This window comes from Bufo gargarizans, chromosome 2 (genome assembly GCF_014858855.1).
Source record: "Bufo gargarizans isolate SCDJY-AF-19 chromosome 2, ASM1485885v1, whole genome shotgun sequence".
Classification (NCBI taxonomy): Eukaryota; Metazoa; Chordata; class Amphibia; order Anura; family Bufonidae; genus Bufo; species Bufo gargarizans.
In genome coordinates this window covers 704,100,960-704,245,138 of record NC_058081.1, presented here as the reverse complement: position 1 = coordinate 704,245,138, position 144,179 = coordinate 704,100,960, and the positions used below count along the sequence as shown (strand labels likewise).

Genomic DNA, 144,179 nt, shown 5'->3' with positions numbered 1-144,179 from the left:
ATTTAACACTCCTCGAAACGTCGCTCCGGCCTACTGATGCTTCCTCTTGGCTGGAGAAAAGGCTTTCCTCAACTCGCCTCCCGTCTAAGCCCCTCTCTACACTATATAAGGAGCTGCTCTCCTCCGCACCCCCAGATTTACAGTTTCTGAGGGCCTGGGAGAAAGAGCTCTCAGTAACTCTGTCTGAGCCTGACAAAGCTTTTATTCTCACACACTCCCATGGCTTCAACCGCTGCATCAAGATCCAGGCTAATTCCTACAAATTACTGACGAGATGGTATAAGACACTGGAGTTTCTTCATAGGCTCAATCCTGACATCTCGGAGCTGTGCTGGAGGTGCTGGAACAGAGGTTGGCTCACTCTCTCATTTATGGTGGCATTGCAGTAAAATCCGCCCCTTTTGGTCCCAGGTAGAAAATTTGTTGAACCGGATCTGTGTTTCACAAGAACAGCTAGACGCTAAATTGATTTTGCTCTGGTGCCCTAATGGATCTCTGACTCCCTCTAAATCCAATCTCCTGACCATGCTTCTTACCACGGCCCGCTTATTGATTCCCCTCCTTTGGAAGAACAACTCCTCCCCCTTCATTTCGGCATGGATTGAGAGAACGGACCAAATATTTAGATTTGAGGAACTGGCTCATTGGGAAACTCATTCCAGACCTAAATTTCTGAAATTATGGCTCCCTTGGAAACAATTCCGAAATTTTTAGACTCTTGAGAGGGACAACATCCCACACACCTCCCTCCCAATCCCCCACCCCCCTCGCTACTTTCCCCTTTGTCTACCCCACTACTGTTTCTCATGTTTACACATGTTTTTTCTTATATTGCAATGAGATTGATGTCATTGTTCGGGACTGAATTAGATACTAGATTATGCTGCCAGCTGCGACTGGCTTTTCGGGATGATATGTCTTGTCCTTGTTGACAACTTGCCTCTTAATAAAAAGAGATTTGGTTAAGAATATAACTACTATAATACTGCCTCCTATGTACAATAATATAACTTCTATAATACTGCCTCCTATGTACAAGAATATAACTACTACTATAATACTGCTCCTGTGTACAAGAATATAACTACTATAATACTGCTCCTATGTACAAGAATATAACTACTATAATACTGCCTCCTATGTACAAGAATATAACTACTATAATACTGCATCCTATGTACAAGAATATAACTACTATAATACTGCTCCTATGTACAAGAATAGAAGTACTATAATACTGCTCCTATGTACAAGAATATAACTACTACTATAATACTGCTCCTGTGTACAAGAATATAACTACTGTAATACTGCTCCTATGTACAATAATATAACTTCTATAATACTGCCTCCTATGTACAAGAATATAACTACTATAATACTGCCCCTGTGTACAAGAATATAACTACTATAATACTGCTCCTATGTACAAGAATATAACTACTATAATACTGCCTCCTATGTACAAGAATATAACTACTACTATAATACTTCTCCTGTGTACAAGAATATAACTACTATAATACTGCCTCCTATGTACAATAATATAACTTCTATAATACTGCCTCCTATGTACAAGAATATAACTACTATAATACTGCCCCTGTGTACAAGAATATAACTACTATAATACTGCTCCTATGTACAAGAATATAACTACTATAATACTGCCTCCTATGTAAAAGAATATAACTACTATAATACTGCTCCTATGTACAAGAATATATCTACTATAATACTGCTCCTATGTATAATAATATAACTACTATAATACTGCTCCTATGTACAAGAATATAACTACTATAATACTGCTCCTGTGTACAAGAATATAACTACTATAATACTGCCTCCTATGTACAAGAATATAACTACTATAATACTGCCTCCTATGTACAAGAATATAACTACTATAATACTGTCTCCTATGTACAAGAATATATGTAACTTCTATAATACTGCTCCTATGTACAAGAATATAACTACTATAATACTGCTCCTATGTACAAGAATATAACTACTATAATACTGCCTCCTATGTACAAGAATATAACTAATATAATACTGTTCCTATGTACAAGAATATAACTACTATAATACTGCTCTGATGTACAAGAATATAACTACTATAATACTACCTCCTATGTACAAGAATATAACTACTATAATACTGCCTAATATGTTTAAAAATATAACAACTAGTTGAAGTACAACTCCCATCATGCCACATAGTGTAGTAAAATTGGAGAGATCAGTATAAGTATAAATGAGATGTAGTAGGAAGCATCTTCACAATGGGGAAGGTCGATTTACGTCGGATATGTAAGCTGATCCGGGGCCCAGCGCTGGTATCATATGGCGGTTGTGTCTGGGGTCCTGCTATCCTCTATTGTTTCATCCTCTGGTATCTGACATCATGTAATCAGCGCTGGAGACACAAGATACTGGAGGGAGATTTCATCCCCTTCACACAGGGTTATTTTCTGGTGTTTTATAATGCACAGAAAAATATTACCAAACGCCAATGATTTTTTCCATATACGGTATTTAGTAGCATTTTATTTAGAGTAATTTTGCACATACATTTATCCTGGAATTTTTTAAGTCCTGTAGAGAAGCCTATAGGAAAATAAGGCTACATTTACATGACCGTATGTGTTTTGCGGTCCACAAATTGCAGATCCGCCCAAAATAAAAAACGGATGACGTCCGTATTGCATCCGTTTTTTTTTTTTTTGCGGATACATTGTAACAATGCCTATCCGGACAAGAATAGGACGTGTTCTATTTTTTTTCCGTGGCTACAGAATGGACATATGGATGCGGATAGCACATGGTGTGCTGTCCGCATTTTTTTCGGACCCATTGAAATAAATGGGTTCTTATCCAATCTGCCAAAAAAACGGAACGGACACGGAAACAAAATACATTCGTGTGAATGTAGCCTAACATGTAATATTCCACAAATTAAAACCCATTGTCCCACATTTACTAAGGTGAGTGCACCTAGACATGCCACTAAACCGTCTCTAAAGTTGTGCAATTTGGAACAAACTGGCATATTATCCTTTTTTTTTAATGCAATTTGTCGCATCTACAGTCAGGTCTATAAATATTGGGACATAGACACAATTCTAACATTTTTGGCTCTATACGCCACCACAATGGATTTGAAATGAAACGAACAAGACGTGCTTTACCTGCAGACTGTCAGCTTTAATTTGAGGCTATTTACATCCAAATCAGGTGAACGGTGCAGGAATTACAGCAGTTTGCATATGTGCCTCCCACTTGTTAAGGGACCAAAAGTAATGCGACAGAATAATAATCATAAATCAAACTTTAACTTTTTAATACTTGGTTGCAAATCTTTTGCAGCAATTACATCATAAAGCCTGGAACGCATAGACATCACCAAACTCTGGGCTTCATCCCTGGTGATGCTCTGCCAGGCCTCTACTGCAACTGTCTTCAGTTCCTGCTTGTTCTTGGGGCTTTTTCCCTTCAGTTTTGTCTTCAGCAAGTGAAATGCAGCTCAATCTGATTCAGGTCCGGTGATTGACTTGGCCATTGCAGAACATTCCACTTCTTTCCCCTAAAAAACTCTTAAGTAGAAAAGAGAAATCCGGCTCGCTTCAGATGAAATATAATAGCTTTTATTCCAGCGAAGTAAAATCCGTAAGCAGGTGTACATGAAACAATCTACGCGTTTCAGACCTCTGAGGTATGTGGGTCCTTCCTCATGACAAACATGCATATGAAATGGGAGCACCCTCTTAAGTATCCAAAACTAACCCCTGGTTAATGAATATCACCTGGGAGGAGGAGACCTGAGAGGGTCTCTTTGGTTGCTTTTGCAGTATGCTTTGGGTCATTGTCCATCTGCACGGTGAAGCGCCGTCCAATGAGTTCTGAAGTATTTGGCTGAATATGAGCAGATAATATTGCCCGAAACACTTCAGAATTCATCCTGCTGCTTTTGTCAGCAGTCACATCATCAATAAATACAAGAGAACCAGTTCTATTGGCAGCCATACATGTCCATGCTATGACACTACCACCACCATGCTTCACTGATGAGGTGGTATGCTTAGGATCATGAGCAGTTCCTTTCCTTCTCCATACTCTTCTCTTCCCATCACTCTAGTACAAGTTGATCTTGGTCTCATCTGTCCATAGGATGTTGTTTCAGAACTGTGAAGGCTTTTTTTAGATGTTTGGCAAACTCTAATCTGGCCTTCCTGTTTTTGAGGCTCACCAATGGTTTACATCTTGTGGTGAACCCTCTGTATTTACTCTGGTGAAGTCTTCTCTTGATTGTTGACTTTGACACACATACACCTACCTCCTGGAGAGTGCTCTTGATCTGGCCAACTGTTGTGAAGGTTGTTTTCTTCACCAGGGAAAGAATTCTTCGGTCATCCACCCACCACAGTTGTTTTCCGTGGTCTTCCGGGTCTTTTGGTGTTGCTGAGCTCACCGGTGCGTTCTTTGTTTTTAAGAATGTTTTTGCTATCTCTCTGATGGGTTTGTTGTGTTTTTTCAGCCTAATGATGGCTTGCTTCACTGATGGTGACAGCTCTTTGGCTCTCATCTTGAGCATTGACAGCAACAGATTCAAAATGCCAATAGCAGACTGGAAATGAACTCTGGACCTTTTATCTGCTCATTGTAATTGGGATAATGAGGGAATAACACGGTCTGGCTGCCTAGGCGGATGGGTGTGTAGAGTCTGAGCTCCCGTGCCGGCACTGAGTAAAGCGACAGAAAGCGAACTCAGCGATTAACACTGAGACCCCACTGCACTTCTAGAAGGGAGAAATCCTCTCCAGCCATGACAGGACGAAGAAAGAAGGCGGCCAAACAGCCCAAGCTTACGAAATTTTACTTCTCTAGAGACGCCGGAGAAATCCAAGATGGCGCCGGAAGCGACATGGTCCCTCCTGGTAAGCGCGCGGTGAATGCAGATGCGCCGCTGACTTCCCCCACAACAAACCTGCGGAGATCACTGTCCGACTCGGCGCTTCATTCCCAGCTAGATCTGGTAGACGGAGACTTAGACGCAGGCGGGGGACCTGATAAAGCCGCAGGTCGGCACGATGCACATGGTCAGGTGAGCAGAGTCCATTCACCCAGCGGAGCTTTGCGGGAACTCGCCTCGGGCCACCAAGACATTCCGTGGTCAAAGACCAGTTGGGGGGCTGTTTTTACACCTCCGAAGGGGGCCACTAAGCCTGCCCAGACAACCCCGGATGATGATGGGGAAGCGGCGCTACAAGCGTTACCAGTATCTAATACTGCCCTCACAGACACTGCCATGAGGGACATGCTTATTTTACAGAGGCGCTCAATGCTGCTGGACATAAAGTCAATAATAGCTCCGCTACGCTCGGACATTGCAGATCTGGGGGCCCGGACGGACCACCTAGAAAATAAGTTTGGGGACTTTGCTGCTTCACATAATGCGTTAATTGACGCGCATGCAGACCTGGAAGCAGAGGTGGAGAGCATTAAAGCCAAAATGGCCGACCTGGAAGACAGAAGCAGGCGAAATAATATCAAGCTGAGAGGGATCCCAGAGTCGGTGTCCCCCAAAGACATTCCTGATTACGTGCGGTCTCTTCTGAAAGCGGTGTTACCGGATTGTCACGAGAGAGATCTGGAAATAGACAGAGCACACCGTGTACCGCGTCCGCGCCACCTGGAAGAATCGGTACCCCGAGATGTGCTAGCCAGGGTGCATTTCTTTAAAATCAAAGAACAGCTGCTGGCGTCTGCGAGAAAAAACGGAGGCCTTCCTGCGCCATTCCCCAAGGTGCTCTTATATGCGGATTTGTCTGCAGCTACCCTGCGATTGAGAAGAGCCTTTTTACCAGTCACATCGGCCCTTAGAAGCGAGGACATACCTTATAGGTGGGGTTTCCCGGTACGCCTGCTGATCCATCATGGTGGAGAAATCCATGCTGTCAAAGCTTTGGAAGAGGGGCTGACGCTACTGCAAAGTTGGAATATACCTGTCAACACAGCTGAGGAAGCTACTCGCCAGGCCCCTGCTAAAGTCCGGAAAGACTGGTCGAGAGTTCGCTGAATACAGCTTCACTCAGGGCGAGTGTACCTCGCCAATCAGGTGCTGTACGTTAGTACAGGTTTTGTCACCCTAACATGCCTTGTTGTCCTGGTTGCAGACAGGACATTTGCCCTACACTTAGTACGGAGTCTTATCAGGCTCTACATGTTTTATGTTGAGATGTTATTGCTGTCTTACCTCCTATGTTCTGGGGGGCTTCAGATGTTCAGTATTAATGATCTGCCTGTATCTACGAGTGCTACCTTTGTCAGGAAGACGCGGACGTCCTCGCTGGGAGACAATCCGTGTTTGATATCTCTTTTATTACCTACTACTATGCAATTGTTGTTTATTCTGATATATAATGGTAATAACCTTTGCTAGTCTGAATGCCAATGGCTTAAACAGTCCTATGCGTAGGTCCCATATGTGGAGAGAAGCCAAATTGTTGAAATGTGACATTTTGGGAATTCAGGAAACACACTTGCTTCAACGGGATGCGTTTAGATTGAAGCACCCGCTGTTTTCCCACATATTTCAATCACACTTTCATGCTAAATCTAGGGGGGTCATGTTAGCAGTTAAGAATACAGTTGCGTTTAAGCATATAGCGGACCATGCGGATCCTATGGGGAGATTTGTTATATTGATCTGTACACTGAACAACGTGTTGTTCACGATAGTAGCATTATATGCACCCAATAAGGGTCAATTGCATTTTCTCCACAAAGTGTTGAAGGTGGTTAAAAAACGGCAACAGGGAAAATTGGTGGTTTGTGGGGATTTTAATTTGATCTCAGACCCTACGGTTGACACCTCCTCGCCCACGACAAGGGCCACCCCCTCCCTGGCATGATACTTTCTGGAGAGAAGAACTTTATGATGTTTGGCGTATACACCACACGTCTGCCAGAGACTACACATTCATTCGGGAGTTCACAATATGTACTCCAGATTGGACATGTTTCTAGTAGACAGAGCACTTCTCCCACACTGCCCAAGCCTCCTCCCTAGAAACTATCAAATGGTCAGACCACGCTGCTATCACTCTGTCAATCTCAGAAAAGGTTAGCTCCCCCCAAACATATATGTGGAGAAGTAGCCCATTCCTATTATCTTATCCCCAATATAGGTCAAAAATAGAAGCAGATGTGAAGGAGTTCTTCCAGCTAAATGATCCCTCACAAACGGACCCAGTAATTCTGTGGAACGGCCACAAAGCATTTTTTAGGGGTTCCTTTATACAGCAGGGGGCAATTAGGAAAAAACGTATGGAAGCCAAAATGACAGACATTTTAGCCAGATTATGGCTTGCAGAAACAAATAACAAGGCAGGCCCTTCTCCGCTTTTAGCTGAAGAAATAAGAAGCCTCAGACAGGAGTTGAGAGGGTATATGCTTTCCGCTTTGAAAAAATGCATAGAAAATCGAAGGCGTCTTACGACTCGCTGGATAATAGGGCGGGAAAGTTACTGGCTTCGCGATTTAAGGCCCGGTGTACAAAAAGTAGAATACCTCACATCTTTAACCCACACACGCAGGAGAAGGTCTATTCCCCAATAGATATCGCCAATGGATTTAATGCATACTATGCTGATCTGTACAATTTACGCAATGCCCAACCTACGCCAGGTGAGATCAATGCCCAAGTTAACCAGTATCTCCGGTTCCTGGAATTGCCCACACTGGATAGCTCCCAGCTTCTAGGTCTTAACTCTCCGATTGAGACCGGGGAGGTGGAAGCAGTAATTACGTCTCTGCCACGAGACAAAGCGCCTGGCCCTGATGGCTTTGCGAGCCACTATTATAAGGAGCTTAAACAGATCATCAGCCCCTTTCTAAAAGACTTCTGCTAGTCGGCTATGAACCAAGGATCCCTGCCAGCGGAAAATCTGCAAGCTCTAATAATAACTCTCCCTAAACCGGGCAAAGAACCGGACAGGCCCCAAAATTTTAGGCCAATTTCCCTGCTAAACCAGGATGTAAAGATCTATGCAAAACTATTGGCCACTCGTTTAGCTAAAATTCTCCCCTCAATCATACATGTAGACCAAGCGGGATTCGTCCCGACCAGGCAGACTTACTACAACACAAGATGCCTCCTAGGTATTTTACACCATGTCCATAAGAATAAGACCCCTACATTGGCTCTTGCTCTTGATGCGGAGAAGGCCTTTGATAGGTTACGTTGGGCCTTTGCCTTTTCGGTACTGGAAATTATGGGGATAACAGGACATATGCTCACGGCCATTAAGGCACTTTATAGCAGCCCTACGGCCAGGACATATGTGAATGGAGCCTTATCAGAAGTTTTTGAGCTCACAAATGGGACCCGTACAGGGGTGTCCCCTCTCGCCCCTTATATTTATAATAGCCATGGAGCCATTAGCCCAGGCGATAAGAAGGGACCACAACATAACAGGGGTTACTATAGGTGGGTGCTCTCATGTCATATCCCTATATGCAGATGACGTCTGCTTGACCCTAACCAACCCCTAGTGTCTCTGAAGGTAGTAATGGCCCAAATTTCCAAATACGGGGACCTTTCATATTATCACCTGAATGCTTCCAAAACGCAGGCCCTGCCTTTTAACATGCCGGACCACCAGGTGGTGACTCTTCAGCGACACATGGAAGTTTGACTGGAGATTGGATAGCATTAAGTACCTAGGAGTAAATGTGTCCTCATCCCAAAGCCTGCTTTACACCCATAATTATGAAGCTTTATTGCAGTCCACAGAGAAGGAACTCTCAGAATTTGCCAAGCATGACACCTCGTGGTTGGGGAAGATTGCCACATTCAAAATGTTCGTCCTGCCCAAGTTCTTATATTTGTACCGCACCCTGCCAATTCCCGTCCCTGACAGGTTTTTCTCTAGAGCACACTCAATGTTATCTAAATATGTATGGAACAAAAAGCACCCTAGGATAGCTCCGAGAAATTATGATAAGGGAACGCAATATGGGAGGCCTAGCGCTACCAGATTTGAAATTGTACTATATCACTTCATTAGTCTCCATGTTAAAGGGGTGGACAAAACCTTCCCAGGATCTACCATGGGTCCAGCTTGAAGCTTCCCAAGCTGCTCCATATTCCTTGGAGGGTCTGTTAAGCTTGCCATTTTGGACAATACCCACTCCCACACAGTTAGGCCCGACGGTGTCAGCATCTTTGAAGGCGTGGTCCAGATATCACGTTCTAGCAGACGCAGACAATCCCCTTACAATTGCTTCTCTCCCCTTTATAACAATTCGCACACTGCTTCCCCAAACAGATCTGTCACATTGGGCGTCAGCAGGTATACAGAATGTGGGAGACTTGTTGGTGCAAGGGGTGATGCAACCATTCCAGTAGATCAGAGACAAGTTCTCTATTCCTAACCAGGAGTTTTCCAAGTATCTCCAGCTTCGTCACGTACTGCAAGGCCTGCAGCCATCCGGAGTAAAAATTGACAGATTGGCAATGTTATATCTTACCAGTGGTCTGAAAGGCCTAAAATCCCTTTAGAACACCATTCTTCAATCAGGGTCCTTTAAACGTTCGCATTTGATGGCGGCGTGGGAGAAGGACATGAATCTGTCTATTTCTGAAAAGGAATGGCTGCAGGCCCTCAGAACGATACACAAATATTTGAAGTGCGTATCTCATGTGGAATCTGCTATTAAGACAGTTTTACGGTGGTATTATACCCCGGATAAGCTAGCAATAATGTATGACTCGGTTTCAGACAGATGTTGGAGAGGTTGCGGAGGTAGAGGTACCCTGTACCACATTTTGTGGCAATGCCCTGAGATACAAGCATATTGGTCGCCGAAATTGTACCTCGCGGAGTAGTTTGGTCATCACAAATGGTCCTACTATTGATAGGTCTTGACGCTTTACCGGTCCACTTAAGGGCCATTCATTGTATCTTTTGTGTAACAGCGAAGCTATTATTGTTGCGTAAGTGGAAAACCCAAGATATACCAGATATCTCTGAATTGATAGCTGCAATTAATACCTCGTATACATATAAGAGAATTATAGCTATGGGAGGAGCTGGGTATGATAAATTCCTCCAAAATTGGAGACCGTGGTCCGATTCTAGTTATAGTATCCAATTTTAGCATTCCGGGGCGGGATATGGGGAGGCCTTACTGAAAGCAGACGAGCCTGACACTATCCTGGGTTGGGAAGGGATTCTATGGAATTTCGGAAGGTTGGCCATTGGCTTCAGAAATCTCAGACTTAGGTAGCCACTTATTCCAAATCAATGATACCTTTGCTGATAACAGGCATTTACTGTATTTGTATTGATACATTTTATAGTTTGCCAATCGGGAATGCCCGAGGCTTTATGTTCATTTGTACCTTGATAAACTTAATAAAAAATCAAAAAAATGAGGGAATAACACACACCTGGCCATGGAACAGCCGAGAGGCCAATTGTCCCATTACTTTTGGTTCCTTAACAAGTAGGAGGCACATATGCAAACTGTTGTAATTCCTGCACCGTTCACCTGATTTGGATTAAATACCCTCAAATTAAAGCTGACAGTCTGCAGGTAAGGCCCCATGCACACGGCCGTGTTTCACAGCCGTGTGCGGGCCGTGGAACCGCGGCCTGGATCCCTCCTGAGAGCAGGAGCGCACGGCGTCATTGGTTGCTATGACGCCGTGCGCTCCCTGCTGCAGCCGCAATACAGTAATACACTGGTATGATCTATACCAGTGTATTACTGTACTGTGCCGGCAGCAGGGAGCGCACGGCGTCATAGCAACCAGTGACGCCGTGCGCTCCTGCTCTCAGGAGGGATCCAGGCCGCGGTTCCACGGCCCACACACGGCTGTGAAACACGGCCGTGTGCATGGGGCCTAAAGCACATCTTGTTTGTTTCATTTCAAATCCATTGTGGTGGTGTATAGAGCCAAAAATGTTAGAATTGTGTTGATGTCCCAATATTTATGGATCTTGGTAACAAATAAATTCTCTGAATGTAAAGAGCATTTTTTTCCATTCATTGACATTAAGCAGAGACCTTGAAAATGATAGTAATAGAAACACAAGCTGTGTGTGTGTGGGGGGGGGATATGGTAATAAATAAAGCTTCTGAATGTAAATAACAATTTTTCCATTCAGTAACAGCAAGCAGAGACCTTGAAAATGATGAGGAACGGAAGCGCAGTGTGTGTGTTCAGGGGGTGGGATTTTTGGTACCCAAAAAGTTGCAATATTCCTCCTCAATCATCTATTGGCGCAAAATTCTTTTTCGCCTTTTTACAATACAATGTTACCCTCTCTTTCCGTACGTGGTCATTGTCCTGGGGTGATATCCAGTTCCTCGGCTCCTCTGGGGTCGTGTTTTCGGGTCCTTACCCTCCTGCCAGTTTATTGGCATTTCCTGGGACACAATGTACAGGGATTCAGGGTGGCAGTGGCGTGCACCGGTAGCTTCTGTGTGATGTTAGAGCTCAGGTATGAGCCCCGCCTGATACATTGTAACCAGCGAGGTGCGCTAGTAAAGCCGATTAATCATGCGGCTGGTAAATCATTACCTTAAAAGGGGCACGGATGGCATCACAGCTGCAGGCTCCAGTCCCGGCAGCTGGCATCCCTCCAGCGGCATCTGCTGCTCCTGACAACAGCGAGGATGCAGGACAATGCCGCTTTGTCTTCTGTGTGCTGTGGGAACGGGTTGAGAGTTGTCAGATCCTCCCTTGTAGCTCTGCACGGTTTGCGGTAAATAAGGTGTTAACACAGAGACACTTGATCATCGTTGGTGTAGCTTAAATTGCAAGAATGTGAGCCCATTTTGACGCACGTTGTTGCCGTGTAAGTCACACCTCTTCCATTGACGAATGAGGTGCAAATAAGTGACTAAAACACATAATAAAAGGGCGGCAAGGTTTTTGGTAGAAATCGAGTCAGAATTCTGGAGCGTGAAGGGTCTATCGATAAGAGAGATTTTTAACCGTGCAGCCAAAATCGCAATTGAAACGGTGCAAGGTTTGCCTCGTACAGATGAAATGCGTTAAAACCGCGGGCGTCACCTGTCTGATGAGGTTATGACCATGAGGACGCTTGAGCAAATCGGGTTCGGATTTAAGAATATGGGCTCCGTCCAACTGTAAAATGTATGGCCTCCAGAGAGGTCTTTCCGAAGTTTTAGCAAATATCGCAAGACTTACTTCGTCTCGCCGCTATCAAGTGTCAATTTGTTTATTCACATAAATTACTTTATCAAAATGCTAAGCTCATTAACAGAGATCAGCTTCGTATTTTGATGCAGTTATTTATGCGAATAAACGAGAACTGACACGTGATAGCGGCGAGACAAAGTAAGTCTTGCGATATTTGCCAAAACTTCGGAAAGACCTCCGCTGAGGCCATACATTTTACAGTGGGATGAACCACGAGGTCAGACACGTCTCATGTGCACCTTCGCTTAGTAAGTGTGAATTTACCCCAGGACTGTCCATACCCATAAGGTTATGTTCACACCTAGCAGTGGAGGTGCAGGTAAAACCGCTTTGCAAAAATTTTGTTTTTTCCCCACAGTTTTCATTGTGGTTTTTGAAATCTCTAAAAACCCCAACTGTATCAAAGACCACCACAAAACCCCATTTTTCGATGCGGTTTTAACTGCACCCTAATCAGACAACTATGGTTTAAGTATGGTCTGGTATAGCATGGTGGGAGTTGTAGTCTCTCAGCAGCTCGATTCCCAGGTGCCAGGTATGCATCAATAGCTGAGAAACACAGACGGTATTACTGAAAATTGCCGCAATTCTGCATCACAGGGGATGCTCATTAAAACTGCACTCCCCCAAGTCTCCGGTGCCGCCATTATACACCCACACACACCTTATACTACAGGATTCATCTATCACTGCTGACAACCAGCCTTTCCCTTACGTCCTAACCAGCAGCACAAGTGGGGAGTTCTCCCCTGTGAAACTAGTAGGACAGGTGGAATTTTTGTTGACGATAAATTTCCTACCAAGTAATAATTAAATAATTAGTGAAAACCCACCCCTATAAATGGCAGACTGCCCATCCATTCAGTGCTTTTTTTTCTCTGTCGCTGTGGACAGTAGGATGGGTCAGGCTACGGCCTGTCACTTTAAAAATACTTTTACTTTGACCAATTGCAGTGTCCCAGGGGGTCAGTAGTGTATGCTGGGCTTTGTAGTGCAGATTGACCACTAACCTGGGATCCACTGTCGTCTTCAATTGGGGCAAATACAGGAACAGGCAGGTATTTAACAGTTCGTGACGCCAGTGTCAATTAAACGGTGACACGCCGTGTATGGTATTGTAGAAGAATGAAGCAAGCATAGGATAGCCAACAAAAACTGGAACATTTACTGAATATCAGTGAATACAGCTGGTTCTTGAAAGTACAGAATGGCCGGTCTTAGCAAGGCATTATACAGAGTGTTGATTACAGGAGATGCAGTACAGGCGGCTTGCTCACTATTCCTGACTGGTCCTGCTACATGTGACTTTCTCTCCAAGGTCTAATGCCCTTTATCTGGCGTACCCTTGAAGCTGTCCTTATCTAGTACCTCCTCTGTTATCTTGAGTACCTCTTGCTTTATCTGATCGGCCTCTGTGGTATTCTGTGTCTTCAGGCTGATTAGCTATGCCCTTCTGACTTCTATGCATAGACTCAGGAGGGGATCCTCTCTGCACTGAGTCTGGAAACTTCTAAACTTCCTGAGCTAGGCCCTAGCCTATTTATACTGAACTGGGGGCTCCCTCTGCTGGCTGTGATAAGGATTGCCGGTAACCGGCCTGACTGGCTTAAAGGGAACTACACACTCAAATCTAGCAGTGTCGGGTAGCCTACCCGTATGCTGCACACCCCCAGACTTTAACGTGAGTAAGGCCTCGTACTCACACACATGCCTGAACCAACATAAGCTGATGCATAATTTAACCATTACATTATAAATATAATAAACAACTATTTCACACAAAAATATAACATTTGCAACAAAGGACGCAAGAAAAAGGGGCGTCTTCTTTCTTCTTAGGCACGGCCGCTGACCTGGCACAGCGGACTTAAGGTGAACCAGGTTAGTCTATTTTTCTTGACTGAAGTATAATAAGGAACTACACAGGGTTTCCCCGTGGGTGTAGAACAGGCAAGGGCTCACGTGGAGGAGTCCATTCTTGCGCACAAACATCAAGCAGGCTATTTCCGATAGTAACTGTTCGGGAGGAGACACCACCAGCATAGTCAAAGTCTCTTAAATGGACTGGCGGACGTCCCCTGGTCATCCGGGTGGACCTTCTCAACACAGGGGTTTCCTCTTCCCTTAGCACCGAGGTAGAAGAGGGAGTAGCAACAGGAGGATCTCCATCCGTGAGACCTTGGTCAGGAACAACGGGAACAACAGGAACAACAGGAACAACAGGATCCACTGGAGGGGGAACTGGATCCGGGGCATCTTGAACCGGCTCTTCTGGAAGTAAAGGTACAGTAGGTGCCGGAGCGGGCACCAACAAGTTCAACCATGGTGTCAGAAGCCAATGCATGGGATCGGCGTCATACCTTAGATTTCGGACAGCCTGCATAGGATCCTCGGGCTGTATCGATGACTCTGACACAGGGGATTCAGATATAGAACTCTCGGCACTGGGTCCTGGTGTCAGGCAGAGCTTTAACCGGTTTCGGTGTACAATTTGGGATCCCCTGCCCTCCCGGGTGATCTCATAAGTGTGAGTTCCAACATTTGGGATTGCAGTGACAACATAAGGACTTTGCTCCCATTTACTGTCCAGTTTACTGGTACGGCGGTTATTTTTTAACCATACCACAGCCCCTATTGTCAAGGGTTCTGCATGGGCTGCTTGGTCATAGTCTCTCTGCTGCCGGTCTCTAGCATAGTCCATACGTTCCTGAACAATAGCTTGGGCCGTATTCAATCGCCTTTGGTGTTCAGCAACCCAGTCGGTATTAGGGAATGGGTTGATGCAATCAGGTACGAGTACATCCAAGGAGTGGTCAGCAGGCAATAATCCTTGGCGCCCAAACATCAAATAAAAGGGGGTATACCCGGTGGAACAGTGTATGGTATGATTGTATGTGAACATGAGCTGTGGCAACAGATTAGGCCAATCTCCCCTGGTTTCAGGAGGCACGGTCCTCAGCATCTCTATCAAGGTCTGATTCATTTTTTCACATAATCCATTACCTTGCGGATGGTAGGCCGTCGTCCGGATCTTCTTACAGTTGTGCAGGCGGCACAGTTCATGGAACAGATGGGACTCAAAAGCAGGACCTTGATCGGTGAGGATCTTCTCTGGACAACCGTAGGGCAGGAGGAAGTGTTTCCAGAACAGTTCGGCTGTAGTCTTGGCCGTCTGGTCTCTCACAGGCACCGCTACAACAAACTTAGTGAAATGGTCAATAATAGTCATAGCGTACACATACCCTGAGCGACTAGGCTCCAGTTTCACATGGTCGATGGCGACAAGTTCAAGAGGACGAGTACTTACAATGGGTCTCAGTGGTGCCCTCTGATCATGGTGTTCACCTCGTTTCAAGGCACAGGCTACACACTCCCGACACCACTTCTCCATGTCTTCTCTCATGCCCACCCAGTAAAACCGCTGGCGGATATTTGCCTCAGTCTTTTGGACCCCAAAGTGACCGGATTGATTGTGGTACATCTCCAACACCATACCTGCATCTCGTCGGGGTATGAGAATTTGATGCACTCTTTCGTTGGACACTGGGTCTAGGCTTCTCCGTAGCAGCAGGCCCTTTTGTATGAAGAGTTGATGGCGCTGTCTCCACAGTTTGATGAGCTCAGGATCTGTACTCTTACGCCAAATCCTCTCAGGGGTTCTGCCACTGGTAATGAAGTCCAGCAATTCACCCAGCACTCTACTTTCAGACTGTAGTTTCACCCATCTTTCTTCTTTGAGTTCCGGCCTACTGGAGGGTGAAGGAACTGCAGCGCTGTTACTGGTAGCCCGAGCCTGATCCTGTTGAGCAAATTTATGGTAGAAGGCCGGCATTTCTACATCTTCCCAGGCATCTCGCACATCATCAGGAGCTGTCTCTGTGGGAAGTCTGGATAAAGCATCAGCATTGTCATTAGTACGTCCAGCGCGATATTTTACAGAGAAATCATAGTTGGCGAGGCGAGAGGCCCATCTTTGCTCCAAAGCCCCCAATTTAGCTGTATTTAGATGTGCCAGAGGGTTATTATCAGTGAATGCAATGAATGGGGTAGCGGCTAGATAATCTTTGAATTTTTCCGTCACTGCCCACACTAATGCCAGGAACTCTAGTTTGAAGGAACTATAATTCTGGTCATTTTTCTCAGCTCCTTTCAGGGAGCGGCTTGCATAAGCTATCACTCTTTCTTTTCCCTCTTGAATCTGGGCTAACACAGCCCCCAGGCCTCGTTTGCTAGCATCAGTATACAGATGGAAGGGCTTGCTGTAATCTGGATAACCTAACACGGGAGGCTCGGTCAGTTTCTTTTTTAACAACTGGAACGCTATCTCTCTTTCTTCATTCCACTCAATGAGCACTGGAGTTCTAGGACTTTTCTTGGGCTGCCCCCTCAAGAGTTCCTGGATAGGATCGGCTATTTGAGCAAAATGGGGGATGAAACGTCTATAGTAGCCGGCAAAACCAAGGAAACCCCTCACCTCTTTGACGGTAGTGGGTACCGGCCAGTTACGGACAGCCGCTAACTTATCAGGGTCAGGTTGTACGCCCTCTCCGCTTACCACATGCCCCAGGTATTTTACCGCAGGTTTGAGCAAGTGGCATTTAGATGGCTTTACCTTCAGGCCATATTTGACAAGGATTTCAAAGACCTCTGCTAGGTGTTTCAGGTGGTCTTCATATGTTTTTGAGTACACAATGACGTCATCTAGATACAGCAGCACTGTTTCGAAGTTTTTGTGACCCAAACACCGCTCCATTAGTCTCTGGAAAGTTCCTGGGGCATTACATAACCCGAACGGCATACAATTAAATTCAAACAGGCCCATGGGAGTGGTGAAAGCAGTCTTTTCCCTATCTGCCAGGGCCATGGGTACTTGCCAGTAGCCACTGGTCAAGTCCAATGTGGAGAAATAGGCAGCGGAGCCCAGAGCAGTTAGTGACTCTTCAATGCGGGGCAGTGGGTACGCGTCTTTGTGGGTTATTTGGTTAATCTTCCTATAGTCCACGCAGAAACGGATACCACCATCCTTCTTCTTTACAAGGACCAGGGGTGCCGCCCACGGGCTACGACTGTCCCGGATTACATTAGAGTCTTTCATCTCTTGGATCATTTCTTTTACAGTCTGATATGAAGTAGGCGGTAAGGGTCGGTATCTCTCCTTGATAGGAGGATGAGAGCCAGTAGGTATGGTGTGTTGTATGGCACTAACCTCTCCATAATCAGCAGCATGTTTACTGAAGGCCTGGTGGTGCTCTTTGACAAGCCGTAGTATCCCTTCTTGTTGATGTTGGGGGGTAGTCTCGTCCCCGACATGTAGCTCTTCCCACCAGGGTACTTGTGACTGAGGCACCGGCGGACATCCGCTGACTGCAGCTGGCGGCTTTTCTGTCACTGGAAGACGGATGATGTCTTGGAAGAACACCTGAGAAAGCTGGGCAACAGGGTAATGCTTAGTAAGCGCAACAGGATGGTCACTCAGGTTAATCAGACGGACAGGTACTTTACCTTGGGAGACGTTCACCAGGCACTTGGCAGCTCTCACATAAGGGTAGTTCTCCATCTGGATTGGCTCCACCAGGGCTGGATAATCTTGGCCTTGGACTCCCAGGACAGCACGACACCATAAGAGAGTTTGGGAATTAGGAGGCAAAGTCACAGGCTTATTATCACGAATCTTGGCAGTACAAATTTCTCCTTTCCCGTTAGCAAACCTCTGCTGGGCACTTAACACAGTGATAGTCTTTTGAATCACCCTCTTGGACGCAGAGGAAGCGGTGGGCAGAGTCTGGTGTAATACGGCAAGTATTTCAGCATAACAGTTTTTGAAGACATTGGTGCCTAGAATGACAGGATGTCCTCCTCTGTCGCCGGCCTGTACTACTATCACCCCCTGTTGAGGCAAGGTTACTTCTCCCACCTGCAGGGTGGGTTCCCAGTATCCATGGATCTTTACCGGTTTGCCATTGCTGGCGATAATCTCTACCCAGGATTCAGGCGGCTGGGTCAATTGATTGGTGTCCCAGAATCTTTCAAAGGCGGGCAGCTGAATAGTAGTGACCTGAGACCCAGTATCTAATAGGGCTTCAAAGGGGACCCCGTTAATCTCCACATTGATTTTAGGATGGGATCCTACATACCGTGGCATCCAATTTGGATCTTTTGGACCTAGTGTTCTACCTCCCGAGGGGTGGTCCTCAGCCTCAGGGGTTGCCCGTTTAACTGCCAGCAAGTGGATTCTGTGTGTCCCATCTTTTTGCAGTATGTACACACGGGCCGCTGGCGACCCCTATTGCGCCTCCCAGGATCCCTGGGGTGAGTCTCTTGGTATGGAGGTGGGAACGGCTTAGAGGGTGACAGGAACTCCTCTTCTGACATCATAGGTTTTTCCCATTCCTCCATTTTTCTGCACACTCTCTCTAGGCTTTTAGTGAGGTGATTTACTTGCTCTGTCAGCATGGCGATAGTATCGGTAGCTGTAGCTTGAACAGCTTGACCGGCCTCAGCTCGGTTAATGATAAGCGGTTTTGACCTGCAGGCTGATAACTCAGGTGGGGTGCTCAGCTCTGTAGATACTGCTGACCCCAGAATTTTTATAGCCAGTTCTTTAAAGTCCAGAAAGGTACTGTTAGGGTGTTGGGCGGACAGCATCTTTAATTGGGTCCTTATTTGCTCACTAGACACTCCGGTAATAAATTGTTCCCTCAGGGTCTGATCCTGGTTATCAGCTTCCTTGGGACCTATCTGGATTACAGCCCCCAAAGCCTCCTGAAGTGATAGGGCATAGTCACGGAGGGACTCACCGGACTTCTGTTTCTTGCCAAAGAAGTGCATCTTTATCTCTGAGGCAGTCCTCGTTTCAAAAGTGGCCCTGAGGCGGGTGAATATCTGCTCCAGAGTACTCCTTTCAGCAGCAGGCCAGGATAATACCTCTCTGCGGGCAGCCCCCTCAAGTTGCGCTAGCAAGATTTCCATTTGCTGATCGGCATTTATGGGGTACAGTTTGAATAAGGCCAGCAACTTTTCTTTAAAGTCTCTTAGGGTATGGGCCTCTCCGTTATAGCGGGGAAACCATGGGGCCCCAAAATAGTAAGGCATGGTAAAGGGCATCATGCTGGGGGCTATAGGATGATTAGGAGCCGCAAGCTCTCCCGGGTCCGGCCGCTCGGCAACTCCCGGATCTGACATGTTAACTTATTACGAGGTGGCCGCTGGTGACTAAAGGGGCCGGAACAATCCCCTTCCCTCCGGATACAAGTTCTTACCGGTTTCGCCGGGTGTGCGCAGGCCAAATCTCGTGAGACTCCGGACGTCCTGTGTACGCGGTGACGTTGCTGACGCAGGAAAAGCAGGGCCGCGGCGGTGCGATGATGAAGAGGGGCGGGATTATCTGTGTCTTTGAAGGGATCCGCCCACGGAGGTCCTCAGCAGCGCGGGAAACTTTACTCCAGGCGGCCGGTGGCCATCTTGATCACGATTCCCTGACAGCAAGCAGGGTGTTGCAAAGTCCAATAAATCACAGTCCACAAATACGATTTTCTCTCTGGGGGTAGCGCAACACAGTACAGCGCCTCTGATTCCTCCCAGGCACAATTTCAATCCACCGGCTTGGAAATAAAGGGTACAGTCCTCGCAATACGGTGGTGGAATAGTTAAAGCACACAGTTCACACTTCTCTGCACTGTAGAAGTATGCGGATCCTGTTCGTGACGCCAAAAAGAGCGATGCAGTGTCCCAGGGGGTCAGTAGTGTATGCTGGGCTTTGTAGTGCAGATTGACCACTAACCTGGGATCCACTGTCGTCTTCAATTGGGGCAAATACAGGAACAGGCAGGTATTTAACAGTTCGTGACGCCAGTGTCAATTAAACGGTGACACGCCGTGTATGGTATTGTAGAAGAATGAAGCAAGCATAGGATAGCCAACAAAAACTGGAACATTTACTGAATATCAGTGAATACAGCTGGTTCTTGAAAGTACAGAATGGCCGGTCTTAGCAAGGCATTATACAGAGTGTTGATTACAGGAGATGCAGTACAGGCGGCTTGCTCACTATTCCTGACTGGTCCTGCTACATGTGACTTTCTCTCCAAGGTCTAATGCCCTTTATCTGGCGTACCCTTGAAGCTGTCCTTATCTAGTACCTCCTCTGTTATCTTGAGTACCTCTTGCTTTATCTGATCGGCCTCTGTGGTATTCTGTGTCTTCAGGCTGATTAGCTATGCCCTTCTGACTTCTATGCATAGACTCAGGAGGGGATCCTCTCTGCACTGAGTCTGGAAACTTCTAAACTTCCTGAGCTAGGCCCTAGCCTATTTATACTGAACTGGGGGCTCCCTCTGCTGGCTGTGATAAGGATTGCCGGTAACCGGCCTGACTGGCTTAAAGGGAACTACACACTCAAATCTAGCAGTGTCGGGTAGCCTACCCGTATGCTGCACAATTTTTTCCTAACGCTTGTCTGATGGTCCTAGCTTGTGGACATTAAGTCGCTCCGGTCCCCTCTGCTCGTGGCGTTAATTCGCAATCCGCCGCACGCTGCACAGGCGCTAGCGGCAGTCCAGGCTACTGGGGTGGAGCCTATCGGCACTCGGCCGCCTACTGGGCTTGGATCGCCGGAGTCTCGCCGGCTCCTGCTGCATGCTGCACGGCCGACAGGAAGTGCGTCATTGACGACCTCCGGGTTCGGCCAGCGTTGTTAAAACTAAAACCCAGGTGTATTTTAGTTATTTGAGCCCACGGGCTGCATATTTAATGACATATAGTAGGTATATATGTTTTAAAAACTTGTATTTCTAGGGGAAAGTTAAGTGAGGCGGTGCTATCCAGAGGGGGGTGATCTAAGGTTAGGGGTGGAGCTATCCACCTATATAAGCCCACAACAAGAGGAGTACTTCCTCTTTCTGAGCAGAGAGCTAAGGCTACAGTTCTGTGCCTGCTAAACTACTACTGAGAGCTAAAGCTACACCTGTGGCTATTACTACTACTTCTAATCTGAACATTTCTTTTCAGATGGCATCTCCTAACGGTGATTAGCGCGGTAAATCCACGCATAAGCAGAGACATTTAGTCTGCGCTTCCTGCGAGATTCAATCGGTGTCCATCATGTCGTCCACCTCTGTCGCAACCTGCAAGCGACATGTTTGGCTGGATGAAAGACTTCATGGGAAATTCTATTTCCGAAATTAAAAACGCCCTCGCCTCAAGGAGACCAAGAGAATCATCTCCGGGTCCGATGCCTATGCTGGAAGTAATCTCAGTGGATGACCATTCCTCCTTTTTCTCTAGCAACGAAGATTCTGCTGTTCCGGTTTCCAGCCGAGAAGACTCAAAGACTTTTACGCTCCATCTGGTCAAGGGACCGTGATGTTGAGCAAGGGGAAGCTCCGCCATCCACCTCTAGGGGGTTAAGAACCTTCAAAGTAGATGAAAACCTTAAGCGTTTTATGCTTACAGAGTGGAAACACCCGGAGAAGGGTCCAGTCCTCAATAAGAGGTTTAAACTCATGTTTCCCCTTCAGGAATCGGAATCGGAATCGGACCTTTGGGTACCACCTCCAAAGGTTGACATGGCAATATCCAAACTATCTAAAAGGACCCTAGTCCCGTCAGATGACGGTAGTAATCTCCAGGACCCTTTAGACCGTAAGGTCGAATGCACCTTAAGGCGTAATTATTCTGCTGCGGCAGCCTCCGCGTCAGTAGCTGTCGCCTCCTCTGAGACTGCGGACTTTGTACGTTCCCGCATTTTAAGAATTTGAGGCGGACCTAGAGGCCAGAGTGGCCAGAACAGATATTCTGGACCAATTTAAGACCCTCCGATTGGGAGCGAATTTTCTATGTGACACCTCTGCGCAACATTTGAAGCTAGGCTGCGAAGAGTATGGCGCTTTCTTCTGTCAGCCGTAGGCCCCTTTGGTTGCGACAATGGGTCGCTGATAACACCTGCAAGTTCAACTTATGTGGCCTACCCTGTGAGCCAGGAAGGCTTTTTGGTTCTGAGCTGGATAAGCTCATGGAAAGCTTGGCAGATAAGAAAGGGGAAAATCTCCCTCAACAGTCCTTTCTGGGGTCGCAGTAGGTCCAGATACACAAGACCTTCAGGGCCCCTCGAGATCCCAGAAGTGTCAGGCGTCCTCCAGACGCGGACGCGGTCGTGGTAGAGGCAGTGAACTTAGTGCGGACCTATAATTTTTCCGCTTACCTTCTCCCTTCCCCTCCAGACCCTCCGTGCAATCCTCCGGTCGGAGGTCGTTTACGTTTTTTCCAGCAGACCTGGCTTCAAGAGATCCCGGACCAGTGGGTCCTAAATATAATTATGTTCGGTTACCCCAAATCAAACAAAAGATTCTGGAGGACGCAGTCCTCCTTTATATCCACAAAAAAGCCCTAGAGGAGGTTCCCTCCCACGAACGAGGGCGAGGGGTGTATTCCCCCATATTTCTAGTCCCAAAGCCTTCTGGAGACTGGCGCATGATAATAGATCTGCGCTACCTAAATCGCTTAATAAGACAGAAGCGCTTCAGAATGGAGACCATCCGTTCCTTAATCAACATTCTAGATCCCGGAGACCTCATGGTCACCATAGACCTGAAGGACGCTTATCTTCATGTCCCTATTCATCCAACTCACCGAAAGTTCCTAAGCGTTGCGGTCTCCATAAAAAGTGTGGTAAAGCATTACCAGTTTGCTGTTCTACCCGTTGGCATCTCTTCCGCACACCAAGGTTGTGGCTCCGGTTGTTGCCAAGCTCAAGCTTCAAGGACTAGAAATCGTGCCATATCTAGACGATTGGCTCTTAAAAGCTGCGTCTATAGACGTTCTTCAGTCCCATCTTCATCTGGCTCTTCAGACTCTCCAGCGGTTGGGCTGGCTGATAAATTGGGAAAAATCCCAAATCATACCTTCCACTTCCAGGGTGTTCCTGGAGTTTATAGTGGATTCTCAAAGGATGACTCTCTTTCTCTTCCCGGAAAGGAAAGATCGAGTCACAAGAGCCGCTCAGTTCCTCATGGCACCTCGTCGAGTATCCATCAGAACACTTATGAAGATGTTGGGCCACATGTCAGCATCTGCAGAGGCAGTTCCTTGGGCCCTTTGGCACCTCCGTCCACTTCAAGAAGAAGTGTTAGCTGTCTGGAACCACAACCCAAAGGGGTTGGACAAGACTCACTCCCTGTCTGTCAAAGTCTGCTCCTCACTCAAATGGTGGATGAACCGATCAGATGGGAGGTCCTTGATTCAACCTCGTTGGATGACGTTGACCACAGACGCCTCGCTTCTAGGTTGGGGAGCCCATCTGGAAGACAGTCCAGTACAAGGTATCTGGACTCCACAGGAGAGGCTTCTCTCGTCCAATATGAGAGAACTAAGAGCTGTACGTCTAGCTCTTTATCTCTTTTTTTCCTCTCATCCGCGGGAAGGCTGGTGAGAGTCCGTTCGGACAGCACCACTGTGGTCGCTTACGTCAACAGACAGAGGGGTACGAGATCTCAACCTCTTCTCCACGAAGTTGGTCTAATTCTCTCTTGGGCAGAGCTCAGTTTATCCCACCTATCCGCGGCTCACATCAGGGGAGATCTCAACATAGTTGCAGATTGACTCAGTCGGGGTCTACCAGTTCCAGGTGAATGGTCACTGAACAGAGACATCTTCTCCCAGATCACTCTACGTTGGGGTACTCCAGAGATCGACTTGATGGCGACCCGGTTGAACGCGAAGGTGGACAAGTTCTGCTCCCTCTACAAGGAGGACAATCCCTTGGCGATAGACGCTCTGTCCATTCCATGGAGGTTCAGGCTGGCATACATATTCCCTCCACTTTCCATAATACCACGGGTATTGACGAAAATCAGACAAGACCAGATCCCGGTCATTGCAATAATACCATTCTGGCCGAAGAGGTCTTGGTTTACCCAGCTCATGAAGATGAGTCAGGGCACATATTGGAGACTTCCCCTAATGCAGGACCTTGTGTATCAGAACACAGGCCCCTGCCTAGATCTGAGGAAACTCAATCTGACAGCCTAGAGATTGACAGGCCCCTACTAGAAGCTAGAGGGCTTTCTGCGGAGGTCTTGAGAACTATTTCACACTCCCGTGCGGAGTCTACAAACAAGGTATACTCAAGAATTCACAAGATCTTTCTTCAGTGGTGTGCTGTTAAAGAGGTAGTACCCTCATATCCTCCTCTTTTAACTATTTTGCAATTCCTGCAGGACGGCCTGGACAAGGGTCTAAGTCCGTCTACTCTCAGAGTCCACATTAGTGCTCTCTCTGCCTCTTTAGGTAGACCATTATCGCAAGACCCCCTACTCAGGAGGTTCCTCAAAGGAGCCGAAAGACTAAAACCTAGAATCCTGAGACCTATCCCTAGTTGGGATTTATCCATTGTTCTAAAGGGGCTATCCTCTCCCCCCTTTGAACCCTTAGAGAATGTAGACCTTAGGTTTCTGTCCTTAAAGGTCACATTTTTACTGGCCATAACATCGGCCAAAAGGATTGGAGAATTACAGGCCTTAGCCGCCACTGAGCCTTATACCCTCTTTCTCCAGGACTCTGTCCTGTTGAGATTTCTACCGACCTTTGCTCCTAAGGTTCCTTCTTTCGGTAACCGAAATCAAACCATCTCCCTGCCGGTCCTATGTCCTATTCCATCATCTGAAGAGGAAGCCCTTCACTCCTTGGACATTTCCAGAAATCTAAAGATCTACTTGGACAGGACTGCGAACTTTAGGAAATCGGAACACCTACTGCTCTCCTTTTCTGGTAAAAGCAAAGGTCTGAAAGCCTCCAAACCCTCTCTAAGTAGTTGGGTAAAGGAGGCAATCCGGAAAGCCTTTTTATCCCAAGGCTTGGCTCCTCCATCCTTTGTCACCGCCCACTCCACGAGGGCAGTATCTACTTCCTTTGCGGAGAAGAATCTTGTTCCACTTGAACAGATTTGTGCTGCGGCTTCCTGGAGCTCCCACAGCACTTTCATTAGACACTATCGCCTAGACTCTAGGCATTCAGAGGGGGTAGCATTCGGACGTTCTATTCTGTCTGCCACCCTCTCATAAAAAAAAAAAAAAAAAACTATAGGTTTATACCTGGGAAAGCCCCTCCCAATTTGTTGGGTCCCCACTTGTGCTGCTGGTTAGGACATAAGGGAAGCGTTAATTTTTAACGTAAATTTGTTTTCCCTTAGTCCTAACAGCAGCACACAAATTTCCCACCCTTGTTTGTTTCTACTTGTTATAAAAGCACTGAATGGATGGGCAGTCTGCCCTTTATAGGGGTGGGTTTTCACTAATTATTTAATTATTACTTGGTAGGAAATTTATTGTCAACAAAAATTCCACCTGTCCTACTAGTTTCACAGGGGAGAACTCCCCACTTGTGCTGCTGTTAGGACTAAGGGAAAAGAAATTTACGTTAAAAATTAACGCGTATATCAGGGGCGTCGCTAGGTTAAAACATTCGGGGCCTGGGCCCCGGATGTTTTGTCCCATGCCCCGAATGTCCTGCCTGCCTGCCTGCTAGATACAACTGTATTGCCGTACACAGAACGGCAATACAATTGAATCTTACACTGGGAAGAGGTGAAGGACCTTTGGTGACATCACAGGTCATGTGATCAGCAAAATAGGCTGTGATAGGATGACCTGGATGATGTCACCATCATGTGACCAGTGTAGGATTGGAACGGAGTGAAGAGGAGAAGGAGCCTAATGCTGATGTCTGTACAGGAGAGGTAAGTGAAGGGAGAGGCAGAGCAATGCTGGGAGTTGTAGTTATTTAACTGGGATGTATGTTAGGGCTGAAGGGAGGGATGTTATTGACATGGAACTGTGTGCTTGAGGTGGCTGGGGGAGGGAGTGATGTTATTTACATGGGACTGTATGTGGAAAGTGGATGGTGGGGGGAATGATGTTTATGTACATGGGACTTAATGTTTAGGCCTATGTTTCCCAACCAGTGTGCCTCCAGCTGTTGCAAAGCTACAACTCCCAGCATGCCTGGACAGCCTTTGGCTGTGCGGGCATGCTGGGAGTTGTAGTTTTGCAACAGCTGGAGGCACACTGGTTGGGAAACACTGGTTTAGGCTACGTTCACACTTGCGTTTGGTGATCCGCTTGTGAGATCCGTTTCAGGTCTCTCACAAGCAGCCCCAAATGCATCAGTTTAACCCCAATGCATTCTGAATAGGATGCGGATCCATTCAGAATGCATTCGTTCGGCTCCGTACGGCCCCCCGTTCCATTTTGGAGGCGGACCCCAAAATGCTGCAAGCAGCATTTTTGTGTCCGCATGGCCTTGCGGAGCCAAACGGATCCGTCCTGACTTACAATGTAAGTCAATAGGGACGGATCTCTTTGCATTGACACAAAATGGTGCAATTGTAAACGGATCCGTCCCCCATTGACTTTTAATGTAAGTCAGGACGGATCCGTATTGGGACTTAGAAATTCAAATCTAATACAAACGGATCAGTCCTGAACGGATGCATTGGTTTGTATTATATCGGTGCGGATCCGTCCTGTACAAGTACAGCAGAGATCTGCACGAACGCAAGTGTGAAAGTATCCTTAGGAGGTGATATTTACATGGGATTGTGCGTTGGAGGTGGCTGGGGAGGAGGTGATGTTATTTACATGGGACTGTATGGTGGAGGGAGGATTATAACTGCAGGGGGCACTGCAGATCCAGGGGACATTATAGGCGGTCTTATTACTACTGGGGGCTCTATAGGAGGGTCTTATAGATCCGCCTTATTTCTACTAAGCGCACTATAGGGGCCTTATTACTACTGAGGGGTCTGTAGGGAGCTTTATCACCACTGGGGGAACAATAGGGGGCCTTATTTCTACTGGGGACTCTGTGAGGGTATTATTAATATAGGAGGGCTCTTCTAATAATGGGGGCATTGTTGAGGAGCATTATCACGGTTGGGGCAGTGTTACTAATGAGGGCATTCTAGAAGGGAATTACTATTGGTGGGACTATGAGGAGCACTATTACTATGGGGGGGCAGTAATGTTTCTTTAGGATAGTATTTGGGGGTATTGAGGTTTTGGCACAGCAAGCAGCAGGATAACACTGTGGGGACTCCAGTTGGGGGATAATGATAGAAATGTGAGGAAGCTAAGATGTCTGTGTGTCACACTCTGCAGAGACGAGGCGGCTGAGAGAAGTGTCCGGACCGAATGGAGAAGATGATGACAGAGAGGAGACGTCACCTGGAGGCCCTGGATGTGACAGGTAAGTGCAGCTGTATAGCAAGTACAGCATAGTGCGGGGGGGGGGGGGGGGGGGGGACATTTATTGGCTTGCCCCGGATCTTTTGAGACCCTAGCAACGCCCCTGGCGTATATCATGTCTGAGAGGTTGTCACGGCCCTGCCCCCTGTCACTGACATCACTGAATATAATGTAGTCTCTTTAAATTTCTATTCACATAATTAGATGAGAACTCCACCTATAACGCTCCTCTTGCTGGATGAATGTTCCTTTTTTATCATCTTAATTAAGTCGGAGAGCCTGTGATTGTCTTATGTAACATTAATTGCATTTCTTCCTAATACCTTGGGGCGATCTCATTGGCTGCGGCCCCTCTTTATGTAATCTGGGAGTCACAGTATATAATTACATGTACTGTACGGAGTCATCGCTGCACAAAACAGCAGCAGGGAAAGAATCCAGGACGTCCTCAGGGTGAAAGTCACAGCATCAATCTGGAAAACACCCAGCGTGGAGGGCCGGACGCTGACCTGTGATATAGAGTAGTGTCCGGGTATAAACGTCATAGTGTATGCTGTCCAACTAATAGTGCCCTACACTGCTAAATATCTAAATCTATCCATCATCTATCTATCTAATAAATGTCATAGTGTATGCTGTATAACTAGTATAACTACACTGCTAAATATCTATCTATCTATCTTAATTAAAGTATATTACAAAAATGGTTAGTATTGCTACCCCTATACATTACAAAAATTTAAAAGGAAGACAATTACACTTTAGGCTACTTTCACACTTGCGCTTGATCGGATCCGTTCTGAACGGCTCCGTTCAGTACGGATCCGTCTGCATTAATAACTTAGAAAAAAATTCTGTGTGAAAGCAGCCTGAGCGGATCCGTTCAGACTTTCAATGTAAAGTCAATGGGGGACGGATCCGCTTGAAGATTGAGCCATATGGTGACATCTTCAAGCAGATCCGTTCCCATTGACTTACATTGTAAGTCTGAACGGATCCGCTCGCCTCCGCACGGCCAGGCGAACACCCGAACGCAGTCTAAGCGGATCCGCGTCCATTCAGACTGCATCAGGGCTGGACAGAGGCGTTTGGGTCCGCTCGTGAGCTCCTTCAAACGGAGCTCACGAACGGACCCATGAACGCTAGTGTGAAAGTAGCCTTAAATGTATTTTATTGGTATTTTATGTGATAGACCAACATAAAGTAGCAAGTATGTGTGAAGTGAAAAGAATGATACATTGTTTTCAAAACTGTAAATAAATAAAATATCTGGAAAGTGTGCAGTGCATTTGTATTCAGCCCCATGTACTATGATACTCCTAAATAAAATCTAGTGCGACCAATTTCTTTCAGAAGTCACCTCATTAGTAAATAGAGACCACCTGTGTGACATTTCTCATCAGTATAACTCCAGCTGTTCTGTGAAGGCCTCAGAGATTTGTTAGAGTTTGTTAGAGATCACATCATACCTCACAGACCGGACGTTTAGCGTCTCCCACTCCCGCACCACCTCCTCGTCTCATTCCCTCTCTGTTGGTGTCCCGCAAGGCTCTGTCCTAGGACCCCTGCTCTTCTCTATCTACACTTTTTTGGCCTGGGACATCTCAGAGTCCCATGGCTTTCAGTATCACTTCTATGCGGATGACACACAAATCTACCTCTCTGGTCCAGACATCACCACCTTACTATCAAGAATCCCACAATGCCTATCTTGTATAGCATCCTTCTTCGCCTCTCGCTTTCTTAAACTTAACATGGATAAGACAGAATTCATAATCTTTCCCCCATCTTGTTCAACCCCCCCCAACAGACCTATCTATCACGATCAATGGCTGCACACTGTCCCCAGTCAACAAAGTCCGCTGCCTTGGAGTGACCTTGGATTCTGCCCTTTCCTTCCGACCGCACATCCAAGCCCTTACCACCACCTGCCGCCTCCAACTCAAAAACATCTCCTGCATCCGTGCTTTCCTTAACTTTGAATTTGCGAAAATACTTGTACATGCCCTCATTTTCTTCCACCTAGACTACTGCAACATTCTCCTCTGTGGCCTTCCATCTAGCACTCTCGCACCCCTCCAATCTATCCTCAACTCTACTGCCTGACTAATCCCCCTCTCACCCTATTACTCCTCTGCCTCTCCCCTCTGCCAATCCCTTCACTGGGTCCCCATTGCCCAACGAATTCCCTTCAAAGTACAAACAAATACATACAAGGCCGTCCATAACCTGTCCCCTCCCTACATCTCTGAGCTACTTTCCTGATACACCCCCACACGCACTCTCCGATCCTCACAAGACCTCCTTCTCTCCTCTCCTCTTATCACCTCTTCCCACAATCGACTCCAAGATTTCTCCCGTGCATCCCCCATACTCTGGAACTCGCTACCCCAACATATCAGACTCTCACCTACAGTGGAATCCTTCATAAGAAACCTGAAAACCCACCTCTTCAGACAAGCCTACAACCAGTGACCCTGCTGCCTCTATACCGCCATGACCAACTTAACCCACACCTACTGTGTCCTTCTCCCATACCATGTAGATTGTAAGCCCTCACGGGCAGGGCCCTTTCTCCTTCTGTACCAGTCTGTAACTCGTCTTGTTTATGATTAGTACAATTGTCTGTATAGTATGTGCACCGCTTATCATATGTACAGCGCTATGGAATTAATGGCGCTTTAATAATAAATTATAATAATTAATCATCAAACAGCATCATAAAAACCAAGGACCACACGAGACAGGTCAGGGATAAAGTTGTGGTGTAAAGCAGGGTTAGGTTATAAAAAAAATCTCAAGCTCTGAACATCTCAAGGAGCACTGTTCAATCCATCATCCGAAAATGGAAGGAGTATGGCACAACTGCAAACCTACCAAGACATGGCTGTCCACCTAAACTGACAGCCCAGGCAAGAAGAGCACTAATTAGAAAAGCAACCTAGAGGCCCATGGTCACTCTGAAGGAGCTGCAGAGATCCACAGCTCAGGTGGGAGAATCTGTCCACAGGACAACTATTAATTGTGTACTCAACAAATCTGACCTTTATGGAGAAGTGGCAAGAAGAAAGCCATTTTTTTAAAGCAATCCATAAGAAGTCCTGTTTCCAGTTTGCCACAAGCCATGTAGGGGACACAGCAAACATGTGGAAGAAGATGAGACCAAGGTGGAAAATGCAATTGATATGTGTGGCAGTAAACTAATACTGCACATCACCCTGAACACACCATCTCCACCATGAAACGTGGTGGTGGCAGCATCATGCATCATCAATTTTAGCCCATTTCTCCATGGCTTCCTCCCATGAACTGCTCGCTTCAGCTCCTTCCACAACATTTCTATTGGATTAACTTCAGGACTTGGACTCGGCTATTCCAAAGCTTTCACTTTACTCATCTTTAAGCGTTCTTTGGTAGAAGGACTTGTCTGCTTAGGGGCATTGTCTTGCTGCATCACCCACATTCTCTTGAGATTCAGCTCACAGACAGATGTCCTGACATTTTCCTTTAGAACTTACTGGGATAATTCAGAATTCCTTATTCCATCCACAATGGTAAATCGTCCTGACCCAGGTGCAGCAGAACAGACTCGAACCATGATACCAGAAGCACAGTATCTCACAGAAGGGATGAGGTTTTTGTGCTGGAATGCAGTGTTCTCTTTTTTCCGAATATAGCGCTTCTCATCTAAACCAAAAAGTTCTAACCTGCTCTCATCCATCCACAGAACATTGTTCCAGTAGACTTCTGGCTTGTCCAGGTAATCTTCAGCAAGCTGCAGATGAGCAGCAATGTTCTTTTTGGAGAGCAGCGGCTTTCTCCTTGGAGTCCTGCCATGCACACCATTATGTTCAGTGTCCTCCTGATGGTGGACTCATGAACATTAACTAATGTGAGAAAGCTCTTAGTTGCATAGAGGTGACCTTGACTTTGTGGACAATTACACGTCTTGCTCGTGGAGTGATCTTTGTCGGTCGACCACTCCTTGGGAGGGTAATAATGGTCTTGAATTTCCTCCATTTGTACCTAGTAGGGGAACATTTATCATCTCCCTGCTCCTCTTTTTTGGCCAAAAAAAGTTGCAAACCTTATGTTTGCAACATTTTAAACTGCAAATCCGACAAATTTGAAAAAAAAAAATGAAAAAAAAAAAGGGCGTGGAGAGGGCAGGGAGTCTTTGATAAATTTCCACTAATCTGTCTGACTGTGGATTGGTTAGGTCCAAACTCTATAGAGATGGTATTGAAACCTTTTTGAGCCTGATGAGCATCAATAAATCTTCTGAGGTCCTCAGAAATCTCTTTTGTTCCACTTTTTAAATTTCAAACATGTTCTGAAGGTCAGATCTGAAAAGTCACTTCAAATAAAACAGGTGGTATCTGGTCTTTATGGGATTGGCCATACCCACATCAATCATTTTCCTCAATAAATAAATGACCAGGTCTCATATTTGTGACTCATTTGATTATTGACTTTAACAATTTTAGGTCAAATTTATGCAGAAGCGTTAAAATTAACGTAAATGTGTTTTCCCTTAGTCCTAACAGCAGCACAAGTGGGGAGTTCTCCCCTGTGAAACTGGCAGGACAGGTGGAATTTTTATTGATAAAATTACTACCCAATATTAATTAAACAATTAACCCACCCCCATAAAGGGACGCCCGTCCCAACAGACAGTGCTTTATCATCAAGTATACCAAAAAACAAAGAAGCTTAGTTTGGGTGGGAAATGTGTGCTGCTGTTAGGAATAAGGGAAAACAAATTTACGTTAAAATTAACACTTCCCTTTCGTCCTAACCAGCAGCACAAGTGGGGACCTAGCAAAGAGCAAAACAGACAAATTGGGAGGGTCCAGCTTTTTTTTTTTTTTTTTTTTAGGAGAGGGCGGCGCTCAAAATGGTACGTCCAAACGCCACTCCCTCAGAACGCCTAGAATATAGGCGATAATGTTTGTTTAACAAAGGTGCTCTGGGAGCCCCAAGAAACTGCAGCACAGATTTGTTCTAGCGGAACCAATCTTTTCTCTGCATAGAGTGGGCAGTGACAAAGAGTGGGCAGTGACAAAGGGTGGAGGAGCCAAATCCTGAGCTAGAAAAGCTTTACGGATTGCCTCTTTTACCCACCTACTTAAAGAGGGTTTAGAGACCTTAAGACCTTTGTTTTTCCCTGAAAAGGACACAAGGAGGTGTTCGGATCTTTTAAAGTCCACAGTTCTGTTCAGGTAAATTCTGAGATTTCTTGAAATGTCCAAGGAGTGCAGGGCTTTTTCTTTAGGAGATGGAGAGGGACACAAAATCGGTATGGTAACGGTCTGATTAATGTTCCTAAATGACAGAACTTTGGGAACAAAGGTCGGTAGAAACCTCAACAGGACCCTGTTCTGGAGGAAGAGGGTACAAGGCTCAGCGGCCGCTAGGGCCTGAAGTTCTCCAATCCTCTTGGCCGAAGTTATGGCCAACAGAAATGTGACCTTAAAAGATAAAAATCTAAGGTCTACAATTTCCAAAGGTTCAAAGGGGGGAGAGGATAGCCCCTTTAGAACGACAGATAAATCAGATTCAGGGATAGGTCTCAGGATGCTAGGTTTCAGTCTTTCGGCTCCTTTGAGGAAACTTCTGAGTAGGGGTCTTGAGCTAGAGATCTGCCTAAAAAAGCAGAAAGAGCAGAGGTATGAACTCTGAGTGTTGACGGGCTTAGACCCTTGTCCAGGCCGTCCTGATGAAACTGTAGAATAGCTGAAAGAGGAGGATCTGAGGGTACAACATCTTTATAAGCACACAACTGAAGGAAGATCTTGTATATCCTTGAGTAAGCTTTGTTTGTGGACTCCGCCCTGGAGCGTGAAATGGTTCTGAAGACCTCCGCAGAAACCCCTCTAGCTTCTAGTAGGGACCTGTCAATCTCCAGGCTGTCAGACTGAGTCTCCTCAGATCTAGGCAGGGACCTGTGTCCTGATACACTAGGTCCTGTGTTAGGGGAAGTCTCCAATATATGCCCTGACTCATCTTCATGAGCTGGGTCAACCAAGACCTCTTCAGCCAGAATGGTATTATTGCAATGACCGGGGTCTGGTCTTGCTTGATTTTCATCAATACCCTTGGTATCATTGAAATTGGAGGGAATATATAAGCCAGCCTGGACCTCCATGTTATGGACAGGGCGTCTATCACCAGAGGATTGTCCTCTTTGTAGAGGGAGCATAATCTGTCCACCTTGGCGTTCAACAGGGTCGCCATCAAGTCGATCTCTGGAATACCCCACCGGAGAGTAATTTGGGTGAAGACATCTCTGTTCAGAGACCATTCGCCTGGAACTGGTAGACCCCTACTCAGACGATCTGCAACCATGTTGAGATGCCCCCCTGATGTGGACAGCCGAAAGGTCGGATAGACTGATTTCTGCTCAAGAAAGAATTAGACCAACTTCCTGGAGAAGAGGTTGAGATCTTGGGCTTCCCTGTCTGTTGATTTAAGCGACTACCGTGGTATTGTCCGAGTGGACTGTTACCAACCTCCCGCGGATAAGAGGAGCAAAATAGAAAGCAAGACGAACTGCTCTCAATTCTCTTAAATTGGATGAGAGTAGCCTCTCCTGCGGACTCCAGGTACCTTGTACTGGATTTTCCTCCAGATGGGCTCCCTAACCTAGAAGGGAGGCGTCTGTGGTCAACGTGATCCAACGAGGTTGAATCAAAGACCTCCCATCTGATAGGTTCCTCCACCACCTGCGGGAGGAACGGACTTTGGCAGACAGGGAGTGCGTCTTGTCCAACCCCCTGGGGTTGCGATTCCAGTCTGCTAACACTTCTTCCTGAAGTGGACGTAGATGCCATAGAGCCCAAGGATGCCATAGGGCCTCCGCAGACACTGACATGTGGCCTAACATCTTCATGAGAGTTCTGATGGACACTCGCCGAGGCACCATGAGGAACTGCGCAGATCTTATTACTTGATCCTTCCTCTCTGGAGAGAGAGTCATCTGTTCAGAGTCTACGAGGAAACCCAGGAACATCCTGGAGGTAGATGGGAGGATTTCTGAAGAGCCAGCTGAAGATGAGATAGAAGAACGTCTAGAGTAGCAGCTTTTAGTAGCCAGTCGTCTAGGTATGGCATGATCTCTAGTCCTTGAAGCCTGAGTTGGGCGACAACCGGAGCCACAACCTTGGTGAAGGTGTGGGGAGAGGAAGAAATGCCAAAGGGCAGCACAGCAAACTGGTAATGTTTTACCACCCCCCTTATGGAGACTGCAACTCTTAGGATCTTCCTGTGAGCTGGGTGAATGGGAATATAAAAGGTATGCGTCCTTCAGATCTATAGTGATCATTAGATCCCCTGGATTTAGAACACTGATTAGTGATCGAATGGTCTCCATCCTGAAGTGCTTTGGCCTTATGAACTGATTTAGGTAGCGGAGATCTATGATCATACGCCAATTGCCCGAAGGCTTCGGGACAAACAATATGGAGGAGTAAACTCCCAGACCTCGTTCGCAAGGAGGAACCTCCTCTAAAGTCTTCTTCTGCACATAAAGGAGGAAGGAGTCCTCCAACACAGACTGCTTGGTGTGGGTCAGAGGCTTGGTAAGGACAAACTTCTCTTGGGGAAGGGGGGGACAGGAAATCTATCCTGTAACCGAACATAATTATATCCAGGACCCACTGGTCTGGGATGTCTTGCAGTCTTGCAGCCGGGCCTGCTGAAATAAACTTAGGCGACCTCCAACTGGAGGGGAACTGGAAATTTGTGCACCGCACAGAAGGTTTGGAGGGGAAGGGAGAGGGCAGGCGGGATAGTCATAGGTCCGCCTTACGGTCTTTCCCACGACCGCGACCCCGTCCGCGTCTGGACGAATCTTGATGCCTCTGGGATCTGGAGGAGCCTTGGGTCCTTCTTCCTCTGGCCCTACCACGTCCATGAAATGCTTGTTGGGGGAGGGATTTCCCCTTCTTATCAGCAAGGCTCTCCATTAACCTGTCCAATTCAGAACCAAAGAGCCTCCCTGGTTCGTACAGCAGACCATATAGATTACATTTTGAGGTATTATCAGCAACCCAGGGGCGCAGCCATAGGGGCCGACGACTAGCAGAGGAGAGGGCCATGCTTTTAGCGGCCAACCTGAGGTGCTGTGTAGAGGCATCGCATAAAAAAATCTGTGCCAAGAAGCAAAGTTCTGAACTGATCCAATACGTCAGTTCTGGAAACACCAGATTCCAGATCAGACTGGATTCTGAGGATGCAGGACTGAACGAAATCTGCCACCTCTGAGCAAGCAACTGCAACAGAAGCAGAGACTGCTGCCACAGAATAATTGCATTTAGCCCTGCGATCTAATGGATCCTGAAGATTGCTTCCATCATCGGAAGGGACTAAGGTCCTTTTAGATCATTTCGAGATCACCATATCGACCTTCAAAGGCGGTACCCAAAGCTCTGATTCTTGGGGGGGGAAGGGGGGGGGGGGGCGACATCAGTTTAAACCTCTTGGTGAGGACAGGAGCTTTTTCAGGATGCTTCCATTCGGTCAGCATCAGTTTCCTTAAATTTTCGTCCACTTTAAAGGCCCTTGGCCCCCTAGAGGTGGACAGTGGCGCTTCCCCTTGCTCAACATTGTGATCCCTTGATCGGATGGAGTGTAAGTGTCTTTGTGTCTTTTCGGCAGGAAAAAGATAGATGGCATCTTCTTCACCCGAAGAGGAGGAGTGGTCTTCCACGGATATGACGTCATCAGCCATAGGTACAGGACCTGGTGAAGATACTCTAGCCGTTTTAGAGGCAAGGGCATTTTTTATTTCCATAACGGAATTTCCCATGAACTCTTTCATCCCTCCAAACATGTCACCCATAGTGGGTTGCATTTGGGGAGGACGGCATCCAGGACATCTATTATACACATATAGTATTAAAAAAATGTAAACAACCAACTAAGAAATTTTCTATAAATACACAAGGCAGGACCTAATCCGGGTTACTATTAAGTTCTTGGCTATGCAACAAAACAAAATTAGATGCTGGAGCCCCAGCACAACGCAATCCCGACCCGGAACTCGTCATCCGACGTACTTCCGGGTTACAGCACCGGTCACTGAGCAAAAGCTCAGGAGGGACCAACAAAGTCCAAATTATGGCCAATAAAAATATATGGTAACAGGCAGCAATGCCTGGACCTGTCCTCTGTTCACAGGACAGAGAAAAAAGCTGTCTTTTGGGGTGGGTGTCCCTTTATGGGGGTGGGTTAATTGTTTAATTAATCTTGGGTAGTAATTTTATCAATAAAAATTCCTCCTGTCCTGCCAGTTTCACAGGGGAGAACTTCCACTTGTGCTGCTGGTTAAGACGAAAGGGAAAAATAGAAAGTTCTGAAGGGTTTACAAAATTTCAAGCACCGCTGTATATACTCTTGAATAACTAGGTAGTTTTATTGCGTGACTCAGGTTTATATTATTTACATTCTGCAAAGATTAAGCAGCTGAAAGTGAGGGGGCGCCGCTGATCATACTGGGTGACACTTTGGACCTGGACACCATGTACTGTGGCTAGAACATATTAGTTAACAATTAATCAATGAATTAACTCTCCTATAAAATGCCTACTCCCACAATGCCTCCTTGTGTTTTTTTTGTCCTCATCTGAGGATGAAGCCCACCTATTGGTCCGGCTGTATAACTTGTTGTGACAAGGTTCAGAGGCCTTAGTATGGGGATAGCCATGTGTTCATGGCTCCATGCTTGACCAGCTAGCGCCCGATTTTGATGGCAAACACCGGCACTTAGCGATGGCAGTGTGAAGATAGCCATGGGTTCCTAACCTGACCGCTAGCGCCTGCTTGGATCGGGGTCTGAAGTCTTCATAGCAGAAGCCGCATGTACCTGTGGGAGCTCCGATGGCCGCACTTCCGGGTTCGTGGAACGCATATGGAACGCAGGCGCAGAGCGTCTGACGTCATCGGAAGCGGCCTCCCTCCCGGTCTGGCACCAAATTTGAATTAAAAAGAGTGGTTTTGCAGAGCTCCGGTGCCTGTGTGCCTGGCAGCCGAGCTCTAGCGTTTTTAAAGGTATAGGCCTGTCCTATTGTCAGGTAAACCTGGTGTTAAATGTGGAAACATAGTTCTTTACCCTGCTGAATATTTAAAATTCTTAATAAATCCGTTTTTTTCTATTCAGATGTCCAGTACGTTCGGCAGAGGGGAAAAATGTTCCAGCAAGAGTAGGCACAGGATGTGCCAATCATGTGAACAGCCACTTCCAGATGACTTTCCTCAGGACCTGTGCATAAGGTGCCATCAGGATACCCAGGAACCCTCGCCGCCAAGGAAAAAACAGAGAGCCAGCTCCCCCGTCTGTATTTCTTGTCTCCAGCCCCTACCGGATAACCACACCACCAATATCTGTGAGCAATGTTCTCATGCTGATGAGTCCTCTGATGACGAAACAAGCAAGATGGTTTCCCTCTTTAAATCCTTCCTTAAAAAATCCAAGGCAAAGAAGAAAGGTACCAAGAGGAGACCGCGTTCCCCATCCTCGTCCGAGAAATAGTCACGCTCCGAAGGAGAGATCTCCTCATTTTCTGATTCTCCCGTTATGGAGGATAATTTTTTATTTGATAAGGCTGACACAAATCAGCTGATTAAAGAGGTCAAGAATATTATGGAGACCAATAAAGAAAAATGCAGAAAACATAATGAAGAGGATCTTTTTTATTTTCCTAAAAAGAAGGCGTCAGTGTTCCCTGGGCACCCAGTCCTGGATGCAGTAATGTCTAAAGAGTGGGAACCTCCGGTAGGAAGAATAAACCTAGGTTCCAGATTCAGAAGTGTATACAAGACGGATCCAGTGGAATCATCCTCCTGGGGTACCCCGGCTAAAGTGGACCCGGCTGTAGCTAGATTGGCTAAAAGATCATTTTTTCCTTCTGACGATTCATCCTTGTTGAAGGATCCTATGGAAAAAAAGGCTGATGGTCTCCTCAAAAGACAACATACATATCTTGCTTCTCTTAATAAAGCAGCGATGGCGGCCGTTCCTGTTGCTCGAGCTCTTAGAGTGTGGCTCAGTCACCTGGGCAGGGATATTGAAGATGGAGTATCAAGAGAAGAGCTTCTTAAGCAATTACCTACACTTAAGACAGCGGCAGAATTTCTCTGTGATTTCCCGGTTGACACAATACGATTATGTGCCAAGAACATGGCGTTAGCCAACTCGATCCGTAGATCTCTCTGGCTGAAGATTTGGTCTGGCGACTCCTCTTCGAAAAACAACCTGTGTACCCTCCCCTTTGAACCTGGGAAGCTGTTTGGATCACAGTTAGATAAACTGCTGGAGGCGAATAAGGAAGATAAGGCCTTGAACTTTCCGCAACCCAGACGCAGGGACAAGACCAGGTTTTTTCGTCCCTATAGGGGACAAGATTCAAGAAGATCAAGCTTCAGAGGACGGTCTGGACGGGGAAGATCTGATCGAAGAGCCTGGACCTCCTCAGAAAAGTCCAAGAGAAAGGGAGAGGACACCAGACCCCCAAAATCTGAGTTCTGACGCCAGAGGGCAGAAAGTAGGAGGTCGGTTGTCTCTCTTCTACGAGAACTGGTGTCACATCACTTCAGACATCTGGGTCCTAGAGATTATAAGAAGAGGTTATCGACTGGAACTCGATCATATACCACGAAACAGATTTGTACTCAGCAAAGGAGAAAATCCACACGTCTTTCTACTACTAAACGAGTTCCTAGGCAAAGGAGTTCTGGAAGAAGTTCCAAAGTCTCAGAAAAATTCGGGGGTATACTCCAGGATCTTCTGTATTCCAAAAAGAGATGGCAAAAGTCGGTTGATTATAGACCTCCACTACCTGAACCATTATATGAAGAAAATTCACTTCAAAATGGAGACAATAAGATCCATCACTGCCGTTCTCAGGGGGAAGGTGTTTATGGCGTCTCTAGACCTAAAGGACGCGTACCTCCATGTCCCAATAAGTCAAGAGTCGAGAAAATTCTTAAGAGTGGCCATCAAGAGGAATGGGGTGACACTCCACTACCAGTTCAAGGCCCTGCCATTTGGTCTATGCTCAGCCCCAAGAGTCTTTACGAAGATAGCTGTTGTAATTGCAGTAACACTGCGCCTCCAGGGGATTCAGATATTCCCCTACCTAGACGACTGGCTAATTGCAGCAGAATCGGAAGTCCTACTACATTTGCTTCTAAAGAAGACTATAGCAACTCCTACAATCGGTGGGATTCCTAGTGAACTGGGAGAAGTCGGATATCGTCCCAGCTACCTCCAAGACCTTCTTGGGATTCACAATAGACACAAGAGCTATGAAGCTCTATCTCCCCCCTGGGAAAGTAGGGACCCTGAAGAAGGAAATAAAAATATTGATGTCGCTTCATTCCCCATCAATCCGCAGAGTGATGAAGACACTCGGCCATCTCACGTCAGTCTCAGATGCTGTTCCCTGGGCGAATATTCACAGCCGAGAGCTGCAACAAGATATGCTACGTGCCTGGCGTCGGAACAAATTCAAATTGGATGCAAGAATGAAGATGAGACCCTGTACTATTCAGAGCCTCAGATGGTGGCTACGCACGAGCCATTTGACTATAGGAAAGAATTTTCGGCTTCTTACCCCCAGTGATCATCACCACAGATGCTTCCGGTCGAGGATGGGGGGCTCACCTCCAGGACAAATGGGTGCAGGGTCTCTGGTCTTCCAAGGAAAGGAAACAATCCTCCAACTACAAAGATGAAAGCAGTCCTGCTAGCCCTTCACCGGTTCAAAACCTATGTATCAGGGAAGCCTGTGTTGATCCGGTCAGACAACCTACCGACTGTATTTTATTTGAACAAGCAAGGTGGAACAAGAAGCTCTCGTCTTCTGAGGCTATGCAAAAAGATATTCAAGTGGGCAGAATTACATCTGCTGGAATTAAAAGCAATATCAGAGCTTGCTACAATACTCGAGCGGACCATCTGAGCAGGAAGACGATCAATCAAGCCGACTGGGAGCTCAACCCAATCATCTTTCAACAGATCATATCCAGATGGGGGACACCAACCTGGGATCTGATGGCGTCAGCAAAAAACAAGAAGCTGGACAGATTCTGTTCTCTAAACAGTCACGACAACCCCACTGTAATAGACGCATTCTCTATGAATTGGAGACACCTGTCGGTCTACATCTTCCCTCCAGTTCCCCTTATCCCGAGAGTCCTGAGGAAAATAGTAGAGGAGAAACCTCAAGCCATATTAATAGCTCCTTTTTGGCCGAGGAGGTCGTGGTTCCCTCTTCTGTTTCAGCTGTCCAAAGGCCACTTCTGGAAACTTCCTCCACGTCCGGATCTTCTGATTCAGAATGGATTGCATCACCAGAGTCTGGGCCGTCTACACCTTACTGCTTGGAGGCTGAAAGAAATAGATTAGAGGAAAAAGGCCTCTCTCAATCAGTTGTTAATACTCTGCTTTCTTCAAGGAAAGACTCTACGAATAGAAAATATGCTAAAGTCTGGAGGTTTATATTCTGGATGTCTGAGACTGGCTATAAAACTATAAATGTTTCCTCCATCCTTCAGTTTCTTCAAGATGGATTCCAGAAAGGGCTAAAGCCCAATACCCTAAGGTCACATATGACCGCTATTAATTCCATGACTGAAAATAAATACCTCCATCATCCGTTGATCGTGAGATTTTATAAAGCGGTCAGAAGACTTAATCCTACGCATAGGGATCTGTTTCCGGTCTGGGATCTTTCCTTGGTTCTGAAAAGACTGACCCTTTCTCCATTTGAACCATTGGAAGAGGCTGATCTCAAGTGGCTCTCTTACAAAGCACTCTTTCTCACAGCCATCACTTCTGCAAAGAGACTGGGGGAACTCCAAGCCTTGTCGTCCAAGTTTCCATACTTGCGTTTCCTTCCGGATGGAATTCTGCTCCGCACCATGCCATTCTTCATGCCCAAGGTCCCATCTTCAGTAAACAAAAACAGGGAAGCATTCCTTCCTGTATTCTGTCCGGAGCCTCTTGATGAACAACAGAATCTCTGCCATACCTTGGATGTGAAGAGAGCATTAGAAATCTATCTCCAAAGAACAGGAGAATTCAGAAGCAGTGAAAACCTGTTTATTCTTTTCTCTGGCCCAAGGAAAGGATTCTCTCCTTCCAAAGATACCCTTGCAAGATGGATAAAGTCCACGATTCTGGAGGCTTATTCTCTTGAGGTCATACCTCCTCCTTTCCCCATCAGAGCGCACTCCACCAGAGCCACAGCCACTTCCTGGACAGAGATGGCGCAGGTTCCGATAGAAGAAATTTGCAATGCGGCATCCTGGTCTTCATCTCTCACCTTCGTGAAACACTACCGTCTGGACATCAACGCTAGGAGCTCAGCCTTTGGCACTGGAGTATTGTCGGCAGCTCTTTCTGAAACTCCCCCCCTTTGAGATCTATAAAAATCCCATTCTGTGCTGCCGGAGGACGAAACGGGAAAGGGAAAATTCTTACCGGGATTTTACTTTCCTTGAGTCCGGAGGCAGCACAAGTATACCCTCCCTAATAAATTCTTTTTTTGGCATCCACTATTTGTCGGAGTCTATTCTTTTAAACACAAGGAGGCATTGTGGGAGAAGGCGTTTTATAGGAGAGTTAATTCATTGATTAATTGTTAACTAATATGTTCTAGGTGGGCGGTCCTGGAAAAGGATGACGACGAAGTTAACCCATTCTGTGCTGCCTCCGGACTCAAGGAAAGTAAAATCCCGGTAAGAATTTTCCCTATGTCAGCAAATCACAGCTTACACCAGGTGGACATACTCTTATATACCTGAAGATGCCCATGTTATACCAGCTGTACATATATAATTATATACAGGAGATACCCAGGTTATACCATCATGGTCCATATCACTATATACAAGAAGATGTATAACTTATACCAGCTGTACATATATAATTATATACAGGAGATGCCCAGGTTATACCAGCATGGTCCATATCACTATATACAAGATGTATAACTTATACCAGCTGTACATATATAATTATATACAGGTGATACCCAGGTTATACCAGCATGCTCCATATCACTATATACAAGAAGATGTATAACTTATACCAGCTGTACATATATAATTATATACCGGAGATACCCAGGTTATACCAGCATGGTGAGATTGCAATTTCTGCAGGTCTACATTGGGTTCTCAGATTTGGGTCCCTATACCCAATGTTTCTGCTTCGGTAGGATTGTGTGTAATCGCCAGCTTTCTGGAATTGTCAGGCGCATGTACAGAACTTCTAGAACATATAGCGCCGCTCTAATCCTTTAATGATAACTATTATTATTTTGTTAGAGATGCCAAGTGTGTGCAGGGTATGAGGCTGGTACTACATGCGGGGGACACACCTGAGGTGTGGCATGCAGAACACGGAGAGACATTCACAAGGAAAAGATTATAGCTCGCAGAGGAGACTCTCTACGTGTGCAGACATCGCTCTCCGCTGTTTTCTCAGGATTTAATTGTTTTCATCTCATTGTAACATCTGAGATGCGAGAGACGATCGGGATGCGAGTTACAGACTTTATTCAGATAAATCGTCTCTTATCTCCGCGGCCACGTGCCAAAATGTTATAAGCAGATTGTAAACCACAGACCTTAGATCTGGGGCCGAGACATTCACTAATTCGCAAGGCTAAAGATTGGGAATAAATATTCATTTGGCTGATCATCGGCCCATCTAGACACCCACCGATCAGCCAACAAAGAAACTGTACCTTTGTTCACCCTCCGTGCAGCTTGCATAGGCCCATATAACCAAAATGTATTTGCTTGACATTTTCATTTCCTGCAGTCCTATGGCAGCACGAAAACTGTCCTGCCATAAGTCGTCCAGGAAAATAAAATTTCAGGCAAATAACTTTTTCAATTTCCTGCAGTCCGCATGCAGCACAGTCACGAAAGCTAAGCTGCCATAGGACGTCTTAGGAAAACGAAAATTTATTTACCTGAAATTTTCATGTCCTGTAGTCCGTAGGCAGCACAGTTTTCATGACTCTGCTGCTGTAGGACATCCAAGAAAAAAGGACCTGTATTTTTGCAAATCATACCCGGACCCATCTATAGCATGGCATCCGTTTTGCCTGGAGTGCTCCTTTAAGGTAGATATATGCCATCCTGCATGGCGATTAGGGATGAGCGAATCGACCTCGGATGAAACATCTGAAGACTATTCGCATAAAACTCAGTTTCAATACTGTACAGAGAGAGCGCTCCGTACAGTATTAGAATGTATTGGCTCCGATGAGCCAAAGTTCAGGAAATGTTTTTTTACAGTAGAAATCAATTGCAAAGTCTTGTGGACTTCACTTAATAAATTTGTAAAAGTAATAACTTCGGCTCATTGGAGCCAATACATTCTAATACTGTACCGAGCACAGTATTGAAACAAAGTTTTATGCGAATCGACTTCGGATGTCGATTCGCTCATCCCTAATGGCGATCATTGACTTAACAACTTGAAGGGCATGTGCAGCATTTACAAGTGTGACTATACAGTCATGAATCACGGTTACATTGTAGCGAATGACAACCTATAAAAGGAGTGATAGTTATGGTGCTTAGACCAGTTGGTTGGGTGAGTGACTCACCAATGTCCAGCCATAAAGACATCTCAGCTCCCTCATTCCCAGAGGGTGATTTCATCAGGTGGAGCTGGTGCCACCGTCAACAGTATTTATTCAATAGAAATCGATTGAGAAAGGCAGGGTGGAACGTCTGTTCTTTTTAGGCAATTTGGGCAGAGACGGTAACAATCCAGACAGGTGTCAGACAGGCGTATAATTCACATCTCCTCTCAGATCACACGGAGTCGGAGTGTGGAGAAGCCGCCGATTACGGCATCCGCACCTTCTTTTGTCGACAACACAGGGATAGTCCAGCTTTAAAATGAGTCCTGTCTGACAGTTTGGTTGCTAAGGATACATTGTAACAATCACAGCCATCTACCATGGGGTTATCAGGTAGCAAGTTCCTAGCAACCAGACTCAGGTTGTCCCCGACCTGAGGACAGAGAAGTAGCCTGTCCATGGGCTGTGGCCTGCATTGCACTATTAAAGGGGTTGTGCTATTAAAACAACTTATTCCCTATCCAGAAGAGCTTGGCTATCTCCGGCAGTTCCATTGAGCGGCAACGTGCTGATCAGTGGGGGCCCCCAACAGGTTGGAGCCCGCTGACCAGACACTTATCTCCTGTCGATAGGGGATAAGTTGTTTTAATGGGATAACCCCTCTAAAATGAATGGTGCTGTTTTTGTAAGGATGCAGCCATGTTTTTCAAATCCTATACATCCCCTTTAAAACTCAAAACCACAGTCTCCCCCTTGCATTAGTAATCAGATATTTTTTTCTAAAGAAGGCAGAGCAAATGCTAGAAAATCTAGAACTGTGGGAAAGTGGTGGGGATGTGTTCCATAGTTGTCACAATGTCATCTTCTGCTCCTGCAGTCAGGTTCTGCCGCAGAGCTCCACGAAATAGGGGTCTACGATTAGCTGCTAAAAGTGACAAACTTCCAATGAATCCAGCGCCTTGGAATTTAGGATAAAACTTAACTTTTATTTACATGATTAGAAGAACTCCATGGAGTCCTGGGGAGGACGCATTTCACGCAAATCCAGCTTCATCAAGCCCTTGATGAAGTAACAAGTATTACAGAAAAGTGGCCGTGTGTCCTGCCTCTAACGAGCACCGATCGACAATATAATGGTTCGGTCAGCACTCGTCTTAAGGACCCTTCTAAGGGTTCGTTTACACGGTCAGGGTTCCTGATGCAGTATTGAAAGTCAAAAAGCTGTAGTGGATCAGGAAAGGAAAGAAAGCATAAGGCTCCATTCAGACGTCCGTAGTGCCCTGCTGATCCGCAATACACCCGGCCGGCACCCCCATAGAACTGCCTATTCTTGTCCGTAATTGCGGACAAGAATAGGACATGTTCTATTTTTTTTCCCAAGCTGCAGGTCGGAAGATCGGGGGCGCGCTCCGGAAATGCAGATGCAAATTAATTTTTAAAAGATCAGCTGACAAAGCATTCACTGGGCAGAGGGCAATCTTTGGGAATGAGCATTCGAAATTGTGATTGCTTGCCCAATTGCAAAAGGGTCTTAAAGGGGTTGTCCACATTTAGAAAAACATGGCTGCTATCTTTCAGAAACGGCACTACACCTGTCCATGAATTGTGTCTGGTATTACTGCTCAATGGCATTGAAGTGAATGGGCCTGAACTGCAATACCACACACATCCTGTGGACAGGAGTGGTGCTGTTTTTGGAAGAAAACAGCTTTATTTTTCTGATCCTAGACAACCCCTTTAAAAGGGGTTTTGCAATATTTTTTAAATTGATGATCCATCCTCTAGATAGGTCATCAGTAACTGATCAGTAGGGGTCTGACACACGTCCCGCAGCTGTTTGAGAAGGCACTGGCATCTGCAGTAGCGCTGTGACCTTCTCGCCGTACATTGTATAGTGATATCACAGCTCAGCCCCATTCACTTCGATGAGTCTGAGCTGCGCCTAGGCCACGCAACGTCACAAGGCCTAGGGAAAGCTGCAAGTACGCAGCGGCACTACTGCGAGCACCGGTGCCTCCTCAATCAGCTGATCGGCAGGGGTCATGGGTGTCGGACCCTCACCTATCTAGATAGGTCATCAGTTTAAAAAATCTCAGAGAACCCCTTTAAGGGTAGGTATCCTTAGAAGCAGGTAACAGTAATGCACAACGTGAGAAGGTCGCTGCAGACGGCACTATTCCCTTACCGCAGGGGGCTGCATTTTCCCCACCTCTAATATGGGGTGCGGTCACATTTCTTTTTGCAACAAGTCTGAAAGCGTCCCCTCAAGACTTTAAAGTTTGTGTTTGGATCTCGCTTCTTCACTACAGAACAAGCAGCCACTGTCAGGAATATTTTGTGGGATTTGGGCGCCCAGGGCCGTCTGAGCCCGTTTTTAGATCTTTCAGTACAAATTTGAGGTTCTGGCTGCAGATCACAAGAGACGACGCGGAGCTTCTTGTTTTCCCAGATGATGTGTATATCACTCATTGTCAGTGTCTGGGAAAGCTGGGTGACCTCTATAACCAACTTGGCGGTCATCCAGCTTTCCAGGTAAAAAAAAAAAAAAAACGTAAAACTGCTTAATATTTGACAGATCTTGACCACTCGGGTGAAATTGGAGTCCCCGGCGCTACGTCTGCTTGTATGGAGTCCTCCAGAGATAATTTGGCTTCAATAGCTGTAAACAGCATTAGATATAAGTGGCTGATAGATGAAGGTTTATCCTGGCAGAGGAAGAGCCCTGAAGCCTCCCACGGCTTTGAAGATTTCGGGAACACTCCTGCCCGTCGGCTGCACCACCGCTATCCTCTAATTGCTTCATTTCTATGTTAAGCAGGCCGAGTCATTACCTAACAAGAAGTTCTGCAACTTTGTGCTTATTGTTTATATTTTAATTCCTCACCGTTTTCAAGATCTCTACTTGATGTCAGAGAATGGGAGCGTTCATGTTTACACCCCAGGTGACAGAAACTTCTCACAGCAGGGGGCCTGTTACAACTGTATCCAGTCCGCACACTGCATCAGAGCAACGGCGCACACTGCATCAGAGCAACGACGCACACTGCATCAGAGCAACGACGCACACTGCATCAGAGCAACGACGCACACTGCATCAGAGCAACGACGCACACTGCATCAGAGCAACGACGCACACTGCATCAGAGCAACGACGCACACTGCATCAGAGCAACGACGCACACTGCATCAGAGCAACGACGCACACTGCATCAGAGCAACGACGCACACTGCATCAGAGCAACGACGCACACTGCATCAGAGCAACGACGCACACTGCATCAGAGCAACGAGGCACACTGCATCAGAGCAACGAGGCACACTGCATCAGAGCAACGAGGCACACTGCATCAGAGCAACGAGGCACACTGCATCAGAGCAACGAGGCACACTGCATCAGAGCAACGAGGCACACTGCATCAGAGCAACGAGGCACACTGCATCAGAGCAACGAGGCACACTGCATCAGAGCAACGAGGCACACTGCATCAGAGCAACGAGGCACACTGCATCAGAGCAACGAGGCACACTGCATCAGAGCAACGAGGCACACTGCATCAGAGCAACGAGGCACACTGCATCAGAGCAACGAGGCACACTGCATCATTCCCATCTGCTGTCTGTTTCCCGCAAAGGATCAGAATACCAGAAATAAATGTTTCCATATTAATTTATATCACATTCAATATGGCTTTTAAATCCATCCGGATGAATCAGTTTGTACCCGTTACGGTATAAATCCGGTATTGAATGCAGCGTTATATGATCTCGTTTTAAAGGATGATTACAGGATCCGTGAATGCAGATGTGAACCTATCCTAGCAGCTCAAGATGGGGTTTTCCGCATCTGGATGTGAAACAAAGGCACCTTAATATGGTGAAAGCAAGCAGAGATCTTGCAGCTGTCAATAATTAACAAAAAATAGGGGTCATGTATTAGGAATGGTGTTTCTAATGCAAGTCTTAAATAACTCATGAAAGGATAAAGTTACGTTAAAACCAAAGCATACCATTGTTTTTCTTGTGAAATTCCCAATAAGTTTGAGGTGTCACATGACCCTCTTCCTATTGAAAAAACAAAAGTTGGATTTAAAATGGCCGACTTCAAAATGGCCGCCATGGTCACCACCCATCTTGAAAAGTTTCCCCCCTCACATATACTAATGTGCCACAAACAGGAAGTTAATATCACCAACCATTCCCATTGTATTAAGGTGTATCCATATAAATGGCCCACCCTGTACAATGTACAAGCTCTATACAATTGGCACTCGTCAGGGCTACAGCTGAGAGCTGCAGCTGATTGGCGGGGGTACCATTACTCGGACCCCCGTCGATCTGATATTGATGACCTATCCTATGGATGAGGCATCAATATTTTTTCCCAGGTAACCCCTTTAATGATTATGGGTAGTCCTAAGCCAGAATCTGAACTGTACACCAGCCAGGAGCTAGCATAGATGACAGATGTAACTTGCACCACAAAACCTGAGCGAATCTTAAACGTTTTGGGCAATCAAGCCTTGCCCCCTCCAACCCAACTTTGACAAAAGTGGTGAGCGCGACATGCGACATAAAAGGGCAAAAAATGGCAGATAATGAGTGTGAGTTTTTGGCAGCACTAGTCTGGTGCTGGGGTTTGATAAATCTCCCACTAGCACTAGGTTTTCATTTTACCTCTCATGGCTCAGATTTTGGAGGCTTTTCCCTTCACTAGTGACCCCTTTAGGTTTCCATTACACTACAACAGATCCTGCTGAGAGTCCGATGGCCTCCTCGCTGTAGGGGCGTACACTGTGCGCTCGTTAGCGATAATTGAATGAACGACTTAGCTCCCCGGCGGCTCAACCGCTTCTCTCAATTCATCATCTCTCCAAGGACTTGAGAAACAGAAGCTTTTTGATGAGATTTATTGTATGAAGCAGACAACAGCTAGGTAGTTACGTATGTTAATTGATGGCCGCTGTGGAGGCTCAACTGGCAAGCGGGCCGACTGCCCCGATGGGGACACTCAAGCATGGAGGCGCTGAATAGCCGCTGAAGCACATTAATGTCTACACCGGGTGCAGCGTGCCATGATACAGATTGTCAAAGTCACATGTGGAAATGATTGGGGTCTCTGTCAACCATGGAGGAGTCTTCAGAGGGTCACCCTTACCCATGGGTGTCACAAGACGCTGGGCTTTTTGCATGCAATTAATTCTTTGGTGGGCTGAATATTTCATGCAGTGAAGGGAAGGTTCAGCTCCTCCTGGGATTCTCGTCAGCAGTTATGCCTTGAATCCTCCCTTCACTTTGGCCTTACAACTACATCCAAATCTGAAATTCACAAACACACCAAAACGCCCACCCCCCCACAAAAAAAAGCAAAAAAAATAAAAATAAAAACACAAAAAAAACAACCCACACAAAATAGCGGCAGCCAATTCTGACCAGAGGACATGACGGATTCTAAAACTCAAGATATAAAAGAATATATGTGAACCGGAGAGAACGTGTGATGTCAGCTGATAATGACGGGGAACGCGCTTCACTCCCCTCCCCCGCCATATACACCAAAAATACAAGATTGGGGGGAAAAAAAAAAACACTACTGCAATGGCCAGGAGAGGAATGTGGAGATTCTCAGGGAATAGAGTTCAAAAGATCCTTGAGGAAGCTGTCAGGGTCGTTGATTTCGGATAAAAGCCCTGAAAAACAATTTAAAAAAAAGTTATTTATTTCTTTCAAAACACACAAAACACACATACCGTCGTGTGCATGTAGCCTAAGACTGATTAACATAAAAGAAAAATCAACCTAAGAACGTCAACTAAGAAATCGTAAAAAAAAAGGATTTACGTTCTGTTGGCTCCTAATAGTTTATCTGCTCGGATCTGCCGGCCTCTGTGACCTGGAGCCTATTCACACAAGCCGCAGGCCGTTTGGGTAAAATGTATCTATCACGTGACTAAAGGCCGAACCTTTGGGGAGTGCACACGTAGCGGAAATGCTGGGATTTCAGTGTCATAACATGAACCAATCTCGTCCACGTGCTGCGATGAAAAATTCTCTTGCAGATTTGACTCCATTCCATGTAGAGGGGTTAAAGCCGCAGCTAAATGTGCAGGTTACATGTGCAGTTTTTTCTTTTTGCTCTGTCTGCACCTCCCCAAAATGTTCAAAGGGGGTTTAATATATGGGAGTAATGGGGGAGGATTGTAATAGTGTAAATGGAAGACATATATATATATATATATATATATATATATATATATATATATATATATATATATATATATATATATATATATAATCATCCCCCTATCCGTTTCCCTTCCCCTGTATTTTGTCGGTTGTCTTGTCCTTTTCCATGAGTACTTTGAAAAATCGGTACGTTATGTACTAATAAAAATCTACAGTTTAAAAAAAAAAATTGAGTTCAATAAAAAATTACTGACCAGCGACATCCATGAATTCGGAGAAGGACTCTACAGGCATGAACTCGTCCTGGAAGGTCTTCAGGGCTCTGTCTGCCGCCTCGTAGATGGGCATGTCATTAAGTCGGATGTAATCTGCCAGGGAGTAGGACCAGCCTCCCTCCGTGTTACTGTTTGGTACCTTCTGCAAGACAAAATACATCTCACATGACGTAATCCATGATGATCCAGAATCTCAGAGTGTGCGGGGGGGACACCAATCACACATAGAATTGCTTCACTATATCTTGCACATGTTCCCAGGGGCCCCATCGGTGCCAAATGTTATTCTGCCCAATAATCTACAATTCTAAATAATTCCCAGTCACATCAACACCAGATTAAAGGCGTCTTCTTTCCTATACTCTGAGGGCATGTTTAACCATCAGAGGGGGTCCCCTTTATCAGCGTGAGGGGAGCTCACAATATGGGGGTCTGATGAAATTTCACTCAACAGGAGCTGAAGTGACTATTCATTTTAATGTAATTCACTTTCCATCTCAGGGGGCGCTACAGAGGATGGTGGCAGCTGCTACAAATACCAGGAAGATCCTTTCAGTTATGCACGGTCACTCCAAAAAAAGGAAACCATCAGCAATGATCATATTTAGTGTAGGTCATTTGCACAGCGTTGAACGCAAACATCCAGGTAGTTACTGACAAATCCTGCTAGGGCCTGGAACAGCACGGGGCGAGTCACCCACTGAGAGGGATGGAACAAATGGCTGCCACAGAGGAAGTCCTTACAAGTGGGAACCACTTTGTACGGGACAGTAAAGGTAATAAGAAAACAGCTACTACTCACAGCTCCTCTCTGTAGAATACAGGACATGAAAATGGCTAAGACAACTCAATACCATAGTAGTTAAAGGGGTTATATGGAATGTTAAAATAATGATGGCTGATCCTTCCGTATGTGATCCTGACTGCTGGTAGCCCCATCAACTGGCTGAAGAGGCCCTTTATCTTTTACCAAGGCAGAGTGCTGGTACCTACGTGACGGATGTTCCTGGTACTACAGTTTAGTACAGAACTGAGCAGCTATGAGCCGTAGTATCAGACACAGCCACAACCCTATGTAAACGGGTCAGGAGGGAGCCCAGACTCCTATATCAGTCTCATCCTTAAGGGTTGAGCATCACTTTAAGGCCCAGCCTACATCATGTAGTGTTACCTTAAACATGTCGTAGATGTGGTCAACCAGGGCCCAGAAGAGGAGGCTGGAGCGATACACAGGATAGTCCTTGATGGCTTTGTCTGTCAGTCTGTGGAGAGAACACGGATACAATGACATGCTTATTCTTCTGCACCCATCGCCTGCTACCATATACCTGTGCGGCAATCCATATACTGCTGTGTGTGACCCTTTAACAACCAGCATCCTAGTACTCAAAAATGTGTAAAAAACAAACAAACCATGGTTGGCCTAATAAAGACCCGAACAGAGTGTCTCATTAATATTCAGGTCCCAGGCGAATAAGCGATCGGACTCAACCCAACGCCCTTCATTAAATAGGCAACTCCCCTAATGCGGCAAGAACGTCTGTGATAAATACTTTATTAATTGCTGCGAAGAGAAAGTAATTAAAAAAAAAAATCCATCATCTTCCCCGGAGAAAGACAATTAGTTTGGTGTGTTATGTAAGATGCCTACAGACGGACTCGCCCCGCGCTGGAATCTCACACATGTCCCTGTTGCTTCGGTCGGTCTGAGCTGCGCTCCGGTAAAACCACATGCTTTGCTAACAATTTTCAAGATCTCCCGAAGGTGATTGTTCTGGTCGGAGAAAATCACTGAGCGACAGTAACACTAACCCTCAGGGAGATGCCTTACAGTCTTAAGATGTCTTGTGACCTCAATGTCAATAGGCAGTGTGCAAGCAGATCCTTGAGTGTTTATGTGAGTTCAGCAGCAAAGCTCTCTGCTTCCCAAATATGTATACACACATATTATCTAACTGTAGCCTGAGGTCAAGGGCCTCGTGCAAGTGCTCTTTTCTATGGACTTTACCCAAAGGATCAAGCAGAAAGCTCTGCAGTAATCCACGTATAGTCTGCAATGCAATACTCAGCATCCATTACTCTCATCAGTGATCCAAGTCCACTTATTTGAGTATTTGCACTGCATTAGGTCTCTTATATACTAATCCTTACTTGCAGTGAGTTGCGCTCAGGAGCTGCATTCACAATTCTGCTGGTTCTTGCTGGAAACATTGAACAAAGCCTGTGTACAGATACCCACTAACAGTTTAGAGGACTTTCTATAAGGCAGGAGGGTCAGCTTTTTCTCTACATGACGACTGTATAGAGTCTGATAGTAAAGGGTTATTCCCACCTCGGACAATGGGGGTATATCGATAGGATATGCCCCTATTGTCCGAGATGGGAAAACCCCTTTAAGCAGGGAATGCTGGGAGATTTCAGCTCTGAAGCTGCAGGATTGAGGGGATTTAAAGAAGTGGTCAGTTTTTCCGATATTGATGACCTATCCTGAGGATAGCCCTTTAACTAACTAGCTTAAAGTGATATAAGGCCTACAGTCTGTATACATGTTTATTGCTCACTGTTAACAGCCATATTGGAGGTGGAGAGGCTGATGTAGTGTTCTACAACTGGACAGCGACACGAAGTGTAGAAACCTCCCTGCCCCCCATGATCACTACTTCATGTCACATCTCGTGCGTTAAGAACGGGAGACATTTATATCTATTTCATATTCATGCGATTCAGGATTTATTGAAGTACAGATGTATTTATCACTCCTTGTCACACACCTCCCCTTCTTTTCGTCCCCCTTTCCTTACTTTCCCAATGTTACCCTATAGTAATGTTCATACTTTTTGCCCTGGTATCCCTATGTTGGGGATGACGAGGACAAACCTCTCATGTAGTATTGTTAAATACTGTTTATTTACACTATATAATGAGACATGCAACTCATAGAATGTATGTAACATTCCTTTTTGAAAACAATAAAACATGTTAAAAAAAAAAAAAAAAAAAAAAGAAGACCTTCCATAAGTTACCTGTTTGTGCCACTGGGTGCCACCGCCCGTACGTGGCTGACGACCAGCAGCCTGCGCAGCACTTCTATGCGGATGGTTTTCCACTTCTCCGTAGGAAGGAGATGTAGTGCGAGGACCGTGGAGTAATAGGGCCCGTCCACCTCGAAGGCACTTTCGACCCACTTCTCTTTGGGCTGTTCTAGGAAGTTCTGAACATTTTTCTCCTCACGGGATATAGCTCGGGTTCTATAATAACAAGGCAAAATGACCTTCAGTGCGCTAATACTGAAGTGCAACTAAAACACGGCTAAAATCATTTTATATACACGACTTGTTCTATTCTTCAAGATCTCTGCTTGCTGTCAGTGAGTGGAAACATTATTTACAAACAGAAGCTCAAAATCCTTATCTAAGAGTCTCGCTCACGCAGCTCAACGTCTGTTACAAAGCGTCTTTCTTGGATGGATTTTTTTGCGACTGTCACGTTGCCGCATGTCGCATTGTGACACCATTGACTATCTATTACAAAAAATGTTTCACGACTTTTCAGCGACACAACCTTCAGCACTCTAGCTGCTGTTGGACTACAACTCCCACCATGCACGCTTGCTCGGCTGTTCCTTTAAGTCCCATAGAAGTGAAAGGAGGATTCTGGGAGTTGTAGTTTCAGAACAGCTGGAGTACTGGAGGTTGCTGATCCCTGCCCTACGCCATGAATTTGGAGAATTCAGGGCGCCTATGTGTTGCCAAAAAGAAATGAAGCTGTCAGAGAAGTAAAATGTTTTCCAGACTTCATTATATGTCACACAGTCTCTGGTTACCATACTCCTCCACTTCAAAACCAAAATGAAGCCTCGCTGTGTGCGCCATCACGATACATACGTGTTCAGGACATAAAGCACGGTGTGTATGATATAGGGGATGAGATGAATGTTGCTTTCCCTTCCCCCTCCCCCGGTATCTGCGCTGAACGACTGTTCGTTGGCGAATCTCAGGAAGAGCAGCTTCAGATCATGGATGTTGAGTTGGTAGGTGGGCTCCCGCTGACCCGTACACTCCTGGAGGTAAGTATTGTGCCTACAGAGATGGCGATACAGTTGAGCACCGTTAGATTGTTGGCGGTGGTAGCTACAATGTATCAGGGGCTACAGAAACACAGATATCTCACCTGGCCAAACACGTGGCAAACGCTGACTCTGGAACTACGGGGCCCCAGACAGGAAGCAGGCCGTTACACTTGGTGTTGGCGTTCTGCAGAGCAGCGCTCTCCCATTCCTCCCGGCCACGAGCTAACCTGTGTGAAATGTGAACCCCAAGATGAAATACCCCAACTCTGGAAATACCTTTAGAGACAAACTGGTAGAAGGAGCAATTACAGATGATTCATCCTAGGCCTTACCAGTCTGACACCACCCAACCCCTTAATTCCATCAGGCTAAAGAGGGGCGACTGCAACCCCAAATCCCTAACAAGGTGATGGGGTTACCTCACGGCTGCCAGGTGACAGTCATAGTGTACAATGTTGAAGTGAGAGACGGTGCTGTATCCCTGCTGCTTGCGGGGTTTGTTCTCTGCTTCCTCCAGTGACACTCTCTTAGTAAAAGTGTAGATGCCAAGCACTTTAGTGGGCTGAAACACAAAAAAAATAAAGTCCCAACAATCCTTAAAGGGTTTGTACATGCAAATAAGGCTTAATCACTGAAGAATGGGGACATTTCTAAAAGACTGCTTCCACCCCTTGCCATTTTTAAGAACTCTGGTTGCAGTCAGTGACTGGTACATTGCAAAGGTTGACAACCTATACTTCTTGCAGCTTATTCTTACAATGCAGCCAGTCCGGACAACCTTCTGTAATCTAAAGCAACCAGCGGCACAAATGTAACTTCCGCCCTGACAGCTTGTTACAGTGTATCAGTGCAGTTAAAATGGAAACTTTAAGCTTTGTATTGACTTTTCAGTTAGAACAGAATAACGTTAAACTGGTGCATCAGAACATCAGTCAACGTCCACAGGTTTCTTTATTTTTGGCAGAAGGAAAATTCCTGTCTGCAGGAGTTTTCTTTCAACCAAAATTAACGGATATGTAACGGAGCTTTCCACTTTTTAACATTATAATTAATTGATGACGGAAATGGAAGGTGCTCTAATTATATCTGTCATTCAATCCATTATTTTCTGTTCCTCTGATGGAACAGAATAACGGAAAAGTCAACGCAGATGTGAACAGCATGAACTATCCACGATGTGCACAGCCCTGGATGTGGATGAAGGAGTGCTGCAGCGTACATGTCAGCCTGAGACGAGCTGGATAATTCAGCAGACAACAAATCTAACTTGGTGTCCCTGTAGGTCATTTTTTCCCAACCTGTGGCTCTCCAGCTGTTGAAAACTACTCCCATCATGTACTGACAGTTTGTGGGTAGGAGTAGTAGTTTTTCAACAGCTGGAAAGGTACAGGTCGGAGATCACCGCTATAGATCATGAAGGAGTGTATGGGGACACCACCAATGGAGGTAATGAACGCCAGTGCCAGACTATCACGTAAATTGCGAGTAACCTGGCAATGGGGCTATTGTGTTTTATTGTGGATTAATTGGATTTTGAGACCAATAGGTGCAGGATTGTCGGATTTTTGCTGTATAATGTTAAAAAGTTCCAAAAGAGAGAAAAAAATTCACAGCTTGCACATGGCAGCCTCATATACATCTGACCAGACCTATTACACAAAGCTGTTCTGAGTACCTGGAACTTGTAGCCTTCTCTGCAGATACAGCAGGTGAGCCCCGGCTCCTCTATCAGCTCTTCCATCTGCTTCAGAAGAGCCGTCTTCGTTACCACCTGACCCTTCTCATTAGTCTGGAGGAGAAGAAAGTAATGCTCATATCTATGAACTGCTGAAGTTGCTGTGCAGTCGAGAGTTACATTTACAATTCCCAGCTTTGTCAGTCTCTGCACTGATGATCAGCATTCTGGGAAATGTCACCTTTACACCAGACACTGTACAGTAATCTAGTAATGTATGAAAAACTGAACCACCCTGTATTATAGCTGCTCAGCTAAACCGTTAGGGGGTGTCTGTCCAATAACAATAAGCAGAATTGTGAATGCAGCTCTAGAATCCTAATGTCTGTCTCTGTTTGTCTATATGTAGAATGTAAAAAGATAGACAAATGTTTTAAAGTGGTTTATATTACACACACAGGATAGAGGATAACTATTAGATCAGTGTGGGTCCTACCGCTGGGATCCTCATCGATAACTAGAACGGGGGCCCCGTACCGCATGGCCAGTCAGGCATGTGCTCAGCTGAACTCCCATACTAATCAATGGAGCAGCTGAGCACATGCCCATTAATTTTAGGGGGCTTCACAGGGTACAGGGGGCCCCGTTCTCAAGATTGGTTGGGGTCCCAGTGGTAGGACCCCCACCGAGTTAATAGTTATTTACTATCCTGTTGATAGGGATAACTTAATATAACCAGAATACCCCTTTAAGATAAATGTACTATGGAGATTAAAGTACGCCACTCAGTATGAGAATAACACAGATTATTGTCCTCCTATAACCAGTGCTACCAGCTGCAGTTCACCATACACTCACAGTCATGCCCAGAGTACCCAGCGCCTTCTGCCTCATCGCCATGGCCATACGCTTCTTCTCGGCTCGAGTCTCCTTCCTTGCGGCGTCAATCTTCTTATTGACGTCAGGGTGCTCTCGAAGGGCTTCCAATAGGTTTTCTGCAAGCGTCCCGATTCCCTCATCGCTGGACACTTGCTCTAACTTGTGAAGGTTTGTGATGGAATCTGTACCTATAAGGGCCTGCTAAATAATAGAAATAATGAGGAATGAAGACCGGGGATATGAAACACACGACTGGACATAGGAGACAAACAGAAGCAGCAAGATGAACAATCCACACTTCTGCAGGCACAGCTCCTTTCACCATGTAACTGGGACCTCCCACTGATTCATTACACTCCATCCTGTAATGCTCTGTGCTGCTTGCAGATCCTGTCATCCCTCTATAACTCTCAGTAACCCCTGCAAGTTCAGCTTATTCCACTCCTGAAAATAATCTGTGCTTCTGGGTGACCCTGCCCCTTCCACTACGCAACTCTGTCAGTGACCTGCCATTGATCCATCACTTTCCTCTCCTGTAATACTCTGTGCTGCTAGCAATTTCTGCCCTTCCACTATGCAACTCTCAGTCAGAGACCTGCCATTGAATCCTCATACTCCTCCCCTGTAATATTCTGTGCTGCTAGCAGATTCTGCTCATCCAATATGAAAATGTCTGTGACCCCTGCAAGATCAGCATTTTCCTCTCCTGAAATACTCTGTATTGCTGGGGGTAGTCTACGTCCTCCAGTGTTACCTTTAGTCTCTGACCTCCCACAAAGGCTCTCTCTCTACTGCTCGCAGACCCGTCCACTATGCGAGGCCGCTTTCACACGTCAGTGATTTCCATCAGTTATTTTGAGCCCAAACCAGGTGCGGATCTAAACTCTAAACAGGGGCAGATCTTTCCCTTATACCTTATCTCAGTGGAGCCGCCACTCCTGGTTTTGGCTCACCATCCTGAATGGTAATCAATGATCAAATACTGACCTAACACTGTAAAAGCGGCCGTCAAGTCTGTGACCCTAGCAAGATCAGTACACTCCTCTCCTGAAATAATCTGTGCTGCTGGGGGTCCCACTCCTTACATTATGTACCTTTCAGTCTGTGACCTCACAAAAAAAATCAGAATGCCCCTGTCCTGAAACGCTCTGTCCTTCTAGGCAATAAGAAATTGTTGTGTCTTTGTAGGAGCACTTATTTAGGGGGTTGAATATTATTGCAGCCGATTGACTAAACACTGACATCATGCTAATAAAACAAGCATAATGCTGCGTGCGCTCACCTGCGTAGCTTTTGGTTGCCGGGGCTGGAACACTCACCTGGGTGGGGAGGTGCTGTGTGGCCAATCCTCTGAGTAACCGCAAAATAAAGGGGAGGGCGGGTCGGGAGAGGAATTTCTTCCAGATATCGGCATCCAGGCTGAAGGGAACAAGAGACTGGTAAGGAGGGAAAAACATGGAGCACATGCAGGCATACAGGGACGCTGCCTCCCCTATAGTGTACACTAATCATGTAGAAATGTTCTGGTCTGTGTGACTAAAGACTGAACACTGTATAAAGACGATTTCAAAGTTTTGCTGCAGACGCACAGGTACAATGTTACAAACCCTCAGCTAGAAGTCTTGGGTCTGAATGGGAAAGAATCTTCCCATTCATTGATGGCAAAGACACATTTTGAAAACAGTGAAAAATGTGCAAAGATGTTAAACTTTTCATTAAAGGTTGTATTCCCATATCAAAGCGATGGATATGCCACCACTTTATGGTCAGTGGGGGGGGTATGACCTCAGATTATGAGAATGATGGGGCAGACTTTTCAGACGTTTCTTGCACAAGTGCATGGGGCCAGTTGCAGTTCCCTGCACATCGAGTGCCCATTTGCAGGGCCGCAGCCCTGAATCAGGTATGCCACCACAGGGTCAACCCCCCTCCCACTGATCATATATTCGCAACATGCCATCACTTTATGACATAGGAATATCTCTTTAATCAATGATTAACCCCAATATCCCAGAGATGAAAGGCTCGGCAGCCATCAACAGTTCTGCGTCATCATGGACGGTGATCAGTGCGACGGTGGGAGTCTTACTTCTTTGCACTGGGGATGTGCTTCTTCATGTAGTCCAGGGCATTCTGTGTGATCCCCTTCTGGAGTATGAGATCTTTTAGCTGGTGGCCATTGCTGTTATTCTTAATGCCGGCAGGTGATTTTACAGAAACAGTCCAGGAACACCTTGTCATCCGTGCAATGCTCATCATCATACCTGAGAGATGAAACAAGTGAACACCAGGGAACTTAGATGGGTTATATCTAATGTAGTAAATACTCTGGGCATGGCCTGGTAGACATGGGACGAGCTAAGGACACACAAAGATGAAAAAATGTGATGTTCTATCTAATGGGGAGGTCATCACTAACGCCTTACAGTGGAAAGTGGCTGATGACTGAAAGCAAGACTGCATACCTAAAGGAGTATTCCGGTTACTACAAGTTATTTCCCACCCACTAGATCGTATAGAACCGAAGAAGGTTGTAGCAGCACTTATGGTTAAAATTGTGCAAAGGGTAGTGGTGCCAGCGGCGATTGGTACCAGCCTGTAGAGCCCCTGTTATTCAAAATGCAGAGAGAGAGACCGCAGCAAGTCTTCAATATAAAACTGATTTATTCACCAATAAAAAAAAAAGACTATGTAAGGTGGAAACGTAGCAATATTTTGGTGAATAAATCATAAGACCTCTGCGTGCTGCGGTCTACCTACTGGATAGGGAATAAGGGGGTAAGTAGCTAATCGGTGGGGGTCTCATTCCACCTTCCTAGCATAACAGAGGGTCCCATTCCACCTTCCTAGCATAACAGAGGGTTAAACATGTGTTCTTCTGCTCCATTCATTCTTTCTGGTACTGCCAGAGATAGGAGAGTACATGCAACACTTGGCTAAATCTGGCAGCCCCATAAAGAATGAGTGACAAGAGTGGCATGGATTACGTTGATCCATTAGGACAGGGGAGTGGGGTGCCCGTGTCTAGGTCTGACCACAGGTCAGTTAGCTGTCCCCTATTCAGTGGACAGGGGATAACCTATAGTAACAGGAATACCTCTAACTGCTAGTGTTGATACTCCTGGTGGAGCAGCCTATATCAAACTTTCTATATTCATAAAAGAAACAGAAAAGTTTCCTAAAAAAAAAAATATCATCATACAATAATAACGAGGCTTACTTCTCAAACGTGCAGTACGGCTTGAAGCGATCCACAAGAATCTGCATTTTTTCCATTTCTCCAAATGACAGGTATGGGATGATGCGCAGCAAACCCTGCAGCACGCTGGGATTCGATCGTACAAAAGTACTATTGATCTGATCAAGCAACATTACCAATTGATCCTTATCGCCGGTGAGCAATAGGTTACCCTGCAAAGAGGAGAAAGCAACAGGGGAATTGTTACTTGTAGAGAGCAAGGCAAGCTAGTTCTTAATATTGCCATACAGCCGGCATTAACTTTACTGAGAGGCTGCAGCAGATCTCAAGATTAATTCTCCATTGTAAAGGATGGTGGTGCCACCTAGTGGCAGAAAGAGGAATGCATTGCATCAACAAAACAAGAAGCTTGGAAATCTTGCAACTCATTTTACCCAAAATAAACAGCCTAATCTGCCTTGGATGCAAATACAAAGATTATATTCCCAAAAAGAGAAGAAAAAAACATGGATCGCACATCCACAAGTTCTGGATGTGCACAATTTACATTGCTTTTCAGCATAATTACTAGTATACAAACGCCACACTCCGCTAATGTATACAAGGTCATTTGTATAAACTCTTGGGTTCACTTATGGTCTAAAGTAGAACTGGCTTAGTTGCCCATAGCAACCAATCAGATTTCACCTTTCATTTTCTAATGGGAGCTGTCAAAAATGAAAGGTGGAATCTGATTGGTTGCTATGGGCAACTAAGCCAGTTCTACTTTACACCAGTTTGATAAATGACGCCATCTACACATCTGTTCACATGGTGCAGTACTGTGCGGCTTGCTGCTGTGGTGGGGCCAAGTGCCACGGGGGCCCAGTCTGACAGAAGGCTTGTTTTGGTGGTGGTTGCCATGTGGTGCTTTGCCAATTTAGAGTAGGTCCCACTCTAAAGAGGCAACCTAGACGTGGCGAGTGGGCTTTTGCACTTTGATCAAATTCTATACAAATGGCCTCTTGTACAGTTAGTGGACTAAGGCGTTGTATGCTAGTAATTGTGCTTAGAAACAATGTAATACATAGCTTGTGGATATGCGACGCATGTTTTTTTTCTCCTTTTTGGAAGGATACATAGATTATATATATATATATATAATAAATAATCTATCTCCTCATTGCTATACTGCCCACACTGGTAAGGGCAGACCTTTGGCAGATGCAGTTAGAAGACTACCTTTACCTACTGCCGCTAAAGTGTCCCTCAAAAGTGACTATCCTGCCCGACATGAAATCATCATCGAGAGATGCCACTGCAAACCAGGCTGCATAGCTGCCAAGGTAATCATACAGCACCCGGAAACCATTGTGCACAGGTTCAAAAAGTTAGAATAGTTCTGGCGTAATCCGTGCTGTGCACATCGTCAGACTGGGCAGAACACTGGAGACTTTTAATGTGTCTGATTTAAGGTCTATCATATATACCAAATCTAAGTCTTAAGACTCACCCCCCCCAGGTTACAGAATATAGAGAGCCCTGTTTTCTCTCACCTTGTCCTCGCTCAGCGGCTCAGCATTGGACTCGTCCAGTATGATTTCCATTATACTCAGCACTTGTTCGGCCACAGCGGCCCCGCCGCTATCTTTGCTCTCCTGCTCCGCCACCAGGGCCTGGAGAAAAAGAAGACTCTGTAAATCAGTAGAGAGACCCCTCCAGATATGACATATGTAGTCAGCAGCCTGTACCAGTCTTACCAAGTTCAGGGTGCCCAGCATTACGTTCAGTGTGTTCATTTCAGGTTTCACCAGCTGCTGACGATTCACCTTCACCTTGACACAGTAGCTGAAAAGTTTTAGAAGGACCTGCAAACAAAGGACAGATACAACTCACCAGACGCTCATATACATAACACACAGACTAGTACAAACCTAACTATGGCAGAAACAAGCAAATCTACAGTAACCGCTCAGACTTACTGTAAGAAGATGACGACCCTGCTTGAAGTCCTTGATACCAGCCAGACGGTTCAACATACACTCGAGCCCGCCACATTGAGCCATTACTCCCGCCATCTTGTACACTTCCTCCTCATCTTCTTCCTCATCTATTAAAAATAAAAAAATACAATAATTGACAATTTGTTTCCCCTGGCTGGTTAATAAACAGGTTAACATTTTACTATTCTGTCGCCTATAAACGTTACCTGTCGTTGAGTCTAAAGACTCAATGAATTCTTCTGTTGCATCCCCTAGAAGACCCCTCATTCTGTAAATTATTCTCATCGGTTCACCCTGAAACAGTAAAGAAGGATGCAATGACACAATGTCTTTATTAGTGTTGAGCGAACGTGTGTTTTAAGTTCAGTGTCTAAAGTTCGGGTTATCGAAGAATCGCGTTATGGTCCGTGGTAGCGGAATCCATAACGCGATTCTTCAATAACCCGAACTTTAGACGCCAAACTTAAAACACAAGTTCGCTCAACACTAGTCTTTATCTGTCAGGACACATTGAAAGTTCTGCAATGGAGGGGGGAGCAGAAGGTTGAAGTCTGATAGGGCAGTGTCTGATAAATAGGAAACCCAAACTAAATCTGAGGACTCCTGTTGTGGACTAAAGGAAATAAATATGGTGTGCTACGAATGACGTCAGCTTATATAGATGAGAATGAACCGTACCTCATTAGTCGGGCACCAGACCTTCTTGTACACCTCGGCCACCGGCAGGTCTAGGCTGATGATCTTATTATTCACCAGAAGCTGTAATAAGACACAATGATTAGCATAAAGCTGCCCCGCCAGATCTGCGATTTATAACTCTGCCACAACTGTTCCAATGTCTTAAAGCAGCAGTCAAACTATGATCAATAAAATCTATTCAAAGGGATTATCCAGCCTAAAATAAAACAAACAGCAATTCCATCTTTGGGTTTAATTGTCCATGATTGGGTTTGCCTTCGTATAGGTGTTGATTTGTACTCGCGGTGTCACAGCATAGCTATGTACTGGTAGCTGGTATATCATCATACTTCATAGTTAATAATTGTGACACTGTGTGTATGATACAACACACTTGCTTATTGTGTGTTTTACACGTATGAAAGGCATCCTAGTGCATGGTGGAGCCCTCATAATATATGCCCTGATATAAATATCATAGGTCTGTTGTTGAGAGATATCTGACCACGTACTATTCTGTGACTCAGGACAGGTTTTAGATTGGATAGTTATATTCCCCTGGACATAAATCACCCTATGTGTATGCCCTTTGCTGTGTTCTCTATGTCTCTTTCTGCCAGCTGCTCCGTCATGTATATCTTTTATTGAACAATAAAGATGGTAATGGATATATCTTTTATAAATGTGTCCCATTGGTTTTTTGGTGTTTGGGTCTGGCTGTATGATAGAATGCCACTGATGCGGTTCGTAAGCAAACAGCATCAGGACTACTGCACGTGAGTATAGAAAGGTTATTTTAAGACATTGTATAGGTTGCCAGAGATGGTTAATTAAACCCATTTAAGGCTACTTTCCCACTTGCGTTGTGGTTTTCCGGTATTGAGATCCAGCAGAATATTTCAATGCCAGAAAAAAATGTTTCTGTTTAGGCCTCATGCATTCCGAATGGAAAGAGAACCGTTCAGGATGCATCAGGATGTCTTCCTAACGTTACGGCAGCATTCCGTTTTGTGACCTGGACACACAACCTCTGCAAGCTGCGGTTTTGTGTCCCATCATAAAAACGGCAAAAAAATGATCCAGAGCTGAAAACAATGTAAGTCAATGGAGACGGATACGTTTTTTTCCCCGTTTTGATTTCATACAACCGCATCCTAACGGAATGGATGCATCCGGATGTGCTAAATCAAAACGGATTAGTTTAACACCGGTACAGAGATCCTCTGCCGGGTCTCAATACTGGAATTAACAACCCAAGTGTGAAAGTAGCCTAAACTAGTTACCCTGTATTCATCAGGTTACGGCATTTTTATTGTAATTTTCATCATTATTTCTACTACTGATATAATGTTACTACATTTCTTACCAACCAGAAGCTCCTGATAAGATCATCTGGTAAAGTTGTCAGGCCACATGGACATTTTGGGACTATTAAAACTGAACTAGTCATCACTGTGTGGGGTGGACTGTCCAGTTATGGTGTCATAGGGCATTCTGTCCAGTGTTTTGGTGTCACAACTCCCCACTGGGGCACAGCAAAGGGTCAGATATATTGAGCAGAAAAGGAATCAATATTATAAAAGCCTTTATACAAATTATATTTAAAGAGGGGTATATGGGCATTCTGGTAGCCATCTTGTCTTGTGAAAGGGCAGTGTGAGTTCGAGCTTTCTCAAGACAGAGAATCACTAATTAAAAAGTTAGGAATGCTTGCATAAACCATTCCCAGGTCGTAAATTGAATGGGGGAGGTAAAGATGTACCATAAAACGTGCAGGTCAGTCGTTGTAAACAATGGACTGAATGTGTTAAAGGTTTTTTTTTTTCCATCCCAATTAATAGAAGGGGATCAATTTTATAGTCATTGTATGGAGTATATAGCTATAAAGTGATTGTATTGTGCGTTATATATTTTATCCTATATGTTATGTTCTAAGAAACTGATATCAATTAGAATTCATTATTGATAATCAGAATATATTCATGGTGTATAGAATTAGGTGAGGTTTCCAATGTAGACTTGTTATGTGTGTGAACAAGAAGGGTTGAAGTTAATTACCACATGTCTGTGGAATGCACAGATAAGGAGATAAGTGTCCTGTGAAAGATGTTTTAAATCGCATATCGTTCTAGTAGACTGGATGTCTGACAGTAGTAAGCCTAAATGCCTTAACTATATTTATAACATGGTCCCAGATTTAGGTCAAAGGTTATCTTTTTGTCAAATTAAAAGAAAATAGAAGAATTGACTTGTAATTACACCAACTGTTACATAGAACCATAGTGCCCCCTTGTGGTAGAGTTGAGGTAAGAAAAAGGGGATGATATAATACGAAATGATGTCAGTCACGTGGAAGACCAAGTCAAGCCCCTTTTCATAAGAGCGATAAAAGATAGTATCAGGGGACACAGGGGGGAGGCCACTACAACCAGAAGGAAAGAAAGCCATTACAACACCCAAGAAAAGGCACAAGATAGAGGAAATATCAGAGCAAAGAGAAGACTTGACCTGACTTCATTGCTGAACCTTGACGCTGATTTCTTCCAGACAGATTAATCCTGAATAACTGGTATAGTATACATTTTCTTCTGTATATTAGGCAACTGATTGCCATATACACATACATTTATTTAAATAGACTATATTGTTATTTGTAGGATCTAGATTAATTGGAGATAATTGTTCCTGCAGCATCAATTATGTCTTTCCAATCTAGGACATGGGTTGCTAGATGGCCGCTAGCACATCCGCAATACCCAGTCCCCATAGCTCTGTGTGCTTTTATTGTGTAAAAAAAAACCTGATTTGATACATATGCAATTTAACCTGAGATGAGTCCTGTCCCTGACTCATCTCACGTACAGGACTCATCTCAGGGTAATTTGCATATGTATCAAATCAGGTTTTTTACACAATAAAAGCACACAGAGCTATAGGGACTGGGTATTGCGGATGTGCTAGCGGCCATCTAGCAACCCATGTCCTCAGCTCTACACCCAAAATCCAGGTGACAGGTTCCCTTTAAGCTATACAATTTTATATCTACAATTGTGTGATCTCCAGAGAACTGATTGTAGTTCTAGTCAGATGGTCTAATTGAATTGATATATATTACATCACATGGGGAAAGCCTAACTTTAAATCAGGAAAATCTGTTCGCTGTGAGAAATCAAGTGTCAATCTTAAGTTTTATTTTGTGTCTGTTATTACCAAGATACTAGTTTGATTATTGATTATATCTATATCCTATAGGTTATTTTGTCTGATTGCATATAATTGATTATTCTTTAAATGCCACCAATTTGATATATTATATATTTTTTTATTGCACTGAAATATTATTAATAAATATATGTATATTTTGTATACAACTGTCTTCCTTTTGTCATCAACTTAGCACAGTTCACGAGCTCTTGTTAGCTTTTTATTTGTGGAAAACAAGTAGGAATCTCCCCCATTATAGATCCTAACTTGTTTACATAAATAAATTAAACTGTTTATCAGAGCAGTATAAATATTCTGAGAAAAGGTGAAGGTTTTGGGGAGCAAGCCTCCCAGAGTGGATAGGAGTCTTCATTGAACCTTTTGTATTACTATGTGTCAGTGCTGCAAACTGGTTCCAGTGACGTTGCAACATTGATGGAAGCTTTTAGGCCATTTTTAGACGTGGTGGATTTGCTGCAGATTTACGTAACAACTTATGTTATTTACTTACCTCCATCCCACTGTCGTCCTCTAGCAGGGCCACAAGGTCACAATCCTGGCAGATCTTATTCTTGATGTCTCTCATTAGAGGCCCAATTCCTGGCTCGTTGCTGCTGTATGGGTTCCCTGGCATTCGGCCCTGGAGGAAGTCTTCTTGCTGGGGGTCTTTCTCCAGAGTTACAAAAAACTCTGTCACTTCATTCTCCTCCTGATGAGAGGACTCAACACAATTAGTTTACATATTACTGTGACAAACAGATATTTCACTGAAAAGTAATGTATTGGTGACCATGTAGTTACTATTATCACTCACGGGGTATATGATGCTGCAGAGCCTCTCAAATATAAAGACTGGCGTTCTGTAATCATCCAGGCTATACCGCTTGGCTGTCTCAATGCAAACCGCCATGAAAGCCTTGGTTTCTGACTCGGTACCTGCAGAAATGAAAGCGTCAAAATTGCTTTTAGCGATTGTGGATAAAAAATAATTATACCCAGACACCCCATAATGGAACCACCAGACCGCAATTACTTCTGTGTGATGATCTAGAAGCCCCAAAATTATAATAAACCTGCAGAATTCCTAATCATGAAAGTACATTAGCTGACACACAAGGAGAAGAGTGAGTGCTTACCAGTAGTCATGTCCTCCAGCATCTCCAGTAGCATGTCCTGGGTCTCATCAATCAGTTTGGTTCTCTGCACCACCAGCTTTCGAAGACAGAGGTATCCATTAAGCACCGTGCCAACCAGGCGGCTCTTGAAGTGACGCTTGATGGATTCCACCTCCACAAATTCAGAGAGGAGACCTGAGGACCAGGAAACAAGATCTTAAATATCAAATATTAGGCAGGCAATGGTGAAACCCTATTAAGTCATTTCAATGTAATTGGGAGGGCCCCCAAGAGTGCCACCTTCCATAGTCAAAAGGAGGGCCACTGCAAACAGTGGTTCTCAGTCTGAAGGACAGAGCAAGTAGAATATCAAAGATTAATCTATTGCAGTGATGGCTAACCTTGGCACTCCAGCTGTGGTAAAACTACAACTCCCAAGATGCCCCCGTTGCTTGGTTGCTCTCAGAACTCTATAGAAATAAATGGAGCATGCTGGGAGTCGTGGTTTCACCACAGCTGGAGTGCCAAGGTTAGCCATCACTGATCTATTGGTTTCAATGGGATAAATGGAAAGCACTACGTTTTGAGTTTTCCTGTAGATAACAGTCACTCAAAGGGGATCCCATTAATAACCCCCTTAAAATCTCCTCTTCATTGAGGAGGAAAAGGTACGCAGCTATGAAAACATCCAACAGATAAGAATACCACTGCAAGATATCACAAAATTTTACCTGTGAGACTCTTCAGAGCATATCCCTGCTGTAGATCTGTACTAAGAGTCGCCTCTTCTAACGCCAGCAGACGTGCGATTTCCTAAAGGAGAGTCCACACAGTCATATATAGGAAACCTATGCATCTCTTAGATGACTCAAGCGTGGAGTTTTTATCTACTTTGCACTTGGGATCACAAGAAATGGCATCAGGAGGAAACGTATGATGAAGGCAGCCATATAAACAGCAGACATAGAAGGGGTGATGGGACTGAAGCCTAATGCACCAGACTACAAGTGGTGGCACTATGGCTAGATTCACACAACAGTTTTAAAAGGCACTGATGCCTTTCTCAGAAACACATGTTAAAAACGGTCCCCCTCTAATTGTATTTTGTCAAATTGGACAAAACGGGAACATGTGCTATTTTTTGATGGCCAGGTGAATAACCCCCATACCATTCAAACGGTCATGTAACGGCAGCCGTGTGAACGTAGACTTAAGTTTATATAATAATGTCATCATCAGCTTTCCGCACATGTTAAGCAGGAGTGACATCCATTACCTTAGTGATGAGATTTCCAACATATGGTAGCACGCCGCGCGCTGCCAAATAGATCTTCCAGTGAGCGGGCTTGATAAGTTTCTGATACAAGGCTAGATATTCAGCTGCACATTCCCCAGCGACACTTAGTTCATCCAAATAGCTGAGAAAAAGCAATATATATTAGTACAGGACCTGCCTCATACATTACATAACAAATGTTCATCTATCCCTCGACAGCCACCTGGTGAGAAGATCCAGGACCTGCTGTCTGCGGCTGGGAAAGGTTGCCAATGCCTCAACAATGGTGCACGCTGCCTGACGAGCGGCTTGTGTGGCCGGGGTGAATAACACCTGTGATGAAAGGCAAGACAACAAGCAGTTAATACTAAAGATACAAGACAAACACTGAAGTAAAGAGGAGGGAAGCCCTGCGGTATCACCGAACAGGCAGGGGACGCTCTCTCACCTGTCTTAGCCAATTGTTGTGTCCCAGTTTGAGATCGAGAGGGGTTGTCCTTTTGCCTTTCTTGCTCATGAATTGTTTCCACTTCCACACGTACTTCTCTTGCAGGTACATCTGTCTGAGCTCAGCTTTGCTTGGTGTGTTTCCACTGCTGTCTATTCCTAATGAAGAAAAAAAAATGACAAGAAAAATTACGATCCTTCTTCTGCTCCCCTACAAGACTTCAACTACATGAGGTTAGAAAGAGCAGCAAAAACATGACGAGCGCAGTAATGCATAGTAAACAACACAAATGATCCCATAGGCATTCACTACACTGTAAAATCTGTTCACATCACTATTTTATACACAAGCTCTTAATAAAACAATGAAACCTCACCCAGTGATTGCCAATTCCAGGTTTAGGCCTCTTTCACATGAGTGAGTTCCACGCATTGGACTTGCAGCGTGTGTCAGCTGGTGCACCCGCCCTGACCTCCCAGCACTGACTGGGCCCATGGCATTATATTGATTTATGATGCTAGGCAACCCTTCCAGTTCTGAAATGTATTGTATAACACTGACATAATGCGGTCAGTGTTATACAATACAGTCCAAAAGTGTAAGGGTTACATAGCATCATAAATCAATATAATGCTATGTGAACTGGTCAGTGCTGGGAGGTCAGGGCGGGTGCTCTCGCTGACACACGCTGCAAGTCCAATGCGTGGAACTCACTCATGTGAAAGGGGCCTTATACAACCCCACTGGTGCCATAAATAAACAAAATCCATATACAACTAGGTGAAATTCCACTGACTTGATATGCTTAGGTTAAAAATTATGCTGTGAAGGTGTGTGCTCCACATAGAGTCAGCCATGAAAATGATTTTAAGGTGGTTATTGTACCCCGGACGGACTGCATGCAATGTATCCATCTTCACCGCCTTTCTGCTGGAGGCAGTGTAGGGCGAGGGGGTCTCTTTACCATATTCTGTGGCGTCGCCCTGTGATCCAGCCATTGTGGACTCAGGTTATAGCATTGATCTCAGACCTTATTGGGGTGGAGACGACCCTCCCACCACAGACAGCTCTATTATTTATGCACATGCACCGCTTCCCCCAGGGCACTACAACCTCTCATATGCAGAAACCTCATAAATTCCCAAATTTTGGTGGCCAGTTGACGCCATCCTTAGATTAGATCATTGCAGTGATCAACACCACAAACTCATATGAGAGGTTTGTTAGCTATAGGCCAATCGAGGTACTCCAGATAGGAGGAAGTTTGGAGGTCTTGAAGGGCTCACAATGCCTTTATGCTTCCTTGTATGGTTTCTTCTAACTATTCTGATGGGAGCCTTGGTAGGTCTCAATAGGATAATTAAAGTATTGATTTGTACACTGTGGTCAAATTTTCTTTTTTTTTTGCAATTATTATTGTGCTTTATTCTTTGTTATAATATGTCACTCATTTGGGATTGTTGAAGAAAAAAAAATTATGCTGTGGACTCAGGCTACATATTAGCACCAAAATATGCAATAAAATTTGCATGCGTTTCATGCCAAAGCGGTCACTCTTTTCATTGCAAAGAATGAAATCCGCAATAATAATTCATAGCACTGCTCCAACAGATATGGCAGATTTGAAAAACCACATCAATCAGACAAATCCCCCTTCACTTACATTGCAGAGTACTTGTTGAGGTGGATACCGCAACCAAAATTAAGCAACTACACAGTGTGTGAATCTAGCCTCACAGCATCTTACCTCGGGCCGGCAGACATTTCTTCCAGGCTTCATATGATGCTTTGTGATCCCTCTTAAGCCAGAGCTGGGCCTGTGCATGTATTTCATTGCAGTAAGGCTTTACTGTAGTTAATGCCTCCATTGGAACATCCTAGAATACCGACACAAAAGAGGCAGAGGTCTCAGAAGGTGTGCTGGAATTACAATGAAAGGGGCCCCCCATAGAAAAGCGGGGACAGACAGGCAGAGGAGTTGGCCTTACCTTATTCTTCTTGCTGGTGGGTGTGGGAGGTTTAATGAGCTTCTGCAGGATTCTCAGGCACATTAACGTAATGTTCTCCACCACGACAGGGGTCTTGATGTTGACAGCCATCAGGAAGAGACTGAGCGCTGTAAGCGATGGAGGACAGGTTTAAATATATACAGAGTACAGGGCACTGTATATAGGACAGCCTAACACAGAACTATAGAAACTGGAACACAGACCCTGATCTTAATTACAATTAGGGTCCAATCACACATCCGTATGCGTTTTGCGAAACTGCGAAACACAGACATCGGCGATGTGAGTTCCGCGTTTTGCGGACGGCACATTGCCGGCACTAATAGAAAATGCCTAATATTGTCCTAATCATGTTCTATTTTTTTCAGGAACGGAATTGTGGACCCGGAAGTGCAGATCCGGACAGCACATAGTGTGGCCCCATAGAAATGAATGTGTCCGCAATCCCGTTTAGCAAAATGTGGAACAGAATTGCGGACGTGTAAATGGAGCCTTAGGACTGCTCTAATATCCATGGGGCACAAAAATCTCCACAAAACAAACCACATCTAAAAGCTAATATCTGCTTATTCTTACACTTAAAGGGGTTGTCTCACTTCAGCAAGTGGCATTTATCATTGAAGCAAAGCGAACATAAGGCACTTACTAAAGTATTGTGATTGCCCATATTTCCTCCTTTGCCAGCTTCATTCATTTTCCCATCACATTATACATTTCTCGGGTCCATGGTTACGACCACCCTGCAATCCAGCAGTGGTGGTTATGCTGGCACACTATAGGAAAAGGCGCCAGCCTCTCTGGTGGCTAGGGTTGTGGGAGCTTTTTCCCCATAGTCCGCAAGCACGACCACCACTGCTGGATTGCAGGGTGGTCGTAACCCCTGGAAATGAGCAGGGTATAATGTGATGGAAAAATAAATCAAGCCAGCAAGCAAGCAAAGGAGGCAACATGGAGAATCACAACACATTAGTAAGTGCCTTGTATTTAAGGGGTTGTCTCACTTCAGCAAATGCCCTTTATCATGTGGAGAGAGTTAATACAAAGGCACTTACTAATGTATTGTGATTGTTCGTGTTGCTTCCTTTGCTGGATGGATAAATTTTTCCATCACATTATACACGGCTCGTTTCCATGATTACGACCACCCTGCAATCCAGCATCGGTGGCCGTGCTTTTACACTGTAGGAAAAAGCACCGGCCTATGTGCGCTCTTCTGGTCATGGCCACCAGAGAGGCCATCACTTTTTTCTATGTTGTGCAAGCATGGCCATTGCTGCTGGATTGCAGGGTGGGCGTAACCATGGAAACAGGAAGCATATAATGTGATGGAAAAATGGATAACGCTAGCAAAGGAAGCAATATGAATAATAACAATGCATTAGTAAGTGGCTTGTCTTAACTTTCTCTACATGATAAATGCCATTGGCTGATGTGAGACCCCTTTAACCTAAAGTTCTGTATTAATGTTGGGATACCAAATGTCCTCTGTTTATGTGCTGTAATACGTACCGCAGCGCAGACGAAGCTCCCAGCAGTTGTCCTCCTTGGATATAGAATCGGTAAGCAGCAGCATCTCATACTGCAGACTACTGGCCTGGAATAGACATTTGAAAATACTGAAAACCATAATAGGATTAGAAAATCAATACTTATACATTCATTTACCGCTTACTGCATAGGCATCGGACTAGAAGGTCATTTAATAGAAGCAATGGATACTAAATGGTCAGGCATCAGCTACTGAAGCAGCATTCATGGCTAGTGCAGTTAGAACCTTTTAGTCTACTTTCACACTGGTGTTTTGGTTTCCGTTTGCGAGATCCGTTCAGGGATCTCACAAGTGGTCCAAAACAGATCAGAGAGCACTTGGGGGTGGCCAGACCCTGGAAATCCTGGGGTGCTCCAGCCAACACCTTCCTCGCTCCATTCTTTGTGTAGGTGCGGGTCCCACCTATCTTAGCTATATGCCCCCATTGTCTGAGATTGGAATACCCCTTTAAAGCTACTTTCACACTGGCGTTTTGGTTTCCGTTTGTGAGATCCATTCAGGGATCTCACAAGCGGTCCAAAATGGATCAGTTTTGCCCTTAATGCATTCTGAATGGATAAGGATCCGCTCAGAATGCATCAGTTTGGCTCTGTTCTGCCTCCATTCCGCTTTGGAGGTTGCTTGCAGCGTTTTGGTGTCCATCTGACAAAACTGATGTAAGTCAATTGGGACGGATCCGTTTTCACTGACAATCTGGCACAATAGAAAAAGGATCCGTCCCCCATCGACTTTCAATGGTGTTCAAGACGGATCAGTTTTGGCTATGTTAAAGATAATACAAACTGATCCGTTCTGAACGCGAAAGTTGCCTTAATTAGACAGAGGAATTTGGGATAATGCTGAATTTCCTTAAGGGGTTCTTAGGTTATTCCCCTCTCCTTTGGATAGGGAATAACTAGTTGATTGCTAGGTGTTCTATTGTTGGGACACCCAAAAATAACGAGAACGGGGGTCCAGTTTCAATAGAGAGCCAGATCTCGAGACTGCGCCCTTAAGCTCCATTGATTCTCCATGGGAGTGCCAGAGATAGCTGAACTCCTGCTGCTCCATCAGAAATGGGATCCCCCGTTCTCATGATCGGTGGGGGTTCCAGAAAATATGGCACAACCCCTTAATTATCAGAAGCAGACAGCAGATTTTTATAACTTCAGATACTTTCTATGACCGCCCAATAGTCTAGAACATCTTATTACTGGGTATGATGTAAACGTTAAAGAAATTTTACTGTTATACCAAAAACTGAACATGTGAAATACAGTGGCCTGAAGACTTCCATTAATAAGTCATATTAAAGGGGTTGTCCGGGATTGGGGACATTACTCTAATAGTACAAGTGTGGCATACACATTACATACAAGCAGGTAGTACCTTTGGCACAGATTTCTGCAGCCCCGTTTTCATCTTTGAAATTCGTGGCCGGAAGTTACTGTTTTCTTCTCCTCAGTGACGTACCGGGTCCCTTGCAGGCAAGCAAAGCTTCCTCTTCCACTGCTCAGGGAGCCCGGTGACGTCACTGGCAGCAAATGAATCTAGGTGAATATGGATGAGGGGCGGAGTTACAGTGGCTGGACGACATCCCGCTAAGCCCCGCCCCTTAACAGCCAGCTCAGCTCCGCCCCTTGACAACCCGCTCAGCCCCGCCCCTCCAGTGGTGAGCTTCAGAGTGAATTGAGGTGAATATTGATGAGGGGGTGGAGTTACAGCGGCTGGCCGACATCCCGCTAAGCTCCGCCCCTTAACCAGCTCCGCCCCTCCAGTCCGGTGAGCTGCAGAATGAATTGAGGTGAATATTGATGAGGGGGCGGAGTTACAGCGGAGCAGAGAGACAGCTGTAACCACCTGATGCTGCGCTGCCCCAGGACCCACAGGGCAGTGCAGCCGGAAGTCAGGTAAAGATAAACAGTTATATAAACAATGAGTGGGGGACCGTTGGAGCCACATAGAAGTGGCAAAAATAGCTGAAAATGTATGCAGGTCTTTACTTAGATGTACATTGTGAGTAAACGTGTTTTTTTTTTAAAACATTTGGTCCCGGACAACCCCTTTAAATGTTTTCTCTGCACAGTGCCTACTTAGGGGGAAAAACCCAAAGGGGCTGTATTTATTTTTGGGGTTGCACCATCACTCATCTGTAAGTGATCCCACCAGTATGTCATTTAGGAGTTTTTTTTTTTTATACAGATCAGCCCTAGAAACCTCCATACGTTTTTTTTTTGTCCAGAAAAATGTTTGCTTGTTGCCAGCACATCTGCTCACGTACACGGGAGATGTGCTGCCAACATAATGTAAAGTGTATGAAAGGAAGGGGGTATGAGCCATCGCATTAAAGGTGACTTGTTCAAAACCTTCCACAATAAATGGACAGTGAAAATTAAAGTAATGACAAGCAGTCTGACCTGCATGTTGCTTGTGCTGGGCAGAGTCTGCCAATGTAAAAAGACCTACTTTGATGGGAAATAGTTAATGAAGATAAAGGGGCAGACTTACCAAATCTGGATTTGCCCAGTGTCCTTTAAGGGCTGTTGACACTTTCCCAATAATTAAGTCATTCATTTGCTGAGTGGCTTCTGGATTGTCCCTGTAAGATGGACCGAAATATAATGTAATCCATCATTAAGAATACGACTAAAAAATGAAGGACAATGCCAGATATAATCCTACCTGGTTAGAAGGCACATGACCTGTCGCACCTCATCACGCATGGATGCAGGGCCACGCCGCAGATTGTAATCAAACAGTTCTCGTATAAGTCCTTGAGATACCAGGATGTGGCGTATGGTGCTGTTAGTAGCCAGAGCACGTAGCAGAGTGATACAGTGCTCTGTCACAGCAGACGCGCAGCCGTAGCACTTCGTGGAGGATGTATGGCCGCATCCGAGCACCGATAAGGCTCTGTACTGACTAGCAGTGAAGGTGGGCGGCACAGTGGTGCGGGAGGACCTTGTGGCGGCTTCTCTCTGCTGTAGATCATACTCCAAAAGCTCCTTCCGGGAGGCAAACACTTTCTGAATAAAAAAACAAAAACAAATCACAATCAGAAAAATTGCCCAAGCGTATAATATATAACTAAAAGTAGCTAATAAAAACTTAGGCTACATGCACACGACATGGGTATACAACTAGCTACCACTAGGAGGCGACACTAGATATGAAAAAGGTCGGCTCCGCCCAGGTGGGCTATACCCTCTCCACAGACACTAGGCTAATCAGTTTTAGTCTAGTGTCCGTAGGAGGCAGACACGACCTGCTCTTCTCCTGCAGGTCTTGCTGCTACTTTTTTCTTTATTTTCTCTCTTCACTTTACAGGTGCAGGTTTTATCCTGCAGCAGGGGGTCTTCGTCGTGGAGGTCCACTTTAGTAGCACCCCCTGCGGGCGCGTACCTAGCCGGTCACCCAGTCCCCCATTATTGCATTCGCAGTGGAGTACCGGTAATCCCACTCTAGTGCGAGTTTACCGAAGGCACCAGATGGTGAGTATGCTCCCTACCCTAGTTAGGGGCTCCTTCCCTCCCATCCATCGGGGTCCCTTCCCCCCTGGCCGTCCTTCCTGCTCATTTTCTCTCTATATGAGGGTCGCTACGCCCCCGCCATCCTGACTAGGCCAAACTCTTTCCCGCCAATTTTTCTGGCTTCCTGTTTTTTTGTTTTTTTTTTCTAGAGGTGTAACAAGGATGCATCTAGGACAATCCGCATCTGCCCGAACACCTATCAGGCATAAAAATTCTGGAGTCCTATACACCCGGTGTATTAAAAACAGACGGGACATACGTTGTCCCTCACACACCGACAATTGCGGAGTAAGTGCTAGGAGCGACTTCCATTGCCTCCTCTTCACTTCAGCGTTGCCTCCTCTTCACTGTTTACCTTTTAGCCGTTGCATCTGCAGTGGTGAGCAGGTGTAATTACACCCAAGCTTTCCTATTGAAATGAATGGGACGGCTTGGGTGTAATTACACCTGCTCACCACTGCAGATGCAACGGCTAGAAGGTAAACAGTGAAGAGGAGGCAGCGCTGACACCGCGCACGCCTTCTCTTCAAACAGCTGATCGGAGGGGGTGCCGGGTGCCGGAGGGGGTGCCGATCTGATATTGATGACCTATCCAGAGGATAGGTCATCAATAAATATAACTTGGACAACCCCTTTAACCTTAGCAGACATTGTAGTTAAGAGCGGTTCTATATTAAGTTAAATATAACTGTTAGGGTTTGCGGTAACCAAAACCCCCAAATACTTAACTTGTTGCACAACCTGTAATGGGCTGGACTGGGGAAGGAAAGTCATAGCAGATTCATCTAGCAGTAGGAGAGTGGACTTGTCCCAGTAATACGGAGACCAGACCTATCTCCAAACTCCTGCATGAGTGACATGATAGGACCTCAGGACGGTTCCACATTTCCCACATAAATTAGCATATCATCCGCATACAGGGATACCCTCTGTTCCCAGGTCCCGCAGGGAAATCCTATGATCCTATTAGATGAGCGCAACACACAGGCAAGCGGCTCAATTGCGAAGGCAAACAGAAGGGTTCCCCTGCCCAATCTAAATGACTCAGACGTTCCCCCATTGGCCCGTATCCTAGCCGAGGGGCCATTGTACAGCAACTGCACCCAAGAAATAAAAAAGTCTTCCCAAATCCCATGACTCACAACACCTCCCAAAGATAGCTCCATTCAACACTATCAAAGGCCTTAGCCGCGTCCAACGAAAGGATGGCTCGATCTCCAACTGATTCAATCCTTCTCTGGATATTAAGAAAAAGTTGTCTAAGATTTACCAAAGTAGATTTGTCAGGCATGAATCCCGCCTGATCGCTATGAATAATAGGGGAGATGACAGACTGTAGACGGTTCGCTAAAACTTTCGCCAATATCTTAATATCAGAGGTCAACAGCGAGATTGGTCTGAATGAGTCAGGGGACTTGGGATCCTTACCAGGCTTGGGTAGGACGACTACAATAGCCTCTTTCATAGAAGAGGGAAGACTTCCTGCTTTAAGGGCATCATTAAAAACCAACATAAGATGGGGCAGCAGGACACCACTATATTTTTTTTAAAAACTCTATCGGTAGTTCATCTATCCCCGGGGCTTTCTCATTGGGAAATGATTGCAGCGCCATCTCTAACTCAGCGAGTGTTAAAAGGGCCATCTAGACTTGTAAACACTTTAATCGCGGAATCCCAATCTCTGTAAGTTAAGCAGCTATATTAGTAGAGTCCACCTCTAGTTTAGTCCTATATAGGGATTCATGATAGGCGTGAAATACTGCTAGAATATCCTCATCTGTCGTGGCAAGAGAAACATCTGTCCTCTGAATAAACAAGATTTTGGACGGGCCCTCCTGAGCTCTGATAACCCTTGCCAGTAGCTTCCCAGAACTTTCACCTGCCTCAAAATACTTTAGTTTTAAAATGAACCTGCGATTATCCGCCGTATTTAGGAGATGTTGCGTGCCCTGTCAGATGAATTTACAAACCTTTCCTCCGCTACTAAGGCTTGCAGCTTTTTCTGGGCGTCCCGTGTTTTTTTTTATGTCGACTAATCTTCTGTATGTAGAGACCTCTAGCGTATGCATTGCAAGTAGCCCACATCACCCCCATAGGCGCCGACTCCACATTCTGCGTAAAGAACTCCCTCCATACAATTCTCCCCATCTACCAGCTGTAACCAGAATGGATTAAGGTTCCAAGCACCAACCCCCAGGGGGACGCCTAGTGCCCAATTGCAGTTTTACATAAATCGGGGAATGGTCGGATAGACTTCTAGGTAAATATTTGATCTCAGCCACTAGGGACAACACCTCAGGCGATCCTATCGCTAAATCAATCCGAGACAAAGAATGGTGAGAGCTAGAAAAAAAAATATGAGAATTGACGCAAAGTTGGATTTTTAACCAGCCAAATGTCATGCAGGTCCAGTTCCCGCAGCACACTGGCGAAATTGTGCTGCTATCTAACGTTGCCGAGGGACAGGTATTAAAGTCTCCTACTATCAGTATAGGACAGGGAGGTAGTTCCTCAACATCTCTCATAATTTCCTTTATCACCTCACTGTTATAGGGAGGTGGAATGTACACTGCTACCAATATGAAGGACCAATGATAAGTACAGTGAAGACATACATATCGTCCCCTATCGTCTATATCAGGGGTGCACAACTTTCTGGTTGGGGGCCACATTGCCAGACTGAACCGATCACGAGGGGCGAAAATAAAATTTAAAGGGGTATTAAGAACTGAAATATTGTATTTATGGTGTATTGTACGTACTGTATATACTATAAATATCTGGTTACACTTCCAGGACTCACATCTAATGGGGGAATACATGAAAAATACATGTGAGCAGCCACAAGACAGACATACATTTCTGTTACCAGATAGTTGGGGGCCGCACAGAATGGTATCAAGGGCCGCAGGTTGTGCACCCCTGGTCTATATGGAACGAATGACACACAAATGGCAGTGATTTATGTACCAGAACACTTACACCCCTGGAGTGTGAAGAAAACATGGAATGATATGCATGACCAATCCACGGCCTGTGTAAGACCGAGGTAGTGTTAGGAGATAAAGGAGTCTCTGACAGACAGATTATAGCAGGGTGAAAGCATTGCAGCCCCATAAATACCGCGCTTCGTTTAGTCGATTCTCCTAGTCCCCTAACATTCCAGCCTATTATCTTAAGACTATTCGCCATCAGGACTCACAGTACAGTTAATAGCCAAGCACACCGCTCTCGTCATACAAGTTACCTCCATAATCCTTTCATACCACAGACTGTTCCGGAACCCAATCCATCGCTCATCCCACCTATTCCCAGCCTCAAAAACTAGCCCAAAAACATAACCGCTTCCAGGCAAGGATATAATCCCTACCCTGAGAAAACAAAAACAGGGCGAAAAAATTTCCCTACAGTCGGCCATATATATGGCTGAGTAACTGCCACAGGAAAACCCGTGAAAGAGTATAGACATAAATCGGGTTACTTTTGCTGACCCGCCTATAGACCAGTAAATCTGCAGCGTAATGTGCATGAGCAAATTACATAGACATATCCGAGCATTTTTAGGTGACAAACGCAACTAGTCACCAGGATAACACAAGGGCCTCGGGACCCGACATAGAACACATGCAGAGTAAACAAAAGATCATAAGAACATTAGACAGAAAAGAGGAACATCCTATACGTAAAGCATTATTATGCATAACATATCAGACGTGTCCGCAATATTCTCATCATATCTCACGTGTCCCAACACTGGGATAGGCAGGACATTCATCCCACGGATGCCGAGTTCTTGAGCGATTGTTCATTGGCATCAATCCACTGCGCCGCCTCTAGAGGAGTATCAAAAAAGTAGACTTCTCCATGCGCCACTACTCGCAGCTTGGCGGTATACAGCATAGAGTACTGAATTTGTAGATTTCAGAGACGACGCTTCACATCCAGGAACTTGACTCTATTCCGTTGGACCTCAGTGGAGAAATCCGGATAAACCGCTATTTTATTTCCATTAATCAGTAGCTCAGGGTGGTCTCTTGCTTTCTTAAGAATAGCATCCCTGTCCCTGAAGTGTAGCAACTTCATTAAAACTGGGCAAGGTGGGGCCCCTGGTGGTGGAGCGTGGAATGGCACTCTTTGCGCCATTTCAATAACAGACATCCTGGATAGCAAGTCCTTGCCAAACTTAAGTGTAAGCCAGTCCTCAAAAAAAGACACTGGGTCAGAACCTTCTGCCTTCTCGGGAACCCCCACCAAACGGAGGTTGTTCCTCCTTGAACGGTTCTCTAAGTCATCCGTTTTTTACATCATCAGGGTTACATTGTGAATAATCCTGCCCAGATCTCTTAACAGGGGGCAATTGGTCCTCCAGGGTGCTCACTCTAACTTCAACCATCCTGTCTTGACGAAGAAAGGACATGTTTTCTTGCAGGCTGCCCATGTTAGTGGTGGGAAGAGCAAGCGAGCTATTGCATTGCTGTACTGCATTAAAGATATCTTTAGATGTGGGCTCACCAGTGCCATTAACAGGCTGTTCATGCTGGGTACATGTAGATGCAGGGCCAATAGGTGGAGCCAAGGGGACAGAGGCCGCAGCTTCAGCCATTTCCCCTGACTGAGCCCTCATGCGTAGGCCCCATTGCCGAGGTTGCCGGGCACGAGGATGTCTCCCCAGATATAGCAGGGGTTGGAACAGGCACATAAGAGGGAGGTAATGCAGAGGCTGTACGGGTATATTTACCCAAGTGGGCCGCCACATCCGCGGCCCGTACCTCCAATGCGGCACCATCTTGTTTGATCGGTGTGGAGCTCCCGGCGTCTCTCAGCTCCCTCTCCTTCTTGCCAGTGCGGGTCATAATTGCGCTTGCAGGTTCGGCACACTCCCCGGTGTCTCTCAGCAGTGACCGGAGTAGCAGCGCTTACTGCAGATGGAGGATTCCACAAGATAACAGACGGCAGAACAGGAGCTCCCCTCAAGCATGTCCGTTCACATGCCCGACCAGTCCACCCCCCCCTCTTTTCTGGTTTTAGTATGCATCTGGCAGCCCATTACCATCGTCCTCGGCGGTGTACTTGTATTATCTCAAGGCGCTGTATCCGTCAAACCATCCTGGTTGTAGTATGTACCTGGAAACCATATGCCCCCCCCCCCCCCCCCCTTCTTGGGCAGAGTAGAGTTGCAATTGTTAGCTCCAGTACATGGCTGGCCTGTTCAGATCCCACACCCGGGGCAGTACCTCCTGAACCAGGCCCTCTGAGTGCACCAAGTCTTCTCATTGCCCCTGTACTAGGCATGATTTTTACTTTATTGCTTGACGCACTGTTTAACAAGACTTCTCAGTCCTGTTATGCACCAGACAACAACACTCCCTCCGCCATGGGCAGGTTGTTGGCCATCATGCTAGGTTTGTTCTTTGTCAACCCTATAAAGTACTCCTGTATTCCGCACATGGATGGAGTACTCGCGTTGTTGTTACTGTCTCTCTGCTTTGTTTTCACAGAGTTACATGGCCCAGTCCTTGCAGAGTACCTGGATCACCACTGGATGCTCTATCCTGCAGGGATATGCAGAATTGTGAGCACCAGCCACTACTGCAGTTTTCGTGTCATCTCTGGACATCCTTTCTGATATGGCAGTGACAGGACTAGTGAGCGCCACACACCTACTTGGGTGGAATTTTCTGCAGCTCGCTCTGGTATCAGACATGGTCTCCTCCGGCTTCCCCTGGCAAATTCTGCATCCTTTTCTGACATATGGATGTCTGGCGATTCTTTTACAAAATCCAGGGTGCTGTACTTGCCCCTTCCGGGGCAGTGTTATACAGTATGCTAGTCACTACACTTGGGATGGTTGATTAACCATGGCTGATGTTTTTTTCCTCACGGTTGCTACATTTCATTTTTCCTTTGATAATCTGGCTATTATTGTCCTCATGTGGACCAGTTCTATGGACCCTACTTGTGCCTCTGACTGGGTAATCCTGCTTGGAGTCCCTGTCCCAATAATTCTTAGACCATCTAGCTGGCCGGTTCCCTCTGGGAAATCTACTCATGGCATCTCTGACCACACATGCTCTGTATGACAGCTGCTTCTTTGGGCCCGGTTTGGTTCTTTTCTCTCCTGGGTCCCCATAGGCCTGTTTCCCTCTTGACATTCTAACCTCTCTACCCGTCTCCCCAGGTTCAGGTCCTGGTACCTGGGAGTTTGTTGCTCCGGTTTGCAATTTACATTCATATTGGCCACTTCTGAGATGGAGCTTTCCCTCGATTTTAGTACTGTTGCTCCTTAGGCTGTTTCTTGACGTCATCTGTCAGGTGAGAGTTGGGAGTAATCCATACAGAGTAGACTGTCAGCAGGTTCAGCCAACTCCAATATCTCTCAGATGATTGTATCTCTACTTGTATTACCAGGGCCTGCGACTTCATGTGGCCAGGGATTTCTCTGGTCTTACATTTCACAGTGCCATTTTGTTCCAGTTTTTCTGAGGCTCGATTCTCCCCTCCTTTGTATTGGAAGCAGGTCTTTACGTTCCCCTCTCCTGGCCATTACCAAGGACCCCCTTCTCCCCCAGGGGTTGGCTGCTTTCTCTAAGGGTGTTTCTCTTTTCCCACCTGCCTTACACTGGAAGAAGGCTTGCTCCCTTCCCATGGTGAGTCTTTGCTATTCTTTCTCTCAACCGTTCAGCCTCCAGTGCTTCCTTGTTTCCTCTCTACCCTGGCCTTCACATGGTGTTTGCCACGGACAGGCCATGTTTTTGGTCTGAGACAATTTAGAGTTTTTTCCTTGCCGGGTCCTCTTACTGGTTGGGTTCTTTTTCTTCCAGGCCTCATTGAATCGCCTTCCTTTTGCTGAGAGTCTTCCTTTAGCTTGTCTCCAGGAAGTTCTTTCCTTGGTTCAGGGATGCTCCTGTCCTTTACCCAGGCATTTTCTCTCCTGCCAGGGTCCCTCGTGGTCTAATTTTTCTTGTTGGGTCTGTACTCTTATAGAGCCTCCTCCTGGAGCATCCTTCTATATGCAGAGCGCTAGGTCATTACCAACAGATGCCTTCCGGTTGTGCCGCTCTCCCATTTCTTCAGGGGGAGCCCTGGTTCTTCCAGATCCTTCCTCTGGCTCTCTAGTGCGCGCACTTGTTCAACTCTCGGTTCTTGCACAGGACATCTAACCATGCTCCCTATCCTCTTGCTTCTTTTCCCTTTGTCCTTTCTTGCATATGGCCTTTTACCCAGGCACTTGTCCTTAGGATCCTGGCGTCCCCACAATTTTTTTTCTTTGGACTCTTCCTGGAGCCTCTCTGCTCACTTCCTTAGTTTTTCTATCAACCATTTCATGCTATGGCCTCTCCTGGTCCTGTTGGGTCACATGGGTCTCCTGCACCTGTGCGCCCAACTTTTTGCATGAGATTTCCTTCCCACCCTCAGGGACTGCTTTGGGACGTCCTATGGTGCTGTGTCTCCCAATGACATTAACGAAAAAATTAGATTTTTGTACTCACCGTAAAATCCCTATCTCGTTAAATGGGGGAAACAGATCCCAACCTTGGTTTTCATTTCTCTGTCACCGGGCTGCCGTTCTTCCTTCCCCGATCCAGGACATGTTGGTTCTTTGCTTTTGTTTCTCTCTCCTACTGCTATTGGTACAAACTGATTAGCCTAGTGTCTGTGAAGAGGGTGTAGCCCACCTGGGCAGAGCCGACCTTTTTCATATCTAGTGTCGCCTCCTAGTGGTAGCTGGGTGTATACCCATGGTGCTGTGTCCCCCAATGAATTGAACAAAAAAGGGATTTTACGTTAAGTACAAAAATCAATAATTTTTTTTTAACAGCCATGACATGTCTGTTTTAAGACCAATGGTAGTCTACAGGAATAGTCACATGGCATTTTTTTTGGACAGTCAGTGAATACCAGACCTAAAAAAATAAATAAAAAAAAACCACATGTTCTATCTTGTTCGTTTTTCACTGACCGACTGCCCCCATACAATTGAATTTTTTTATTATTATTTTTTTAATAAAATGTAGATTTTTTTGTACAATGTCCATTTCTCAGAAAGGCATCAGTGAAAAAATGGACATTTTTTTTTTTTTACACTCGTGTGCTTGTAGCCTTAGTCTTAATAACTATTACCTGAATGATCTTAGAAAGTTCATCAAAAGAGTTCTTGCAGTCCCCACAGTATTCCTGAGCCAGCTGCAAGATATACCGATTCACGCTGGCGGAGGTTGAGCTTATACCTCCAGCATTGGCAGAATCATCCTGTTCAGGGAAATACATTAAAAGTGATGCCATATGATAGAAGACAATTTAGAACGGCAATTACCATGGGAAATAAGTGCCGTTGTCTACCTGTGGTTTCTCAGGTGCGGCTTCATTAACTTTCCATAGAAGGTTTTCGAGCTGTGGTCGGTGACCCATGAGCTGGTGATAGACTCTGTCCGCTTTGTCCAGCAGAGTGTTAATGTTGGTGACGGCCTAAAAATGAGATGTTGACAGTCATGACTTTTTTGTGCCTTTATTCCAAGAAAAAGCATTTTCTGAAGTTAGAGCAAGATACAAAGGGTATTTAGTCATAAAATCAGGTGCAAGGGAAACAGTCTTGTATACTGTACATCCTCTAACAGGGGCAGAGTTACATGTATGACGCTTTAAATTTGTGTCAACAGCATAGGAAGCAGTGATCACTAAAGTCATCGCTCTTCCTCATACGGACTCGTTTTGCCAGCAGTAGATCATGTTAACACAGCACGATCATCCAACAACAATTTGTGTGTGCACAAACTATCAGATTACCCTGATGAATCGAGCAATTCACTAGTCCATCGGGTATCCGGCGGTACAATTTACATGAACGCTCGTTAGCGATTATCTTTAGGATTCTCGGCCCGTGTAAAAGGCCCTTGAGAGAAGAATTTAAAAGGGTTGTCTCATGAAAAACACTTTTGCCCTATTTACAGAGCCGCTACTGATTACACTGAACCGCTGATTACAGGGGGTCAGTGTTCCCCTGTTTGAGTGAAGCGACAGCTGTGCATGTCCACTGCTGCTCCATTCAACTCTACAGGATTACCAGAGATAGCTGATTACAGCACTCGGCCATCTCTGGCAATTCCACAAGGAACGAATGGAGAGGCAGTTAGCAAGAGCAACTTGGTGCTCCATTCATACCGAGGAGAAGGACCCCCATTCTCATGATCGGCAGGGACCCCCATTCTCATGATCGGCAGGGGCCCCAGCAATCTGACCATGAATGATCAGATGTTATCCCCAGTCCTGTTGATGGGGATACGTGTGCTTAGTGGGACAAACCCATTTAACAGTTTAAGTAAGTAAGGCCATTATTAGCCATTGGATAGTGAAACGTTCTGGAGCTTTCTATTATACCTAGTATCAATTCCAATGGATTAGACATACATAGTTTACATTCAGGGCCTGAAGACCCTTCATGATCCTGTCCACCTTATACAATGGCACTGCTCAGGACAGGTTATCAGCCTGACATACATACTACAAGCATTAAAAGGGTTATCCCATGATTAATCAATAAAAACCAGGAGTCATATAGGTCACGACACTCTTTTTAATGAAGCTAGAACCAGCCCTGCACCTCACATAGATCCAAAGCTCTCCCCTATTCACTGATTCAATTGCTCTGCTAAATTAATTTAATTTTAAGGAGATTTCCTTTCTGTTGCAGCTCCATTTCTGCTGCTCTCTCCCTATCTGGGGCTGTCCTTTCTCAGGGTGCATGACCTTACTGCTGCAGCTCTCTTCCTATCACTGCGTGTCCTGCAGCTCTATAACTGTCACAGCTTCTAACAGAAGATAGGGCTGGTGACAGTTGTAGGATGGAACTGAGCATGTGCGTCCACCTCAGCAAGTGGACAGAGAAATAAGGAAAAAACAAAGATTTTACTCAATTTTTAATTACACGCAATTACAAAAGCATTCAGATCCAAGTGATGCTTTGAAAAATGCAAAACATGAGACAACACCTTTAAACAGAACCTGTAACTAGGGATGAGTGAACTTGTGTTTTCAAGTTCGGCTTACAAGGTTCGGGTTATATAAGAATTCTGTTATGGATTCCGCTACCACGTACCATGGTCCTGGTAGCGTAATCAATAACGGAGCTCTTTGATAACCTGAACCTTGTATGCCAAATTTGAAAACACAAGATCGCTCATACCTACCTGTAAACTCTGACACGTCTGTTTTAGTAACTACTTGCATTTCCCATGTAATAATTCTGGAGCATCTATTCCCATGTCTCTATGAAGTGCCATTTCGTGTTTATTCCGACTAGAAGTTATGAATGAACTGCCAGCAGATTGCAATGGGTGTCACCAGTTGGGGGGTGTTTCTGCACAGACTGAAACAGTCAGCACGGACGGATAGTGTCAGACTGTGCAACAACCATCTGGACCTTCATTGCAAACTGCCAGTAATTCATTCAGAATTTTTAACAGGAATAATAAAAAACTGGCATATCATAGAGTCATAAGAACAGATTCTACAGAATTGTTATTACACAGGGAATGCAAGTAGTTGCTAAAACAGACATGTCAGAGGAGGGTAGGTGTCCTCTTTATGTTTTACTCGCATTTGACTGAACTAGACTGATAACTGTTAAACAGTCTCACCTTCTTACGATCCTCTTCATTCTCAATAGGATCCACAGCACAGCAAGGTCTTGCATACAGCATGAAATCAAACCGAGCATACTTGCAAAATCCACAAGCATTGCACAGGAATGGGTCCTTTTCATCATAGTTAATAGATCTATGGAACAAAAAAACAGAACACAAAATAATTCATGAAAATATAATAAAAACAGCCACCACCATCCATGTGTGTATGAATAAAGACTGTATTCTAACCTGCACTTGTGACACTGGTACACATTTTCTCCACAGTTCCCGCATACGCCGGGGTTGGCTGGTACAGAGGCACTACAACGAGGACACTGGAGAGTTTCGGAAGAAGCCTGGTAGTTTTCATAGAAGTCAGCAAATTCAATCATTAAGTTTGAAGCAACGATTGGAAGTGGGAGGTCAATCTTCACCTCCGTCTGTCCTGGGGTCAGCTGCACCTTTTTGGCTTTGTGCCAGCGTGCTGGTCTAGAGCAGAAGACGAGAGCAACGAATTGAATGGTTAATAAAATAACAATGTCTGGAAATCCTGCTCACCTGATATGTGACCTAGTCAGATGCCAAATTGGAAATCTTCTGATAATTCGCAATAGGCTAAAGAAGTTGTGCAGTTTCTGGATGTCCCTGCTGAGGTCGGAGTGCTGATGGCAATATGGTGCCATGCAGCATCCAATACTCTGGAATTTACATTATAGTGGCAAGTCATTGTTTCTAGACATTTCCAAATTTTTGTAAACGGGTTGGCCTATCTCATACATTGGTAGAATATTGCTAGTATGCCACCAATGTCTGAAAGGTGCAGGTCCCCACACCTATCTCAAGAACAAAGCCCGAAAAGTGAAGGAGAGCAGACCATGCATGCAGTGCCGCCCTCCATTTATTTCTATAGGAGTGCCAAAAGTAGAGACGCGAGCTCCGCTATTTTCAGAAATTCCATAAAATGAATCGGAAGAGCACAGCAAAAGCGCAGCCTCCGCTCACATTACTTCTATGGGGCTGACAGCAATAGCTGAATCAGCACTCGGCTATTTTATGCAGTCCTTCACCTTGCGGGATCCGTTCTAGACACAGGTGCGGGTCCGAGGTGGGAACAGCACCTATCAGATATTGGTAGCATCTGCTAGCGATATGCCATCAATTTATGAGAGGAGTTTGTCTGCCCTATTTATGTATTGACGCCCCCCCCCCCCCCCCCCCATTAACAATGAGGGGCACAATGGCAGCTCCTCGTCCATTTTCCAAGTTCTCACTTGTTCTTCAGCTCCACAATGGCTTGCACGGTGCGATTGTTGTAGTACAGATTAATGGTTCGGACCATTTTGGTCCGTTTTAGGTCTCCAATCTTCACGGTCACTTTGCTGATGGTGTGGCTGCCTATAAGTTTGACCACTTGCTGTGTAGTAGTGTAGCGTGTGTCGACTTTAATGGAAGAAAGCTTGATGTTCTGTCCCAAAAAAAAAAAATATATATATATAAAATTTTAATCAATGAGGAAGAGACTTCTACCCTATCAAATTGCTGTAACAGCCCTCCAGACTGAACTTACACACAATGGGACTTCAGGGTTGTTGCAGACTAGACATGGGTCGCTTTCAAGATAGTATCCATCAAACTCCACCAAACCAGAAAGCGTGCTGAAGATAGATAAGTGGAAAAATGATAGAACAGGCAGTGTTCATACAACATTCATCGAAAAGTAAACGAATTGGGAATAATCAGAATAATCCATTGTCTGGGAAGACACTTACTTGTAGATGTTGGAGTTAGGATGATTGGTCAGGATGTGGTTTTGAGTTCGCAGAATCTCCACAGCTTTTTGTGAATATTCTTTAAACTTTGGAACAAGAAACAAGAATTTTTAATTACTCAAGAGATGCTCGATTAGCTCAGTGTCTGCAGCATGGGTATTGCTGGTGGGAGACATTGATACTGTTTTTTTTTTAGTGTCGCCTCCTAGTGGCAGCAGTTTTACTGACACTGACTGTGTCCCCCCCCACCATTGGCATATGCGAGAAAAGCATCTGGTTGACAAAAAGTACTCACTTTCTTTTCTGTCTGAGGAGTCTTGAGAGAGAAGTATCCAAGGAGATCAACGAACTGAGCAGCTTTGCGTCCATAGGCTGGGAGCTCCGGCCAAATTGACCACATGAGGTCCAGGAGAAGCTCCTGCTGGGCCTTGTTAGAATTCCTGAGTGAAGGAAATTAGTAACTTAAATAGTGAGAAAGAAAATCAACAAGAGAACAAGATGGATCAGGATTTTTTTTACAAGCCATTATGATCGCTCTCCTAACCTGTAGATGTGCAGTGCCAAGCAATGAGCCTGCCAGCGGACTGAAGAGGCATTGGACTCCAGAAGGAAGCAGCGCAGGAACTGGATCAGAGTCTCTTTGTCTGCAAATTTATTCAGCTGGTTGACAAGTGCAGTGCAGAGCTGCTCCTCTTGAGAACTGGACCCCTCGCCTGGAAGATACCATGAAATTGAATCTAAAATGTGTGGTCCAGTCATTATCAGAAGGTATGACTACAGTGTTATATTGTACAGGAGTCTCTTACCTTCCTTGTCCTTCTCTTTGTCTTCCTTCTTACTCTTCTTGGTAGAAGACTTACTCTGAGATCCTGGCTGCCCAGAGCTTGATGACGGAACAGAAGATCCAGAAGATGTGGAAAGGACTTTACTGCCACATAGAGCACAAGACAGGAGCTGGAGAAGGCACTGGAGACACTCCTTCATCCACCAGAAAGCTGACCTGAAGCAGGAAGTACAGGACCGCTAGAGAGAGACAAAGACAAGTATAAGGAGCAGATCGTGGAGTGTTAAAGGATAAAAGCACAGCATAACGTATCCTATGCACCATGATGTGAATGGTACACACTGCATTTATTGTTCTACATGAGGCTTAATTTCTCCAGATCTTCCCCACTATATGTGTTAATAACTATTGTCTATGCTGCCAATAAAGTAATCACATCGGACTTGCTTACAGTCATCTTTGATGCAGAATTTCTGCCAGTTCACAGTTCGCTGGGATGCAATCTCAGCACAGGCTTTCAGGTGCTCCATCTGAAACAAACAGCTTAATTAACACCATGCGGCATTCAGTATTCCAGCCCCAGAAATGCACATTGGTCTTCATCCTTCTTACCAGATTGATCAGAGTGTCATACTGCAGGGCAGATCCAGAGCTAGCCGTCACCACACTTGCACGCAAGAAAATCCCGTGCTCCTCCAGCAACTTCTTGATGCCTCGGACGTGGGAATCAAGTGTGTGAAGGTCTCTGAGCTGTCTGTATTTTTCCTTAGAGCCACAGATGAACAGAAGAAGTTTCCGCACTTGGCGGCGCACAAATGGTGTCTGCTGAATCATCAGATACTGAACAAAGAGGAAAAAATTAATGATAGATTCTAATTAACACCCAATATCCATGTACTTGATGCAGATTTATATAGGCTTAAAGGGGTTCTGCACTTTGTTTAAACTGATGATCTATCCTCTGGATAGATCATCAGCTTCTGATCGGCGGGGGTCCGACACCCTGGACCCCCACCGATCAGCTGTTTGAGAAGGCAGCGGCCTTCAGCTGTTTACTGCTGGCCAAGTGACGTCACGACTTAACTGGCCTGGGCGAGGCTAAGCTCCATTCAAGGGAACGGAGCTTAGCGGCGCCCAGGCCAGTTGATACTAGTGGTGACGTCACTGGGCCTGCGGTAAACAGTGAGAAGCGCCGCTGCCTTCTCAAACAGCTGATCGGTGGGGGTCCCAGGTGTCGGACCCCCGCCGATCAGATGCTGATCTATCCAGAGGATAGATCATCAGTTTAAACAAAGTGCAGAACCCCTTTAAGTTGGCTTTACACAGAAGTGCAATGTACAGCAGAAAGAAATTATACTACAGGATTTTTAATGGGGAGTTGCACCTCTTCCTCTACACACCTCAGAAAGGAAGTAGAACCAAGAATGATCAAACACGGGTGGTGGGATTCGAGAATTGGTGTCAGCAATTTTCTTAATCTGGTAAGGTAGTCGGAGAACCATTTCTGTCAGCAGCTGAGTGTAGGCCTGGAAGACATCTGAAGCATGACCCTAAGAGAGGAGAACAGAGTCAGAGCACATCCCCAATAACACTTGCTTGCAACCTCCAGATCCTACATGAAGACAGAAGGTGCATCTATCTCTGGGTTGCAGATCGCCAGCAGCAGCTTGCTACTGACCTTGACATACTGGCGCAGGAAGAAGGGGCTCATATCTGGTGGAGACGCAGTTGTGTGAGGTTTTAGCAGCTGACTGGCAGCCACAGGCTCCTCATCACTCTGCTGGCTTTTCCAGTAGTCCAGGAGAGACTTCAGGACATGGAGACAGTAATCAACGGCTCCAGAACTTAGAAGAGCGGTTGCTGTTGCACTAGAAATCAGAGAGGATGACTGGAAAAGAAAAAAGGTGGGATTTTTTATTTATTAATACTTGTTTTATTTAAGGTAATCAGAGAGTTATATATGGCAGGTTCATTGTGAGCATATTAATCTACTATAAGTGGAGAGGCTCTAGAACATGGTTTCTTCATGTCCTAAGCCAGGGGTGCACAACCTGCGGCCCAGGGGCCATATGCGGCCCTTGATATCATTCGGTGCGGCCCCCAACCATCTGGTAACAGACATGTATGCCTATGTCTTGTGGCTACTCACATGTATTTCTCCCATTAGATCGGAGTCCTGGAAGTGTAACTAGACATTAATGGTATATAATGTGTGTTCAATATGCCATAAGTAGAATATTTTAGTTGTTAATACACCTTTAAATTTTAATTTCGGCCCTCGTCATTGGTTCAGTCTGGCAATGTGGCCCCCAACCTGGAAACGTTGTGCACCCCTAAGCAAATAAATCACAACAAAGCAACACCAAGGCGATGACCATACAATGTACGTTTTAAAAGCACTGCATGTCAAGCATGTAAAGCTGGTCATACACTATAATACATAGCTGCTGTCTGTATGTTGGTTTAGTCAGCAGCTGCCCCCCCTAAACACATGAATGCTCGGTTGAGCGCGCATGTCTTCTGAATGAGAAGCCGCTGACAAAGATATCTGGCAGTGGATTATCGCCAACAGCCTGATTCTTCTTCGGCTCTCCAACACCTGCTTTCCAGAAAAATCTGGAACCCACCACGCACATTAGATAGCTGATTAGTGTCACAGAAAATAGCGGGTTCGGGTAATAGTGTGTATGGTCAGACTTATTAACCACAATACAGACTAAATGCGCTTCTGAAAATCAGCTCTATGAGGACAGACAGACTTGCTTAAAGGGGTTGTCCAGGGTTCAGAGCTGAACCCGGACATACCTCCATTTTCACCCCGGCAGCCCCCCTGACAGGAACAACGCAGGGCAAAGGCATTTGGAGATCGGGTGACGTACCGGGGCTCTCCATGGGGCTGCCAGGAAGCCCGGTGACATCACCGGCACTGATGGGCGTGCTTTAGCGCTGCCCTAGCCAGTAAAATGGCTAGGGCAGAGCTAAAGCCCGCCCCCCAGAGCCGGTGACGTCACTGAACACACTGCCGGGCAGAAAGACCTTGCCCTGCGTGATTTAGTGCAGGGCAAGGGAGCGCATTGGAGCTTGAGATACCCCGATGCTAGCCTCAGGGGGGCTACCTGGATGAAAATAAGGGTATGTCCGGACAACCCCTTTAAATGTGTTGCCTTGATGGTCCTTACAATCACTAGCATTGGTTATAACAGTGTTAGCCACCAAGTAACATCCCACACACCTCACAGATGGATGATTTTGAACCGGACTTCGTCCTTGACATGAATACACTCAAAAGCCTCATGACCACGAGATGGACCTCATTTAGGGGGGTACGCTCGTTCTTCTTAGATACATCCTAGAGGACATTAATGGGAAGGATTATTACAAATGCAAATCAAGCAGCACATCCTATTCATCTAATCAATTAAATCTCATTCGTACCTTTTTATCTAAACCTAATTCTGCAATCAGCTGGGACAGGAGGTTATCTAAGGCTCCTTTGTCCTTCTCATCCTCTCCATCTAGATCAGCAGTCAGCATCAATACCACCTGGAAAGAAAAATGAGACCAGATGTGAACACAAGCACCAAGAGAAAAAGTCACTAAGAGAATAGGAGATGACCAGTGCTTTATACCTGCATGTACGGAATGGCCCGGACTCCTCCTACAGTATGGAGACTAGGCATAGACTGGAGGAGGCGCTCCAGAAGCATGAGACGCACCATATGAAGTCTAAATGGAAATACAAGTTCAGTTGAGGGTGTTGATACAGATTGTAATCCATCAGCTTACTAAGAGGTGGTTTTGTAAAGCAATGCAGACCTGTTGCTAGTATGTGCATCGCCTTCTGTCTCCCCTTCTCCTTCCGAACATTCACCTTCATGCTGTCCTGTGGCGGTGCTGATCGCTCCTGTGCTAGAACTTATACTCCCAGGTCCTGCAGGGTGACCCTCAACTGTCGTGTCCCCATATGCACTGCTCCGACCTGATACTGGAAGAGAAAAGACAAATGTATATCTTAAAACGATTTAGCAAAAAAAAAAAAAAAACCTCAAACAACTCTCTAATTTCACAAGAATAGGGCAAGAGCTAACCAACCTAAACATTTCCTTCTTGGTGGCCCACAGGTAAGGCCATTTACAGCAAAGGTCAAAGTGATGAGGCTGTGTGCTTGCTGACTGCCATATCTCTAAGAGAAAAGCCACACACGTTCCTTTGCAGCCAACACTACCTTTGGTTGCAGATAATGGGAATGTTTATGGCTGTTCCATGTATCCCACTATCTTCCGACGGTAAAGACTGGTTCTATAGGGCTCAGACTTTCTTAAATCTACCAGGATTCCAATGCTCTATGAAAGCTTAGCTAAACACAATCAGTCCAGCTACGCTTCGTACCACACACATCCTTGTAACACATAATACACAGCATATATCAGGCAGGCTTATTATACCTGCAGCTCTTATTACCCTCATTACTCTTATGCCTTAAAGAGGTATTCCCATCACAGACAATAGGGGCAAATAGCTAGGATATGCCCCCATTGTCTGATAGGTGGGGGTCCCACCTCCGGGACAGCCACCTACAACGAGAACGGAGTGGAGAAAGCGGTGGCTGAAGGACCCCAGGTTTCCTGGGGTCCAGCCAACGCCAAACGCTCTCCCCATACAAGTGAATGGGAGTGCACGGCGCTTGCTTGGCCATCGCTCCCATTCATTTTTATGGGGCTGACGGAAATAGCTTAGCCCCATAAAATTAAAGGAGGGCTGCTGAGCATGCGCAGTGCGCCCTCCACCACCTTTCCCAGCTCTGTTCTCAGCATAGGTGCGGGTCCTGGCGATATCCCCCAATTGTCTGTGATGGGAAAACCCCTTTAACTCCTCATACCTATAAAACTTAATGTGACAGACGTACCACTATGCTCACCAGCCACCGAATCCACGGCACTGCCTCCACTCTCTGAGCCCACGCTACCTGCGTGGTCGGCTGGGGAGGTGCGCAGGGTGGAACCATCGGTTGCGGCCGTGCTGCCTTCATCATCCGATGCTGGAGCTATAAGCATGAGGAGAGCTGTTACAGGTAAAAACACAGTCTCTAACTAGCGAGCCAGCAAAACACAGATCCCCCAGCTCCCACAACAAGAAGCAGAGCAGCTTTATTAGGGACAAAGCAATTTATTACCTAACATTACCCAATGCAAGCGTCAGCTGAATCACCACAGCAGCATTGGCGAGTTTTGTTCTATAACATTTACATGCAGTCGTAAAACAATTTAATGTTGTGTCTCCATGGGGTCGCATGCACTACCGTTACCTGATGCAGTGGTGTCTGACAGAGTTCCAGCATCCAAAGATGATGAGCTTGGTGCTTGTCCAGACAATCCCAAACTCTGGAGGCCCAGAGCACTGCTGCTGCTTCCTGGTGAGATAATCATGCGCCATACAGAGCGGTCAGTAGGTGGTCAGCAGACCCAAGATTAAAGGGGTTGTCCAAGACTTAAACGCTGATAACCTATCCTCAGCATTTAACTCCTGGGACCTGAGCTCTGCAGTCTCTTCCTCGGCATGTAAGGTCAAAACAATCAGTCTTATTAAAGTGAAAGGGACTGAGCTGCAATTCCAAACACAGCGCTATATAATGTATGGCGCTATGGCTGATATACTACACTTCAAACAGCTGGCAGGTGTCAGACCCCCACCGGCGTGATATTTATGACCTATGCTGAGGACAGGTCATCAATATTTAAGTCCTGAGTAGTGTTGAGCGAACTTGTGTTTTAAGTTCGGCGTCTAAAGTTCAGGTTATCGAAGAATCGCGTTATGGATTCCGCTACCACGGACTAGGCCTGCACAATATATTGCCAAAGCAATCGCAATTAATCGCCATCGCCAATTGGTCGACCCAAAAATGCTGCAATTATATTACCATATTTTTCGCTTTATAAGAAACTTTTTCCCCCCACCAAAAGTGGGGGGGAAATGGCAGTGCGCCTTATAAAGCGATGGTTGATTTTTTACGTGGTTGACACGGATGTATCGCCGGCTGCTATGCTGCGCGGCGCGGCCGGCGATACATCAGTTACAGTATTGGGAGGGAGGAGGGGCTGGAGGCAAGTCGTTATTTTAATGAACAAATGTTCTTTTATTTATTCTCTTTTATTTATCTGTGCAGTGCTATTAAGAAAATGGCAAGTTTTGTATTTTGTACTTTTGCAGTAATGCAAATATGTTATTTAATTTAGTAAAAGATGTTTTATTTTGAAAAAACACTGCATTTCAGTTCTTGAGTTAAGCATAACTACATTTCTGCATTATCAGTAATTTGTGTGTGCTTTTGCCTTGAAAATCCAAGCAAATAGACCTCTAGCACAATTCCCTTAAAATATCGCATTGCATACCATTATCGCAATTTTTAGGGCCGTAATCGCAATCGCACAAAATTCCCATATCGTGCAGCCCTACCACGGACGGGTCCGTGGTAGCAGAATCCATAGCGCGATTCTTCGATAACCCGAACTTTAGACGCCGAACTTAAAACACAAGTTTGCTCAACACTAGTCCTAAGCAAACCCCTTTAACAGCACGCTGCATTAATCTTTAACTTACCCTGCTGATCTTGCTGAAGACTAAGAGCGATGGCTAACTCCACCATGGTTTCATCATCAGCATCTGGTGGAATGTCCAGCATTGGTGGGAAGCCCTCAGCTCCAGCTAGGAGAGCCTCTAATGGCGATGGGTTACCATTGTTGACGCTGTCTGCACTTTCCAGGACCATGGACTCGGACTGATAAAATAAGGGGCAATGGTACTCAGCTCTTCCTATTAAGCTATGTAACACTATAAATGTAAAAAGCAATGCTCAGTCAGTACACACAATTCTCACCACCATCTCAAAGTCTCCATGGTCAACCTCATTCTGCACTTGACTTTGCTGTCGGACGTGTTCTCCATTTGGTATTCCAGAAGTCTGGATCTTATCTTCTGCGTCATCATCGTCGTCGTCGTCCTTGTCTCCTTGGCCAGAAGCACATTGATTAAAACCTTATTCACTAGCACCCAACTAAACAACATGGCTGCCTTGCATGTGACACCACTATAACCAACACAATAAAAGGAGACCCTTCCTAGCCAAGGGTGATAGAAACCCGAGTGCTCACGGTTAAAGAGGTCCTTGTATGGCGGAGGCATCCTAATGACAGCCACACCTGAAGGAAACCAAGCTCTCCAACCTAGAGGGAATTGAAATGATGATGTACGGGTGTCTATCAAGATGCTCCATTCATTGAGGTAAAAAGGAGGAAATGGGTATCTCAGCCAAAATAACACGGCTGCCAGCACAAAATGGTCAGGGATAAAATTCAAGAAGAATACACGCATAGTTGTGACACCAAGAGCAGGGATAACACTTGTGGGTCGCCACCAGTATTTTGACAACACATCACAGGAAGCAGAGGGGAACCTGGTTCAGGACCGAATGAATCCTTATATAGCTTATATGCTGACAGTATGAGAGTGCGCTTACCTATGGGTGTATTGCTACGTGGAGAAGATGGAAGAGTCACATGACGGCGTTTATTGCGCGGACGGAGGACCCGAATTAAAGCCTGTTTGCAGGAGAAGCTAACAGCTGGATCCTGGAAAAAAATAAATACATTTGAAAACCCAGTACTTAACGTTACGTATCTCCACTCCTCAAAGGCGAAAACACTAGATAGAGTCACTCACCGGACACAGCAACATTTGCATGTAGATTTTAGATGCTAGGTTAATGCAGTCCAGTTCACACGTGCAGTATCCATGTATGATGTCCACCAGGGCATTGACTGTTGCTTCCACGTGGGTAAGACCTGCAGGAGAGAAAACATGACCTATATATCTGCTGGAAGACATTTGTTGGAGACTAGGCTTGTAAGGTGGGAAAAACCTGTGAGCCATTTACCGGGCAGACAAGCAGGAGCCAGAAAAGCATTCTTGGGTTTAGATGCATGTAGTTTCCAAAACTGGTTGACGAGCTGTGTAATGAAGGCGTACACTTCTTCTCCTTCACCGGTCTTCACAACGTCTTTGCCTTCATCAATATCTGAAAACAAGATTTTTATGCATCTCTAATCTTTAAAGTGATTGTTATGTGAACTACGGGGATGGCCAGCACACTCACCTGTCTCTCCTGACAGCAATTTAGAGTCTGTGTAGTGAACAAGGTTGTTGGGCCGCATGATGGCGATGGACCGGGCGGTAATCACCAGTCTCTGGAATACTTCTGGATCCAAGTCCTTTCCATCAGGAGCGCAAGAATTCAAACTTTGTACGGCATTGCTCAGCAGTGCTTGATCCTGCACAGAGATTACCAGAATTTAAATCATTCAAGACCAGTGTTTTGGTTATAAATAACCAAACACTTTTTAGCAATTTTTAAAGTCACTTTTGCTCTGTCAAATTTATCAAAGGGCGTGCGATATTTGTTGCAAAGGCTGTCAGCAGATTTGTCCTTATGACGCCGGCTGACCTTTTACATGTGCGCTTGGCATCTGTGTTGGTCCCATGTTCATATGTGCCCGCATTTATTATTATTTTTTTTTAATCAGATCATTTTTATTAACATGTTTTCAATTTACAAACATTATGTGCCCACATTTTTGAGAAAAATTTGTATATGTAAATTAGCCTCTAGGAAAAACGGGGGTTTTGTCGTTACGCCAAGAGGCTCAGCTCTCTCTGCACTTTGATTGACAGGGCCAGGCGTGATGATGATGATGATTACACTGCCTGCCCCTATCAAAGTGCAGAGGGCTCAGCAGTTGCAGAGAGAGCAGAGCCTCTAGGAGTAACAGCAACGCCCCTATTGCTCCTAGAGGCTCATTTGCATATATTAAAATATTTCTCTCAGCAATGCGGGCACATATGAACATGGGACCAACACAGATGCCTTCAGCTGCCAAGCGCACATGTAACAGGTCAGCCGGTGTCATAGGTACAAAGCTGCTGACAGATGCCTGTTAAACCATCTAGAAACGCGACTCCACATTTCCTACACCACCCTGCTAATTAAGTATTTTTGGGACTGTTTTTACCAACTTTTTTTTTTTCTTCAAAAAGTTGCAATGCTAAATCTGGCATGAAACTACTTTACATACCAAGTGGTGAGGGCGGTGTAAAGTGACAAAACTGCACAAATTTAGGCACAAAACAAGCACCAAACTGTTTATGGCAGAAAACTGGCATAGCATAACATGATACATCCTCCCCTGCAGGTTTTTACCTTGTGGTTATGGTATGCAGACCGGCTTGTGTGCAGACTGGCCAGGAGACTCTTTGTCTGGAGCTGGACGCTCGATGGTGTTGGCATGGAGAGCAGGACTGTTGCCAGTTCCAGAGCTGAAGCTTTGCTTTTCTCCTAAGCCAAATAAACAAGTTGTCCATTAGCGGGCTGATGACCGAAGGCATCTCTGTATAATCTAAAACTAACCCTTTACCTTCTCAGGCACTGGTCCAAAAGCAAAACAGCTTTCCAGAGCTTCGAGAGAGCTTCCCACCAGCCTGTACAGAGAAGAAAACACTGCATGTAACAGACTTCCGGAGAAACTCAGCTATGCCGGATTTAAAGCATAGCCTCGTGTTTACAGCCTGAGACAAGGAGTATGGCTTTATTGTGTTAAGGCATATCAGGTAAAAAGGTCACAAAGGTGAGGGGTTAATGCGAGAAAGTGCCTGGGCACAAGCCAAACCACTCAAAAGCCACAGGCCTGTGCCAACATCGTATTGCATGTTGGTGGTGTTCCCTGCTATTCCAGGGGTTCATAGGACTTTTAACTTGTTTTCATCATTTATCATACCTAAACAGTATGCCTTCCTGATCCTAAACTGATCAATTAATTTGCTGACAGACTCATGCCCAAAGCTCACCAGTCATTATCCACCAGCCACTTAGGAAGAATGGCTGGTTGGACTAGCCTAAAACCACTAGGTTCCCGAGACACCGCCATGCACTTAGGGCCAAAGACTCAAACAAGCGCAAGAGGTACACCAGCGGGGATTGTGCGCACACTCACTCGTGCAGAGTAAGGAAGACTTACTAACCGGTCCAAGATGGTTAAAGGTTCTGGGTCAGAACTTTTGAAGAGCGAAGAAAAACAACAACAAAAATAAAAACATGTGAAGCCACGAGAACTAATGGGGCTCGAGAGGAGGGTGAACCCCAGAATGTAAACAAGTCATTTTAAAGGGGGTTATCCGACCCCTGAAATGCTCCCCCCATATGCCCGAGCCCCTCACACATAATGCACTTACCTGGCTACCCGTACAGCCTCAGCAGCTTCTCCGAGTTTGAGGATGAAAACATACGTTTTGGGGGTGGCGTTGTATGCAGCCAATGGCAGGCGGTGACTGGGATGAGCGTCCCCAGCGTCATCCACGATGCTAGGGAGGCTCGTCCCCGTCACCACTTGCCATTAGCTGCAGCCCCCGCCGACACCGTATGTTTTCATCTGCACACGGGGAGAAGCAGCAGTGGCCATGCTGGTTCCAGGAGCGACGCGGGTGCCGAGGAGCCAGGTAAGTACATTGTGTGTGAGGAGCCCAGGCACATGGGGGGCATTTCAGGGGTCGGATAACCCCTTTAAGTGGCCAGTGCTAATCCTGCTCCCATCACTGGCTCACTGTTACACATCTGATGCAACATCGGCCCTAGCGCTTACCTTTCAATGGCCGTGCCATTACTTGAGGGTGGTGTTGCAGTCTCGCCATCTGTGGATCCATTGCCTTGATTCAGGTTTGGCGGGCAGACGCTGCTCACAGAGGCAGAGGGGAACTCTTCTGGGGGTTCATCCGGCCAGCCAAACTGTTCCTTTGTCTTTCCATATATTTTTATGGCGTCTATCATAGTGACTCCAGCTGGATCTACAGAGGCACCAACTGAAATAAGCAAAACAGTACAAAGTCAAAGACATGCAGATGTAATTGTGGGGGGATGGGGGTGTCATCAAACCAGTACCTTGTAGACCTAGAGCAAAAGGGTTGCAAGGCTGCACAATACTGCCCAACTTGTTAATATACAAATAGCATTGCAAAGCAACTGTTCCATGAACGTCTCCTTAAAGGGATGTTCTGAGTTACAAAACAATGAGGGGAGGAGGTACTTCACTGATGACCTGTCCCGCCGATCAGTTGTTAGAAGAGGCTGGGCACTCCGTGAGCACCGCAGCCTGTTCCCAGGCCTGTGATGTCACCGTACATTGGTCAGGTGGCCTAGTTGCAGCTAAACCCCATTAGTCAATGGAACTGAGCTGCAATACCAGGCACAGCCGCTATACGATGCATGGTGCGCTGCCTGGAAAGCTGCTGGGAGTAGCGGCTCCCTGAAACTGCTGATCGGCACCGGGACTCTGACCCCTGCTGATGTGATAACGATGACCTATCCTGAGGATAGGTCATCATCTTTTCCAAGATAACCCCTTGTGGCTACTAACAGTGCCTCTTGCTCAGGAGGAATCATCATTTCTGTATTAGGGTGCAATCACACTGCACTTGTAGTGTACGTTTACTGTGCAAGTCTAACATATACACAGGCACCCATTCATCTGACATAGGCCAGGAGATGTCAGCATATCTTTTTGGCTGTACAGAATACCATAGTCAGCTTCACTACTCTATACAAATCCAGTTAAAAAAAAAAAAAAAAAAAAAGTACACTACACAAAAGAAAGGGAGGCGATGTAACCCGCTGTATGCTTATAGGGCATACAGTGCTGATCTCCAGGGACAACACTATAAAGCCTGGTTATGCTTCCCTTGTGTTTGTAATTCTCCCTTACTTACTGAATATGGTGAGCTTCTTATCAGCTTGTAACGCTTCTTCTCGTGTAAACGGAAAGTCAAACCATCGTGATCGGCTGAGATTAAGCTGCATTGTGCGACCAAACATCTCAATGTAAGAAGGTGCTCTCTCAATGGCCTGCGTGCCAATCTGAAGCCGCATTCCTGTCATCACCATAGTGCTGTTGTTATTGGTGACTTCCACAGTAAATCCCCCAGGCTGATCGGAAGAGAATTACAAATCATTAGATCTGTGGACAGAGCAGGGCCTGCAGACCGTGAACTTGATCCAGCATCTTATTCTGCATACCTTAGTGTTTGCCACGTACATCCCTGTAGAATTAAGGCGATGCTTGATTTGCTGGGCATTATACAATTGCAGCAGGTCATTGCCGCCAAATTCTACGTCTGTAAGCTGCTGGTTGTGCTCGAAGAAATCAATGGGAAAGGTCACTTGACTTGATGCCCGTGTCACTTCAGAAAGAAGAGAAAACACTGCATTATCATAAAAGAGATGCTACACGCACTGCATATCAGAAGAGATGATAAAAGCTACTCACTGACAGCTGCAGGCTTGCGCTTGCGAACAGGTTTCATGATGCTGATACTGCTGCTGGGCTGCAAAGATGGCTGGAGCCAGTATGACGTGTTCTCCACATTGGCCATGTAAATACGCAGGCTCCCGTCTTCACACAGAAGAATCATGGTTGTCCTCTGCTGATCATTGCTAGCTGTGTGCCGTATAGCTACCATATCCTGAATCTGAAAACAAGGGGAGTAAGGTAAGACTTTACAGTATGGACAATGCATGACGTTTTGGGCTGGTAGCCATATTTTTAGCCCTTGCTACTTCTGGGAGGGGGAGGTGCAACCTGAACGGTTAGTTGTGGCTCAATAAACTGTAATGCTCCTCAAACGTTACTGCAGAGGTGCATTAAAATGCCCCTGGATGCCAATGTACGGGCTACTTCAACAGCGTTGCTGTTACATGTCCATAGGAAACAAGATGGCAGCACTCTACTCATTTACCCATTTGACTGCTTTCTCAATTGTTCACCTCTACGCAGGCACAACAGGAACTGAATGTGTCCAGCACATGCAGAGTTACAGGAGGTCCTGCTGTCTGTATCGAGGCATGCTCTGGATGAAGTAAGTAACTATTCAGAGCATGAGCAGATGAGAATGCAGAAAGCGTTCACGTGGGTATCCTCCTTCCTACGGACAGGATAACCACAGGTGTACGATATTGACAAAGACCATAGATGGACATCCGGGGGCCATTGAACAAGCTGCCAGTGTAAAGTATGAGATGCTTAACATTTACCAATGCTGGACATGCATACTGTGCATCGTAACGGTCTCACCTCCTGCAGGCTGCGGACTTTTGATTAACACTTACTTTCGCTTTTGCTGGCAGCGTCTTAATCTCCTGGATGAGGAAGCTGTCTGGTTTGATCATGACCACTAGAGGAACTCCTGTAGTCTGCTGGACACAGCATACTAATCCGGGATGGTTCATGACTTCAGACCACTGACAGAGTGCTGGCGAGGTCTTGCTTCCTCCGTTGGAACTGTTTAATATAATGGAGGATGGAATTTAATGAGAATAAAAACTATTATGCTGCAGAGTTACAGCTTTGCATAGACAAATGTTGCACCAGTGTGTGGGAAGATTTACTTTTGGTGCTTCTTTCCCTATCCTTTTAGTGTAGTGAAATTCCTTGTAATGTAGTTGGGTTAGCGGTTCCAGGGCACGTTCCAAGGGTCTGAACTAACTGTACATGCATACTGCACACTGACGACCTTTAAGGAGGAGTTAGGAAGCTAGAAAACATCTAGGCATATAACAGATAGGTTAGCTCCACTGAGGACATCATCAGGGTAGGATGTGTCTTGTGACTACCATTTCTCTTTGTATCACATGGGTGTTGGCCAGATGCCATGTTGGGTAACTGGACAATGAGGAGCGCGCTCATTCGCTCCAGGTCTAGGTGACCGTTACGTTACTCTGTATGTTATCTTTTGTATATATCTTTTATGTATGTTATCAAACTTTTTATGCACTTAACCTTTGTCAAGCCTATTTTATTCCCGGATCTCAGAATCAGCCATATGTGATTTTGGAGAAGCAGTGTGAGAATGAAGCATAAACTTTGTGGGAGCCTCCCAATTACCGGCCTGACTGATAGGGAAGAAATACAGGCCATCTGTAGTTTCATCTCACCTCTTAATGTTGATAGGGAAAAGCAGGATTATCTCTAGTAAAGATCGGTTAATGGTGGCAGCAAAGGATTTGCCTTGGCAATAACTGAAGAAAAGCATCTGGAGCACGTGCGAGTAATAAACAGATACACCTCCGCCTGCGACCTGCCCATTACTGTCCTGTAAGAGAAACGGCAGCAGAAAGCAAATGTGAGATAATACCAATGTATTGTGCTTTATGAGAGATTCATCACACACCACACAATTCACAAACCTTTAAGTCTTCATGAGAGACTTCCAGAACATTGGTAACATAAAACGGACCATGCATAGCACTACTGGACTCCTCCATCAGCTGAGTGTACACGTAGCCGGCAGATGACATGATCACTATAATGTTCTTCCCTTCTTCATTAAACAGGAATGTGACATCTCTAATCTTCGAGCTGGGCAGTAAGAAGTAGAAGGTGGGGCTGAGGGCATCTGTTGACAGATCATAAACCTGGAGAAAAGATAAAATCACAACTTCAACAACCAAATCCTCGGCACAACAAGGTCCACTACCACGACCCCCCCGGTTTTACTAACCTTGACAAAATCAGCAGTAACAATGGCCAGCTCAGTCTGGGAGCCGGGTAGCCAGACCGCTTTGATGATGAAGTTGCCGGTGGCGAGTTGGGGATGAAGGACTAAGTGATCAGAAACCGATCCTGAGCCGCTGAATGTCAAGACATGACAGTCCTAGGAGGTAATAAGAGGCAGAGGAAATGGTAACGAACACATTATTGCGTCAATGATTGTAATACTATCCATGTGGTCGAGAAAACTAACCTTCAGTCCACACACAGCCAGATAATCCTCTTTGCATGGGTTTCCAGTGAGGCTGAGAACAGTGAATGGGACTGGTGCGGAGGCCAGACGTGTCAAGGTGAGCTTCCTCTTGCTGGAATCTGCCTGTTTCAGTAGGGCTGAGAGTTGTAACACTGTGATCTGCAGTAAGAAAGAGTAATATATCCATGAGACTTTACAGAAATAAATACATTGAGGAAATTATTATGAAGTATCTGCTTGATTGTTTACAGCCCTACTGGAACAAGAGGACATCTACAAGAAGGTAGGCCTGGGAGAAATCCACAGCAACCTGAACAGACCTATACTCACAGCTGAGAGTTTGCTACAAGTAATCAGTGTAGATCAGGCATCCTCAAACTGCGGCCCTCCAGCTGTTCTAAAACTACAACTCCCACAATGCCCTGCTGTAGGCTGTTCGAGCATGCTGGGAGTTGTAGTTTTGCAACAGATGGAGGGCCGCAGTTTGAGGATGCCTGGTGTAGACAATACTCTCTGAGCCCTAACACAAAGCAGCAATAATCTCTCCTATCCTGAGGGTTTGTTATAGTGTATCAATGTAAAGGCATAGGACCTCTTAGCTGTGGAACGTGTGGCATCTGTGACTTTCTCTTTACAGGAGGGCAGAAACGTTGAAGGATTGAAACACAAAAGTATATTAGAGGTGCTAAACGATGTAATTGAAAGTAAGCCCTTTCACCTACATCTAGTTGTAGTTCACTTTCTGACACAGCGATACCCTTTACATTGCCAACATCTCCACATCTCCAGCTACTGCCCTCAGGCCTCTTTCACACTTGCGTTGTCCGGATACGGCGTGTACTCCACTTGCCGGATTTACACGCCGGATCCGGAATAACGCAAGTGTACTGAAAGCATTTGAAGACTGATCCGTCTTCAAAATGCTTTCAGTGTTACTATGGCACCCAGGACGCTATTAAAGTCCTGGTTGCCATAGTAGGAGCGGGGAGTGGGGGAGCGGTATACTTACAGTCCGTGCGGCTCCCGGGGCGCTCCAGAATGACGTCCGAGCGCCCCATGCGCATGGATCATGTGATCCATGCGATCACATGATCCATGCGCTTGGGGCGCCCTGACGTCACTCTGGAGCGCCCCGGGAGCCGCACGGATGGTAAGTATGCTGCTCCCCGCTCCCCACTACACTTTACCATGGCTGCCAGGACTTTAGCGTCCCGGCAGCCATGGTAACCATTGAGAAAAAGCTAAACGTCGCATCCGGCAATGCGCCGAAACGACGTTTAGCTTAAGGCCGGATCCGGATGAATGCCTTTCAATGGGCATTCATTCCGGATCCGGCCTTGCGGCAAGTGTTCCGGATTTTTGGCCGGAGCAAAAAGCGCAGCATGCTGCGCTATTTGCTGCGGCCAAAAAACGTTCCGTACCGGAACGGAAGACATCCTGATGCATCCTGAAGGACGGACTGTCCATTCAGAATGCATTAGGATAATCCTGATCAGTATTCTTCCGGCATAGAGCCCCGACGACGGAACTCTATGCCGGAAGACAAGAACGCAAGTGTGAAAGAGCCCTAAGTTCACTCATGTAAAATAAATACTGGGGCTCACCTTTCCCTTTTCATGGCTGACGGCCAAATGTTGCCTCCTGCCGTGAGGAGAGGATAGCACGCACATGGCAACTCTACGCAACACGTGAGCGCTGATCAGCTGTCGGATGGTTTGGCCCTGATCGCCGCTATAATTCATTCTCACATTCTCAAATGCTCCTTCCTGCGAGCCCAAAGTAGGGACCTGCGGTAAACAAAAACCAGCATACAATGGACTTGTGGATCTCACTACATCTCGGTCACTCTGTCAATATGAACGACTATTTTGCTTACCATGAGCTGGTCGGTCATTTCCACACTTTTCTCCAGAGTGTGCAGCTGGTCCAGGGCCTGCTGAGCTCGACTACTGCTCCCCACCGCAGAGGCCTGCTGGAAGTTATTCCGTATGGAGCTCATTAAGAAGTTTAACATATCCAGAATCAATGGTGCAAACGAAACATTGGCCTGCAAAAGACAGATGTTCATATAGGACAGAACTGTGATGGACGTTTTAATTCCATACGCTGGCCTCGACACCGCTAGGGATATGTGACAAGTTGTGTGAAATTCCACTTACCTGACACACCAGCTCTTCTCGGCAGCCCTCAATGTTACGGCACAAGCTGCTCCTTTTTGGTTTCTCATCGTCCCCTTTTCCGTCACTGATTGTCACTTTCCCCTTGTCTGTGAGGGAAGAGCCAGGGTGTCTGATAGCACTTTCTGGCAGACGAGGTTCACTCTGGAAGGCCGATTCTTTCATAGTGGATCCTATGCCACTGCTTGGGGTTCTTTTAACCAAGGCCTAAAAGGAGTAGGGTTAAGAGTATGCAAATTGTAACTGCAACTGTAACTGCATTTCATCAAGACATTTGGCTAAAGGAGTATTTGCAGCATATTGAGGGAGATTTATCAAAACTGTTGCAAAGTAAACTGACTTAAAGGGGTATTCCCATCACAGACAATGTGGGAATATCGCTAGGATATGCCCCCATTGTCTGATCGGTGCGGGTGCTGCACCTACGCCGAGAACGGAACTGGGAGAGTGGTGGCTGGAGGACCCTAGGCGCTTTCCACATACAAGTGAATGGGAGCGCACCGCAATTGCGCAGCCACTGCTCCCATTAATTTCTATTGTGCCAACGGAAATAGCCGGCTGCCCCATAGAAACAAATGGAGTACAGCTGCGCATGTGCAGTGCGCCCTCCACCACCTTTCCCAGCTCCTTTCTCGGCGTAGGTGTGGGTCCCAGAAGTCCTAGCGATAGGCCCCCATTGTCTGTGATGGGAAATCCCCTTTAATTGCCCACCGCAACAAAACAGACCCCACCTTTCTTTTTCAGAGCTCCTTTGGAAAATTAACGGTTCAAAGGGGCATTCTCATCTTGGAAATTGGGAGCTTATGGCTTGGATATGCCCCCAATGTCTGATAGGTGTGGACCTTAATCTATCCTTAGAACAGAGCCCGCAAAGTGCAGGAGGGCACACTGCACATGCACAGCCGCCCTTCATTTACTTCTATGGGGCTTACGGAAATAGCCGAGGCAGCGGTCGGCTATTTTCAGCAGTCCCATAGAAATTCATGGGTGGGACCCGCAGCTATCAGACATTTGGTGCATATCCTAGCAATATGCCCTCAAAGTCTGAGATGGGAATAACCTTTTAATTTTGTTGGTTGCTAGGGGCAACTAAGTCAGTATACTTTGCACCAGTTTTGATAAATCTACCCCCAGAAAGTGGACATACTATAAAAAATTTAAATTTATAGAAAGAAAAAGAAATTAACATGAAGTATCAGATATACAGACACTGGTAACACAGTGAATAGTGGAGACACGGACTCACCATACAGCTGCCATCTTCCTTAGCTCCACAATCACAGAAAAAAGAGCCATACTTTGCGTAAGAAATTTCATGGTCCTTATGGCAGACCTTGGCACAGACTGTGCATACACCGACCCCATCCACCATCTTACAGGTGTGACAGTGATACCTGAGAAATATAAACTTTGCATTAGCACAGCTGCTCACTACATGACTAATCTCCTGCTAAGAAATGGAAACACCCCACGCTTGCTTGACTGTTTCCATAACTCCCAGAGCAGAGAATGGAGAGAGGCGCACACACAGGCAGCCACCGCTTCATTCATTCTCCACCTGGATGCAGCCGTCAAAAGAAGCAGGTTGGAGGGTTTATATTTTCCACACAGATGTAGGTCGAATCTCTACCTGCACCTGTCAAACATTTATGGCATACCCTATATTTATATATATGCCAGAAATTTCCAAGTTAGGAGTACTCCTTTAAGATCTACTGGGAAACATAATGACATGCAGAAACATTCATATGTTCATGTCAATAATACATCATAGGGAATATCAGACTCACCAGTGCTGATTCATGAATTCTTTCTGAGTGATTGTGAATGTACAGAGCTTGTTACAAAGCGAATCTTCATCCTAGGTTAAAATATACATCCAGAAGTCAATATTTTATATGCTCACTTTAGTCCAGAGCATATATATATTTAGTCCAGAAGGGAAAATGGCCGTGCGTCTTATAAAGTGAATAGTATCCATTAGGTGCTGGGAGCGAAGCGCCGCAAGAGTTTGTCAGGTGACAGAGCAGCGCAGGTCGGGAAGCGTGACTTCTGCCGGAGGTGGAGAGGAGCCGCAGAGCAGGATAGGTGAGGGGAGTTTTTTATTTTAATCTGATTTGTGGGCTGATCTGAGGGCTGCCAAGGTGGGCTGATCTGAGGGCTGCCAAGGTGGGCTGATCTGAGGGCTGCCAAGGTGGGCTGATCTGAGGGCTGCCAAGGTGGGCTGATCTGAGGGCTGCCAAGGTGGGCTGATCTGAGGGCTGCCAAGGTGGGCTGACATGAAGGGTCTGACAAGGTGGGCTGATCTGAGGGCTGACATGAAGGGTCTGACAAGGTGGGCTGATCTGAGGTCTGACATGAAGGGTCTGACAAGGTGGGCTGATCTGAGGGCTGACATGAAGGGTCTGACAAGGTGGGCTGATCTGAGGTCTGACATGAAGGGTCTGACAAGGTGGACTGATCTGAGGTCTGACATGAAGGGCTGATGTCCTGTTATGGGGGCCTGATCTGATGTCCAGATAGTTGGGGGGGTCTGATCTGAGGATTTTATGAGATCTGATGAAAAAAATTTTTTTTCTTATTTTCCTCCTCTTAAACCAGGGGTGCGTCTTATCATCAGGTGTGTCTTAAAGCAAAATATACGGTACTATAATTCCGTCACTCAATCCCAAGGTCAAATGCCAGGATGAAGAATCATGAGTTCAGTCAATCAATTTTATCCCTCTCTAGTAATCACGTTACATGAACGCTTTAATACAATACCAACCACAGTAGTTAAATTCATTACACTTACAGAATCTTCAGCCTGAGAATCATCCTCTTCGACAGCCAGCTCTTCCACCCAGTCGGAGTCTACCTCGATTGCTCGCTCTTCTCCATCCACAGGTAGGTGGTAGTGACCTTGCCCAGCGCCGTGACTCAATGCATTAGTAACATCCGCTAAGTATGACACTATATGACATGTGCACTCCAGAATAGTAACATGCTAAATCAAAAGGAAACGGGGGAGTTATAAATATGTCTCTTCAATATGACATTTATTAATCCACAGTAACACAAGCAATTCTCACCTTTCCTTGCATCACATTGTTGTTCAGTTTTTCCACAACATTTTTCTGGGACAGATATTTCTTGCTGGAAAAGACAGATGGTTCACATGTTGCATGGTATTTATGATAGAATCTTAAAGGGATTGTTCATCCACCTCTTCTAAGCAGCTCCGTTCCAGCGCTGATTGACTGTGGACCAGAAATGTGACGTCCTGTATGTCATCGCATGCACCGCTGAAGTCATTGACTGGCTTCATTGGTTATGTGCTGCTTGGGAACACATCACTTTTGAGGCCAGTTAATGGCTGCAGTGGTGAACATGACTACAGATTGGACATCTCACCTCCAGTCCACAGCTGGAAGCAGGGCTGGTGCAAGGATTTTTGCCACCCTAGGCAAAAGCTAATTTTGCCGCCCCCTTGACCACACCCTTTTAAAAAGTAAAGTAACAGTCCGGTATTTAAAAAAAATAAAAAATAAATCGGACTCCAGAATGCCGGTGCTCCCAGGCAGAGTGCGCTCTACGCAGTAGCCTACTCTGCTTATGGGTTGGCGCCTTCTTGGAAGCTTCTGTGCACATGTTCTGACCACAAATTTTGTTTAAAGGTGTTTTCTTTCCTTTGCCACGGATGGCTCCCTCACCAATCAGATGTCTGAAAGTGGTTCTGGCAGAGGAACTGCACAGCTCTGGTTATTGTGCAGTGATGGAACTGGTCACTGCAGCACTGCTCTGAAGTAAATAGGAGCAACTAGGGATCGACTGATATAGATTTTTTAGAGCAGATACCGATAATCTGTGAGCTTTCAGGCCGATAGCCGATGATTTATATATTATATTAGTTGGTAGTCACTAAGGTGGTGGAAATGTGCATTTGACACTAGTATATTATAAATGTAAATTATAAATTAATAAAGCCCTTAGTTTGTAGTCCATTTATAATATACTAGTGCCAAATGCCAATTTCCACACCTTCCCCCCTCCTCACTGACTTTATTAACCCCTATCAGACCTGTATTAACCCCTATCAGATCTCAGATCAGACCTTTAACAACAACAATCAGACCTCAGATCAGACCTTTATTAACCCCTATCAGACCTCAGATTAATCAAATAAACTCCCCACCTCTCCTGCGCCGCGGCACCTCTTCATCTCCGGGTCCGGCGTCTCGCTCCCCTGTGTTCTCCGGCCCACGCTGCACTGTCACCTGACAGCTTGCAGCGTCAGGTCATAGTGCGGGCACTACGTCCTGATGCTGTACGGGGTCAGGACAGTGCGGCACAGGCCCCATCAAAGAAGACTAGGGAGGGCGAGTATTGGAAGTGCTTGCTGCGCTTCTTCCCCGCTCCCGGCTTTCATAATGGAAGCGCTCACTAGTATTCGCTTTATACGCATTATCAGCAAGGTTAGATACCGATAACGTACAAAATCCTGAATATCGGCAGATATCGTTACTTCCGATAATCGGTCGATCCCTAGTAGCAACACTGCAGCACTGACTTCAGGAGTCAGAAATACTCTGAGACAGCTGATTGGCAGAGGTCTGACACCCTGTGCCTCTGCCAATCAGATACTGATAGCATATCCTGGGTCAATCCTATCCCGGATAACTGCTTTAAAGAGGACCTTTCACCACTCCTAACACAGCTGTTTTAATGGCTTCATGCATTCCCCATGCAACAGCAATTCTGGAACATCTACTCTTATGGCTCTGTGTTGTGCCGTTCCTCTATTTCCACTAGAATTTATGAATAATTGCTATTAGCCTTCAGTAAGGGTACAGAGGGGAGGTAACCAGTTGAGGGGGTGTATCTGCAGTCTGAAAATGGCAGCAATGATTGGATAAAGTCAGTCTGTGCAGGTACACGCCCCCAACAGGTTACCACCCCTCTGTACCCTTACTGCAACTGCTAGCAATTTATTAATAACTTCTAGTAGAAATAACAGAAGAATGGCACAACATATAGACATAGGAATAGAGGATCCAGAATTGTTATTACACAGGGAATTCATGAAGCTATGATAGCACATATATCAGGAGCGGTGAAAGGTCCTCTTTAAGAATATAGAAAATAGATTAGACTCACCATCTTGCCAGCCAATCCATTGCTGCACAGTGCAGCTGTAAATGTCCAGCACCCTGTCCTGAGCTTGCTAAAGTGGCCATTACCACCATGAGTTCTGGAAAGCCAGACCCATCCCCATTAGCCAAAAGCTCTGTGGCCATTGGGATAAGAGTGCTTAGAAGCACCGTACACACACCTTCCCCAACTTGGCTGCAAGACACAAACAAAAAATATCAATCAATAAAAGATCAGTTGGAAGATACAGAAGATGAAGCAATGGAGAATGTGAGACTCACCTGTTCTCTCGTACAATATATGCAGTAAGTAGCTGGAGTAGCTGTCGGTTTTCCTGGACAATTTCAGTCTGGTCGGAATCTTTGGGAGGTGGAGTTGTCATACGGACCAGCCAAGACTGTAGCTGTGTCGGCTCCACACAGGCAAGCTGTGCCAGTGTGCCACAGAGATGCAAGAGACTGGGACTTGGATTTTTCTCAGCTGTTAAGTGTAAAGAGGAAAAATGTTACAGGCTGATGAAGATCGGAAAATACCTGCTCATTTATATTGCTCAAGGGCCAAATCTTTAAACACATACTTCTGCATGTAACACCTTGACCGCTATTCCTTCTGATCCCCCCTCCCCAACAGAGTGTGCATGGTCAGTGAAAGGGGAGAGGGCAAAAAGCAGCTGCCAAATACCTCTAGCAATGGCTTATCGCCTTCTTTCTTTACCATTAGGTCTGACAACTACAACCATCTTGTACACCTTCTCCTCCACATTTAGAGAGGAGTCTCAAACCTGCAAACTCAATACACAGTCCCTTTGGAAATGTCCTTCTAGAGAACATAACCCAAGAAGCTGTTTGGAATCCCTACTGTATTAGTCCATGCAGAAAACTATTGTCATTCTCCAAAAGAAGAGGATCGCCCATGTATTATATAGAGCACATCTGGGACCATCTGAACTCAATATGAAATCTATACAACTAAGAGCACTACTCACCGAGCTGGAAAAGTTTTGTGAACAACTTTAGGACTCTGTTACAGAACTTGGCGGAGAGAGCCTCGTTTGCAGTTGCCATCATTATCTGCACTAGCTCTCCTCTATAGAAAAATAAAAAATAAATAAAAAAAAAACACAAGTTGTTTATCCCCTAATCTAAACTTTTAATACCATCACGCTATCATGACTCTTACCTCTCAGTAAAGAACTCCTCCATCGCTTTTCGAGCCAAGCTACTCTCAAGTTGTTTCTCTAGAAACTGCAGACATTCCTCAAGGATGGACTCATCCAGACCACTAAAGAAGACAGCATGGAAGATGTATCAGGGCTTATTTAAAGAGTAACAGCACTTTGTAAAATCTTTTGATGTGTTCTAGTGATAGGGGATGAGTGCTGAGCCCCCTGCTCACTGCTATAATGAGGATTTAGAAGCACTCAGCTAAACACCGTCTCTCCCTGTGCTAAATTCAGCAGAAAGTATGAGGCCACTTTCTGTCTGTCTACAGCAGCAGCAAAGCGTCTCGGCGATCAAGGGGTGTCTCAGCAATTGAAAGCCCTACCAATCAAAACTTTTGATAAGGTCAACATGACATATCAAAAACGTTCACAAAGTGCATTTACTCTTCAAAGAGAGTATCGTCATGTAGGTACCTACCAGCTTGGGTCAGAATGGTAAGCAAGGATATTGTAACAGCCAGTGATCAGCTTCTCATACATCTGAGACAAGAACTCATCCGACTCTGCCGGCCCAAGCACTCTCTCCAGCGATGTACTGCATAGTTCAGCCACACTCTCAGTGCTGCTCTCCAGAAGAAGAGGAAGCAGCGACTGGATTAACTGGTGAGAATTCAGATTTTCTGGGCACCATCTGTATTAATAAAACGAGATTTTTGTATAACTTACCAGTAAAATCTCTTTCTCGCTCTTTCCTTGGGGGACACAGAAGACCTTGGGTATAGCTCATCTCCATAGGAGGCGTGACACTAAGTGAAAACTGTTAAGCCCCTCCTCCACAGCTATACCCTCAGCCTGGAGAGAGAGACTGCCAGTTGCGTGTCCAAGCAGTGAGAAAAGGCAAAGTCCAACAAGGAACCAACAAGCCAACTACCCAACGGGTAACAAAAACTCGGAAAACGCACAGAGAAAAAACAATTAATGGGTGGGTGCTGTGTCCCCCAAGGAAAGAGCGAGAAAGAGATTTTACTGGTAAGTTATACAAAAATCTCGTTTTCTCGCCCAGTTTCCTTGGGGGACACAGAAGACCTTGGGACGTTCAAAAGCAGTCCAAAAGGGGGAGGGACCACAACACCAAGGCGAAGCACCCGAAAGGCATCAATGAACCGCCGCCTGTAAACCCAGGCGGGGTAAGGCAGCATCTGCCAAAGTCAGAGTATGCACCCTGTAGAACTCAGAAAGGCGTGCAAGGCAGACCTGTGGCCACCGTGCCCAAATGCACGGCCGAAGCCCAATGCCTCCGGCCCAGGAGACACCGACCGCTCTGGTGAAAGGAACGGTGACACCAAAGACAGAATCCTGCCCTAGGTGCGGTAACCTCAGCAATAGCCAACCTGATCAAGCGGAGGAAAACCACCCTGGAGTCTGCCAACCCTATGCACAGACCTCCTGGAAACCCAAGAGGCCGAACGACTGCAAGAGTCGGAGATCTCCAAGTAAACAACGGCCAGGCCCAAACAACGTCCAAATAGGTGAGGTGTTGAAGCGAAGGCAACACCACCTTCAGAAGGAAGGAAGGAAGGAAGGAAGAAACGAGATGCAGAACAGCCCTGTCCTGGAAAGGACAGAAAACTCATAACAAAAAAAGGGGGCCATGCCGGCACCCGTCAGAGACACGACTGATACGGAACACAACCGTACAGGACAGAAGGATAGAGTGAACTCCTGTAACAGCTCCAAGGGCAAGATTGGAGCGCCGAGAGCTCTGGATATAGTCCCCAGGGCGGTACCGAAGGACAGCACAGAGGAACCAAAGAGCCACTCCGAGGAAGAAGGTCTTGGCAGGCCCAGAGGGTCGGGAACGCTGGAAGAGGAAGAACAGCGCCGACACTTGACACCTCAACCAAAAGACAGAACCATGGGGAAAGAACTTCAGAGTGGGGAATGCACAGCTTTCCACAGAACCCCAGACAAAAAACCCTAAATCTTACGACAGAACCTGGACGAGACACAGCCAGGAGTGGACAGCAGTGAACCCGCTGGAGTCGCCTGGCAAGCAGGCGAAACCCAATGAGAACAGGCGCAGACCAGTAACACGGGCAGAAGGGTCGACAAAACTAGCCCCGTCGGCCCCGAACAACGTTGACCCGCATCCACCCGAATGGGGAGCAGAAGGACAGATGCAAAGACCCAAAAGGATCCGCCAGACGCCAGGAGAAGGCAGGCTAAAGACCATGCTGATGTAACCACGTTGAACAGCCCCTGTGTGGGATCAAAGGACAATCTGAACCGAAAAGGTAGTCCCCCCAAGTTACCGAGAAGGTAAGTTTACATCAGGACCATCGTCTTAGAACGGGCCACGCAATCTGCACCCAGCGGGAGGACAGAACGCGGTAGACTCGGTAAATAAGCACACAGCTAATACAGCCAGCGCGAACAAGGGAGACAGTACGAGGCCAAAAGGAACACCGGAACCATCCACAGGAACAACCAGGCTCACCCCAGAGGGGAGGACAGTGAAAACACAGCCTCCGTAGTCTTGTGGGAAGCCACATCGGAGTGATCTGTATAGAGCGGGAGCCAAACAAAGCCGGCGAAAAGAGGCAGTCGAGACAGAGGCCGACATAACACCCTCCAACCGAAAGGAGGAGGAGTGGGCAACAGGGAAGCCATAAGACAGCTCAAAAACAGAACCCGCTACACTGTGAGACGCCCGGTCCACCGCCTCGCAGAAGGCGAATACCTTGAAGAACCCAAGGCGGAGGTCCTCCGGACCTGGGTAATCCAGCACCCAAGAGAAGTTGGGTGACCGTCCCGAGAAGAGCAGCCCGAACCCGGCAGCAGATCAGACAGAAAGCGTAGAGGCGCCAAGAGGAAGGACTCATACCACACTGCATCCGAAGAGGAGGAAATTGCGGCAGGCAAGGGAACCGCAGTCCTGACAGCGCCAATGAAGAATTCGAGAGGCCCCGCAGACAACAGCACTCTCGACCATGGGACCACTAGCGCAGGGAAGCAATGCTGCAGAAGGACGCAAAGGGCATGCATCTAGGACCCACGAACACTCCCTGGAATGAAAGGCCAACTAAATGAATGAGCACCACCCAGCTCGGTGCAGCAGAGAGAAATAGAGCCTGTCCGGTCAAGAGGACAGAAGGAACTCCCTAGGGACGAGTGCAAGGCTGGCGGCAAGCATCGGCTCCCAAGAAACAAAGGTATGCCGCAGGAAGCAGGTGAGGCATACGAACGAGCAGCCCCGCAAGCAGCGAGAAGGCCAACCCACCTAGAAAAAAGGGGGGCTCGTCCCAGAGCGCCACAGCATGTACGGAATCGCAAAGTGCAACCTGAAAGGGAGCTATGCACAAAACCAGTATAGCATGCGACGGAACGCAATCAGTCCACCCCGAAAGGGGGGAAATTGTACCTGGCCAACTACAGTTGGCAAGAGTGCAAAGACCGGTCCCAAAAGGGAGTGATGCCTAAGGCCGAACCTACTTCAGAGAAGCAGGACATACCCTATAAACCAGCAGGAATGCAGGAGGTCCATCTAGTGAAAGGGGAACATGCACAGGGTATCCTAGCATTAAATGAGTGTGCAATAATACACCCAACACTGAACTCAGCGAGAGAGTAACTACTCTGCCAATGAATGGGGACATGTACAAGTCCAGCCCAGCCACATAAGGACAGCCGTGAATCCCAGGAGCGTGCCAAATTCTGCCCTTGAAGTGAGAAGTGGTCACGCACAAGGCCAGCACCGTATCCAATGGAAGTGCAAGCGTTCCACCCATGATAGAGGGCCATTCTCATGGCCAGCAATGTATCCGGTGAGTGTAGCACACCGCCCAGAAAAAGGGGGTAAAGCACATGGCCAGCATCTCCTCCAGGGAGAGTGCGAGCACACCGCCATGCATGGGAGTCATACACATGGCCAGCAACGTACTGGCGAGAGACAACCACAGTCACTAAGAACGCGTGCATGTCGCCTGAGGAAGGAAGGCATGCCCCTGGCTGGCAGCGAATCCAGCAAGAGTGCGTACACTGCCTACGGAAGAGGAGTCATGCCCATGGCCGACAGCGGATCCAGCGAGAGTGCAAGCACCCTGCCATGTATGGGGTACATGCACGTGGCCAGCAACGTACCTGCGAGGAAACACCCAAAGACAGAGGGATGTATGTATGCTGTCTGAGGGAAGGAGGCATACCTAAGGCCGGCAGGGAATCCAATGAGAGTGCAGCATACCGCCTAAGAAAAGGCCGGCAGCGCAATCAGTGAGAGTGCAGCACAATAACATAGTACATAAGTACATCATAGCACATCAGCGAGAGTGCAGCATAATAACATAGTACATAAGTACATCATAGCACATCAGCGCCGCCTGGAAGGGGGTCGTGCACACAGCCAGTACCGTATCCGGTGAAAGTGCAGTATCCCGCCTAAAAAAGGGGGGATGCACATGATCGGCATCAGATCCAGTGAGAGTGCTGCGTTCCGCCCAGGAAGGGGGTCACGCACATGGCCGGCAGCGAATCCAGTGAGTGCAGCGTTCCGCCCACGGAAGGGGGTCACGCACATGGCCGGCAGCAAATCCAGAGAGTGCAGCGTTCCACCTATGGAAGGGGGTCGTGCAGAAGGCCAGCACCGTATCCGGTGAAGGTGCAGCATTCCGCCCAAGAAGGGGGTCATGCACATGGCCAGCCAGGGAGAGTGCAGTAGCCCGCCTAGGAGGGGGGGGGGGGAATGCACATGGCAGGCACCATAACTGGAGAGACGATGAATGCTGCCTACAGAGGGCCGAATGCACTTGGCCAGCGCCGTATCCTGGAAGAGGCAAGAAAACCGCCTAAAAGGGGAAATGCCCTAGCAGCGACGCAGGCTGGGAGCGCAACACCATGCCGCCTGTGGAAGGAGGTCATGCAGACATGCAGCATTACTGATGAGGCTGCAGCGTCAAGCGCAGCCCAATAGAAATCATGATCTATTATTTTTATTTCATTATTTTTTTTTTTTTTTTTCTTTCAACTCAGCCTCTGAGGCTAAAGGGGAGCCACCATATAGGGGCCCTGAGAAAAAAATGGGGGCCAACTATACAGACCCAATTTTGGGAGCCGGCCTGCACCCAAAGGGTTAACAGGGATCCGGCCTGGAGGGCGGCGTGCGATCCCCTGGGGGCGGAGGAACCTCCAGGCGGGAAAATTCGCGCCTGGAGAAGTTCCCGCCCCCTCCACCAGAGACCGGAAGATTGCGGCCTAGTAGGCCGCGAAGCCGGGGGCTAAATTGCGGCCCCCGGCCCGTCATACCGCCGGGACCTGGGGCGGAACGGCGCTTCAAACCGGCCGCGGGAGCCCACCCCGCGGGCCGGTCGGGATTGCGGCACAGCAGGCCGAAGCCTGGGACCAAGTAGCGGAGCCCCGCCGACCGCCACCTGCTGGGCATAGCCCAATGCCGGCCGCGGGAGCCCACCCCGCCGGCCAGAAGAGATAGGGGCCCGGAATGGCGGTTCGCCGGCGCGGGAGCCCACCCGGCCGGCCGGAGAGACAGGACTGGAATGGTGGCTCGCTGGCCGCGGGAGCCCACCCCGCCTGCCGGAAGTAAGGAGGCCTGGAATGGCGGACCGCCGCGGGAGCCGCGGAACCTAAAATCTTTTGCGGCGCCCGGCCGCACCGGAATATTAGTGCTGACCGGACCGGAGCCCGTGATGGACCAGGGGCAGCAAGGCGCGGGCCCTGTGGCCCTGAAGCAGTGGCCGGTAAGAGGGAGGGGGACCCTGAGACCGGGTCTGTGAGGGTGGGAATCCTGCCTAACCCCTACGTCAGGGGCAGCTAGGTCTGCAGCTCCCCAGGCATTCTTCTTGCAGGAAGAAGGGTGCCATGTCCTATGGGAGCAAAATGTCGCCCTGTGGCAGCCAGGGGCCAGCCTAGGGCTAGCAGGGACAAAAGGGTCCAGAGGCCCTGTCAGTATGGGAGTCAGGCACGCAGGAGACCGGGGTGGGGTGAGGGGTGAGGGGGGGGACGTAGGGCTGGAGAAGCCAATCTCTCACCATAGCCGTCTTCACCCTCGGTCCGTTCCAGCAGGGTCGCCCCTTCAGCTACTGGCACCGTAGTGGCAGGACGCTGGAAGAGGGACTTGGCGTGCGGGCGACCCTTGTGCTGGCGGGATGTAGGGGAGCTGGGCTGCCCTGATCCACCTTGCCTTCTGTGGGGGAGGCAGCAGTGCGGATGACCGGCACTGGCGCAGCTCGACCCCGGGAGAAACAGAGAGGTCTAGTGCGTCTCTGTTGTCCCTGATGATCTGGAACAAAAAGAAAAGAAAAAAGTAAAAATCTAAATTTAAAACAAGGGGAAAACAGCCCTGCAGTAGCAGGGAGTGTCTTGCCTCCTTGGACACTAAGCAAAAACTGGCAGTCTCTCTCTCCAGGCTGAGGGTATAGCTGTGGAGGAGGGGCTTAACAGTTTTCACTTAGTGTCACGCCTCCTATGGAGATGAGCTATACCCAAGGTCTTCTGTGTCCCCCAAGGAAACTGGGCGAGAAATAATAATTTATAATATCATCTACCAAATGGATAAAAAATAAATAAACACTTTACTTTGTGAACTGCAGAAGAACTTACACTATGAGGTCTCCTGTCAGTCGCACCAGGGACAGAAGAACATGCTTGAGGGAAGCTGCGAGAGACAAACTGGGGCTACACAAAGTGCCGAGGTGGGCAGCCTGAACAGCTCCAATGTAGCTTTCGGAAGGAATAGTATCATTGGCAAAGGCATTGCGCTAAAAAGTTAAACAGTATCGTGTTACTGCATTGTACAATCAAAATCTGCAATGATCACAGATTCTACTGTCTGTATTACATAACCATATTCTTATCAATACCCACTCACCCATGAACCAATACTGGGGAATTCATTGGTGTGAATGTTGTTCCATGACTCACACAAGGTCTGCACAGCAGTAGGGAGATTCTGGATCAAGACAGGACCTGAGGAGAGATTATTCATTAGTATTCAAAGGAAGGAGGGTCAGTTATTTGCTAGAAGTGTACACAGTGGGTGATTTTCAGCTGGAGAAACAGGTCTGCGGAACATGGAAGAGTAAAACTGAAGCTTCGCCTTTGATTACGATTAGCTATATATTCAGCAGATGTAACACGTAGCATTTTAAAGGTAGTCTATCACCTCCAAAAATCAGTAGGCATACTACGATGTGAGGTAGTTGCCCTGAAAAATAACACACCTTTCTTGCAAAAATTTGCTCTCATCCTGAGAACATGATTATTTTTATACAAAGAAGATTTTCGGTGCACCATGGTAAGGACTGCTCCATTTAGTGCACCTGGCTTCTGCGGCATCATGTCAGGGACTGTCAATCAAACAAAAGGGGAGGCGCTGGGAGGCAGTACTGGCAGAGCGAAGGTGCATCCAAAATCTTATTTGCAAAAAGAAACATTTCTCAGGATTAGAAAAACTGATTTTCACAAGAAAGGTATAATTACATTTCAGGCTACTTAAATACATAAGCAGCATACTTACCCTGAAATGGATTTTGGAGGTGTTATATTTTGTACCCTCGTGTTTTTGTTAACATCATTTACACGTTTTTAGTTTCCCCCTTTTTTTTTTTTTTTTTTGCTACCTAGAAGAAACAACTAGCTTCTGTTGACAGATCCGTGGACCATACTCAATGATCCAAGCTGTAATGTTCCAGATTGAAAGGATAGTGATAGTTTTTTTTCAAAACCCCACCCTCCCCCCATGTAGCTGGATCTGTAAAGGAAATTTCAGCAAGGGAGCCCAGCGGAGCATCGCAGCCCGGGAGGAGGTGTGGGGAGCCAGTGACAACAAGCAGGTAAGTAAGCTTCCCTTTACAGGTCCGGCCAAGTCAAGAGGAGTTTGCCAATCCCCACACTCTTGCACAATCCCTTTAAGACCTCTGATTTCCTTACCTAGGGTGTTCGCTTTGCAACGGGAAGAACCAATTGCAAGCACTGCTGCGTAGCCCTGCAGCTTCTTCTCCTCTATACCTTCCTCAGGTAGGCTTCGGAGCAAGTAACAGCGGGTAAGAGAGGCATACATGTCTAGGAGCTGTAAGGCAGCTGGCAGGAGGTTTTTAGCAACTTGTGAGGACTTTTGAGGGTCAGTCTCCGCCGACAGCTTAGAGAAATGTTCATCCAGAGACACCTGCACCTTGCAGATCATTGCATCTAATGTGTAAATGCACTGCAGATTAGGCCCTTTACGGAGCTGTTCAAAGGTATATCCATTAGAGCTGCAAAAAGTCGAGATCTACAACAAAGAATTATTAAGAAATCAACAATAGTTTATCATCAATTGCATTAACCTAGAAGTCTCATGGCAGTAAAAACACAAATAATGGAACTCACCTGCCGGGCGATGTACTCTTCAGCCACTTCTACATCATATTTAATAGTGTTGCATTTGGCTGAAGTTTGCTCTGTCAATGATACCGCTTGATCTGGTTTTATCCCTTGATTCATAAGATGATCCTAAATAAAAACAGCAGAAGAGAATCATATAAAAAGATGACTTTTACATCTACGGCCAAGTTGTGGAGAGCATCTTTGCTGCTCACCTTTATCCAGAGCTGGTATGATGGGACTCGGAGTCGAGATGCCCAACGCAAGGTGTGAAGAATCTCACATTCACTACGTCCAGACACATTCTGTGACAGCTGCTTCATGTAGTGCTTGGAGGGTGGTAAAATTCCCAGAATCCTCCACAGTATAAGGAAGTGATACTGAAGGGAACAAGCCTCCTGATAAGAAAGAAAGGCACGTTATAAGCTCATGAGATGGAGAAACCTCTGCTCTCTGACCAGTGCTGACAGGGCACTCACCAGGGCTGTGATGCTTTTGTTCTCATTCCTCCGGACTGTGTCGAGCTGGGATCCAGCTGCCAGTAAAGAAATGAGGGCAGTGTATAAGTCGTCATACTTCAGTGCTCGAGAGAAGAGGACTTCACACACCTGCAGAAAAATAACAAGAATAAATGTGTGTCACATACCACATGCCTCATGAGGATCCTCTGTGACACAGAAGACAAGTCCTTACATCAGCATCAAGACGATGCAAGTCATCTTCAGAGGCCTCCTGGGAGAGGACACTGTAGAATCGGGGCTGCGGAGCACCATCTGTGATGGAAAAACATTACTTGTAATCAAACCTTGCACCACATCCCCTACTGAGGATCAGTATATACGGGAGATACTATTTGCCCTAGTTATTGACACCCCCCCCCCCACCCCCCACCCCACACAATGTATAACTCTAAAATGGTCATCAATTTCTTAGGGTACATTCACAAGCACCATATTTGCTGCAGAAATTTCTGTATATGAATGGACCTTGCAGAAATCCATAAACCTGCCTTAGACACAATCCTATCCAAATTTCCAAAGAATTTCTGCCACCATCTGAAGCTGATGATTTGTTCTGCAAAATAACGCACCAAATAAAGATGCAGGTGCAAAAAAAGACATGCGTAAGACACAAAAGTGCAGAAAAACACCACTAAAAACTGTGTGTGAATCTACCCTAAAGGTATAATAACCCAACGTTCCTATGTAACTCACCTGTTTAGCAAATTAGGCTACTTTCACACTAGCGGCACGGACCTCCGACAGGCTGTTCCGTCGGGTGAACAGCCTGTCGGATCTGTCCTGCCGCTGGTGACCGTGTGCCTCTGGACTGCTGCTCCGTCCCCATTGACTATAATGGGGGCGGAGTTCCGGCGAAAAGCTGCCAGAATAAATGTCGGGCATGTCGTAGTTTTATTCCCTGCCTCGCCGGAACGCCGCCCCCATTATAGTCAATGGGGACGGAGCGGCAGTCCGGAGGCACATGGTCACTAGCGGCAGGACGGATCTGACAGGCTGTTCACCCGACGCAACACTCTGCTGGAGGTCCGTGCCACTGGTGCGAAAGTAGCCTTAACATATTTAAAGGGCTTGTTGAAACACATGCTCACCTTAAGACACGCTATGGGTACTGTAGTAACATAACAGACACGAATACTAGTTTCCATAACCACTGATGCACACATTACCATCCCGCTATCTCACCTGTTGTGCAGTGTTTTGTCCAATTTTCTTCCACCTCTTTGAATCCATAATATAAAGCTGAAGTGCGACCACTTCCATCATGAGACACCCCAGAGGTAAGAGGAGGTGTAAGCAGATTGTACTGCACCTACGATACAAAACAAAATACTGCAAACATCCCACATAAGGCAATATATGCGCATACGCAAACCCTGGTATTACAGCAACGCAGCACAAAAGCCAAATGTCTATACACAGAAGTAAACAGGATTCATCCAAAACCTTACCTGCTCAAAGAGGTAGAGTGGTGGCTTGGAGTACTGGTGCAAGAGGTAGTCAAACACAAGGAGTAACCTTGCGAGGAGGAGGGGGACAGCTGGAAGCTGGGGTTCCAGGTTACTAGCCAAGTCCTGCAGTGTCTGTATGCAGAGCAATAGAATACTCTGGCGCCCCCTCTCTGATAAATTGTGAAAAATTAGAAGCAGCAGTTGAAGATGATCCACATTGACATCATCTGTGTCTCCTGGAACTACTCCCTGGAGGGCATTCTGCTTCAGGGTCCCAACAAACCTGCGTGAAAAAGAGTATAAGCCATATTAATACTGCCTAAAATGTAGACAGCATAAACAAACTGACTATTCCCCCCAACTCCCATATATGTTTAGTTTCGGTGGATTTATGTGTATTCAACAGGAAGAGGAGAGCTGCTGCCAGACACTTCTAATAAAGATTTATTTATTGAGAAAACAAAAGGATTGGGCAAATATATTCATTTTGCCAAATCCTTCTCTTTCTTGACGTCATCTGTCAGGTGAGAGTTGGGAGTAATCCATACAGAGTAGACTGTCAGCAGGTTCAGCGAACAGTACACTAATGTATATGAGGAAATTAAGAAACTAAAGGATAAAGGGGAAAATTCATGATCCCTCTGCACCAGAAAACTGGTGCTAGACTTGCACAAAAATGTAACGACTTTTTGGGGGACACCACTTCCAACTTTTCAAAGTAGTGAGTCGTGTGGGGCTGGCCTAGGAAGCCCATCACATTTAGGCTACATGCACCCGACCGTATGTGTTTTGCAGTCCGCAAAAAAAAAAAAAAAACTGATGACAACCGAAAAACGGACAAGAATAGGACATATTAAATTTTTAATTTTTTTTTGCGGGGCTACGGAACGGACATACGGATGTGGATAGCACACGGTGTGCTGTCCACATTTTCTGCAGACCCATTGTAATTAATAGGTCCGCATCCTATCCGTAAAAAATAAAAATAAAAAAAATAATGGACACGGAAACGGAAACAAAATACGTTAAGGCCTTAATATAATCTGCACCAGGACACTGGCATAGATTACAGCGGGAATCTACACCAGCTGTCTTGCTGGTATAGATCTCCACTTAAGCACATAGACCTACATAGATGCGCCACAAATATAAAGAGGTGTGCGCCTCTTAAAGAGGACCTATCACCTCTCCAGATATGTCTGTTTTAGTAACTACATAAATTCACCATGTAAAAATTCTGGAGCATCTCTTCTTCCGATTCTGTGCGGTGCCATTCCTGTATTATTCCTGCTAGAAGTTTACAAATAAATTGCCGGTACTGCTAGGGGTTACCAGTAGCTGGTGCTTCTGTCCAATCAGTGCTGCTAGTGTCAGACTGTGCAGGGCCACCCCCCTCGACTGATAACACCCATCTTTACTGCAATCTGCTGACAATTCATTTGTAACTTCTAGCAGGAATCATAAAGGAATGATACTTCATAAAAAGTCATAAAAAATAGATGTTCCAGAATTATTACATGGAGAGTGCAAGTAGTCACTAAAACAGACATGACAGGAGAGGCGACAGGCCGGCGGGGGAAAGATTATTGAGAACATGTCCCCACAAAATGCAATGCAATCTGCAGGCAGCACGTTATAGAGCGAAAGGAGCTGAACAGATGGATTTTTTTTTTTACTTGTAATTTTTACATTTATATCTTTGCTTTTTGTAAGAGCTATCGGTACAGGGAGGAGCTGTTATCAGTGATGGACAGCTCTCTCTTATATACACAATGCTATCAATCACTGTACCAATAGGTATTCACAGGTGGTTAAAAAAAGCAAAGATACAAAAATACACATCAATCTGCTCAGCTTCTCCTGCTCTATAACATGATGCTGCCAAATTGCATTGCGTTTTTGGATGACAGGTCCTCTTTAAGACCAGCATATAAAAGGCTGGTCTTGATAAGCGTCATCCAAAATCTTCTTAAACTGTCTGACTAATATGCACTTACCTGTCCCACACACGGAGACATTCGGGTACGTCTGGCTCTCCTTGAATGCTAGCCTTGTGCTGCCACAGCAGCAGGAGACGTGACAGTACAGAAAGACTCTGAGGATGAATGTACAGAGGCCAAGGGCCCTCACTTAGCGGGGCTATTCCCAGGTGCTGTAGAAGAGCATTCTGCCAAACAAAAAAAAGGATGCAAAACTTAGAATGAGAGAAAAAATTTAAAATTATAATAAAAGAAAGCAAAAATATTAAGAATATACAGCATGAAAACAATTATTGGAAGAGATATAGGTCTCTTGCAGAAATTCAGCTCAAAATTTTAAAAAATGCAGCACTGATTATCCAGTGGTGTGGTAAGCTACCTGTAGCATGGGAGACTGAAGATCAGATGTCACCAAACAATGATTAAACTGATACAAAGCAACAGCAAAATCCTCATCGGATGACCCTAAAAGAAAAAGCATAGAAGTGCATGAGAAACCAGTTCCTCCCAACAGAAGGGTAATAAGACTCTTATCTTAAGACTCTGTACCTTTTAGTCCATCCTTGTCCACATCTTTGATGATACAGGCCAGGGTGGACATATGCTGCTCGGTCAGTGACACACTCAGGTAATTGCGGATGAAATTACTGCGGGAATTCAACATGCAGCTGGTGATAAAGTTCAGAGTATTGGAGGCGAGGCTGAGGAACTGAAGGAAAGCAGAGGTTAGCTTACCAACCTGAAGAAATAATGAGCAAAGGCTAAAAGCGGTGGCATGATAGGAAGGGGAGTGCAATAAGCACGCAATAATTAGCAATGATCACTATCCATACCAGTTCTGGATCCTTGCGACTGGCCAGGATATTGCCATTTCCTGCAGGGTTCTGTTTGCTTGGACTTTTAGCTCTGGGAGAGCTCTCGAGAGGCGGTGGTGGTGGAGGTGGTGGCGGCACCTTCTCTTTACTTGGAGAGATTGTCTCTTCAAACCATTGTCCAAGGATAGGTTCACTGTCATCATCTGTATGAACACGGGAAGCATCAGGATTAATGCCTTTAAAAGGAAAATTTCATCTTTAAAGAGCTCAGCTTTTAGGGTCTCCTGACTGACAAAAAGTTGGAGCTAAAACAATATCTGCTTCCAAAGCTGACAGCAGCACTTTGGGGGTGAACTGAGAAAATATTAAAACATTACCTTGGCTGCTGTCTTCCTCTGTGCTGCTGAAGTCATCTTCATAGTAAGTGTTGGAATCTGTGGACGCACTGGCATCACTACTCATAGATCCTTTCCTCTGTCGTTGCAAGACACAGGCCTGTTTGAGTACAAGGGGAAGAATGCACTCAGGTCTTCATATAATGAGCCTCCCTGGTTTCAGGCTAAAAATTTCCTCAATGAACTTACAATATCATCAAAATGTTTTTTCAAGGAGTTAAAAAAAAAAAAAAAAAAAAAAAAAGCAGCTCACCTTGCGGTAGGACGTGGACAGAACAGTAAAGAGCAGATTTGTCAGAGGAATGGAATCGATGAGTCTCTGTATTCTCTGGATGGATGTGCTCTGCGCTGTGATGCTCAACTCGGCCAGGGGCCCATCTGTATCCCAGGCTTGCTGTTTATAAAGAAATAAACACTTAAGAATTAAGAAGTAGCATAAAATGAATGCACAGTATAGGTTTAAGCAGGATTTTCTTTTATGTAGACAAATCTTGGCTAATGTAAAATAAAATATACAGCCATTTTTAAGTCTCTGCTTGCTAACAGTTAATGAAAGCTTAGACTGAAAATCTGTCCGGAAAATGTTTCTCTCTTATGCAGATTATAGGAGGTTTTCCAGGTTTACTTACTGAGGATGTATCCTTAGGATAGGTCATCAATATCACATTGGTGGGGGTATAACTAACGGCTCACCCACCCATCGGCTGTTTGTATTAGCTATGGTCCCTGGTTTGAGTAAAACAAAACCCCTTTTAAAGGGTTTTTCCAAAATTCCTTTCAAAGACCGCACCACACATGTCCACAGGTGGTGTGTAGCATTGCAGCCATCCCCATTCACTTCTATTAGACCAAAGCTGCAATACATACACAGCCCATGACAGGATGGTGCTGTTTCTAGACAAAATAGCCATGTTTCTATCCTGGACAACCCTTTTATGATTTTTACAGTTATATAGTCAGCAGAAATATACTACCTTGTGCAAAGTCTCCACTTGAAGATCTTGGAAGAGAGAAGTGAGCAGCTTGATAGCATGGTTTGCTAGCACAACTGACAGGACTCCGAAACCTTGGTGTCTAAAGAAAAGAAAAAAAAAAAAAAAAAAAAAAAGCATAGATCAGGTTAGCGCTTTCCTGTATTTGCACACAAAAATAGGATTATTTGTGCTTACCTGTAAAATCCTTTTCTCGCTAAGTTCATTGGGGGACACAGAAGACCATGGGTATAGCTGCTGCCACTAGGAGGCGACACTAAGCGTGTTAGCTCCTCCTCTCAGCTATACCCCTCCTGCAGACACTGAGCTAATCAGTTTGTACGAAAGCAGTAGGAGCAGCCAGGAGAAGCCAACAGAAAACAATAAAAAAGGTAAAGAAATACGGAGACGGGTCCGAATTAAAAACCTGAGGGACCCATCGAGGAGAGCCAGCAATCTACGTGCAGGGTGGGAGCTGTGTCCCCCAATGAACTCAGCGAGAAAAGGATTTGACAGGTAAGCACAAAAAATACTATTTTCTCGCTTGTATCATTGGGGGACACAGAAGACCATGAGACGTTAAAGAGCAGTACCATGGGGAGGGAACCAGAACGAATCTAAAGCCAGTCATAAGACCCTGCCACAGGAATGCGGGGGAAGGACACCCCAAGAACCCAGAAAAGTGCAGGAAGGCCAGCCAGAGAGCGGCTGAATACGCAGAGGCTCCGGCTATGCAGAAGAAAAAAACGCCCAGGGAACTAAGCCAAGGCTTAGGAGACTTTGGAGAAGTGGAGAGCACACAGAATATCCACCAGATGAAGAAGAATGAAGACAAGTCAGTCACTAGAAATAGAACGGAGCGACTGCAGAAAATACAGGAGAGCGCAAACAGAGCCTGGGCCCAGAAAATTCTAAGGAAGGCGATACCCAAAGATCAGCACCCCAGGAAGAAACTACCCTAGAGTGACCAACAGTCATGACATGGCATGATAAGAAAAAAGGGGAAGTCTACAAAGGCTGGAAACAGGCAGCATGTGAAGGAGCGGTGCAAAAAGAAACCACTCAGTGGAACACTGGTTGGAAGAAGAAGACGAACCAAAAATGGTGTCTGGATATCAAGGGCCAGAGGTTTGCAGATGTGACAAACCCCAACGCCATACCAGGCTGTAAGAAAAGAAGAACAATCCAGCAGGACCATGACGAACAAGTCAGGGCTAGAGAACCTGGACGTCCCGTCCTGGTAACATGAAGGTTGTGGAAAGCCATCAGACACTATCGACCGCCACTGCGGAACAGCGGAATGCACAAAACGGCCAGAGAGGAACCAGAGATGGTATAAATACTGCGCCAGGAAAGGAGTGTGGACGTCGAGCGCCACAAGTCCCAGAAAAAAACTGGTAAACGAACCAATAGCACTAGCGCAGGCACTCCACAGCAGAAAAGAGGCATCCGAGCAGGCAAAAACAGTATCTGAGGGGAGTGGAACTACTCGCTGTGCGGGAGGGGAGAAGTAGAGGAGGCTGATGTAGAGGATCAGTGTTAGTGGTGACAACAAGGAAAGTACGACTGCTCTACCCGGTGAGGGGAGCAATGTAGACAACTCACACATGCAACTGGATAAGTGCATACCCAAGGAGACAAAGCTGATGCCGTCACCGTAACAGATGATAGAGCCGATGCACTACATGTGAAGGGAACAAGGTGCCAAGCCAGCGACATAGAAGTCGGTAGGTTATACTAGGTACCGAAAACCGCACTAATGCACACCAGAAGTGAGCAAACCCATTACCTGCGGCATGCCAAGGAATGGGCAGTTGACCCGGCTATAAGGAATATGTCACCGCATCAAATACACCATATACATAATGCACCCAGTGATGACAGAACTTGACAGTGCCACCTGTGGGAGAAGGAAATGTAGACACAAGCACACTACAATCAGTGAGAAGGTTCCACCCCTAGAGGGAGAACTGTTTGTATATACCACACGAAATGCTAGGACCGATAGTCTACATGGAGGACGGGAACGTGGTACAAACCACAGGTGCAGGGCCCACTGCCAATGCGTCATGTAAGTCAGAACGCAGTAACTGTCACCATTTGAAGGATGAACGCAAACACTCCCCCTGGGAAGGGGTCACATAGTAGTAGTCACGGAACAGGAGTAGCCATAATATGTATGGTCAGCGCAAAGACTGCCTCATAGGGGAGGCCATACCAGCAACCATGGCCTCTAGGGCCAGAGGAGAGACCACCAGAAAATAAGGTCAAACAGCAGTAGCCACCATGAACGGGTGCTAGCGTAATACTCCACCTGAAAAGGAAGAAAACTGGCAACCAGTACAGACGTTCCGCCTATTGAAGGAGTGTGAATGCCGAGCGTGCCAATGACAATCAAAAAAATTTGAATGCTTCGCACAGGGACTCAAGGTCGTGGGACAACACCCTGGGAAGACAGATGCTGCCACGTAGGCGCCCGACACCAATCTATACAATGACTACCTGAGGAAGGGGATAGTGTGAAAGTAGGCACAGTATCCAGAAAGATCTTTGGCAGACCTGCAGGAAAAACATGTCTGCCTCCTACGGACACCAAGCTATAACTGATTAGCTCAGTGTCTGCAGGAGGGGTATAGCTGAGGGGAGGAGCTAACACTTTTTTGCTTATTGTCGCCTCCTAGTGGCCATACCCATGGTCTTCTGTGTCCCCCAATGATAAGAGCGAGAAACTACTCCACCACAGTATTCTCTAGTGGAGGGGATAAGGTGAAATAATGGCACTCGCAATTGCAAGATCTCCAAGCAGTAGAAACATTCCAAAACTGAAATGTATGTAAAGTACGGTATATCAAAAAATCTATTATAAGTAGTGACTGTGCATCCACTATTTGCCAACATACCCTTTACCAGGGCCCAGTTTTGGGGAGCCCACACCTTCCTTTGACCGGGCAATGTCCTTGACCCTGAGCGCTGCCAGCGGATCTTTCTCTTTCCCTTTATCTGCCAGGGCTGTGGGGCTCAGGTTGAGGATCAGGTACAGACTGTTCACCAAACACCAGGCTCCCAGTAGCTGGAAATTCTGATAATTCTAAAAAATAAAACCCAGACACTTAATTCGAAACTATACAGAACAATAGCAATTTAAAAACATGCAAAGAATTTAAGAAATTTAAAAGGAGTTAGATTTGCGTCTTTCATACATAAGAACATTGAAGAACAACTGCATAATTACAGAAATGAGACACAGAATATGTCACAGAAAGGCCATAGTGTAAAAATTGGGAGAAGGGTACTTTTACACTTGCGACAGAGGATTCCGGTAGGCAGTTCTGTCGCCGGATCCGGCAATCCGGACGCAAACTAATGGCATTTGTCAGACAGATGCGGATCAGTCTGACAAATGCATTGAAATACTGTATCAGTCCCTCCGGTGTCATCCGGAAAAACGGATCCGGTATAAATTTAATTTTTTTGCATTTTTAAAAGGTCCGCGCATGCGCAGACCGAAAAGTCGGATCAGTTTTTGCCGGAAAACTTAATGACGGATCCGGCACTAATACGCTTCAAGGTAAATTAATGCCGGAACCGGCATTCCGGCAAGTGATCAGTATTTTTGGCCGGAGAGAAAACTGCAGCATGCTGCGGTATTTTCTCTGTCCAAAGAACATAAAAGGGACTGGACTGATGTATCCTGAACGGATCGCTCTCCATTCAGAATGCATTAGGATAAAACTGATCAGTTTTTTTCCCGATATTGAGCTCCTGTGACGGAACTCAATACCGGAAAACAAAAACGCTAGTGTGAAAGTACTTGAAGTTGTACAGTTTTATAGAAGTATTGCATGAGACAAGAAAGAACGTGGCTGGATTATCGGCGGCTGTGTAAGGAGTGGAGTCTGAGCTCACTACCACTCCTAGTAACAGTATAATCATTTCCATGCATTTTAAACCATCAAACTAGCCCGGGCTGGATGATAAATTTGGCGCATCTTTGGACAAATTTGTCTTCTTTTATGACACTTGGTTGGCTTAGGTTACATGCACACAACCGTATGCGTTTTGTAGTCCATTTTTTTTTGCGGATCCATAGTAACAATGCCTATCCTTGTCTGCAAAACGGACAAGAATAGGACATGTTCTATTATTTTTGCGGGTCTACGGAACGGACATACTGATGCGGACAGCACATGGTGGGCTGTCCGCATCTTTTGGTGGCCCCATTGAAGTGAATGGGTCTGCACCCGAGCCGCAAAAAATGCGGCTCGGATGTGGAACCAAACCACGTTCGCGTGCATGTAGGCTTACTGTGCACCAAGATTTTGGTGCATCTCAAGTCAGGGCCCTAATCTTTATAAACCACGCGATGCACAAAAAGTTTCTAAAACACATAGTGGCCGATTTAGTAAGATTAAGGTTGGCGTACTTCATGCTAATCAGATGCTGTTCCGGCATAACATGCAACAAATTGATTAAGACATCCTGGGATGTCTGTGTGCCAGAAATCTATGACAACTAGGTGATTTCCGGGGTCATTTACACCAGCTCGTTGGCGTCAATAACGTTAAGTCTGCCAGGCGGCACAGGCCACACCACATCAACTCAACTTCTTAAAAACCAGAAAGGGGCACAATTTTCAATTTATTTATTTATTTTTGCAGCAGGAGGCTTGAGCAAAAATTTAAGAATTTTCTAAGCCAAAAAAAAACTAATGTAGAAGCCTTGCATTTGCTGCAAATTAAGGTAAATTTTTTTTTAGCTTTATACATTCTTCCTACCTCTCCACCTGCTCTTCTGGAACTGTTTATCGCTTGTCCGATCATCTCATAGATTTCCAGCTAAAACACAGGAAAGGCAATATTAATAAGTATTCATGCAATCATGGAAATAATGCACGTGGCAGGGGATCCACAAACTTACACATTTCTGCACAATGGCGGCAGCATCGTTTTCATAATCTTCCTCTTTGCAGCTTGTAGATCCAGTCCGCACCTGCTGGGTACTCCCAACATGAAGAATTGCCATGCATGTGGCCACGCTGACACCTTCACAGTGGAAGAGAAGAGGTCATGGATGTGTAAGGGCCATGGAGGAAGAGAAACTATGTGAACAGAAGTGACACTTACCTGCATACAAGCAGCTCAGGGCCAGCAATGTGACATCTTTAAGTCGAGGAGGGGTCAAAGGCTCCATGACAGGCAGAGAGAGTGTGTCTAGTGCCATGGTCACATCAATCACAAGTGAGTGAAATCTGAAAAAAGTGTCAGGATAGAGCGTTAAATCTTTTCTGCATAAATCATGATTCCTGATACTGGTGCAAGGGACATGTGCACATCCATCGCTATATAATGGCTCAGACACATGGCCGCTGTGGCACCATATGACAGATGTGGATCCATTCACTTGTTTGGGTCTGCATACTGAAAGATATGGTGCGGAAGGCCACGGAAGCACAGTGGCATTTAAGCCCGTACCTCCACACAGCAAAAATAAAAAATATATAGAACTTGTTCTATTTTTTTTGCAGTGCAGACGGATCCATTCAAGTTCAATGGGTCTGCATCCATCTGCGCCAGGCACACAGACGGTGCCCGTGCATTGAGGATCGCAATTTGTGGTCCCCAATGCACGGAATGGGCGACACATGTTTGTGTGCATGAGCCCTAAGGATCAACCCTCCATACCAAATCGATCCAGGGAAGACAGTTATTTTATGCAACACTCAATAGCAGCCTTCCTACCCATTGCGAACAGCTGTGGCATCTCCAACCGTCGCTGGCATGATGAAGAAGGAATTGGCGGACACAGCGTCTTGGTAGCGGTTAATATATCTCAAAAAGTAGGGCAGATTCAAGCAGACTCTTAGCAGCTTCTCTGATCCACCTGCAGCACAGGAAATATAACAGCAATTATCTTCATGGCATGAAAGCATACGCACAGCTATCCTCCACTTATCAATCAACCTGCAAATTGTGGATCTTACCCAGTTCCTGAAGGCTGCCCACATTCTGGGCTATGAAGATGCTCTTGGTCTTTGCTGCAGATGCCAGATCCGATGTGTCGTCCACCTCAGCTTCCACCTAGTAACAATAATTTTATGAAAAGTTAACATAATAATGACACTGGAGATCTCTCTTCAAACACAGGAAAGGTCTAACTCTCTCTCACAGAACATAGTTACCAGCATGTAAAGCAGGAATATACTGACCTGTGTGTGTGAGGACGACGATGCAGAGCCTCTGGGGTTAAACACCGACGTCAATTGGTTAAGAAAGTTCATTCTCACTTCTTTCTGGCGCAGCTCAGGACTCAGCAGTACGGCTGTGTCTTTCTGATCCTCCACTAGAGAAAAGGTGGGGATGAGAATTCATAATATTTAAACAACAAAAAACTAAACACAGACAACTTTTCTTCACCGTATAATGTGTGCCTGCTGGATACATCCGAGAGCCTGACCACCGTAACTTATAGAATTAATCTACATAACGAGTTTAGTCACTTTATAAACACATGACATTTCTTATCTTGTCCTGATCTGTAGTTGCAACCTGAATTATATTGCAAAGCTACAAACTTCAGAGCTGAAACCTCCCAGCAATCCCTGCTTGCTCCTGGCAAGTCGCATTCTGAGAAGTGTTGTGTTTGCAATAAGCACCATACAGTCATCTGATGTAGGAAACAACTGACTGGCCACAGGCATTATAGGAGCTCAGCTGGGGGTTTCTGGCCACGAGCTTACTGCCTCCAATAACAGCCAGTAAAATAGTGAGTGCAGCTCTGAAGTATAACACAGGATGTGAATAATGAGATAAAAATACTGGGCACTCTCTCTATAAGTAGGACCATGCAAAAGACGTATGCAAATAGGTAATTAATACTTAATTTATTTGACATATGTAAATTACCATTGGATTTATTAACTTATAAAAATATAAAAATATTAGCTTAAAATATGCAATAGCCTATTTAATACATATATGATAGTGGAACAACCTAAAAATTTATAGTTCAAGACAAAGTATAAAAGACCATGAATAATTATACGTCAGTGCAACAATGTAGTGCTATCCATACATACAGGTCCTTCTAAAAAAAATTAGCATATTGTGATAAAGTTCATTATTTTCTGTAATGTACCGATAAACATTAGACTTTCATATATTTTAGATTCATTACACACAACTGAAGTAGTTCAAGCCTTTTATTGTTTTAATATTGATGATTTTGGCATACAGCTCATGAAAACCCAAAATTCCTATCTAAAAAAATTAGCATATCATGAAAAGGTTCTCTAAACGAGCTATTAACCTAATCATCTGAATCAACTGATTAACTCTAAACACCTGCAAAAGATTCCTGAGGCTTTTAAAAACTCCCAGCCTGGTTCATTACTCCAAACCGCAATCATGGGTAAGACTGCCGACCTGACTGCTGTCCAGAAGGCCATCATTGACACCCTCAAGCAAGAGGGTGAGACACAGAAAGAAATTTCTGAAGGAATAGGCTGTTCCCAGAGTGCTGTATCAAGGCACCTCAGTGGGAAGTCTGTGGGAAGGAAAAAGTGTGGCAGAAAACGCTGCACAACGAGAAGAGGTGACCGGACCCTGAGGAAGATTGTGGAGAAGGACCGATTCCAGACCTTGGGGGACCTGCGGAAGCAGTGGACTGAGTCTGGAGTAGAAACATCCAGAGCCCCCGTGTACAGGCGTGTGCAGGAAATGGGCTACAGGTGCCGCATTCCCCAGAAACAGCGGCAGAAGCGCCTGACCTGGGCTACAGAGAAGCAGCACTGGACTGTTGCATGTCATTCGGAAATCAAGGTGCCAGAGTCTGGAGGAAGACTGGGGAGAGGGAAATGCCTGAAGTCCAGTGTCAAGTCCCCACAGTCAGTGATGGTCTGGGGTGCCATGTCAGCTGCTGGTGTTGGTCCACTGTGTTTTATAAAGGGCAGGGTCAATGCAGCTAGCTATCAGGAGATTTTGGAGCACTTCATGCTTCCATCTGCTGAAAAGCTTTATGGAGATGAAGATTTCATTTTTCGGCACAACCTGGCACCTGCTCACAGTGCCAAAACCACTGGTAAATGGTTTACTGACCATGGTATTACTGTGCTCAATTGGCCTGCCAACTCTCCTGACCTGAACCCCATAGAGAATCTGTGGGATATTGGGAAGAGAAAGTTGAGAGACGCAAGACCCAACACTCTGGATGAGCTTAAGGCCGCTATCGAAGCATCCTGGGCCTCCATAACACCTCAGCAGTGCCACAGGCTGATTGCCTCCATGCCACGCCGCATTGAAGCCTCCTGGGCCTCCATAACACCTCAGCAGTGCCACAGGCTGATGGCCTCCATGCCACGCCGCATTGAAGCCTCCTGGGCCTCCATAACACCTCAGCAGTGCCACGGGCTGATGGCCTCCATGCCACGCCGCATTGAAGCAGTCATTTCTGCAAAAGGATTCCCCACCAAGTATTGAGTGCAGAACTGAACATCATTATTTGAAGGTTGACTGTTTTTGTATTAAAAACACTTTTCTTTTATTGGTCGGATGAAATATGCTAATTTTTTTAGATAGGAATTTTGGGTTTTCATGAGCTGTATGCCAAAATCATCAATATTAAAACAATAAAAGGCTTGAACTACTTCAGTTGTGTGTAATGAATCTAAAATATATGAAAGTCTAATGTTTATCAGTACATTACAGAAAATAATGAACTTTATCACAATATGCAAATTTTTTTAGAAGGACCTGTATATGATAGTGAAACAACCTAAGAATTGATAATTCAAGGCAAAGTATAAATGACCATGAAAAATTAAACGTCAGTGCAACAATGTAGTGCTATCGATTCTGCAACTTGTGGCAGTTAGATCTCAATTGCAACTAGAATATTAAGAGAGCCGTTGGGGACGTTCTTGGGGGTCAGTGGACTGATGAAGGGGCAACGTCAAGCCCCGAAACGCGTTTGGTCCAAGACCCCTATTTGACTTATATTAACTTTTGCTGATTATACGCTGTAATTATCCCAGGTTGATCGCAATAAAGACCGGAATATCCTGCAAACAACGGGGACCTGGCACGCTGAGTAATTAAGATCGCAGCACAAGGTCACCACACACCGCGACTGCAGACCGAATCCAGCGTGGGAGCAGGTAACTAAGTTCTCGGAGGACACCGGCTCTTTAGCGCAACGGAGCGGTGCCCAGAGAAACTTAGACCGGCGGCAGAAGCAACCTTGGAGTAAAGTTCTACAATTACAGTGAACCGGAGCTTCAGCAGACAACAGCAAGCATCGAGCAGTGAGTAATAGCGGGACGCCGCTCTAAATACTCACCGTGATTTGGACACACTTTTGAAGTGAATACAGGGGATACAGTTAGACCCCCAAGAACGTCCCCAACGGCTCTCTTAATATTCTAGTTGCAATTGAGATCTAACTGCCACAAGTTGCAGAATAGATAGCACTACATTGTTGCACTGACGTTAAATTTTTCATGGTCATTTATACTTTGTCTTGAACTATCAATTTTTAGGTTGTTCCACTATCACAGGGCTGGCAAACCTGAGGCTCTCCAGCTGTTGTAAAACTACAACTCCCACCATGCTTTGCTGTAGGCTGATAACTGTAGGTAGTCTGGGCATGCTGGGAGTTGTAGTTTTGCAACAGCTGGAGAGCCTCAGGTTGGCCATCCCTGCACTATCATATATGTATTAAATAGGCTATTGCATATTTTAAGCTAATATTTTTATAAGTTAATAAATCCAATGGCAATTTACATATGTCAAATAAATTAAGTATTAATTACCTATTTGAATACGTCTTTTGCATGGTCCTACTTATACAGAGAGTGCCCAGTATTTTTATCTCATTATTCATATTTGTTAGAGGAGGGGCGAATCCTCTTTACTGTGAGCACCTCCCTCTGTGGTCTCATCCACTCCTGTGCGTCTCATACAACCAATTATAATACAGGATGTAACTCAGGATCAGTACAGGATAAGTAATGTATGTACACAGTGACTGCACCAGCAGAATAGTGAGTGCAGCTCTGGAGTATAATACAGGATGTAACTCAGGATCAGTACAGGATAAGTAATGTATGTACACAGTGACTGCACCAGCAGAATAGTGAGTGCAGCTCTGGAGTATAATACAGGATGTAACTCGGGATCAGTACAGGATAAGTAATGTATGTACACAGTGACTGCACCAGCAGAATAGTGAGTGCAGCTCTGGAGTATAATACAGGATGTAACTCAGGATCAGTACAGGATAAGTAATGTAATGTATGTACACAGTGACTGCACCAGCAGAATAGTGAGTGCAGCTCTGGAGTATAATACAGGATGTAACTCAGGATCAGTACAGGATAAGTCATGTATGTACACAGTGACTCCACCAGCAGAATAGTGAGTGCAGCTCTGGAGTATAATACAGGATATAACCCAGGATCAGTACAGGATAAGTAATGTAATGTATGTACACAGTGACTGCACCAGCAGAATAGTGAGTGCAGCTCTGGGGTATAATACATGGAATATATGTACAAAAATACAGAACTTTCTGTAGGCTCATTCTATTTAAAAGGTTGGGGCTACATGTCGATCTTGGCTACGACCTCCATCACACAACCAATCAGTGCAGCTGCTGAACGGAATGGGGTCGCTGCATGACAGCACGCTGCCACAACCACAACCCCTAGATTTGCTAATAAATCCAGCATCATAGAATTAGATTCATATGTAAAATCTCAGACAGCAAGTCTTCCCACTCACCATCAGAGAGAGTCTGTACAGTCTGTGGCAATTTAGAGGATTTCATCATTGCAGTAAAAGTGATTATCTCGGTCCGATCCAGGCGGCTGGTGCCGATGCACAGACCCTTGATCAGTAGAATTAGGTGCTTCTGCAGGTTACAAATAAAATTTATTCTCAGTAATTCACAATGTTCCTTATTCTACACTGGAACGATGCAAAACCACACATTTCATATTTACAGTGTGTATCAGGGGAGCAAAGTATAATAGAATCATTTAATACAGGACGTCTGGATACTTGTCCAGCGGCCACTTTCCCTGAAAATCAGGCCATTTGAAGGATTCTGATGTAGGGATGCAGCATGGCGCTGGAAATGAAGCATTCTGAATTGGATGGGCATCCAGTTTATGCACAAATTGGCCAGAGTTGAGTAATTCTCAGTACTGGTTAAAAAGGAAGTTAACAAGGCAGGGACCCTCATATTGCATCAATATGCAATTTCAGGAACAGCCTAGGACCCACCTGAGACACTGCGCACGCCTCATCGGGACTCTCCAGCCGAAGTAAGGAAAATTCAAGCAAGACTTTGCAAGCAGCAGCTACAGACTGCAACTGGTTCCTGGGAACTGGAGGAAGAAAGAGAGGATGAAACAGCTGAGGAGAACAGGACCTAAACCACATCACACACGCGTAGAACTACAAGCACCAGCATGACTGATGACAGTAACTGTAAGGTCAGGGATACTTACTCTGGCTGCAGACAGTTGTGATGTAATGGGTGGACAGCGCCACGAATGACGAGTAGAAAGGTTCATACTGTTTGTCGTGGTGAAGGATTTCGGATTCGCTTTAAAGACAAAATGAGACAAAACAAAGATGACACGAGTGTCTGCAAAACGCCTCCGGCTCACAGAACAGGACGGGTGTGGCTGATGTCATAGCTCACAGAGGATTCCCTACCCAAATACTCTGTAACCAACCCATCAGCTGTGTGTGCAGGGCTAGGACATTACCGTCCAGGACTTAAATATTGATGACCTATCCTCATCCAACGATTAATCGAGTACTCCAATAACAAAAAATGAATTAAAAGAATGTTTTTGTGGCACTGTGATCCCAGAGTTACAGCCCCTGCAAACAGCTGATCATTGGGGTGCCAAGACCTGCGGATAGGTCATCAATACCAGATCGGTGAGGGTCTGACACTCGACACCCTACCAATCAGCTGTATTGGGCGGCCGTGGCATCGGAACTATACAGTGTATGCTGTTGGAGGCAGACGGCTCCAAACAACAGGTAGTGGCCGGGCCGGGGGACTGTAGCTCAGCTGCCATTCCGGTGAATGGGAGCTGAATTCCAGTATGTCGGCATCGAAAGCTATGGAGCCTTCTGCTTCCACTCCATGTACTGTCAGTTCTTGGCGCTAGTGTACTGAAACTAAGATCCAAAACAGCTGACAGGTGGGGATGCTCGGTGTCGGACCCCCACTGATCTGATCCTGCGGATAGCTCATTAATATCTGCAGACTGGACATCCCCTTTAAGCTTTCATAAGATGCCTCAGGATTCCTCTCCTGGGCACTGGATACGTGATAAATCCTAGATAAGTGGAGGCTCGGACCCCTGGGACCCCATGATCACTAGTCCCACCAGACGCATGACCGTGGCTAGAAGGCGTGATCCCAGTCGCTGCATTCAAAGTCTATGGCGCTGATGAAAAATGCCGAGCATGCGTGTGTTCTAACAGGGAAGAGAAGAGGAAGTCGGCACTGCTGGCACTGGCTTATCTTCCCTGAGAACAAGCAGACTGGGCACATACAGGCGGCAACAATGCCAGATCTCGATGCCAAGCTGCGGTGGTGTAAAATCGCTCCCTCTATTCTTCTATATTTAGGCCTCGCTCTCACAAAGCCACAGCAGGAAAAATACAAACCAGGGTTGCGTTCACAGAAGACATTTATTTGGCGATGTTGCATTTTAAATGGGAGAGTAGTGGATCCCTGGTGACTGACTGGTCGGGCCCCCTCTCCCTGGGAACTGTGACAAGCAGGCAAACATGAAAAGCACCAGCGCACGCTTTATACACGCAATACGACCCCGGCCTTCAATATCCAAATTCTCATTGCAACGCACTGCAGTCAGAGTACAACGTCCTCTGCTCCTTTCGGCAAGTGCACCCTGGCAGAGCCCGACCACAATATGTAATCTGAACTTATACAAGGACCACGTCGAGGAAGCAGAAGGCGACCTGATCCCGGCCTGTCCTCATCAGATAAGATCTAATGAGACACCCTGCAAGAAGAAACAAGCAAACAGCCCCCATCCGAATACAGCAGCACCGCGTACCCCGGGTATGAACTAGATTAGCCATACCCACCCCTGGCATCAAGATCCAAGAGTATTAATGCTTCCCGGACTGCGCCATGTAAATCAGTGGTGCATAGAGCAGGCTCGCAAGCTGAGACCACCCCATAACCAGAGGGTTCCAGATATGTAAGGCTACGACCACATGGTGCGGTCGCGTGGCCGCTTTACGTTCAAGTACCGCCAAAGGCTCTAATTAAACTAATGAAGCCGGCACAGTTTAGTCCGTCTGTGTTGTTAGAGGGGTTCTCCCACGAAAATATTCTACAGTTTTCAAACCAGCCCCTGGATCTGAACACTTTTGCAATTGCATGTCATAAAAAAATTTGCATAGTCAGTGAGTTAGTCAATAAAATGTATCTGTACAGCGCCACCTGCTGTTTGTTGTCTTTGTCCTACTCACTGAGATGGCCGCACATGCTCAGTTTCATCCGTCATCTACCCCCGAGCTGCCGGCAGACGGGACACACCACCCCCCCCAAGCTGCCAGCAGACGGGACACCCCCCCCCCCCCCCAAGCTACCGGGACACACTCCCCCCCCCCCCAAGCTACCGGGACACACTCCCCCCCCCAAGCTACCGGGACACACTCCCCCCCCCAAGCTACCGGGACACACTCCCCCCCCCCCCCCCCAAGCTACCGGGACACACTCCCCCCCCCCCCCCCAAGCTACCGGGACACACTCCCCCCCCCCCCCCCCCCCCCGAGCTGCCGGCAGACGGGACAGACCCACCCACCCGAGCTGCCGGCAGACGGGACAGACCCACCCACCCGAGCTGCCGGCAGACGGGACACACAAGAATGCCGCTGACCTCAGTTCGGAGTCCCTGCAGCGAAATCGCAAGTGCTGATAGGCTGCCATAGCAACCAGAAGCCTTGGGAAGACTCCTAGGCCTGCTATAGTAAACAGCCCTTGCAGCCTCCCAAATCCCCACAATTACTACTGCAATCTACAGTATAAGGCTACATGCACATGGCAGGGATTTTTTGCAGCCTCCGTTCCATTTTTGTGGATCGGGTGGCTTCCCATTCATTTCTATGGATCCGTTAAAAATGCGGTGGACTCATCCATTTCTTTTCCGTGTCAGCTGTCCGTGTTTCATGCCGGCAAAAAAAGTATTGCATGTCCTATTCTTGTCCGCAATAAACGTTTTGCAGACCCATTGAAGTCAAGATCAGGTTTTTTTTTGCAGATGGTTGCTGGGAGAAGACACATTTATATATATAAGATAGACAAAGGTTTTTGGGTCATCTCACCCCTCTCAAAATATTTAAATAAAAAGTGATCAAAAAAACAAGCCCTCACACAGCTCCATAGATGGAAATATCAAAAAGTTATAGCTGTCAGAATATGGTGATTTGAAAGAAAAAATATTTTCTTTTTTTACAAAGGTTTATTTCAGTAGTAAAAAAAAAAAAAAAGACTATCGCCCTAATCGTACTAACCCACAGAATAAGGTCATGCCAGTTTTACCGCACAGTGAATGCTGTAATTATTTAAAAAAAATAATAAAAATTGAAAAGAAATGTCAGAATTGCAATCACAAAGCTCTGATAGTTGTTACAATGTATCGGTGCAGATAAAATGTATCAGTCTGGAGTCCACAGCACAAGTCAACCGGAGCCCTGCTGTATACAATGTCACCTCCTGTTTCCTTCCCAGGAAACCTTTAGGCGAGGGCTAGACTATTTTAAAGGATTTCTCCCATGATTAATGTAAAAAATGATCAGGCATCATATAGTACATACATGACCAGAACCAGCCCTGGACCTCACATGGATCCAGAGATCTCCCCATTCATTGCTCTGCTAGATTTATATCAAGCTGACAGCTCAGGGGAGTGTCCTTTCTGCTGCAGTTAAAGAGGACCTTTCACTAGAATAAAACATCTAAACTAACTATACAGACATGGAGAGCGGCGCCCAGGGATCCCCCTGCACTTACTGTTATACCTGGGCGCCGCTCTATTCTCCTGTAATTGCCTCCGGTATCTTCATATGTTAGGCTCCACCCAGGGGAACCTGCCGGCATCTCCTTCTCCCAGGCTGTAGCGCTGGCCAATCACAGCTATCAGCTCATAGCCTGAGAGGCTTTTTTTTCTCTCAGGCTATGAGCTGAGCGCTGTGATTGGCCAGCGCTACAGCATGGGAGAATGAGACGCCGGCAGGTTCCCCTGGGTGGAGCCTAACATATGAAGATACCGGAGGCTATACCGGGAGAACGGAGCGGCGCCCAGGTATAACAGTAAGTGCAGGGGGGTCCCTGGGCGCCGCTCTCCATGTCTGTATAGTTAGTTTAGATGTTTTATTCTAGTGAAAGGTCCTCTTTAAAGAGGCTTGTCTCAGCTCTCCCCATCACAGCTCAGGGGGCAGTTGAAGGATTAAACTGAGCATGTGCGACCATCTCAGTGAGCCGGACAAAGAAATAAACAAACAGCAGGTGGCGCTGTACTGACACATTTTATTGAATAGCTCAGAGGCTCTGCTAAATTTTTAATTACATGCAGTTACAAAAGTATTCAGATCCAGGGGCTGGTTGGAAAACTATATTTTTTAGAGGGACAAATCCCCTTTAAAGTTGAAGGTCACAAGTGAGCCGCCGTCCAACCTGCCATACATCGCATTCTGTGACAGTCGTGTCATGCAACCAAAAATTCCTTATCTTTTTTTTTTTCCAGTCTGGGTCGCATTAGGTCACATGCGTCAACCATAGCCCTCGGTCTGATGTTAGACAGGAGATGACAGGCGTCAAGGGGCTGACTAAACTGATCCTGCGGTGGGCCAGAAACGGGGGTTGTCAGGAGGAGTCAGGTCAGATTGGAAGGCGGTAAAAGTGGTGTTAGAATAGGGAATGTCAATGGTGGTGTAACCTGGGGATGTCAGGGGTTGTAGTATGACCTGGGCAGGAGTTGCTCATCTTCATGACTGTCAGTGACTGGGGGTCTCAACGATCCAGGTTTTCAGGGGGCACTGTTAGATGATGTCAGGGGTGAGGGCTATGATCCAGATTTGGGGTGTCAGGATCATCTGCCACGATATTACAGCCAGGCAGATTTGGGGTGTCAGAGGTAATATTACAGGCAGGCACTATAAGGGGGTGTCAGGTGTGACCCAGATTTGGGGTGTCAGAAGTAATATTACAGGCAGGCACCATCAGGGTTGTCACTGCTCTGAGGGGCACAGGGGACCAGTGTTCCGGGATGTTAGGGGTGACACTGCAGTCTGTCATTAGTTGTAATTGTCATTGTGGGGGTTGGGGGCAGAATAAATGATGACGTCATGCTGTGACAGTGCCCCCAGTGTGTAAGGGGTTGTCGGGCCCCTCGGGTGTCGGTTGTCAGGGCCGCTCCCGCACCTGTCATGGCCGCAGTGACACAGCTCTCTCCTCCCCCGGGTCCCCGGGCCCGCCGCCGCCTCTCCTCACCTCTCTATCACCGATGCCAACAGTTGCGGAAGCTCCTTCATGTCAAAAGCCGAGTAGGAGGCTGAGAGGAGCGGGCGTACCGCCACTTCCCAGCCGGGGCCCGAGCAGCCGCCGCTCGACGCCATCTTCCTTCCAGACAGTGACTGAGCAGCTACCGGAAGTGACGTTTTCCCTTACTAGAGAGGAGAGGACACGTGACATCCGGGCTCTGACCACCATATTGTGTGTGGCAGCCAATGTTGCCAATGTTCTACTACGTTGGTATGGGAACATTAACCCTTTGGATAGTTTTATTATTTATTTATTTTCATTTTTACGTTTAAATTTTTCTTCCCTATCTTCCTTGAGCCATAATTTATCTGTTCACGTAGCTGTACGAGGGCTTGTTTTTTGCGGGACAAGTTTTCTTTTCTAATGCCACCATTTAATATGGCATACAATGTAGTGGAATGCAGGAAAAAAAATTCCAAATGGGGTGGAATTGGAAAAAAAAAAACTACGCAATCCCTTTGCGGCAAA

At 46.0% G+C, this 144,179-nt stretch overlaps 1 protein-coding gene across 1 annotated transcript; it reads right to left on the bottom strand.

Moving 5' to 3' along the window:
- Positions 1–48,977: 48,977 nt before the first annotated feature.
- UBR4 (ubiquitin protein ligase E3 component n-recognin 4) lies at positions 48,978–143,802 on the bottom strand. Its single transcript, XM_044282503.1, is given in 107 exon segments — positions 48,978–49,774; positions 50,525–50,687; positions 51,717–51,807; positions 53,569–53,793; positions 54,430–54,624; positions 54,716–54,841; positions 55,034–55,176; positions 56,290–56,403; positions 57,148–57,366; positions 58,488–58,587; positions 59,258–59,370; positions 59,372–59,432; positions 60,389–60,579; positions 61,903–62,022; positions 62,107–62,214; positions 62,329–62,456; positions 62,556–62,643; positions 63,028–63,108; positions 66,743–66,940; positions 67,046–67,167; positions 67,368–67,541; positions 68,078–68,159; positions 68,623–68,764; positions 68,846–68,955; positions 69,071–69,228; positions 70,818–70,947; positions 71,059–71,186; positions 72,589–72,673; positions 75,116–75,206; positions 75,290–75,633; positions 84,259–84,387; positions 84,478–84,603; positions 86,772–86,910; positions 87,009–87,248; positions 88,031–88,224; positions 88,327–88,414; positions 88,529–88,614; positions 88,824–88,968; positions 89,073–89,241; positions 89,335–89,491; positions 89,493–89,551; positions 89,764–89,842; positions 89,925–90,152; positions 90,713–90,862; positions 90,991–91,200; positions 92,545–92,661; positions 92,748–92,855; positions 92,942–93,038; positions 93,129–93,297; positions 94,219–94,356; positions 94,618–94,722; positions 95,910–96,087; positions 96,187–96,317; positions 96,826–96,937; positions 97,029–97,150; positions 97,243–97,383; positions 97,462–97,636; positions 98,563–98,697; positions 98,777–98,840; positions 99,998–100,214; positions 101,118–101,334; positions 101,425–101,588; positions 101,675–101,876; positions 102,514–102,685; positions 103,339–103,496; positions 103,591–103,818; positions 103,905–104,057; positions 104,148–104,306; positions 105,752–105,934; positions 106,024–106,194; positions 106,307–106,531; positions 107,571–107,718; positions 108,115–108,185; positions 109,119–109,310; positions 109,396–109,459; positions 111,461–111,649; positions 111,736–111,934; positions 112,440–112,540; positions 112,634–112,735; positions 113,095–113,307; positions 119,226–119,383; positions 119,494–119,591; positions 120,555–120,894; positions 120,993–121,115; positions 121,202–121,384; positions 121,466–121,594; positions 121,680–121,759; positions 122,690–122,816; positions 122,956–123,238; positions 124,953–125,122; positions 125,314–125,399; positions 125,484–125,643; positions 125,768–125,952; positions 126,127–126,244; positions 126,398–126,538; positions 127,119–127,218; positions 130,016–130,203; positions 131,891–131,950; positions 132,033–132,157; positions 132,239–132,363; positions 132,854–132,995; positions 133,096–133,192; positions 133,321–133,454; positions 137,891–138,020; positions 138,395–138,498; positions 138,622–138,719; positions 143,661–143,802. Coding segments are annotated over 107 exon segments (15,423 nt in total). The 5' UTR covers positions 143,786–143,802; the 3' UTR covers positions 48,978–49,709.
- Positions 143,803–144,179: the final 377 nt, after the last annotated feature.